Below are 119,653 nucleotides of genomic sequence, written 5' to 3'. Positions count from 1 at the left end.
CGTATGTAACCTGAAGCGTATGTAACCCGAGGTACCACTGTACTTTGTTTGCCTATAGACGCCTGCACACATCTCTCTGCAAACAAATGTTTGGTTCTGTCAAACCCTTCTGTTGGTCAACCTTCCCAAGGTGAGCAGTTTTAGTGAGGTGCTTGGGAAAGAGTAGTACCCACTCTACAAGACCCCTGACAGCACCTCTGTAGGATAAGTTCCAACAGCTCACACTTGGAGAGAATTTCTATTCTGTCTGCATTTTAATTTTGTGATGCAAGTGTACAGTCAAAAATGCGTACAAAATGGGGGATGCTTTCACAAAATGCACATGGTGATAATAGCATACAAGACTGCATTATATTGAGGGAAATTGCTTGCAAAAATATGTATATTACGCAAAACTGAATACAAAAAATGTGTAAGTTTGGTGAAATATAAACGAAACTGCTTAAATGCCTTTATCTTCCACAATCTCAAGGTAGTGTACATGGTCCTCCTCCTCCCCATTTCACCCTCACAACAACCCTGTGAGGTAGGTTAGACCAGGAGATGGTAACTGGCCCAAGGAGCTTCATGGCTGAGTGGGGATTACAAACCCTGGTGCCCCAGGCCCTAGCTCAGCACTCTAAGTCTAACCATTACACCACATTGAATTTAATATTGGAAAAATGAGAAAGTGAGGGAAACTGAAAACTTCAAGTTGTTTTACAAATATTTTTGGACTCAAAAAAGGTAAAAGGTAAAGGACCTCTGAACAGTTAAGTCCAGTCAAAGGTGACTATGGGGTTGTGGTGCTCATCTCACTTTTCAGGCTGAGGGAACCGGCGTTTGTCCGCAGACAGCTTTCCGGGTCATGTGGCCTGCATGACTAAACAGCTTTTGGTGCAACAGAACACTGTGACGGAAATTAGAGTGCACGGAAACGCCATTTACCTTTCCGCCACAGCGGTACCTATTTATCTACTTGTACTGGCATGCTTTCAAACTGCTAGGTTGGCAGGAGCTGGGACAGAGCCACGGGAGCTCACTCCATCATGGGGATTTGAACTGCCAACCTTCTGATCAGCAAGCCCAAGAGGCTCAGTGGTTTAGACCACAGCACCACCCACATCCTGTGTTTTTGGACTACAGCTCGCCTTATCAGGAATTTCGGAATCACATGTTAATAAAGCTCCTATAATCTCTAATTACTCCCTTGTTGCATGTAAAATTTATGCACCTCTGACCTCAGGCATTCTTTGTGTAGCTTCATCTGTGTTCTTTCCTGCCAATGCTAGACTATAATGAAATGTTGGCAACTGTCATATTAGACAGGCAGGCAGGCAGACATATATGGTTTTGAAATGTTGGTCTGAGTGGAAACTTTGAACACAAAGACTTCTGCACTGTTGTCATGCACCTGCAGAGCTGCATTTTCTTGTTAATCACATATCTCAAACAGCATTCGTTTGGCCAATAGCAGAGCATCCAATTTGACTTGGCTGGTTGCCACAAAACAAATATTACTGAATAGCTAAGATTAGCAGATATCAAGTTCCAGGTTCAGAAGTAATTGCTTCTGACTTTGGCAAACAAATCTTGTTAAGCAACAACGAGGCTTGAGGCATCTTAAAGACAAATAGATTTATTAAGGTTTATTGCAGCACAAGCTTTTGTGGACTAAAGCTACTTCATTGTATGCATGAAGTGAATTCTTAGTTGGCAGGTATTTAAGGGAGAAAGGTATAAAGCAAAAACTGAATGGTAATGAGATGCAATTAGAGTAGTAATTAGAATGTATATGTATGTTAAATAGGCACACCCTTTACAGCTGCAGTTTAATGATAACTGACTCGTCGTTTTTGAGATGACCCTATCAACACACACAGTGGGCAGGGAACCATTTGTAAGAAAGCCATGATGGCACAGATATCTTGGCATTGATTGGTAATTTGATTTTTAAAAATATGCTGGTCTATGACCATAATAAAGTACTTTATTAAAATCCTTTCTCTTAATTTGACCCACAAGTGATGGCAATGAACTTCTTGACAAATTGTAACTCAGTTGTTTCACATTGTATTTATTCATTCGAAGTCCCTTTGTTGTGAAATATGTACGTTGAGGTGAGTTACAGAGAGTCTAGGGAGGCCGAAATGTTCTGCTACTGGTTTGTGGGTATTGCCATTGTGAGGTCAGGTTTGTATCCATATATTTTTCAGGCGTAGAGACTGACCTGTCAATTCTATGTTGAATACAGAAGGATATTTTGGGCAGGTGATGGTAGAAATCAAAGTGGAAAATGGGCAGGGGGATGCACCCCTGTGGGAGACAGTATTAGGTCCTGTTCTAGTGTTGCTAGAGTAGACATGGAGACTGAGTTGGCATCTGGCACTGCCATAAGGTATGGTCCCTGTGCCCCTTACTCTATCATGTGGGTTGTTGTTGCTCATGAGTAACTGTTTTAGGTGGAGGCCAGTGGAGGCTGTTTGTAAGTAGGCACACATCTGCCATCCAACACCACAAAACAAAGATAGAAAGGTACAGAGATATTTCTTCCTGGGGCTATGGCTGAATATGTTGCTCCTAAGGGCATAACATATTAGGCACCAGAAGTGCATGCTATCACGTCCGCACATAATTTCAGTGAAGACTTGTGCAATCCAAAATGAACGAGACTTTTGAGAGCAACTCCAATAAGAGGCAAAAAAGAGGGAAGCTGTTATTATGAAAGGCCAACATGAAAAGCGGAAAGCAGCTTCAGCTCAGTTCTGTCTCAGATATTAGTTTGTCTACAGTAAATCAGAAGAATGATATCTTAAGAGTTAGCTTTGTAACGAATGGGCCTTTCTTTGGGATCATAAATGGAGAGATTATCATTTCCCTCTCCAAATCAAGGGCTTCAAATACTTTAGAGACCCAAAGATCCAAATCAATGAATCATTCAGCTAGATTTTCCTCCTGCAAATGAAGTAAATAGTTGGCTGGTGACTACCAATCAGAATAACGTCCATGGATGGAACAGGTGTTTTTGTTGCAGTGTTGTAGTTGTAGTAGTTGTAGTTGTAGTTGTAGTTGTAGTTGTAGTTGTAGTTGTTGCTGTTGCTGTTGCTGTTGCTGTTGCTGCTGCTGCTGCTGCTGCTGGGTGTCCATCAGTGAAACAAGAATTTATGCTACAGGTAAGAGGAGAGGAAGATCTATTTGATTAAATCCTACCATCACAGATAGTTGCAGTGTGATAATGACTCACATTCTGCATGGAGTAGTGCAGGTTACACAATTCTCATGCCCTGTCTGAACTATAGGAGGGAGGAGTTGTTGACCTTGGCTTCTCTAGTACACATAATATCTTCTCTTGCTGTAACATGACATATCTCTGACGAAAGTCTCTGAATCTAATAAGCACCAAGAGCCTAAACTCAATGCTTCAGTAATTTATATTTAGATTTATAATTAGGTTATGATTATCTATGATTGGCTCTGCAACAATATAGAGCTGCAGTGTAATATGCATGAGTCATGAATAATAATTGGACTAGATCACCCTCAGGGCCCCTTCCAACTCTACAATTCTATGATTCTGTAATGAATTGCCCTGTAAGAATAAGAGAAAGGAGACCAGGACAATATCAGGATGCTCCCTCCATCTATTCCACCTGGGATTACATTCTCCCATACCAAAACCAACAGTTATACTACAGTTAGAAGAGAGTTAAGATGCCACCATCATGCCTGATGTCACTTCCAGTGGGATCCCTCCACCGAATGGGAACACAGATTTTGCATATTATGGGTTGCTTCCAATGTTGGCCACACTCAGAGTTGACCTGTTGGAATTAATGGACATAACTAACACAGGCCCGTTATTCCCAACGGATAATTCTGAATGCCCTTCCGCTCTCCATCTCCAGTAACTGTTGGATCCAGGTAGCAAAAATGTCACTGGGCACAAACAGAGTGGTTTTGGAGAAAAGTCACTCTGGTCCATAGAGGTGCCCTGCAATTGGTGAATGAGGGTAGGGAGCCCTCCTGCATTGCTGAGAGATCTCAGTCTTCACTTAAAAGGAAAAGAATCCCACCTTTCTCCACCATTGCTGCATCCCATCAGGGATGGTGCTTCCAGTCTCGCCACTTGAGGAAAGGGGAAAGTGCCACCTTGCCACGCCACTGCTGCTGCCACCACCACTACCTGTCTGCTCCTGCCGCCGCCACCTGCTTTGCCATGTGCCCTGCTGCATCTGCCAATGGTGCAGAAGCAGCAGCACCATTTGTGCCAATTTCCAACAAGATCATGCCAATTTTGGGTGAGACCACTCTACCACTGGTGAAGAGGATGGGGCAGGTGGCGTAGCTGCAGGGATGCTACCTGGGGGGCTTCTACTGCCTGAGGCAGCAGCCTCAGCTTGCCTAATGGGCGAGCCGGATCTGCATCCCATAATACAGACGTAGCCAATGTGGTGTCCTTTGAACATTGTGAACTACATCCTCCATCATCCCTAACCATTGACTATGCTAGCTAGGGCTGATGGGTTTTGTAGTCGGATAAATCTGGAATGCACCATGTTGGCTAGCCCTGCCATAACAGAATGCTAAGCCTCTTCTTCTCCAGCCATCCACGCTTGGAACATTTTCACCATCCTTCCTGAGATGCAAGCAATACAACTTTCAATTTCCCAATTTGTTCTCCTCAAAGGAATCATAACCCATATTACCACCCACAAGGGAAATGCTAAAATCGTTGGTGAAAAACTTGAATCAACACAATACAATTATCTTGTTGCATACAGTACCAAATACTGGGTCGATGCAGTCTTTTCCACATATCCCTTGGCAACACTTCATGGACCCTGTACAGTCAAAGTCATTATTGCAATGGTTGGGGGGATTCATCATCCGACATCTTACAGTAACCACTGGGCACTGTCCTGGTTTCTCTGCAACAGAAAGAGCAAACGTGGAATGAAAGAAAAGGGCAGAATTGTTATGCTTCTTGGACTTGCCAGGTAATTACTCTTAAGGACATAAGATGGGTCTGCTGGATCAGGCCAATGACCCATCTAGTCCAGAATCCTGTTCTCACAGTGGCCAACCAGATTGCCTATGGGAAACCCCCAGACATGACCCAAGCACGAGGGCTCTCTCCCCTCCTGTAGTTTCCAGCAACTGGTATTCAGAAGAATTATTGCCTCCAGCCATGGAGGCAGAACATAGCCAATGTGACTAGTATCCATTTATAGACTTATCCTTTCAGAAGAAAAGTTCCATAGGTTAAGTCTGATTCCAGATTGAAAGAACAGGGGAGAATTCCTCAGCAGTCTTTATGGAAACTGGTTCCCCTGCTCTGAAAAAAGCAGGAGGAGTTTACTAGATAAGACGAGCTACAGAAGACTGCAGGACGGCTATCTTGAAACATTGCCAGTATTAAAAGCATGCTCCTCAGCATAGCTAGAATTGCTATTTGTCAAGTGTTTGCCTGCTCATCCGTTGTTCTTCCCTTGACTTCAGTATCAGATATGCTATTGAACACGCAAAGTAATTGAAATGGAGACGGCATGTGGTTTGTTTGTTTTTTAATCTTTCTACTCTGGCACCAGTTAGACTCACCCCACTCCCACTCCAGGACCTGCCAAAGTCTCAGGCTGCCCCCTCTCCATAACCACCAGTCCCCACCCTCTCACCTGCCAGAACCACACCAGGCTCTACCATGGACCTGCCCATAGTTGAATGGATGTTTGGCTTAGTGGGTCACCAACAGTGCAAGCATCCCTTAAGATCAATGTTGCTAGCATGATGTCCTCCAAACATTGTTAGATTCCAACTGTCTTGATCTCTGTTCATTGGCTATGCTGGCCTATGGGAGCCCACCAACATTCAGAGGGTACCATGTTGGCTAACCCTGCGCTGATCTGATTTCAAAGGATGAAATGGCGGCAGGGGGGAAATTTTTATCAGAAGCAAAAATAGCCCTTATAGCATATGGTTGTCTTGAAACTTACCTTTTGGTCTTCCTGCACCTGATGCAGGTGGCATCTGTGAAGAAAGGACTAGGATGCTGAGAAGGAGGAAGGCACCTAAAGTCTTCATAATGTTAGTCAGATATCAATGCCCAAGACTGAGCTAAGTCAGTATTTATATTGGTCGGGGTGGGTCAGGAGATGATGCCATCTTTTCACGCCCTCATTCTTAGCTTGTGCATCTTGCTAATTCTGTTGGGTTGTATATAGTTTCCATCTATGTCACCTCTTGCAACAGTAGACATTGGAATTAACAGATTATAATCTGCAATGAACTTCCCCAACTTGGCGCTGTCCAGATGTTTGGAGTGACAACTCCCATCAGCCCCAGCCAACACAATGAACGGAGCTGGTGGGAATTGTTGTCCAAAATATCTGGACAGCACCAAGTTAAGAAAGGTTGGTCTACAATGTGTCAAAAGTTGCCAGTAATTAACCTTTTCTGCCATTCCATGCAACTTGCTTCTTTTGAAAGGTGTAATCAAGCAGCTCAGTTGAACTGGAACTCTGTGCATACCCCAATAATAATAATAATATTTTTTTATTTATATCCCGCCCTCCCCAGCCGAAGCCGGACTCAGGGTGGCTAACAACAATAAAATATGACAACATTTTAAAATCATTTCATTAAAAAAATTACTTCAAAACAAATTGATGGCAACCATTGGGTAGAGTTCTGTGAAGATTGCCAAAGGAGGGAGTCAGGCTGTGCCCTGGCCAAAGGCTTGGCGGATCAGCTCTTTCTTGCAGGCCCTGCGGAAAGATGTCAAGTCCCGCAGGGCCCTAATCTCTTGTGGCAGAGCATTCCACCAGATCGGAGCCACAACCGAAAAAGCCCTGGCTCTGGTTGAGGCCAGCCTAACCTCTCTGTGGCCTGGGACCTCCAAGATGTTTTTGTTTGCAGATCGTAAGTTCCTCTGTGGGACATACCAGGAGAGTGGTCCCGTAGGTACGAGGGTCCCAGGCCGTATAGGGCTTTAAAGGTTAAAACCAGCACCTTAAACCTGATCCTGTACTCCACTGGGAGCCCGTGCAGCTGGTATAGCACCGGATGAATGTGATCTCGCAGCGAGGACCCTGTAAGGAGTCTCGCTGCAGCATTCTGCACCCGCTGGAGTTTCTGGGTCAGTCTCAAAGGCAGCCCCACGTAGAGCGAATTACAATAATCCAGTCTGGAGGTGAACAGTCGCGTGGATCACAGTGGCTAGGTCAGGGCGAGAGAGGTAAGGAGCCAACTGCTTAGCTTGGAGGAGATGAAAAAATGCCGCCTTTGTTATAGCTGCAATCTGCGCCTCCATGGAAAGACTATGCAGTAAGTAAATACAGTAAGATTTCATTGTACTTGTACCCAAGACTATGTGTGTAATTTCACTGATTTCAATTAACAGAGTCCGGTGACTGTGCTTGAGATCAGAGGAAGCTCAAGTCAAGTATCGTTTTGTTAAGCAGTTTCATCCAAAATTCTTCACCAGGGTGGCTGCTATTTGCAAGGAATTCCCTGCACTGACCTAGAAATGGACTTCTCCTTGGATCACAACAGTTAGTGCATGTCTAATTTATCTCCCTAGAATTGGTGACACAGCTAATGCAGCCAGCACCTGTAATGTGGCCCTTAATTATCCCTTGCAAGTCATGGATTTTCCCCCAGCAAGTATATTCCACCCTGATTAAACACATTTGTTTCCATTCCCTGTGTAGCACAAGCTTAATCCTTGCAGTGTACACACTGATACCTATTAAATAAAGCATGCTCTGATTGGTTAAGAGACACCCTTTGAGACTGTGCTGCATGGGAAAAATTAAGTCTTATAAGTAATGACAGATTACCTGCCCTTTGTCATGGAATGTCCACCCTACCAAGCCCTGTTATTCACAAGATAATCCTCTGCATCAGAGCCCAGCCTTCTGTATAATTGAGAACACCTTAATACTCAGTTTGTTTGTTCTCGTGGGACTGACACTTGAGAGGCTACTACACATTGCTCTTTCCTCCATTTTGCTCTGACTCTGGATTGCTCTAGGAACAAGGCCTTTTCTTGTGTCAGCTAGACCTCCCTGGCCTCTTTTCCCCATCCCATTGCTTCTAAATCATGTTTGTGGTTGTTTTCCTTGTGGGAAAGGATCCTCGTGGGAAAGCACAAGCCACTGCCTCACCACAAATAAGCTTTTCCCATTAAGGGATATTATTGAAATTAGACATGACTGCTCAGGCTTGAGCCTTGTCAGGACGTGGACCAACTGGAGGTTCTTGAGGAGTGCAACTAACTGACTCTCTGTTTTGAAAGGACTCCATTCCCCATCCAAATCCACAGCCAAGTCTCTTTGGAGATCCCCAAGTCCACCCACCAGCAGGCCAAGGTGAAATCTCAAGGAACCAGTGTTGCCCTGCTCGTCCATCCACGGGACAGTTAACCATTGTGTGTCACCTCTCTCACATTTCTCTATCATTCGTGTTCCAGTGGTCTCACCCACCTACAGTTTATGCACGACCCAAACTCCACATTTTGCATGTGAAAATATCCTGGTCTGTTTATTTACTTAGTCCCCTTGGTCAACCTTCTGCAGGCTGCATGCCAAAGGTAGATGGTCCAAAGCAGAAAAGCAAGTGAGGCAAGGGATGTGATTCTGACATTTATAAGAAGCTGCAGTAGCTACATTCCAGGCAACATTCCAGTAAAATAAGGTCAGAGGTTTCTGCAGGGAGGTTGCTGCTCTTTACCAAGAGGGGGAAGGGAAAGGCAGCGGGGAGCTTGGCGTGGCATAGAATCAGGAACATCAGGTTGGCTCCATCACTACGCTCAGACAATGCTGTTCTCCCCGCTGCCTTGCTTATTCTCTGTCTGTCTTTTATTACCTAGCAGCAATGTGCAGTGTCAGGACTTGAAAGAGCCCTGCTGGCCACGGCTACCGGTAAGTGGATTGGGTGACCCAACCACACAAATGTATTTCCCCCGCTCAGAACAACCTATCGGCAAGAATTGCTGCTTGCAATTTCACAGCCTTGGTGACTGAACTGTCAATTGCTACTTTGCAGAGCTGTTGTGAAGATAAGGGGGGGGGGTGACGACAACCATCTCCTGAGCTCTAGTGGGGGGGGGGGGGGAGAAGCAAGACACAAATATGTAAGAAACAGGAAATGTTTGGTTTCCCCTATTCTAAGCAAAACACACACACACACGTTTTGCCAACCTTGAATATCCTTGTGTTAAAATGCAGTCTATAGGAATTTTAACTTTCTGCTTCTGTGAAATGTTTCAACGGTTTTATTTCCTGATTCATTTTGTATTTTGCTTTTATGGTTGCTGTATATTGATAAATATCAGCCCAGTGATGGCAAGCATGCCAGGAACAGCTGTGCAGGGAAAATAGAAAATCAGAAAGAGGGAGTGCAATGTGACATTTTTTTCTCAGTAGGAAGGAAACACCATTTCTTTCAAGAGAGCTACTTTTGAGTAGAACATACCTGATCCAGCCAATTGTGTTTTATCCTGCAAAGGCAGCACACTTGGCGAGTGGATTAAATAATGTGGACTTGGAGTAAAGTGTTCAAACAAATGCACCTGTGTAAAGTACCCAGGCAGGTTAACCTCCAGCTCCTCCAGCCCCAGCAGCAACAACAAGGTTCTCCTATTTTTTCTGCTGCTCTGGGAGGCCCATGTCCAGAGTAGGGCTGCTCAGCTGGCCAATGGTAATGAGCCCCTATAAGTGCATATAATGTCAATTACTCTGCTCTGCTCTACTCTCCCCTATTCCTCATTAATTCCCACATCATTCACTTTGCATCTCATTGCAAGCTATTTTTGTTGGAGGTGAGTGAATCTCTTCAGCAGGGAAGATACTGGAAATGCCTCATTTAATTAACTTCTGATTGCTTAGCAATTGTAATTAAGTGATTAACTGTCTTTAGCAGTGTTGTTGCAGCCTTAGAACGTTGCCTCCACAGTTTGCTTTCTAACTTACTTTGAAAAGAAAGAAAGAAAGAAAGAAAGAAAGAAAGAAAGAAAGAAAGAAAGAAAGAAAATAGTGTGTGTCCACACCACCACCACCACCAATTCTGGAGAAGAAAGCAACATTTACCTTTGCATTGGGGCACCGAGACATCACCACCACCCTTCAGATCTTTTATTCCTGTTTGTCTTCCAAGAAAACCCTACATGCTCCTAATTCCTCCTGTTGCTCTGTGCGACATTAATGCCCCAAACTCAGAAACTGGTCTCGGTCTGCTCCAGTCACTCCCTAGAAGGAAATACTAAATGCCTTACAGGCTTCTCCAGCTGTACATTGACCTAGAAGTCACCATATGCTCTGGATAGTCTTTTCACTGCTTACATGTGGTGCAACTACAACTAATCCAGAATGCAACAGCTAGACTGGTTACTGGGAGTGACCACCAAGAGCATATCACACCGGTCCTGAGAGACCTGCATTGGCTCCCAGTACATTTTCGAGCACAATTCAAAGTGTTGGTGTTGACCTTAAAAGCCCTAAACGGCCTCGGCCCAGTATACCTGAAGGAGCGGCTCCACCCCCATTGTTCTGCCCAGACAGTGAGCTCTAGTGATGAGGGCCTTCTGGCGGTTCCCTCATTGCAAGAAGCAAAGTTACAGGAAACCAGGCAGAGGGCCTTCTTGGTAGTGGCGCCCGCCCTGTGGAATGCCCTCCCATCAGATGTCAAGGAAATAAACAACTATCTGACTTTCAGAAGACATCTGAAGGCAACCCTGTTTGGGGAAGTTTTTAATGTTTATCTGTTGGGAGCCGCCCAGAGTGGCTAGGGAAACCCAACCAGATGGGCGGGGAATAAGTAAAAAATTATTATTATTATTATTATTATTATTATTATTATTATTATTATCATCATCATCATCATCATCATCATCATCATCATCATCCAAACATTCTCAGTGATCAGGCTGGGATAGAAGAGCTCAGTCAGTTGAGCTCTTATTATTCCATCTATATTATCATCATCATCATCATCATCATCATCATCATCATCATCATCATCATCCAAACAATCTCAGTGATAGACTGGGATAGAAGAGCTCAGTCAGTTGTTTACATATTATTCCATCTATATCCTACCTAAGCTTCTAAGAAGCTTATGGGGTGAGGATTCAAAACCTGGTTTCCCAACTCCTAGTCGGACACTTTAACTTCTAAACCCGTGTTGCCTCTCCTTTAGACTGTAAACCTACAGGGAGCAGCAGCAGCAGCATGTGCAATTCAAGAAAAAGAAAAGAGACAATCATCACAGGTGACCAAGCTTTCTTTTTTTAATGTTTATTAGCAGGGAAATAGAAAAAATAATGAAAAAGAAGCCCGTTTCCCGCTCAAGCATTTTGCTTCTCTCCCAATCTTCATAAGCATGATGAGCCGCCAACACCTGTGGTCTTCAGCCATCTTAGGATGAAGGGAAAACATCCTGGAAAGAAATCAAAACATTGGGAACATTGCTTTCTAGCAGTTGTTAGAACACAGGAGATCTGGTTTGCAAAGAGCCCTTCTTGGCCACTAATGTGAATTTTGTTGCAGAGTACGTTTCTCTCTCACTAAGTGGAAGACAGACACGGCTATAATATGTAAACTGGCTCCTTACGTAGAATCACCAGTCATTACTTGTTACTGCAGAAGGAAGGAGGAAGGTGAAAGAGAAACTCAATGCACGGTCCAGGAAGACCACTTTGATCTCTGGGCTGAGATACCGTATTTTTTGCTCTATAAGACTCACTTTTTCCCTCCTAAAAAGTAAGGGAAAATGTGTGTGTGTCTTATGGAGCGAATGCAGGCTGTGCAGCTATCCCAGAAGCCAGAACAGCAAGAGGGATCGCTGCTTTCGCTGCACAGCAATCCCTCTTGCTGTTCTGGCTTCTGGGATTCAGAATTTCCCCCCCCTTGTTTTCCTCCTCCAAAAACTAGGTGCTTCTTGTGGTCTGGTGCGTCTTATAGAGCGAAAAATACAGTGCATTAACTGTTTAGTGGCTTTCCCCTCTCATTGTAGTGGTGCTAATTAAAGACTGTTGTCAGAGGAGGAGGTGTTAGCTGGGGAGAGTCCTACTGGTCAGACAGAGAGACCTGGGTCTCCCCATCCCTGGTGTACATATTTGCAGCAACACTTTACACACAAATACTCTGTCTGTGTGTGTGTGTTTAATTTACATACTTATTTATTTATAATAGAAAGGGCAAAAGGCTGATTGTTCAGACTTAGGATGTTTTGTTTTAAAATAGGTGAGCTGCTACTGCCTGGAGTTTGCACAAGGGCAAGTTTGTTATGGGGTGCGCATGAAGTGCAGAGCAAAGATATTGCACAATGTCGACATGAATGGGTTTGGAATGACAGAAACTGTTACATAAGGTAAACATGAATCAATCAATCAACACTAACCTGATTCAAATAACAAGTATTCCTGAACAATAGGCTTAGTCACACACCTCGCCTTTGCAGGTGGCTATTTAATCTGCAAAGCGCACAATGAAAGGTCATCATTGTTTGTAGTGATGGTTAAATCCAGAATATCTGGCAATGAATTCCAAATCAGTGGCACCATGCTCTGTATCTGTCCTCTCCCTTGAATCCCTATGTACTGTACATAGAAACTGAAGTGATTCCTCTAAGACTGCTTACACACAGTACATTTAAAGCATGTACCTTACTTATAAGAATCCTGGGACATGTTGTTTACACTTACACACACTCAGAGTCACAACTCCAGCAACCGTAAACTACAGTTCGGAAGCCATGTACTATATGCAGGAGATTGCAGTCAAACATAACTATCCATGAGTGCTAGTTAGTGCATGAAGGGGTTAAGATCAGAGAATTGTCTTCCTAGAATTCTCAGCTGGATCACACACTCACATCTCCATGAGGGAAGAAGTAAAGCTGCTTCTCTTCCTGTTCCCTCTCTCCCCACTCCATGCAACTGATCATGGATGCCATATCTAAGCTTTGCTCCAAGCTTAGAACATGTGTTTGAAGCTACCTTCCTGTATTTTCTACCCAGTAGTATTCTGCCTGTGTTCTCATTGCTGTTGCTTGGATAAATGCATTAATTTGACCTTTAGAATATTTTGTAAGCGGTGTGTTTATTGCAAGAGGGGTGGAAAGAGAGGAGCACTGTTTACAAGCAGACTAAATGGGATAGAAAGGTCTGACAGCCTAAATTCCTAACACTATACTGCTGCCTGACATTTGGTTGTTTAAACTCTACCATAGGGGGCTCTCTCCTGCTGGAGAGTGTGCAAAGCCCAGTATTTTGAATCCAGGCATCCAGTGAATTCTTTAATTAATTACCCCCCTCCACACACACACATGGGCCACAGGGATTCCTATTTTCCTCCCAAACTTTGAGTTATACATAATTTATTAAACCACCAATCCCCAAAGGTGTGTAGATTAATTTCCAATGTGAGTGGCCTGAAAAGGCTTTTTTGGACCTGGTGTGTGTGTGTGTGCCTCTCTTCTCTTCTTCAGAGCTATATGGGAGACAGCAGTTGCCCCTACCCAGCTGAACAGATGAATGGTGAGGGGAAGGTGATGCTCAAACTGCCTCAACAGTTTGAAAAGGAAGCAGAGAGCGCAAGAGAGAATATAGGGACTGGATTTACTGTATTTGCAGAAACAAATTATTATTATTATTATTATTATTATTATTATTATTATTTATTATTATTATTATTATTATTTTAATTCCCTCCTATCTAGCTGGGTTTCCCCAGAAACAAAGGACATAGAAGCATGGGACTGTGCTGATGAGTGTTCAAAGGGGAGAAAGAGGTAAATTGAGGCATCAGAATTACACCCACAGTCTCCGGAATCCACAGTCCCACTTACATTCCACATTCTGGAATTTTGGATCCACACAGCGCATTGCGCAACAGGAATAGCAACACTTTTTCCGTCCTCGGCAAGAATAGTCATCTACGCACTCATCAGGTTGAGGGCCAGTGCATCTGCAACGATCTATCGGGCAGATTCCAGGTTTGCCTGCAACAGGAAAAGGTCAGAGCACAGCCCCATGCAAGGTAGTCACACAAGCAGATAATTGGAAGTCTTCTGAATCAGCACAGTAGGTTTTGTATCTTGGTGCATTATTTAAACATTTGTTCCCCAGCTCATTGTTCGAGGCAACTTACAAAACTATAAGCAAACTACAAGATGTATTGTTGAACTACCAAAGACTGCTTTCAAATACAACCAGTGGACTAATCTTATCCAATTTAAGGTGCTTTGTAAGCACACCCAACAAGAAGAAATGGGGCTTCCTTTAAACTTCAAAAATATTGTTGCGGGCCCCACCAATCTTTGAGTGGTACACGATTCAGTGGGGCTTGCTCCTAAGTCAATGGATATAGGATTGCTGCCTACCTCCTAACATCACCTGGCTTTCCTGTTTCCTGCTCCAGCTGATTATGTCGGATTCAGAACTCCTTCCATTAACTGACCACATGGAAAGAAGTGCTTTAACTACTTCCTGTGGGTTTTCCTGGGTTTTCCCTATCTAATTCCCTTTCCAAGCAGCAGCTGGTTTTATGCCTCACCTTTTGGAGTCTTCTGACAAGCTGTGAAAGGTAGCCAAAGGGCGAGAAGTCCCACAAGGGCAAAAGTCACCAGTGTCTTCATGGCTCTTCCAGCAATCAAGCACTACTGCTCAGAACTGAGCAAGGCTGGTATTTAAGGAGTTGCAAGGCTACAGTTGAGTTGGGAAATTAGATTTGCTAATCTTCCTCTCACGTCACCTGCCTTGCAGGAAAAGTGAAAAAGAAAAGCAACAACAGAAAACTCTAAGCAATTTCTTTCCATCGTCATCACATACTGTTAACAACTCCTAATATTCCAGTACAATCTGGACAACAAAGAGCAAGCCAATCTGGAATTTGCTGGCACTCTTAATGCTGACGGAGGTTCAGGAAAGACAAAAGGGTTGGGGCGACAGCAAGAGAGAACTTGCTGGATGTTGCAACCACAAAGTCTGCATTTGATTGCTGTGACAGAAATGGATGATGCCCCCAAGAGGATACCACCATGTTTGTGAAGTTAATGGCCAATAGGATTTAGTCATTGCTGACTGAAGCATCAGAAGGTGCCTTATAGTGAGTCAGATGACTGATTCACATAGCTCAATATGTCTGCACCAGCCTTTCTCAACCTTGGGTCCCCAGATGTTGTTGGACTACAACTCCCATCATCCCTAAGCTAGCAGTGACCAGGGATGATGAGAGTTGTAGTCCAACAACAACATGTGTGGACCCACGATTGGGAGAGGTATTCCCAATATTCTGGGGCTGGCTGGTTGGAACCCTGAACAGGAGCATTCCAGTTACAAGGTAAGAACACATTGCAACTCTTTGTTTCAGAATCCTCTTGACATATTTGAATAAAAACCAATGAACCTATGCCTATCTCACAAGAACTATACCCGGGATAAAATTCTTTCAAGGTCTGGACCCAGCCAGGACACTAAAATATAATCAAAGAAGCCAAAAGGGTCTGTCATGTGTATCTTTGCACAAACCAACTTCAGATCTTGCCATGCTGAAAAGTAGACAGCGCTACTATAGTAGGAGGAAGTGAAAAAAGTCAGACACAAACCAGGGCCTTCTAATACAGGAGTTTCTTCAATAAAGTTGGACGCATGGCTCCCTATAGAGCCTTGTCATGCTCTGATGAGGTATATTAGGATATAGGTAAACAAGGGTTCATTTTAGTCACTTTTTTCTTGAAAAGTATCTTGAAATCAATTTCTCACTAATATATTTGAGGACTATTTTGGAAAATTGCTTAGCAGGACCACCCTATAAGAAATCCGAATGAATGCTCAATAAACAGGTTGTCTGGAAGAGACCTTTAACAGTCATAGAGAGCTGAAGGTTGTTGTTGTTTTTTAAGAGAATAGGGTAACTTTCACAAATCTAGCCAATGGTTCCTGTCTGCCCTCCAGTGGTGGTAATTATGGACTGAAGTTTTATCCACACTGCCATTTGTGCTTTGTTTTCTTCCTCTTGTCAAGCTGCAGATTTTGTCCAGTTTTGTCCAGGATTCTAGGTCCTCATGCTACACCTTAGTGCTCACTATTTCAAGGAGGCATCCCTGAAAACATGGGATACTCTGTCCATCACTTCTGTTTTTTTTTCCTTCTTGCTCTACCTTTTCTCTGCTCCCTCTGCTCCCTCACACAACTGTGGAGCTGCACATGTCCTCCTTTTCTCTTGCTCTTTTTTGGGGGGTTCTTATGGTCCATTGTGTTCCTGCACACAAGCACACAATGTCATGTTGTCGCTTCTGCAGACCCGCCCCCCCCCAAGGTCAAACAGGCACAGGTTAAAAACAGACCGTGATTTAATTGCCATTAAAGGAAGACCATCCACACAGCCCAGAATGTAGAATTTTTGAGGTGGCAGCGGCATGAGCTGCTAACCGCCCCAATTTAAACACAGGAGTCTTCCAAAAACCCATCCCAAACCTCCAAATTCCCATGGTGATCAGCAAATGGTAACGGGGGCAGGACTGTGAAAACTGGAAGCCCCTAGTCATGAACGGCACATGGGTGGTGGATACAGATTCAGTTTCTCCGACTCAAGGATTGACGCAGTTGAGCAGCTCGGCAGCTATATCCATGACTGAACAATCCTATTTAGGATCCACTCTCCTCATCCTGTGATGCAGGTGGTGCTGTGGGTTAAACCACAGTGCCTAGGACTTGCCGATCAGAAGGTCAGCTGTTTGAATCCCTGCGACGGGGTGAGCTCCCGTTGCTCAGTCCCAGCTCCTGCCAACCTATCATTTCAAACCACGTCAAAGTGCAAGTAGATAAATAGGTACTGGCGGGAAGGTAAACAGCATTTCTGTGTGCTGCTCTGGTTCACCAGAAGCAACTTAGTCATGCTGGCCAGATGACCCGGAAGTTGTACACTGGCTCCCTCGGCCAATAAAGCGAGATGAGCACTGCAACCCCAGAGTCAGTCACGACTAGGCCTAACAGTCAGGGGTCCTTTACCTTTACTCCGCACCCTGAAAAGGGGGAGGGGCTAGAAAAGGTGCCCTAAACATAGTCTGCCTCCCTTTTCCCCTGACTGGATTACCACGCCCAGTGGGGCCATCACCCAGCGGTCGTAAAAGACTATTGAACTTTGGAACATGGAATATATTAACATTGACAACTGGGAAACACTGGCCTGCAAGCGCTCCAGTTGGAGAACAGCCTTTACCAAAGGTGTCATGGGCTTTGAAGACGCTCGAACTCCGGATGAAAGGGAGAAACGTGCTAAGAGAAAGGCAGGCATGGCAAACCCTCGCCGTGATCAACTCCCACCTGGACACTTATGTCCCCACTGCGGAAGGACATGTGGATCCAGAATTGGTCTCCACAGTCACTTACAGACTCACTGTTAAGACCATGTTCATGGAAGACAATCTTACTAAGCTACAAGTGATGAGAAGAAGAAGAAGAAGAAGAAGAAGAAGAAGAAGAAGAAGAAGAAGAACCCACCAAGGAAGGGGGGCAATTTGCATGGTGTAAGTTCCCCAGTCATTCCCAAATTTTGCATTGTGGTCACACAGCTGACGCACATTGGCACTGGAAAGGAAAACTGCTTATGCTCGCATATGTGTAGTTGTTTGCAGTTCACCTTTCAGAACTGGTTGTGTAGTACCTGTTCTGCAACAGATGTGCTGCTATTTTGGCGAAATCTCCAATTGAAATACAGCAATAGAAAATAATATAGACTGCGCTCTTCCACACTGGAATAACAATTTGCATATACAATTTGAACCATATACATTTATTTCTTCTGCAAGTGTAATTGTATGACTTCTTCATTTATAGTTTCAAAAGAGAGAGACAGACAGACAGACAGACAGACAGAGACAGAGAGACAGAGAGAGATAAATGAGTCCTGGACCTCCATGAGGAAAGCTTCCTATTTAAAGTTATACTACAAAGTGTTCTGCCTCTCCTGGTGAAGGGATTGGATGAAGTTGGAAAACACAGATTTACTGGATTTAGAAGGGTATAGAATGAAAAATAAAATTGATGGAAATGTAATGTCAAAGAGGGAGACTTTTACCATATGTGGTGGACATGTGATGAAGTTAAATTATTTTGGGGAAATATTTATAATGAGTTAAAAAAAATGTTTAGATATACCTTCCCAAAAGAACCTGAAGCTTTTTTTGCTAGGTATGACAGGAGAGTAAATATTAAGAGTTGATCAAAAATTATTTATGTATGCCACTACGGCAGCAAGAATTTTGTTAGCCCAAAAATCGAAAGAGCAAGAAGTACCGACGGATGAAGATTGGCAGACGAAGATGATGGAATTTGCAGAACTGGCAAAGCTGATGGGAAAACTCTGACACCAGAGAGACCAAGCATTTCTGAGAGACTGGAGTAAAATTACTCAATATATAATTAGTAACTGTAAACATGTAAAGACACTTGCAGGACTGCAATGATCTATGCAGCAATTATTGGAAGGAACTTTCTATATATGCTTTAAATTTTAAACATTGTAAAACAAATGTAGAAACAAGATGATACAAATGTGTGGATCTAAGATTTGTTTTATAAAAACCAGACGATAGAACGGAGGGAAGTCGATAGCTTAGTTGAACTAAAAAATTATAAAGGGGGATATGATGTTATTATATTGTGAAAAATGGAAAACCAATAAAAAATATTTAAAGATGAAGATGAGACATCACTACCGCCCTCCAGATCTCTTCTTCCTGTTTGTCTTTGAAGGAACCCCTACACGTTCCTAATTCCTCCTGTTGCTCTATGTAACATTAATGCCCCAAACACATAAATTGATCTCAGTCTGCTCCAGTCACTCCCTAGAAGAAAATACTAAATGCCTTACAGGCTTCTCCAGCTGTACATTGACCTAGAAGTCACCGTATGCTCTGGCTAGTCTTTTCACTGCTTACATGTTGTGCATCTTGCTGTACCATACTATTGGAATTAATGATATTGCCACTTGGGATTGTGGTGTTTAATCAGTGACTGAACAGGCTACACTTGCTCCTGGGTCATTTCTCGCATCTCTTTCTGCATCGATTTCTTTATTTCTATATCTCCCTCTCATAAAGCATCAGAGTGGTGGACAGCAACATAAAAACCTTTGCAAACAACAGAGGACAATTGTTATAATGGCAGACTGCTCAAGAAAAATGTAAATAACTGCATTGGCCTGTTGGCACCTTAAAGTCAAAAGCGAGCATGCCTGCTGAATGAGGGTTTCATAGAGTTCATAAAATCATACCATTGGAAGGGACCACGAGGGTCATCTTGTTCAACTCCCTGCAAGGCAGGAATCTTTTACCCAATGTGGGACCCATGCTCTGCCAACTTGTTTCGAAGTATGGGACCAACAACACTAAATGCCTGGCTTCTGGTAGAGGCCATGTGGCCCTTTGTAACACAGGGGACAACTAACAGAGCTCATCCAGGTCAATTCTGTGCCCAGGGCAGCTGTCTACCAGCTCCATCTGACACACAGGCTGAGACTCTACCTGCCAACAGACTGTCTTGCCAGAGTGGTGCATGCTCTAGTTATCTCACACTTGGGCTACTGCAATGCACTTTACATGGAGCTATCTTTGAAGGTGACCTGGAAACTTCAACTAATCCAGAATGTGACAGCTAGACTGGTGACTGGGAGTGACCGCCAAGACCATATCACACCGGTCCTGAGAGACCTGCATTAGCTCCCAGTATGTTTCCGAGCACAATTCAATTGGTATTGACCTTAAAAGCCCCAAATGGCCTTGACCCAGTATACCTGAAGGAGCATTTCCACCCCCTATATTCTGCCCAGACTCTGAGCTCTAGTGCCGAGGGCCTTCTGACAGATCCCTTACTGCGAGAAGCGAAGTTACAGGAAACCTGGCAGAAGGCCTTCTCGGTAGTGGCGCCCACCCTGTGGAATGCCCTCCCATCAGATGTCAAAGAAATAAACAACTATCTGACTTTCAGAAGACATCTGAAGGCAACCCTGTTTGGGGAAGTTTTTAATGTTTATCGTGTTTTTAATATTCTGTTGGGAGCCGCCCAGAGTGGCTAGGGAAACCCAGCCAGATGGGTGGGGTATGAGTAAAAAACTATTATTATTATTATTATTATTATTATTATTATTATTATTATTATTACTATTATCCAAACAATCTCAGGGATCAGGATGGGATAGAAGAGCTCAGTCAGTTGTTTACATATTATTCCATCTATATCCTACCTAAGCTTCTGAGAAGCTTATTGGGTGAGGATTCAAAACCTGGTCTCCCAATTCCTAGTCGGACACTTTAACTTCTAAACCCATACTGCCTCTCCTTTAGACTGTAAACCTACAGGGAGCAGCAGCAGCAGCAGCACATGCAATTCAAGAAAAAGAAAAGAGACAATCATCACAAGTGACCAAGCTTTCTTTTTTTAAATGTTTATTAGCAGGGAAATAGAAAAATAATGAAAAAGAAGCCCGGTTCCCACTCAAACATTTTGCTTCTCTCCCAATCTTCATAAGCATGATGAGCCGCCAACACCTGTGGTCTTCAGCCATCTTAGGATGAAGGGGAAACATCCTGGAAAGAAATCAAAACATTGGGAACATTACTTTCTAGCAGTTGTTAGAACACAAGAGATCTGGTTTGCAAAGAGCCCTTCTTGGCCACTAATGAGAATTTTGTTGCAGAGTACGTTTCTCTCTCACTAAGTGGAAGACAGACATGGCTATAATATGTAAACTGGCTCCTTACGTAGAATCACCAGTCATTACTTGTTACTGCAGAAGCAAGGAGGAAGGTGAAAGAGAAACTCAATGCATGGTCCAGGAAAGCCACCTTGATTTCTGGACCGAGATACATTAACTGTTCAGTGGCTTTTCCCTCTCATTGCAGTGGTGCTAATTAAAGACTGTTGTCAGAGGAGGTGGTGTTAGCTGGGGAGAGTCCTACGGGTCAGACAGAGAGACCTGGCTCTCCCCATCCCTGGTGTACATATTTGCAGCAACTCTCTCTCTCTCTCTCTCTCTCTCTCTCTCTCTCTCTCTCTCTCTCTCTCTCTCTCTGTGTGTGTGCCTGTCTTCTCTTCTTCAGAGCTATATGGGAGACAGCAGTTGCCCCTACCCAGCAAACAGATGAATGGTGAGGGGAAGGTTATGCTCAAACTGCCTCAACAGTTTGAAAAGGAAGCAGAGAGCGCAAGAGAGAATATAGGGACTGGATCTACTGTCTTTGCAGAAACAAAATTATTTTTATTTTTATTTTTGTTATTATTATTATTATTAGTATTATTAGTATTATTAGTATTATTAGTATTATTATATATCCCTCCCATCTGGCTGGTGTTCCCCAGAAAAAAAGGACATAGAGGCTTGGGACTGTGCTGATGAGTGTTTGAAGGGGAGAAAGAGGTAAATTGGGGCATCAGAATTACACCCACAGTCTCAGGAATCCACAGTCCCACTTACATTCCACATTCCGGAATCTTGGATCCACACAGCGCATTGCGCAGCAGGAATAGCAACACTTTTCCCGTCCTCGGCAAGAATAGTCATCTATGCACTCATCTGGTTGAGGGCCAGTGCATCTGCAACGATCTATCGGGCAGATTCCAGGTTTGCCTGCAATAGGAAAAGGTTGGAAGTCTTTTGAATCAGCACAGTAGGTTTTGTATCTTGGTGCATTATTTAAATATTTGTTCCCCAGCTCATTGTTCAAGGCAACTGACAAAACCATAAGCAAACTACAAAATATATTGTTGAACTACCAAAGACTGCTTTCAAATACAACCAGTGGACTAATCTTATCCAATTTAAGAGGCTTTGCAAGCACACCCAACAAGAAGAAATGGGGCTTCCTTTAAACTTCAAATATATAGTTGTGGGCCCCATCAATCTTTGAGTGGTACAAGATTCAGTGGGGCTTGCTCCCGAGTCAATGGATATAGGATTGCTGCTGGTTTTATGCCTCACCTTTTGGAGTCTTCTGACAAGCTGTGAAAGGTAGCCAAAGGGCGAGAAGTCCCACAAGGGCAAAAGTCACCAGTGTCTTCATGGCTCTTCCAGCAATCAAGCACTACTGCTCAGAACTGAGCAAGGCTGGTATTTAAGAAGTTGCAAGGCTACAGTTGAGTTGGGAAATTAGATTTGCTAATCTTCCTCTAGCGTAACCTGCTTTGCAGGAAAATTAATAAAGAAAAGCAACAACAGAAAACTCTAAGCAATTTCTTTGCATCGTCATCACATACTGTTAACAACTCCTAATATTCCAGTACAATCTGGACAACAAAGAGCAAGCCAATTTCTTTGCACCGTCATCACAGACCGCATGTAGAGTGGCAACAACTGCACGTATTGGAACTGGTGTGTGTTAACAACTCTTAATATTCCAGTATAATCTGGACAATAAAAAGCAAGCAAATCTGGAATTCGGTGGCACTCTTAATGCTGACGGAGGTTCAGGAAAGACAAAAGGGTTGGGGCGACAGAGAGAGAGAACTTGCTGGATGTTGTAGCCACAAAGTCTGCATTTGATTGCTGTGACAGAAATGGATGATGCCCCCAGGAGGAGACCACCATGTTTGTGAAGTTAATGGCCAATAGGATTTAGTCATTGCTGATTGAAGCATCAGAAGGTGCCTTATACTGAGTCAGATGACTGATTCATATAGCTCAATATGTCTGCACCAGCCTTTCTCAACCTTCGTTCCCCAGATGTTGTTGGACTACAACTCCCATCATCCCTAAGCTAGCAGTGACCAGGGATGATGGGAGTTGTGGTCCAACAACAACATGTGTGGACCCACGATTGGGAGAGGTATTGCCATAATATTCTGGGGTTGGCTGGTTGGAACCCTGAACAGGAGCATTCCAGTTACAAGGCAAGAACACATTGCAACGTTTTGTTTCAGATTCCATCTCACAAGAACTATACCCAGGTTAAAATTCTTTCAAGGTCTGGACCCAGCCAGGACACTAAAACATAATCAAAGAAGCCAAAAGGGTCTTTCATGTGTATCTTTGCACAAACCAACTTCAGATCTTGCCATGTTGAAAAGTAGACAGAACTACTATAGTAGGAGGAAGTGAAAAAAGTTAGACACAAACCAGGGCCCTCTAATAGAGGAGCTTCTTCAATAAAGTTGGACGCATGGCTCCCTATAGAGCCTTGTCATGCTCTAATGAGGTATATTAGGATATAGGTAAACAAGGGTTCATTTTAGTCACTTTTTCTTGAAAAGTATCTTGAAATCAATTTCTGCCTAATATTTTTGATGGTTATTTTGTTTAAACGGTAAAAAAATAAAATAAATCTAAATCTGGCTCTGTAGCTTGTTCTGCTTTTCCAGAAATCAGTTCCATGTTTGCCAAATAAAGTGGGAGAGATGAAAGCAACTCAGTACAGTGGTACCTCGGGTTAAGTACTTAATTCGTTCCGGAGGTCCGTTCTTAACCTGAAACTGTTCTTAACCTGAAGCACCTCTTTAGCTAATGGGGCCTCCTGCTGCCGCATTACTGCCGCAGCAAGATTTCTGTTCTCATCTTGAAGCAAAGTTCTTAACCCGACGTACTATTTCTGGGTTAGCAGAGTTTGTAACATGAAGCGTATGTAACCTGAAGCGACTGTAACCTGAGGTACCACTGTACTGGAATTGGTTGTACTGTCCTGACTGTACTCACACAAATGGGTTTGCAGGTGGGATTTAAACTCCTCCTTGCAAACGCAGGTTGAACAGTTAAAGCGGATTTGGCAGGGAGGGGAACCCACTTTCAACAAAAATCCAACTGTTTGTAGAGAGGTAGGTGATGGGGAAATGTGCAGGAAAACTGTTTAGCAGGACCACCTTATAAGAAATTGGGATGAATGCTCAATAAACAGATTATTTGGAAGAGACCTTTAACAGTCATAGAGAGCCGAAGGTTTTCATTGTTTTTTAAGAGAATTGGGTAACTTTCACAAATCTAGCCAATAGTTCCTGACTGCCCTCTGGCGGTGGTAATTATGGACTGAAGTTTTATCCACACTGCCATTTGTGCTTTGTCTTCTTCCTCTTGTCAAGCTGCAGATTAGTTTTGTCCTGGGCCATTCCCAAGTTTTGTCCAGGATTCTAGGTCCTCATGCCACACCTTAGTGCTCACTATTTCATTACTCTGTCCATCACTTCTGTTTTTCTTCCTTCTTGCCCTACCCTTTCTCTGCTCCCCTGGTAATGGGGGCAGGATTGTGAAATCTGGAAGCCCCTAGTCATGAACCGGCACATGGGCGGTGGATACAGATTCAGTGGCTCCAACTCAAGGAATGAGGCAGTTGAGCAGCTCAGCAGCTATATCCATGACTGAGCAGTCCTATTTAGAATCCACTCTCCTCACCCTGAAAAGGGGGAGGGGCTAGAAAAGGTGCCCTAAGCATAGTCTGCCTCCCTTTCCCCCTGACTGGATTACCACGCCAACTGGGGCCACCACCCAGCGGTCGTAGACCATTAACTTTGGAACATGGAATATATAAACACTGACAACTGGGAAACACTGGCCTGCGAGCGCTCCAGTTGGAGAACAGCCTTTACCAAAGATGTCATGGGCTTTGAAGACACTCAAACTCTGTACAAAAGGGAGAAACATGCTATGAGGAAGGCAGGCGGGGCAAACCCTTGCTGTGATCAACTCCCGCCCGGACACCTATGTCCCCTGCGGAAGGACGTGTGGATCCAGAATTGGTCTCCACAGTCACTTACAGACTCACTGTTAAGACCATGTTTTAAGACCACGAGTGATCAGAGAAGAGGAGGAGGAGGAAGAAGAAGAAGAAGCAGCCACCGCCAAGGAAGGGGGCAATTTGGATGGTGTACGTTCCCGTCATTCCCAACTTTTGCATTCTGGTCACACAGCTGACACACTGAAATATACTCAGAGTCGCAAAGTGATTTCATGCTCTTTATTCAGCTCATAGTGGTGAGGAGGAATGAATGAAAGTCCCCTCAAAGTATCTGCTTTATATACATTATTTACACAATGGGCTGCACATGATTGGCTAATTCCGGAATTCTACTGTAAGCCAATCAGGTTGTGGATTCACTTCTATCTGGAGCATGATTGGGTGGTTCCTGCCAACCAATCATACTGCTGCATTGTTCTAGGACCAATCGGACTGCTGCCTTTTGGATCCTATTGTTCTAGGACCAATCAGACTGCTGCAGTTTGGATCTTATTCAACTCAGTACATAACACACACATTGCCACTGGAAAGGAAAACTGCTTATGCTCGCATATGTGTAGTTGTTTGCAGTTCCCATAAGAGTGCAAGAGGTGGACACATTTTTAAAATAAAAAACAATAGTGTTGGGTAGAGACCAGCGCAGCTCCAGGCTCCAGAGACAACTGGTAAATTTTACTCAAGGCATGGGCTGAGACAGAAGGGGTGGAGATGAAGGAGGAGAAAGCAGAGCACTCGCACAATGGACCACAAGGGAAAGTGTGTGCTTTTTCCATTCAAGAATCCGAAAAAGGATCAGATCAGGAGAGGAACAAATTTCTATTGGGGTTTTAGGGGGTTTTTAATTTGTTGTGATACAGTGGTTTTTCCTATTTCTGTGTCACAATATACAGTAACACCTCCGCGAATGTCGCCCCGTCGACTGTCCATTTCCACCAACATCCATGGCAAACCCAGAAGTACCGGAATGGGATACTTCCAGGTTTGCCGCTCGCGCATGCGCAGAAGCGCAAACCGCTCCATGTGTGTGCGCAGAGCAGCGCTTTGTCGAGCGTCCCTTTCATCGAGTGTCCAGGGCTCTGGAACAGATCCCAGACTCAAAACAAGGTACCACTGTAAATGAAAAGCTTTTGGGCCAGTGCTACTGATCTGATGCAAGTCCTAAGTAAGTGCAAGACAAATGAAAGTGTGTCCAGGCCCCAAGATTCTCTCCATTGAGATCTAGCAACTTGCAAGGTCAGGCTACCTGGAATTTTCACCTTTCAGAACTGGTTGTGTAGTTCCTGTTCTGCAACAGACGTGCTGCTATTTTGGGGAAATCTCCAATTGAAATAGAGCAATATAAAATGATATAGACTGCAGCTCTTCCACACTGGAATAACAATTTGCATATACAATTTGAACCATATACATTTATTTCTTCTGGAAGTGTAATTGTATGACTTTTTCATTTATAGTTTCAAAGAGAGAGAGAGAGATAAATGAGTCCTGGATCCACAGGAGGAAAGTTTCCTATTTTGTGATTACGGTGTTTGTAAATACTGGTGTTGCAAGGTAATTTCTTGTTGCATAAACATTTCCCAGATTGATGCAGGAACTGGAAACAAGCTGTCAGAGTTATAACCACATGGAGTTTCTCACCCACTGGGATGAATCTGGAAGCTTGCTCTGTGTTACAAGTTGTATATTCAATTCAAATAACCAATAGCCCATAGCCTACTATGTAACACATTTTGCTGCAGATTATGAGTTCTTCACTGTCAATCACAAGAGCAAGGTCTATTTTTATAGTTCAATAGATGAATGTACAGAAATGCTCCTGTTTCATCTGAGCTTCTTGGTCAATATGTGGCCCATGCAAGACGTTATAGCTGACCACCAATATTTTAAGTAACGAGTAAAAACATGTTCCTTCACTTCTGTCCTCCTTCCACATGATGTCCTGAGACTCAGATGAGAAACGCCAACAACAAAAACAAAAGACTATTGGTGGTATCCAACTAAGTCATACTCAGAACGGCCCCACAAAAATAATTTGATTTACAAACAAAAGTCAATTGGTTTAAATGGATCTACTCTGGCTCAGTCAGATAAACCCTTTATTTGCATTCAGTTGGGTAGAAAGTGGTTTCCCTGCATGATGAAAAGATGAATAATTGGGAGAATTTCAGACACAGGTGTTGCATTTCAGGCGCGCCAACAGGATGTTATTCTGGATGGGAAAAGGAGACGGAAAACAACAAGGTTGGTGACAGAGAACAAAATAATCCTAGTCAATTGTACCTCCTCACTCCCAGCCTTGGAGAAAATTCCTAAAATGTCCCCGCCTGTTGTTGTCCTTACCTCCCTGGAAGAAAGAACTCAGAGTAGGCCCCTCCTTCTAAATCCTTATAATTGGGAATCTTAGCAATTCAAATATCTTACCACGTTTTTTTCTCATTTGTCAGACATATAAATGTCCCTTTAAAGCACACAGCTTAGCCCTTTCTGGTGTCCTAGAGAGAAGTGCCCTGCACTGGCGCTCAGTAGCCAAATTCTGATAAATTTGTCAGATCAAAATAAAATCCAAACTGACAGGGCGATATATTTGAGTGGACCAATTACTGTTGGTGTATAGGGATAACCCGTGGCTCCCAACTTCCCCGATTGCACCAGGCCCATTATAAGACTTTGAACACAGGGAAAGACAAAGAGCCTGCAGGATCAGGACAACGGCCCATCTAGTTCTGCATCCTGCTCTCACGGTGGCCACCCAGATGCCTGTGGGGAACCAACAAGCAAGGCTAGAGCATCTACCGTATTTTTTGCTCCATAAGGTGCACCTGACCATAAAGCGCACCTACTTTTTTGGGGGGGAATTCAAGAAAAAAATATTCTTTAAAGGGAGCGCTGAGCAGAGCCTGTCTGCATCCCAGACTCTGCTCAGCGCTCCTTTCATGAGCCACGTGGAGCGTGTGTGCGGCGCTTGCGGGCTTTTCCCTGAGGAAACAGACGAGCTGCCCTTCTCCCTCCTCGGGGAAAAGCCCCCAAGAGCCACACACACACTCCACACAGCTCTTTAAAGGGAGCGCGGCTCTTGGGGGCTTTTGCGGGAGGTGGGGGAAGTGAGAGAGCCTTGCTTTGTCCCTTCCTCCACCTCCCGCAAAAGCCAGGGATAGCCGCGCGAAGCCTCCCCAGGACAGCGGGATGAAGGCTCCCTGCTGCCCTGGGGAGGCTTCACGGGCTACTCCAGAGCTGCTCAGGAGCTTGTCGGGGCTGGCGGGGGAAGCCTGGGTTCCCTCCCCAGCCCCAAAAAGCAGCTCAGGAAGCTGCTCCCCGAGCTTGTGGGGCTGGGGGTGGGGGAAGCCCAGCTTTCCCCCATCCCCAGCCCCAAAAAGCAGCTTGGGGCGGGTGGGGGAAGCCCGGGTTTCCTCCCCCCCAGCCCCAGGGACCACACTTTCGTTTCATAAGACGCACAGACATTTCCCCTTAGATTTTAAGAGGGGGAAAGTGTGTCTTATGGAGCAAAAAATACGGTATCTTATTCAGGCTCTCTCCCTCCTGTGGATTCCAGCAACTTGCATTCAGAAGCATGCTGCCTCTGTGGAGACAGAGCATTGCCCTCCATGAATTTGCCCGCTCCTCTTTCAAAGCCAACCAAGTTGGCAGAGGTGCCAGCGTTGTCCATTGGGCCCAGCGTTGTCCATGTGATGCCAGGATGTCGGGAGGAGCCAGGGGCAGAGCTGAATGCAGTGGCCGTGCGGCTTCAATGGCCAGCAGCTGCTCCTCCTCCCGGCACAGCCACAGGTGGGAGGCTGCTTTGACCCTCCTTCCCCCCACAGCAGGGGAGAAAGGGAAGGAGCCGGCCACTGGAGCTGCGCCATGCTTGGACCCGCACTCAGCCTCCTTTGCCCCCTCAACATTGGGAGCCCTCCAGCCCCTTCCCAAAAGATATTGAGGGGCCCCAAAACAGCTCGGCCCCCAGGAACTGGCACCCCTGCAAGTTGGTGGCCATCGCTGCCCCTTGTGGGAGTGGGTTCCATGGTTTAACAATTCACTGCTTTAATCTGTCCCAAATCTTCCAATATTCAGCTTTTATGGATGTGAAAAAAGTTCTTGTGTTGATAGAAAGGGAGCAAATCTTTCTCCATGCCGTGCATAATTTTATAAACTTCTATCGTGTTGCCTCTTACTAATCTTTTCTTTAAACTAAACCGTTCCAAATGCTGGAACCGCTTCTCAGGTGCTCCATCCCCTTGATCATTTGGGCTGCCTGCACCTATCAAGATGATGCCCAAGGGATGCCCTTAGCTGTCGATGGTGATACCTTATCTGCAGGACCTGGCACAATTGTAGTAGCAACACCTTTGTCTTCCTGGGCAGTCATAGTCAGTTCTGCAACGATCAATTCCTGGGACAGTGCACCTAAATGGATTTCGTGGGCAATACCAAGATATCACTGGGGGAAAGAACAAAAGGAGCATCGTTAACCAATGTTCAGACACTAATGAATGCATTCTAGTATTTCTTTTGACTATTGTGCAGCCCTATTGGCGGTACCAAAAGCCACATTTGAATGAGTAATCAGCGAGTTCACAGCCTGAGCCTGCAAGACCTGCCAATCTGGTTCAGCTTTCTATGTATACTTTACAGACTCAGCGTCTCTCCAAATATGTGGTAGTACCATTGCTCTGAAGCGAACCAGAGTCAGAGCAGTAATGCTAGCTCCCCCCCTGCACCTCTGGGTGGGCAGATGGGTGGGGAAAATGGTGGCTGTTCTTCTTTTGTACTTCCTTGAAATGGCCATCCAGTTGACATCCTACAAATGTGTTATGTACTGAGTTGAATAGGATCCAAAATGCAGCAGTCTGATTGGTCCTAGAACAATAGGATCCAAAATGCAGCAGTCTGATTGGTCCTAGAACAATAGGATTCAGAATGCAGCAGTCTGATTGGTCTGCAGGAGCCACCCAATCAAGCTCCAGATGGAAGTGAATCCACAACCTGATTGGCCTACAGGAGAATTCTGGAAATAGCCAATCACGTGCAGCCCATTGTGTAAATAATGTATATAAAGCAGATACTCTGGGGGAACTTTCATTCCTCCTCCCACTATGAGCTGAATAAAGAGCATAAAATCCACTCTCGATTCCGAGTATATTTCAAAATGGGTGGTGAAATATTGACTGTCCATCTAGGCACAAGTGTCCACAGGAAAATCAAGAGGTAAGAGATGACTGGTGCTGCCTATCTCCTTGCTCTTATCATTGCATGCATGGTAAGAGAGGGCATCTGTTTGAGTGAGCAGCGAGGAGCTGCCCGAGTGGCAGCGACAGTAAGGAGTAGGGGGAGCAGAGCAAGGGGTCTCCAGGGGTTGGCAATGTGCCCCCTGCAAGGGGTGAGCCTTGGCAGGTGCCCAGCAATGCCAGCTCCAGCATTACACATCTCTCAGAGGGCTAAAAGGAAGGTGAATTGATGCAGTTCATTACTGAAAAGACACACACAGCTTGTTCCTATTCACAGCCAAACACATCTGCTTCACAGAGAGGACTCCGAGTAGGTCCCTCCCACCTGGCCCATAGAAAAGGGCTGGATGCAGAGGAATGGTGGGAGGCATCAGCTGGGGAACTCCCCAAGGAAGAAGGTTCAGAGCCAGGGGATTGATGGTGGAACGCCTATATGTGGTCAGAGGGACAAGGAGCAGGCTGGGAGGAGTGGGTATTGGGAGCAGAAGAGGGAACATGCCTTAGTGAGCAGGAAGAGGCTGGGGCAGAGAGCAGTCTAGACTGAGAGGCGGGAGAGGAGGGGGGCCAGGAGACAGAGATGAGAAGGCTGCTGAAGAAGCCCAGGGCTTTCTTAAGCATATGCAGCACGGGGGGGCAAAGATCCGCCCGGAGCTGCCCCCCTCCCAGGTTGTCACAGGAGGTCAGAGCCAGCCAGCTGCCTCAGCGTCTTGCTGCCTCAGTCGCCCCTGAACTCGCAGTGCAGAGCTGCCCGCAGCAGAAGAGCCCACTGCGGCGCTCCGACCGATGGGCAGTCTCTTTCTCGGATTCAACTCTCGGGCCCTAGACTCTCAGCCTGAGAGCCCGGCACCCAGGTGCCCCACACCCCTAGCGCCTATAGGTAAGATGGCCCTGAAGAAGCCACAGAGTTTTCCCCTTCTGCTGTGACCAGCTCCCCTTCCTCCTGGTCTCCCAGAACACCCAGAGGAATGAAGAGGGCAGAACAGAGACAAGAAGAAGGCTTGGGATGCTGGGGGAGGAATCTTAGAGAGGGGTGGGACGGCAGGGACCTCCAGTCCTTGCAACTGCCTCCTTGGGGCAAGACCTACTGGGAAGAGTTCCTGTGATCACTAGGCCTGTTTGGGTTTCTTTGAATAAAGAGTCAACTTCACTGACACTGGGTTTTTTATTACTGACCCACTCCTGGCACCAGTTCATATTTTATTGAATATATTGTTGCACCTATATATTTGCACCCGTTAATATCCGTTTGAATGGCAGAGCTTAGCCACTCATGCTGCCACAGAGAATAAGGTGTGCAATGGCGGTACATCTTGCACAAACTGGTTTCCCCCTTCCCTTTTCCCACTAATATTCATACCCTAAGATTTTGTACCTTGAAACGTCAGTCATTGAGGAATATACCTGGTGATGGAGCTCTGCAGACCCTGGCACAGCTGTAGTTGCAGCACTGGAGGTTACGTGGGCAGTCGTAGTTACTCCTGCAACGACTAATTCCTGGCATGGAGCACCGAAATGGATTTCCTGGGCACATCCCTGAAATATTATTATTATTATTATTATTATTATTATTATTATTATTATTATTATTAACTACTACTACTACTACTACTACTACTACTACTACTACTTACTACTACTACTGCTACTACCCACCTTTTTCTCTGACAGGGAAAAGCATGGGAGAGGGGAAGCAGTCATTAAAAACAGTTAAACATTAATAGAATTACAATTTTATATGTGTTTGTGTGTATGAGTGCGATCCATCAAAACATACTAATAATTACAATAAAAAGAGCACACACAAAAGAACAGCATCTGAACATCAAAATATGAACGTTTACGCATTTTAAAATTCTGTTGACTATAGTGCAGCCATGTTGTCCGTAGCAAAATTTGCATTTGGATTTATAATCAGGAAGCTCACATTTTAGGCATGCAAGAGCCCACTATCCTGCATTCTTTCCACATGTATTTTATAGGACCCCATCTATCCAAATCTTATGTAGGCCAGAAACCCCAGGAAATGCTGCTAAATGATAACTTTCCAGTGGAATTTTCCAACACGTTTCTTCCCTCCATTTTTTGCTGTTAGAAAAGTGATGGGATGCCAGCCAAATCTGTGTTAATAAACAGCACGTCTGAAAGTGCCCAATTTCTCAGAGTCAGTAACTAACTCTGTAAGACAGGAGAATCTTTCAACTCACTATGATTTTGTGAAGATAAATGAGACACACAAAGGAATTTACAATTTAAGTTCTATATAAATAATGAATGGTTCGTCTATCTCTTTTAAGATGTTTCCAGCTAAACATTTCATTTGTAAGAAAAGGAAATTACAGTTGTCATTGTGATTATCCGATTCTCCCAAGATGTGAGAATCAAAAAAATGTTGCATATCTCTAAAGATACAAAGTTGCCAGCAGGCGTGGTAAGCTATGGTAGATGATAGATAGATAGATTTAGATAGACAGACAGATAGATAGATAGTATATGTGGTTTGTTCAGCACTTCTATTTGTTTAAAGCAGACGTCAAAGCAGTCTAAAAATACTAAAATTAAAAAATATAAAAATAAACAACATAAACAATTATTTTGCATTAAAAAACAGTCTATCACTTTTGGTGACTTGAGCCTTTGTCACATGTGCTCTGCTACACAGCTACCTTTTTCACAACATTCCAATCTGTATTGTATACTTAAATAAATGGAATTCAATCATGTCCTCACAAAAAAAAATATGGTATAGCTTTAGAAAGAATTAAGAATTGCTCTTGGCTTTCTGTATCCCTTACGCAAACTACAAACTCTGTCCATGCCCACTGGCAAACTTGTCCAGAGTGCCCAAGAGTGACCATCATACCACCAGCTCTGTTTAATTGAAGGTAGCCTTTATTTATTTATTTATTTATTTATTTATTTATGTAGTAGTAGTAGTAGTAGTAGTAGTATTAATAGTATTATTAGTATTATTAGTATTGCAATGCTGTCCTATATACATGCTTGCTCTAACTCTCACTATGCTCAATGCAACTTACTTCTCAGGCTACAATTTTTCCCACACTCTCTTGGGAATTAGTCTCATTCAACTCAACTTCTGGGTATAGACAAACATATGTTTGCCCTTAAAAGGCTGCAGTTCTATGCACAGTTACTACCTGGAAATAGGTCCCATTGAACTCACAGAGTTCAAGAACATATAGCTGCAAAGCAAACATGTGCAGAATTATATTGGGGGCTGCCGTCTCTGTTAATGTTGCCTGCCATTCCTGCTGTGCTTGCTCAGGCTGCAGCTCACATTGCCCCCTACTGGCAGCCACACAAACTACAGCATGACAACTTTTTTCCTTACAAAAATATTATATAGCAAGATAGCATGAATTCAGTTTCTCTCTTCTGCAGGACAAAGTCTTGTTTATCTCAGGACAAAGTTGCTTGCCCTGAAATGACTTTGTGGATATAACTACCGATAACTCAGCTTTAGCTACTCCAAATGTTTTTTCCCCTGTCCTGTATTCCAGAATCGCCTTTCAACTTTTTTGCATCTTACCTACCTATTCTGTAACAAGTTGCAGAGGGTAATTCTGTCCAAAGGGCCAGAAGCCCCACAAGGAGAAGGACCGTCAGTGTCTTCATGGTGCCTTCAGGAATCGGGTGTGAACACTTAGAATAGAACAAGACTTGTATTTAAACAGATGCGTGGGTAGGGTTAAGATTATATGTCTCCCCATCTACCTCATACTTAATATCAGCAGCATCAAACTTTTCAGGCCCTCGAAAATAATTGCATTGCACCATCTTTATAGATTGCATGTGTTGTTGTAGCCGGGCCTGTGGGTGTTGACACCTGTAATGCACCTGTATAAACACCCAAACTTCAAAGAATTCTCCTGAGTCACACCCTGATTATAGCTCCTTCCAGCACGTGAGGAAAACTCACTCACCCCTGGGAATGGTACCAGGGCAGGGCTCATGTTGTAAAAGAACCAGGACTTCCTATATTCAAGTTAATACCTGGTGATTGTGATGTTTTCAAAAAGACAGAGAGTGAGTGAGAAAGAGAGAACTAAACAGCCATAAGGTGGGATAGGCTATAGCTCAATAGCACAGCACATGCCTTTTTTTTCCCTGAAGAAGCATGTGAGTCACTATGTGGCATTTCTAATTAAAATGATCCTCAGATATAGAGTGAAATAGTCAGCTCATTACTACATGGTGCACAGTGTTCAGTGGGATTTGCTGAGAGACCCCTTGCGGGTCCAAGGCCCTCAGACCTGAAGAAAAGCCCTGTTTGTATTCTAAAAGTGGATGGTGGGAGTGAGTGGTTGTCTGAATACTGTAGTGTGTTTTATTTTGTACATTCTGCTGCCTTGCAATGCTCTTTGACTTCATGTTGGTATTGTCAATATGAATATTGCTTATGTATCTTTAATTTTTTAAATGTAAATTATTAGACATTGATTTTATTTTACTTTGTGTGTGTGTATATCATCATCATCAATAATATTTATATACTGTTCAAAATCCATAAGAGATTTACATAGAACATGGTGAGATAATTTAATTTTAAAAAGTAAAAAATGCATATGCAACATTTAAAACCAAAAAATACAAAGAAACGTATCCGCAAAACCACAGAAGCCATCAATAAAAAGTCAGTTAAATACCAATAAATAATAAAACAGAACAATGTGGTGAATCTTAGGAGGCTGGGAATGCCTGCTTACAGGGGTGCCAACTTGAATAAAATATGGGGGGGCAGGTAAGCCCTGCCCCATATAATCAATCACATGACATGGCACACACACACCATTTGAATGGCAATGCCCATCAACTCTGGGGGGACATGCTCCCCTCAAATATTGTATTGGGGAGGCAAAAGGGACCTTGGCCCTTACAAGTTGGCTCCTATGCCTGCTTAAATAAAGGAGTTTGGTGTTTAAAGCTTGTTTCTGCCTCATGAACAGCACATGGAAGGGTGTTTGATCCCTGGCCATGTTGACTGAGGCAGATGAAAGTCCAACAATAGCTGGCCACAGGTTCCTCATCCTTGTATGTTATAGGCATACTACAATATACACCAGGGATCAGTGAACTATTTCAGCAGGGGGCTGGTCCACTGTCCCTCAGACCTTGTGGGGGGGGGGCAGACTATATTTTGAAGAAGTAAAAGAACAAATTCCTATGCCCCACAAATAACCCAGAGGTCCATTTTAAATAAAAGCACACATTCTACTCATGTAAAAACAAGCTGAATCCTGGACCCTCTGCAGGCCAGATTTAGAACGCGATTGGGCTAGATCCATAGCTGTCAACCTTCCCTTTTGTTGCGGGAAATTCCCTTATTCCAGCGCCATTTCCTGCTGCTTCCTGCTGCTATCCCGGATTGTCAGATATCCCATAGACTGTCCCCGGGACAGGTGAGGCTGCTGATCCCTTATTTTCAAATCTGAAAGTTGACAGCTATAGCTAGATCTGGGCCCCGGGCCTTAGTTTGCCTACCCATGATACACACACACACACACACACACACACACACACACACACTACTGTAAAGTGCTTTGAGATCTACAGATAGTAAGCTATCTATAAATGGAATTCATAATAAGAAGGACCATCACACACACCCAACACAAAATCCACTTGCAGTGTCCTGGGTTTCTTTGAAGACAGGCTTCTATAGTCCATAGTTATGTGGTCTTGCCAGGAATGTCTGCAGGCCAGAATCCTTTCTTCATTGAGTGCTACAATGCTGCAAGAACAAGCAGGATGTTGTAAACCTGCCTTAAAAGGATGAGTGGAGTCCCACAGCCACCTCATTACTTACATCAGGTAGTTGCAAGCACATGCACATTGGCCCCTCAAAATTTCTTTTAAAAAATATTTACTTTGTTCCCAACTTTTCTCAAACGGTCCAAAGGAAGACCTTTTGAAAGTTGAAACAGTGAGAATTTGTTGGACAAGATGGACCACATGGTCTTTTCAGGGTCCACCAAGAAATTTCCACTCAGCCCCCATGAAGGGCCACCAGCCGTAGCCTCCATCATTAACTCAAGGTGGGAGAGCAGGTGACTACACTGAGGGAAATAAGGCCAATTCCAGGTGGTAGAAGCCCCAACTCCCTGCAAACCATCCCAACTGAAGACTCAATACATTCCCTCTTCACATTCCATCCAAAAGTGGGAAGCAAATTCCTCCCCATTTGTACCAGTAGCGATGGGGCTTGAGCAAACAGCCCTTCGGACCAAGCGCTGATTCCCTATTCCCAGGGATGCTGATTGGTGTAGATACCTACACAGTTTGAGGCAGAACAATGAGCAGCCTAGAATCTTCATTCTGACCCAAGGAATCAGGCGCTCCCCAAGCACCAATCACAAGCCACTGCTACTATAATGCCCCCATATTTGCTGCACTCTTTCAGTATTGTTAGGGGCAGGCACTAGGCTGCTGGGCCTCAATACTTTCTGTAGCACATTGGGTGACTAGGTGACAGCCAAGCCAGGCCAGCAACAAGGCAGCATCAGCACCAGCAAGACACTAGCTCAGGTGGGTGTGCATGCCCTGGGCTGAAGGGCAACAGCTAGGGAAGTGCAAATACTGCCTCCCAAGTATCTGCCACCTGGGGCAGCTGCCTCACTTTACCTAATGGTAGAGCCGGTCTTGGAAATAATAAGTTCTTAAAAAAAAAAATTAAAGCACATAACGTGCATGGCCCTAAATATGGAAGTTGTTCATCTTCATCTGCAAAGTGCACCTGGCCTGCGTAGATGACAGGCCTATTTGGTACCTCCTTTAACAGAGTCATGCACAGGAAGACGCCAGGCTTGGATTAAAAGTTTCCTGTCACTAATGAAAACAGAGACGGCATTCTGACTGTGTTCCTGCTAATGCTCTGATCTTCCAGAATCACCCAATAATATACGTATCTCTCAATCTAGACCTCGTGTCATTTCTGTTGCTTGCACGAGACCTTTACATTGGTCATAGAATTTGTGCTCTTAATTAAACGCTGGGCATTCCCCGTGTTGCTCAATGATAGCGTTGTTGGCATGCCGTGTTTTCGTTCTTTTGCATGCACTTAAAAGCCACAGTCACATCAGCGTCTGTGAGAAAATACTTCGGGTGTGCTCATATATATGTATTTATGCACTCTTACAGAGAGATGCACATTGGTATTTATCTATTGTAAAATGCTTTGAGATATTTCAGATAGTAAGTGGTCTATAAATATAAACAATGAGCAAACAAATGAACAAATGAATAAATAAAAACGGTTTTGTGCATACAGATCCATGGTATCTACAAGTCTCAGAAACCTGGAAACCACCATGTGAGAAGCTAGCCATGGGTCCCACCTGACGTCATGTCTCAGGTAGCTCCAAAATGCCTCAAATTGGTTTTAATGAGTGTGGTTTGCCTTTGTGCCAGCTCTGATGCTGATTGCATCAGCTGGATTTTGGGAGTCAGGAAGCAGCTTGTCAACTTGGATCTGCTGCTGAGAAGCGGAGCGTTTGTTGTCTTCCCAAAAGTGCCCTGCCCTTCCTTGACACACCTATGTAATACTTCCGTTTCCCTCCGCCTTTCCAGGGAATACAGGAGATGTTTTTTGATACTCCCAGTGTTATCACTCTAAGTTGTTCGGAGGCCCAAAAAGAAATGTGATTTGGCACTGTCAGGTGTGCTCGATTTGTACTGATATTAATTTTATTTTTAAACGCTTGCACATTAACAATATTAATTTAAATACAGTGGTACCTCGGAACTCGATCAGAATCCATTCCAAAAGTCCGTTCAACTTCCAAATCATTTGGAAATCAAGGTACGGTTTCTGATTGGCTGCAGGAAACTCCTGCAGCCAATCGGAAGCTGCGGAAGTGGGTTCCAAAGAATGTTCACCAACCGGAACACGCAGAGCCAAAATGTTTGAATCGCAAGACATTTGGGATCCAGGGTATTGTGAATGTTTTCGACAACCTCACATGCGGGACTTGACATCTTTCCACAGGGCCTGCAAGAAAGAGCTGTTCCACCAGGCCTTTGGCCAAGGCACAGTCTGACCCCCTCCTTCTGTAATCCTCATAGAACTCTAGCCCAATGGTTGCCATTAATTTAACTCTGAATTTTAGAATGAATTGATTTTAGAATGTATTTCAATTAATTGATTGTGATTTTATGTAAACTGTGTTATTTTTACTGTTGTTAGCCGCTCTGACCCCAGCTTCGGGTGGGGAGGGCGGGATATAAATAAAATTTATTATTAGTAGTAGTAGTAGTAAAGGTAAAGGTAAAGGGACCCCTGACCATTAGGTCCAGTCGTGACCGACTCTGGGGTTGTGGCGCTCATCTCGCTTTATTGGCCGAGAGAGCCGGCATACAGCTTCCAAGTCATGTGGCCAACATGACTAAGCTGCTTCTGGCGAACCAGAGCAGCGCACAGAAATGCCGTTTACCTTCCCGCCGGAGCGGTACCTATTTATCTACTTGCACTTCAAGCTTTTGAACTGCTAGGTTGGCAGGAGCTGGGACCGAGCAATGGGAGCTCACCCCGTTGCAGGGATTCGAACCGCCGACCTTCTGATCAGCAAGTCCTAGGCTCTGTGGTTTAACCCACAGTGCCACCCGCAAAATAATATTTGCCTCCTTTGCAAATCCCCCAGGGATTGCGCGCCAAACTTTGGTGGCCCCAAAGTAAAAGAAAGTAGAGAAATCAAGTGCTACCGGCAGATTCACTAGGTGGCTGGCGAGACATTAAATAAAACTGAGGTTGGTTCACATTTGTAAGCTAGTGGTTCACCATTCTTACCACTCTTTATGGAGAATGAGACGATCAGTGACTACTAGCTATTATGGCTACGCTCTGCTTCCGTAGTGAGAGGCTGTAATGTTTCTGAATACCAGTTTCTGGAAACCACAGGTGGGTAGGATAGTCTTGTGCTCAGGTTCTGCCTGTGAGTTTCCAGCAGGCATTTGACTGGCCTCTGTGAGTGCAGGATGCTGAACTAGAGGGGCCATTGGCCTGATCCAGCAAACGCTTCTCATTTTATTATGCCATAAGTCATGGATTGCCAATCTGGTGCCCACACAAGCACAGGCAACCCACAGAGACCTTCGCTGGCACCCACAGACTCCTTCCCCACTCTTCCCTCCAGCCTGTGTTGAAATCGGGCTTGAAAGAAGTATTCTCTTGTAGCCAATGAAGCAACATGCTCTCAATTGCAGTGCATCTTCAGATTGCAGACGTGTCCATGGGCCCAAAAAGTTCGATGACTCCTATGATCGGTGTTGGAAAAAACAGTCATTCGAAAGAAAGAGCCTCAGGTAAGCTGGCTGGTTGGTTTGGGAGAAGGGGAGGGGCAAATCAGGGGAGGGAAAGTTGGTGACAATGGTGGTAGGTAAACATCAATGCAAGCCCCCATGGCGCATACCACTCTTCAAATATATCAAGGGCTCTCACATGGAAGATGGAGCAAGCTGGTTTTCTCGTGCTCCAGAGGGTAGGACTCGAACCAGTGGCTTCAAGTTACAAGAAAGGAGATTCCTACGAAACATCAGGAAGAGCTTTCTGACGGCAATAGCTGTCCAACAGTGGAACGGACTCTCTTGAAGGTGGTGGACTCTCCTTCCTTGGAGGATTTTAAAGCAGAAGTTGGACGGCCATCTGTCATGGATGCCTGAGACTCCTGCATTACAGGGGTTGGACTGGATGACCCTCAAGGTCCCAACTCTACAGTTCTGTGATTCTATTATTCTTCCTGCCACGGTACGTCTGTACTAATATGTTCATAGCGGAGTAGGAGAATCAATGCCAGGTTCGGAATAAACCAAGCGACAAAGCATGTATTGTTGCAAAATAAGCAAATATCCACAAACGTTTATTTATATGATCCGTTCTAGGTTTAGATTTCATTTCAATTTTATTTTTTTTTGTAAGTGCAAAGCCTCATTTTTTAAAATTTTCATTATACGCAATGTATGAATTGCTTGATTCAGAGCTAAGCTACCAAAGATAAATCTACACAGCTTTGATTCACTGGATTCCTTCTCTGCTTTCCCCCGAGTGCAGCTGTCAGCAATGTGTGTGGTATGATCAACCATTGCAATCCACCCCATTGGGAAGGCTTGGCGAGTTAATGCTCCATTCAGTGTTTCACCTGTGAAAACAAGGATTGTTCTGGGTGTGGGTGAAAAAAAGTCTATGCCTCAAGCTTCCTGCTGGGGGGGGGGCGGTGTCTGCCTCCCTTCACAGGCTCCCATTCATTAGCATAGTCAAACACTCCAGTTGTCCGTTCCCTCCATCCATAAGAATAAAGGCTGGGTTAGGGGAAAGAGTTTATTTCTTGCCATTTCCCAAGAGAGGAGATTTCAGGATAAATGTATGAAGTTGCCTTCTCATTGCTGCTTGGAATACTTTGCTTAGGAACAAGCTGCGTTGGGAGGGAGCAGGGTGTTGAGCTATTTGGTACATATACTAATGGTGCCTGTTGGGTGTCCACCTGTCCTGAATAATACAGGATTGTCCCGTATTCCAATGTAAAATGTGAGGTCCTGTATTGATAGTTTTGTCCTGTATTGCCCCCCCTCTCTGCCAAGTTAGGGATCCTTTCCAAATCCATGTGTTTGAAAGGGTGTGTGGAAGATCATGTATTTAAGCTCTTGGGTAGCCAAGCACACAAGGGACACGGGTGGCACTGTGGTCTAAACCACAGAGCCTAAGGCTTGCCGATCAGAAGGTCAGTGGTTCGAATCCCTGTGACAGGGTGAGCTCCTGTTGCTCGGTCGCTGCTCCTGCCAACCTACCAGTCCGAAAGCATGTCAAAGTGCAAGTAGATCAATAGGTGCCGCTCCGGCAGGAAGGTAAACGGCGTTTCCGTGCGCTGCTCTGGTTCGCCAGAAGCGGCTTAGTCATGCTGGCCACATGATCTGGAAGCTGTACGCCGGCTCCCTCGGCCAGTAAAGCAAGATGAGCGCCGCAACCCCAGAGTCATCCGCAACTGGACCTAATGGTCAGGGGTCCCTTTACCTAGCCAAGCACACAGATTTACAAATTCATGTGTATGTGTGTGTGTGTGTGCGTGTGTGACAAATTCCAGAGAGGGCATCCTGCTGTAGATTGCAAGGTGGTACCTCGGGTTACATACGCTTCAGTGGTACCTCGGGTTACATACGCTTCAGGTTACAGACTCCGCTAACCCAGAAATAGTACCTCGGGTTGAGAACTTTGCTTCAGGATGAGAACAGGAATCGTGCTCCAGCGGCATGGCAGCAGCAGGAGGCCCCATTAGCTAAAGTGGTGCTTCAGGTTAAGAACAGTTTCAGGTTAAGAACAGACCTCCAGAACGAATTAAATACTTAACCCAAGGTACCACTGTATTGCTTTGAAGTCAGTTCAGCACAAGATTGGGAGGGGGGGTTTGCTCCCTAACTGCCCCACCCTGTATTTTGCAGAACAAAGATGGCAGCCCTAGTGTATGCGTGAATTTTTAACAATACAAGTGGGACTGCACAAAAATGTTGCAATGAGATCTCCCTGTTTGAGATTCCAGCCACTTTGTTCTATCCCTCCCATCCACTTTTCTGCTTCGTCAGAGAGACCGAGACAAAGAAGAAGCAGAAAAGATTAAGAACCTTTGTCCTATTTCCCGCCACAGAAAGTAGGGGATATGACATCAAACAGTCCTGTCTTCTCTAAAAATACAGGAACTCTCTGAGCCTTAACCCCTTCATATGCTTATTTAGTAAACGTAATTGCCATTTTGGAGGCAGATTTCCCCACAAACCCTTTGCTCTGCCAAAACATCAGGAAAAACTTTCTGACAGTAAAAGCTGTTTGACAGTGGAATGGTCTTCCTTGGGAAGTTGTGGACACTCCTTCCTTGAAGGTTTTTAAGCAGAGGTTAGATGACCATCTGTCATGGATGCTTTAGATGAGATTCCTGCATTGCAGGGGGTGGACTAGATGACTCTTGGGTCCCTTCAACTCTACAATTCTATGAACCACTGAGTGCACAATCCTCATTGGGCTGTTTGTAGGGGAGATTCCCATGGTACTTCTGTAAGTCATGGGCTTCCCCCACCACCATGACTGCCAATGACTCCCTCTTGAGAATGGGCGACACCATTTTGGTTACCTAAGAGGCAACACCTATCCATTCAACAACCTATCCATCAACAACCTATCCATCAACCTATCAACAACCTATTCAAACAACCTATCCATTCTGAAGGAAATCAGCCCTGAGTGCTTACTGGAAGGGCAGATCGTGAAGCTGAGGCTCCAGTACTTTGGCCACCTCATGAGAAGGGATGACTCCCTGGAAAAGCCCCTGGTGCTGGGAAAGATGGAGGGCACAAGGAGAAGGGGACGACGGAGGATGAGATGGTTGGACAGTGTTCTCGAAGCTACCAGCATGAGTTTGACCAAACTGCGGGAGGCAGTGGAAGACAGGAGTGCCTGGCATGCTCTGGTCCATGGGGTCACGAAGAGCCGGACATGACTAAATGACTAAACAACAAAGAAGCAACACTCACAGCCTAGCATCAAAAATTGATGGAATGATTATAGTAGCAGCTACTTTGAAGTAAGCCCCACCGAGTTCACTATGACTTACTTCCAGGAGTAGTTTTCAATTTACTGTATTCACTTTACTGCCCAGTTTGTACAACTGGTGAGATAAGGATTGAGCAAAAGCAGTTAAGAGACTTTCTCCTTTAATGGGTAAATGGGGAGTCGTGACTTAGCAAGAGGCTAAAGGACATCATCCATCAACTATTGCAATAGAATTTAGACTGATGTGAGTTGGAATCCAGCAAAATCTGGAAGATCTCATGTTCCCCTTTCCCTTGCTGTAGGTACCGGCTTGCTTATTATTTTCCAAGGGTCCACACTTGAAAAGACAACAGAAGCCAATTAGAAATCTTCAGCAAGTTTATTGGGTCCGTTTATTAAAAATTTACATATAAAAAAGATTGTTTAAAAATAAGACTACCCTGCCCTGCTTTTCAGAAAGAAAGATACACACACACACACACACACACACACACACACACACACATTTATATATATAACTTTTTTGGGGAAAAAAACCTGTTTCTTTTTTTTAAAAGAGGAGGGAAAACAACAAATTCTCCATCAATACTGTCAAAGTCAAGTTTTGGGGTGGGAGCAGAGTAATCCAATCAGAGATGCCCCAGTTTGGTGGGGGTTTTTTGGAGCATCTTATTCTAACTTACATATTTTAAAATAATATTTCCTTTTTTTTGAAAAGCAGGTATTTGTGTGCAACTGAAGCAGAAAGCTGTAGACAAAGGAGCTGCTGGCGCTGCTTTTCACAGTAGAGGAAAACAGGGGAGAAAACACCATGGTCTTCAGCTTGGAAATGTTAGAAGCTGCGAATGTCTCTCCCTCCATAAGCAAGCCTTTTTTAAAAAAATGAAAATGAAATTTAGCAAGGAAGGGGATTCTTTTTTCAACCAGGCATGTTGATATCTGAGGCTCTCAAGTGCTCCGCAAAGCCCCAGGAAAGACTTCATTGGCTGCCAACTAACCCCGGTCGCTCTTGAAGATAATGTCTGCTTCACTTCCTGCGTCTTCTCTGAACCATCCACCTGTTGTGGCTCAACCAGTTTCGACAAATGGCTCAGCCCAACCATCCATTTCAAGCCAAGGGAGGGAAAGTGTTCCAACATAGGGTTTCTTTGTGTTTTTTTAAAAGTTTTTTGTTTTTCTTTTTTTTATCTAGGCAAGTAGGGAGCAGTTTCAGCTTCCCCCTCAGGCTCGTGTTATATGAAAACCAACAACCATTTACAACAGGAACGCCAATGATGAGTTAACAGGATGTGTCTGCGCCCATAAGGTGAGGTGTTTCTCAGCCCCGATCATTTTCTGCCAACCTGGTTTTCCAGCTGGTCAATTCTGGCAGTCATCTGAGCAAGTGGTTGCGTTAAGGAAAGCAGCACATGCAAGATTGCGCGAACAGTCATTCACAACTTAAGGCAGGGGCAACTAACCCCCCAGTTTGGTGCCGGAGGGATGCGGGTGGCGCTGTGGGTTAAACCACAGAGCCTAGGGCTTGCCGATCAGAAGGTTGGCGGTTCGAATCCCCGCGACGGGGTGAGCTCCCGTTGTTTGGTCCCAGCTCCTGCCCACCTAGCAGTTCGAAAGCACGCCAGTGCAAGTAGATAAATAGGTACCGCTCCGGCGGTAAGGTAAACGGCGTTTCCGTGCGCTGTTCTGGTTTGCCAAAAGTGGCTTAGTCATGCTGGCCACATGACCCGGAAGCTGTACGCCGGCTCCCTCGGCCAATAAAGCGAGATGAGCGCCGCAACCCCAGAGTCGGTCACGACTGGACCTAATGGTCAGGGGCCACTTTACTTTACCTTACACACACACACAAACACACACACATACACCAATTCTTTTCTGTCTCCCAATTATTATTTATTTATTCGCTGGCTGCATTTCTACCTGACCTTTTTCTCCAAGGAAGTAACTCTCAAGTTGGTTTAGTGTCAGGGGCTGGACCGATGAGGAATGGTAGGGACCACCCCCCCCCCTTCTCCTGAACCTCCCCGAGAACAGGAGGATAGTATAGATTTAGAACAGTGGTTTGCAGAAGGTCTTAGTTCAGAGTCTGCAGAGGACAGAAGCTGGGAAATACTGGAAGAGGAACAGCAGGAAGAAGAAGCACCAGGGGGGAGACAGATGACAGTGTCCTTGGAAAGCATCCCTGACTCCCCTCCCAGGACCAGGCGTGCATTGCGGGTAGCAGAAGAGAGAGCTCAGAGGCAGAAAGCTCAGATTAACTGATGCAGGGGTGACGTAGAATAAGAAAGACGTAGAGGGGTAGGACTTTACTTGGAGCAATGCCATTATTTAGGGAAGACTACATTCCTTCGTCACTCTCTGTGAATTATTGAATAAATTGCTTGGTTAGAACTTTTATTGTTTCTCTGCTTCTTGGCTGCCACCGTGGGAGGGATCTGATTCCTCGAAGCCTGACACTTACATGGTTATCTCACACTCCCCATTTAATCCCCACAACCTCCCTGTGCAGCAGGTTAGGCCGAAAGGCAGCAAGCCTGAACCAAAGTCACCCAGTGAGCTTCATGGCCAGGTAGGGATTTGAACCCTGGTTAGACACAATGCACTGATGGGGATGCAAATCCCCCCTTCTCTCTGGGTAAAGAGATAATTATATGATGAATGGAGAGGCACAACCCCCCCTCCCCTCCCTTTCTCAGCTCAGCTAAAGAATGGGGACTGTGTGCCTGTGTACATGTGCCTGCCTGAGTGTGCACGCAGGCGTGTGAAAGTGTGCCCATGAGTGTGGCATGGCCACACCCACTACTGATATGTGAACTCTGCAGGGTTGGCCAAGGGTGAATGTTCACCCTGCAGGGACTTTCCCCCCTTCACGGTGGAGTCTTCGCTGTTTCAGGCAGCTGGCTTTGGGATAAACCCTGAAGACAATTCAAAATCTCATTAGGATAGAGTGCAGAAATGCATTACCTTGCGGAAAACTGCTTGCAAAAAAAGGTGTCTATATTGGAAGAAATTCACACAGAAATGCTGGCAAATTTTCATGCCTTTTTTTTAAAGAATCCACAAAACGATGCAAAAATGTGGGGACCTGAATTTAAGGTTATAAAAATGAGAAAACTGAAAGTAACAGATTCACTCATCCCTAGTTCCACCCCAAGAGCATGATTTTAGCCTAACATCATCAGAATGAGTGACAAGGACTTGCATAGGCTATCGAGTAAGCTTCATTGCTGAATGGGGCTTTAGGCTTGGCTGTCCTTACACCCAAACTCATCCATTCTAGCCGCTGGACCACATTCCCACCCCTGAAGTTATTGCTTGTCACAAAGGCGGCATCAAGAGCACTGAACTCCAGCAGACACTTTGCACATGAGTTCTGTTGTGCCTGGTGAGCACTTCCCCCAAGACTCCGCCCTTTTAGGTACAATTTGCCCTCTGAAACCCTGGAGAATGGGATGCTTAAAATGAGAATCTAAATCTTTCCAAGAAAGGGGAGGGAAAGCAACATAACGAATGTTCCTGCCCGCTTTCACTTTTCGTGAAGGTTATACCAAAAAGGATATTTTTATCAGTGAGGTCTTCCAGGATTGCAAGACTGTTTGTCTGGAACTGTACCAGGGCCTCACATTCACAAGGGTTGCGGAATTCAGTTTCTCCCTTGCCTTCCTCTGAAATAACATAAAATATATTAGAAACATATTCAGATCAGGACCATCGACACTTTATAGCACCAGAGGCCCCTGAAAACCTTCTTTGATCAGATCTGATCATCACCTTGCCACTGACTTCTACACAATGTCTGGGCGAAGTTGGTTAACTGAAGGCAACCAAAATGTGAAATGCAGTTAGATTTCTGTGATAAAAAAAAATTGTCCAAGGGATGCAATGAAGAACTGAAAGGAGTCGGGGGAACAATTCTCAAATTGCCACTGGCTCCTGTTGTGACCTTAATTGACATACTGCATAAGATATATGCAATACTCTAACTTTCTGATAGGGAAAAGCCTTATTATTATTATTATTATTATTATTATTATTATTGAAAGTCTACCCCTTACCATCTCCAAGTCTCTGTGCTATGAGGCTTATTCACACATGCACTGAACAGATATACAAGCTACCTCTGCAGGTGTAGAATTGTTAATGTGACCAAGTGTGTGCTTGTTGATTTGTACAGCTCAATTGTTGTGCGCATGGCCACACAGATTCCACACCTGTGGAGCACCTCAAGTGAAGAACTGTACCACAGCTCAACTACCAGACCTGTTCACATGATACACACTGAACACAGGTTCAGGCTGTCTCTACACAGCTTCCCCCTTTCTTTTAGGGGGATACTAAATTTAGCATTAAATGACCTGGAAAGTGATGTAATGTGAGGCAGGTCACAGGATCGTGTGCAGAATGAGCCATTTGCTCCCAGGATTTACTGGAACACGGCATTCAAATATCTGACGGTAGAAGCATAGTGGTAAAGGTTACCAGGACAGATGTTGACTTTGAGATTGTCGACAATGTTCGTCATGGTGTTGAAATCTGCGGAGTACGAGAAGTGCTGATCTACTGGCTCAGAAGCAATCGCTCTCAGTTCCTCTTCAACAGCTTTGCCGACTCCGACCGCAAACATGGTAATTCCTGCAGAACCGGCAACATGTATAGGATACAAGGGTTTCAGTTTTTGGGAACTCAGGCAATTTGTTTGAATCTCAATAGCCAGTGCTATGGGATGCCATTCATACACAGTGCTTGAAGACAGAACCAATCGTTTCTGAGATTGAGGGAGGAGTTCCAGAGCTGGGGTACCACCACCAAGAAGGCTCTCCTTTGCATAGCAAGCCTAGGCTGATGATGCAGCCAGGATAGCCTTCCTGGCCAGTCTTCATAGTTGGTCAGGTCTTCATGGAAGTAGGTCTCTCGGGTATTAGTAGTCACTATTATTATCACTATAATTTGTGGATTTCTATACTGCTTAATGCCAAACTAGGCTTCTAAACAGTTTAGAAGTACAGAAACCAAAGGCTCAAACATTAAAACGCAAAGATCCATAATTAAAATACACAATAAAACAATCCCATTAAAATATGAACATCCATCGCTGAAATATGCAATAAAACAATTCCATTGAAGCAACACAGCAATTAAAGCAGGAGACTCAGGCCAAGAGACCAAGGGGATGACTGGGCAATGAGGTTCATCATCGATAGCTGGTGGAAAGCCAATACAGATGAGGCCTCTCTTGTTTCCATAGGGCATGTGCTCCGAAACACCAGTGCTACCAGTAAACAAGCCTGCCCCTGCATCACCACAAGCTGGTCATAATTAGGATGGGGTAAATAATAACCCCCTTCCCCTTCTTCTCCCCAAGGATTTTTAACCTCAGGTCTTGTGCCAACCACAGAGCGCTCTTCCAAAACTTCTGCCCACAACATGAGGGAAGGGTTCATGACAGAAAACAACTGAAGTGGGAGAGAATCATGGGAGTTCTATGGGATTGGGTCAATAGTGGGGTCCAGATTAGGAGCCCTTGAGGTCCCAGGATACAAAATGGCTGATCCCTGTCATGTAGGCAATGAAGTGGGATATCATGCAAGAAGAGAGAGTTATAGACAGGAGAACACAGGATTAAATAATACTGTGTGTTCAATTTTATCTGCCCTGCTCTGTCCCATCATGTTCGTGCTCTTATCCACCTATGGGAAAAGAACAAGGCTTGAAAAGCTGGAACCAGATGACTGAAAAACGGAAAAAGACACAACTTTCAATGAGAAGTAAGCTGCAGCTTCCAGGCATAACATTGGCAAAGGATGAAAACTTCTTTTTCCTCCATTTCTTGTTCTGGGTTTAAGCTGCCTGTCCTCTTCTGGGCAGGGATAAGAAAGGCCGCTGTACCTTCCCTTTTCCTCATCTCTTGGGAGTTCAGCAACTGACTAGAAAGCAGCATAACCGCCTGACTTTTTCTAGGCCCTGTAATTTGACACTCCTCTGCATTTTCCTTTTGGCAATAACAGGAGGAAACGAGAGAATTCGCTAATTAGCCACAAATTCCTGACACTGCCCAGAAACACAGAGGCAGAACAAACTGGCTGGAATGCTCCAACAAACCTCTGTCGCCCTGGTGCCAAGAGCAAAGGAGTTATTTGGCTCAAGCCCTTAGAATGCAGGCATTGCCATCCCAGACCGTCTGCCTACAGAGTGGCTCAGCCCCTGTCTGCACTGCAGCTTTCAAACTGGTTTAAAATGAATAAGCATTCCCTCTCCTCCTGAGATCTTGAGAACTGTAGTTCTGTGATGAAGGGGTCTCTAGCAGAATCCTCAGCAAGCCCAACTGGCTACAATTCCCAGCATCCTTTCAGGGAAACCATGGCAGCTCATGAAAGAAACCAATTAGAATTTGTAAGTGCTGGAAGGAGACAGAAGGGAGCATCTCTTGGTGGTACAGCATGTCTGCATGCAGAAACTCCAGGAATCTTTTCCTGCCAACTGGATGGATCCCACACACCTCTACCCTTGATGGACCATGTTGCCACATGGGAGAGGGGCTGCCCATCTGTCAGTCACTGGGCTTCACAAGGACATCAGGTGACAACTTCTAAGGGGCTAGCTGGGGGGGAAATATTATCTCCAGCAGCTTCAAAATTTCCAGAAATCTTACATCTCTCCTGGCAGTGGCTTTCCAGGGTTCCTTTCAGACAGCCCTATCTGGAGATAATGGAGACCTGGGACCTTCTGCATGCAAAGCATGTGTCCTACCACTGAGACACAGCAGCAATTCATAGTCCAACCTCTATGGTCAGAACATACCTAGAGAAAAGAGTTGTACGGCAAAATGCGTACAGTTAGAGATCAAGTGCTTTAACTGATTGAAGAAATTCAGAAGCAACCTCCTTTCAGCTCCTCACCCATGAATAAAAGCTCCGCAATACCTATAGACAGATCCCAGTTACACATCCCTGTTGCACCCTCACCTGACTCCTTTGCTCTTCTTGCCCACTCAGAGATGTCATCTTGAGAACGGCCATCCGTGAAGACCAGGCCTACTCTGGGCACATTCTGGGAAAGGGGCCGGGCCCCTTCTGCCTCTGAGAAGCTGTGCTCCAGCATGTGCTTGAGGGCCAGGCCTGTCATGGTGCCCTTCTCCATGTACTGCACCCTCTGCACCGCTTTCTTGACATCAGCCACTGTCGTGTACTTGTTGAGAGGGAACTCCGTGCGCACACGGCTTGAGTACTGGACCAGCCCCACGCGCGTGCCGTGAGGGGACACGTCCAGGAAGTCCACAATCTGGTTCACAAACTGCTTCACCAGCTCGAAGTTCTGAGGCCGAACACTCTTGGAGCCATCGATCACCAGCACCAAGTCGATGTGCCCAGCTTTGCACTCTATAGCCCAAGGAGAAAAGGGGAGGCGAACGGAGATGAGCATTAGCCTTGTCTTCTGAAATAGCAGCAAAGTGAGATATATGATGGATATTGGGCCATCACCCTCAAGTGGCTGAAAAGTCTAGACTGGGCACCTCCAAGCTGTGAGGATCCCAGCTTCACACAGTTGGAGAATTCACTCACAATCCTTTTGCTACACTTTACGAGACCTTTGGAAACCCAATCCCAGTAGTGTTTCTAGACAACTAAAATGTACCTCACAGATACATGATTTTCAGTAGGCAATCTCTTGTGCCTTGCCTCTTGCATTACCAGCGTACTGGTTCCTCAGCAAATCACACAGACAAACTGTGGGTCAACAGTGCCCTCTTGCTACCAACTGACACCACAGCCTAATTAGGACAAGCAAATCCCTCTGTAAGATTGGGTTACAACCTGACATCCCGGATATTGTTATTATAATTATTACTCCTTTTAAAGTTACTTTTAACAACATCATTCAAAAACTTGAAAATGAACATAAGCAAATTTCATACAAATACAATACTGTTCCTCTCTACATTTTATCCAATGTTTTTCAGTAAGAGATTATGGTAAGCACAACTTTAGAAAGTTAAAGCCAACCTGAGGTTCTGGAAGGTAGCAGTTCTCTTGGCAGAATTGTATGAAAGGAGACCAGCTCCCCAGGAATTAGTTCCTATAATCATCAGGTACTCTTGCTCTTAGATAAGATGTTAATTTCGTCTTTATAGCAAAATGCTAAACTTTGATAAACCGCTCTTTCCAATGAGGGAGTACTATGTCTTTTCATCTTTGGGCAAATAATTTTTGTGCAGCTGTTAAAATATGAGAAGCAAGTACTATGTGTTCCTTCTATATAGGAAGTGGGGTGTGGGTGTGTGTGTGTGAGAGAGAGAGAGGGGGGGGGGAGCGAGGGAGGGAGGGAGGGAGAGAGAGAGAATATACAACAGTACCAATGCAAGAACTAGTGGTACATCATGATTCAGGATTCTGCTTAGTATTTTAATGATCTCACTATTCTGTACACCTCGTATTAACTTCTTTTATTTAATCTTTTGCTTCCTGTCACATATTTTTGAAAATAATACACAAACTCCTCTGCTGTAACCTTAGATCCCATGATACAGGAGGCATTCTGTCTTCTCTGAGGCCACTGCCCCCCAACTCGGCAACTCCAGTCTAATAACACACAACAACTAATGCATCCCTCAGCTCCTCCTAACCAATCAAGCATTTCTGTTATGTGCCAACTGGGACACTTTTTGTTGTATTTTCAAAAGCAGAAACAGTATCTCTGAATGTGTGTCCATCTAAGAGATATCAGGAATAGTGATCAGTCAGGATCAAGACATCGCCACTTACCTGCCTGCCATCTATTTGAAATACTCTGTGTCATGTGAGATGTCAAGGCTAGGAATCTCTTTCAGGTATCAAAGAGGTCCCATGCATGAAGAACATTCCATAGCAAGGAAAACCCCTAATACTCACTGTTGCATGTCTTCTTGTCTGCCTGGAGCTGCTGACCCTCTGGGCAAAGACAGTGGTAAGAGCCTGCAGCGCTGACGCACTTAAATTCACATCCATGCTCTACGCTATTGCAGAGGTCGCTGGCTGAAACACAAATCATGGGGATAATTTCATCTAGCTACGGAGTTCAGCATGTTGCACCAGGCGGAGAACCATTAGGACCATATGGTGAAGAAATTATAAACTATGTTTTCTGCTGCTCCAGAGGGGAGGACCCGAACCAACGGAATCAAATGACAAGAAAGGCAATTCCAACTAAATATTAGGATTTACTTTCTGACAGTAAAAGCTGTTCAAAAGAGGAATAGGCTAGCATGGAAAGTGGTTGGCTCTCCTTCATTGGAGGTTTTTTTAACCGGCTGGATGGATTCTTTGGTTGTAATTCCTCCATTGCTGGACCCATTGCATAGCCCTTGTGGTCCCTTCCAATTCCACAATTCTATGGTTCTAAGAAAAATTAGAAAGGCAATATTGCCTTTGGTTATGTTGATCACCAGGATTCTCCAGCACTCTAAGGAACATGTTTTATACTGAAGTCACAGCCCATAAATCCAGTGCATCACAGTCCCTTCCACCGACTCTATGGGTGTCTTCTTTTGAGACATCCCAACTCATTTTCAAAACAGTCATTTGGCAAACCTAGTAATGAATCATAGCCAGATGTTGCACTCTATGTTTTAGCTCACTTGTTTGCTTTTCTTTTTTGCTCCCCCCTCCGCACCAATGCATATGGTGTCCTCTGCCACAGCAACACAATGCAACACTTACCCTGGCATGACTTGCCATCAGCCTGCAGGGTGTAACCATCGCGGCAGCGACAATAGTACCCGTTGAGGATATTCACACAATCATGCTGGCAGCTGTGGTTGCCGAAGTTGCAGAAATTGATCACTGGAAGAAATAGAGGGGGGTGGAGAATGCTTTTGAGGTGATCAGGACCCATTGCTCTTCCCTCCTGCAAAATGCCTCCATTCCTCCGAGATCCCAGTTCCCATTTAATAGCTACCAACCCACCCACCCCTTCCCTAATATGAATAATGATAATAATTTATTTATATCCTGCCCATCTGGCTGGGTTTCCCCAGCCGCTCTGGGTGGCTTCCAATAAAAGATTAAAAATACATTAAAACATCAGTCATTAAAAACTTCCCTAAACAAGGCTGTATTATGGCATACAGAGGCAGAAATGGGCAGCCAAAATTAACAGGGGGCTGGAGAAACTCCCCTATCAGGAACGACCACAATGTCAGTGACTAAGAGGTGACATAATCTATCATGATGGCAATATACTAGTTCCATGTTGCTGGGGGGCGACAGTGGGGAAAGTCCTGCTTGTGGGCTTCGCAGGGGAACCTGATCAGCCACTGTGAAAAAGAAGATCCAGATCTAGAGAGGTATCTTATCTGATCCAGCAGGACTCTTCTGACGCCCTTAGATGGAGATTACTCACTGCTACATGTCTTCTTGTCTTGGTTGAGCTGATAGCCTGTCCGGCAGCGGCAAGTGTAGGAGCCGAGAGAGCTGACACATTGATGCTCGCAGCCGTGTCTCCCATCAGCACAGGCATCGATGACTGCAGAGGTTAAAAAAAAAGGACACGTCATGGTCTGGACAAACAAAAGCCATAGGTAAGGCTTGTCCACTCTTGCATACTTGGGCACTGGGACTGCCACCAGAGGATATCAGGTACAGCAATTCATGTTGACAAGAAGCTAGGGGGTAGGCAGATCTGTTGGTTTTGGGCTTCTCATTTTTCCAGTTCAGTCTTCCACATTTCTTCTTCGGTTTGCAATTCATTTATTTTTGAAGTCTTTGTGAAAATTCATCAGCATTTTTGTTAGGATTTCTCCTAATACAGTGGAACCTCGGGTTGCGGACGTGATCCATGATGGAGGCATGTCCACAACCCGCAGCGTTCGCATCCTGAAGTGCTGCATCTGTGCAGGCGCGGGCGCGATTTAGCACTTCTGAACATGCGCGAGCGGCAAAACCCAAAAGTAACCCATTCCGCAACCTGAAAACACGTAACCTGAAGCATCCGTAACATGAGGTATGACTGTATATACACTTTCTTATTGCAAAATATGCATTTCTACAAAGCAATTTACCCAAATCCAATGCACATTCGTATGCTATTTCCCCTTATACTCCAGGATATGCATTTTTGTACACATTGCTTAGCCAGAAAGCTTCACTGCAAAATCCAGAGAAGCGCAAACGTTGACGGATGGCTGTGTTTTCATTTATACATTGTTTTGGAAACTGCAGATTAGGTAGGTTCCTCCTTAAATGTTAACTGAATCCAATTTCTCTCCCATCCTTATAAGAGGTCATAGGCACAGCCACATTCTCACTTTCACAGAATCACAAAATTGTAGAGTGGGATGGGAACCCAAGTGTCGTCAGGAATCTTCAACCTTTTCAGACTCAGGGCCCACTTTCAACCAAAACATGCATTTGGGAAAACACTTCTCAGTCTTTTACCATATATTTGCATGTTGGTAGTGCTGCTGTTGCAACCGGCCTGGGACCAGCCAGTGATCCATGAGGGTCCTGGCCCACCAGCTGAAGTCCAGTGATCCAGCATCACAACCTGCAATGCAGGTTTCTCTTATTTCTTTCCTGCACAAGATGATAAAGTGTCTGGAATCTAAGCCTTGTGAGGAACGGTTGAGGGAGTTGGGGATGTGTAGCCTGGAGAAGACTGAGAGTGGTATGATAGCAATCTCATCTTGAGGGCTGTCACATGCAAGATAAGAGCAAGCTTGTTTACTGCTGCTCCAGGGACACGACCCAGATCAATGGATACAAGTTACAAGAAAGGAGGCTCCAACTAAACATGAGGAAGAACTTCTTGACAGTAAGAACTGTTCTACTGTCCACCTTAGAAGGTGGTGAACTTTCCTTCATTGGAGGTTTTTAAACAGAGGTTGGATGGTCACCTGTCAAAGATTCTTTAGCTGTGATTCCAGTATTTCAGGAGGTTGGATTAGATGACCCTTGGGATCCGCTCCACCTCTACAATTCTATTATCTATGTAGAATCTATTATCTACAGATCCATTTCTGAGTCTCCTTCCCACCCAGCACTGCTTGTTTTACAAGGGATTCTTACACAGAATAAACAGTGTCGGCTAATGAACACCACATTTTTTCCATATCGGCACATGTTCAGCATGCATCCACATTATACAGATGGTTCATTGTTGAACCTTATTACTCGTTGGCAGATCAGCAATGACACGGTTGCAAAATAAAATTCATCCAATGTGCAAGTTGCATTGTAATCTAGGCTTAGGAACGTGGAGAATTACTGTCCATTTCATCAGCCCTAATAACTGTCTGACTGAACGTACTGCTCTTACTTACTGGAGCACGTCTTTCCATCAGCATTGAGCTTGTATCCTGGGTTACACTGACAATAGAAGGATCCTGGGACACTGACACAAGTGTGCTGGCAGCCGTGATCCAGTTCTGTACACATATCAACACCTGGAAGATGAAAGATGGCACAAGGTAAATAAGGGTTCGCCCACTTGCATTACACGTGAGAATGGATATACCAGGGTGAAGACAGTGTAATGTTTTTAGTTAGTGGGGCCAATTTGGAAGTTTGGAAGCATATCTCTCTCCAGGCTAAACACTGCAGTGGGGGTGGGGGATGGTATTACAGGCTGGTAGCAGAAGCTGGCTGTGCATAACACTGATTGGCTGGTGCCAGTGACGCAACCAGTTTTGTCTCTCGCTCCCTTGTACATGCAGCAATCCCCAGAGCATTATGTACACTTCAACATGTTTTAAAAACTTAATAAGAAAATGGATGAAGGGATAAACCCTCGCAATTGCTTTAAATTCACATTTATAAAAGGGGCAGGCAGATTGTCCAAAACTTGCAGAGAGTGGCCAAGACTGATGGACGAACCAGCATTTGATAAACTGCGAATCAATTCACGGGCTCACACCCACCCCATCTCCACCTCCATTACAGGTTGCGGGCAACACAAGAAGCAAGAACGTATGTACAATGCTTGAGCTATCTTCTATCCTGGTAACCTCAAAGGGGGAACATGCCACCTTTCCCCTCATGTTCTGATCTCTCACTGAATCACTTTTGAATGTCAACAATGGCCACGGGAGATGGCTTGACTGCCCTGCCACTCACCACACAGCTTGTCCTGGAATTGCTTGCCGAACTGTTGGATGAGGTCAAAGGACTCCACCAAGAACACATGCTCCTCCAGTGGGGGAGAAGCCATGGCCCGGAGGGAGTTCATGTCTGCCCGCTGCACACCCACGGCATAGATTTCAATGCCGGCGGCTCGTGCCTGAGCTGCCACATCCGTCACACGGTCCTGGGGCCGCCCGTCAGTGACAATCACTGCCACACGAGGGATCTTCTTGTGCAGCGGCCGTGCTCCCTCTTGGGTGGTAAAGGCCACGTTCATGGCATACTGGATTGCCAGCCCCGTCATGGTGCCTTGAGCCAAGGGGACAATGGCGTTGATGGCCTTCTCCATGTCCGCCCGGGTGAAGAAGGACTTGAGGGAGAAGACGTTCTGGACCTGGCTGGAATACTGGATCACCCCTACCCGGGTGGCGTTGGGCCCTATATCCAGGTTGTGAATGATGTCAATCATGAAGCGCCGCATGGTCTCGAACTCAAAGGGGCGGACGCTGCGTGAGCTGTCAATCACAAAGACAATGTCCAGGGGGCCAGTCTTACACTTTGTCGTCCCTGGAGGAGGGAAATAAGAGAGATCTCATTTCACAACTTTCTCTACCAAGGTGGGGGAAACTTCTGGCCCTCCAAGTATTTGCTGGACTCCAGCTCCCATCATCCCTGACTATTGGCCATGCTGGCTGAGACTGATGGGAGCAACATTTACTATTTACTTATCACATTTGTATGCCACCTTCTTTCTCTAAGGAGCTCTGGGTGGCGTACGTGGTTTGCCCCCCTCCTCATTTAATCCCCACAACAACCCTGTGAGGTAGGTTAGGCTAAGGGGCAGTGACTGGCCCAAGGTGACCCAGCAAGCTTCATGGTCTCCCATGTGTGCATGGTCCAGTGTAAATCCAACACTCATGCACTTTTATTACGTCAAGGACATGCTGCAGAATACCCCCTCAAAAAACCCAGAAGTAATCATGTTCCTTTCGTGAGAATAAATTCACTGGCTACTCCTTGCTATGCTTAAAACAGCTCTGATTCAATTGGTATTTGCGGTATATATATCTTTTTGACTGGCAGCTTACCTAAGATTTTCGGTCGGGCTTCCAATGCTGTAAAGGCAAGGAGGAGGAGAGGGGCAACGTACAGCAGCTTCATCATTCAGTTTTGAGACTGCAGAATCCCAGGCAGAAGTCTAGAGGATTTTCTGGGAGGGGGAAGAGAGAACATCCAATGAGATTTTGCAATGTTTCCTTCACTTTTTCTGCACTCTGTGCTGTTTTAGGCTGCAATCCTTACCACGTCTACTCAGAAGTGAATCCTATGCAAGTCAATGGGGCTTGCTCCCAGGTAAGTGGGAGAATAAGGACTGAAGCCCAACTCCCAAATCAGAATTTTGAAGGTAAGCGTTCCAACTTGCTATGTGAAATAGTGAACTGGGCAAGTACAAACAACAGCACAATCCTAAGGATGTTTTACTCAGAAGGAAGCCCCACAGAGTTCAGCAGGCCTTACTTCCTGGTGAGTGTGTGCTTAGGATTGAGACCACCACCATCATCTGCTTTTGATCTGTGCTGGGGAAAACAAGCAGACACAGATCCAGTGCCTGGATCCATTTTGGAACACAACGTAAGTCCCCACGTCCTTTCAGCAACTTTGCAAATTTCAGCACGTTGAGCTCCAAGTTACTGAACAAAGTACTCTTAATGCAAGGGCATTTCACCACCACCACACACACCCCACCAATTTTGTGGTTTAGTAGTATTGCTGCAGAAATACTGTGTTACAGTTCCACATCCATAAGGCACTGTGAAACTGCAGTCTGCCTTTCAGACACAGAGCTGTCCTGGCAGCTGGACAAACCTTGTTTCAGCATATAAACCGGGAAAAATTTATTGAGGACAGGCACTCTTTTCAGCCTCCTTTGAGTCAAGCATCTTGCTTATGCCTCTGAAGGGCAGAAGAAGACTAAGGAAAAGCTCAACTGTCAGCCCTATACTCAAGATGCTGTTCTATGGAAGGAAGTTACCACCCTTGAGTATCAGAGCCAAACTGCACATAATGTTGGTCACGTACAAAGCTGTGCTCTTAAGTGTGGGAGCGGTTGGTGTTCTGGCAAATAGCTAGCATGGGTTACCTGATCCCTAGTGTGGGGAGTACAGTGATTTAACCCATCCTTTGCACCCCCCTCCCTCAGCTAACACTGTGCGATGCCAGGCAGATATGACCCTGGCCAAAGCCATGTGGCTTGCATTTGGCACCAAACTTAAATGGCACTGAACACAAGCTGGGAGCACACTTTGCCTGCCCCACACCAGATGTCGTATTAACCCTGGCAGGCCTAATTTGGTCCATGGGCTGGTGATCCTTCCCCATGCTGTAAATCAAGCCACAGAGCAACCCAAGGCAAGGAACAGGATCAGCACCAGACCCTTCCGAGAACAGGAACTTTCAGTGGGAAAAGAAGGGCTAGCAAGGGGAGCGATTTGAGACATACCGAGGTGAGGACAATGCAAGGATTGGCACCGTGCCCAGCTTGGCAAGAGTAGATAGGTTATCTGATCTGGAGCAGCAGAAAGCAAATAATGAGCAGAGCTCTGGAGATGAAATGTGACAGAGATAAAAGAGAAATTGGATGGCCCCAGCTCTTTGCTTTCACGGATACAACTCTACCGATTGTTAAGGTCATGCCCCTGGGCCAAGAAGGCCAAGAATCACACTCTCCCCACCACAGAGGCATAGCTCTCCTGTGATCAAATTCAGGATAAGCTTCTAAGTATCTTGCTAGATGACCTTGGATGGTTTTCATGGAAGCATATTCAGGGTCCTGCTCTCAGTGGACTCACAGACAGCAACCAAGCATTTCAGGCTCTTTTGGGGATATTAAACAGACAGATAGCCATTCTAAGGCCCAGTTTGTTGGGCCAAGAATGAGCTATGTGCCTGCATGTAGCAGCTGAATCCTACTAGGCTTTACCTACCTAAATTGCAGAGTTGGGAAAGGTTCAGAAAAGGACAACCAAAACATCAAGGGTTGGAGCTACTCTCCTATGAGGAAAGGTTGTAGCGTTTGGAACTTGGAAGGTTAACTACAGGCATCAGAGAACAAAGTGCTGGAGTAGATGGACCTTTGGCCTGATCCAGGAGGCTCTTCTTATGTTCTTATGTAACTGTTCCGCAGCATGGTGAACAAATGCATTTGGGTTGTTTTATTAGCTCTTCCTGCTAAATAAATTTACCGAAGAATTGTGCAACACAGCATTGTGCAATACTCACAAAACTACAATTCACATAACAATGGTAGCTGCAGCTTGGGGGGAAAGCATTGCATTTTCACCAGAAACAACTTTTGATATCTAAGAGCAGGGGGAAATGCCATTTTGCTACAACAGAAGCATCTGGAGAAATGACCCACATTGTTCCCCACAGAAGCTGCTAATATTTAGGATAACTGCGAACTGTCCCCAAAAGACCCCCAAAGTTTAATGACATTATGGAAATATTGGCTTTGGCCAAAAATCATGGCTGAAATTGCTTGCAAACACATGAGGTTGGGAAACGGTTTTCCAGCTTTCTAATAAGAGGGATAAGCTTTGAATTCTATTAAAAAGGGGGGGGGGAGAGATGTGGTGTTTTGATATATCCACCAGGGGCCACTGCAATGCAAAGCAGCTTAGCCTGCTGGTTTCCTTGCTGGCTCTAGGGAGGATTTGTGAATGGGGAAAGAAGAGTGACAACCTTGGCAAAAGGCAGTCAAAGGGAGCTTCTGCTTTTCCCCAGGAGGAGATAGTTAGGAAGGAAAGGTTTAAAACACTCCTCCTGTTGCAATCTTTAAACCCCTCCCCATGATGCATTACCATCAAAACAGTTATTTATGGGCCCTGAATCCTAGAAGGCACCGCAGGTTGAGAGATGGGGTGAAACTAGCTATCTATGCCACCCAAATGTTCTTGTTGGCATCCACCTGTCTCAGAAGGTAAACTGGTGGGAATCAGCTGTACATCAAAGGCAGAGGTGGAGCGGGGAGAGAGAACAAGAGAAAGGAGACAGCCCCTGTTCCTTTCCCTCCTGGAAAGGAAAATAATGAAGAAAAGCAAACTTTCTTTGTATTTGCTTGGAAATTGAGGTGTAAGGTGGCTATCTGGCAGGCCTGGGCAACCTTCCATGGATCTTAAACTAGGTCCCATCTGCACTATACATTTAAAGTAGTATCATACCACTTTAAACAGTCATGGCTTCCCCCCAAAGAATCCTGGGATCTGCTGTTTTTTTAAGGGTGCTGAAGAGTTGTAAGGAGATATGCTTCCCTCCAATTCCCCTCAGCGAGCTACAGTTTCCAGAGTGGTTTTACATTTACAATCCATCCCTCTTTTCCCAGGGAACTCTTGTGAACTGTAGCTCCATGAGGGAAATAAGGGTCTCCTAACAACTCTCAAGAGGGACGCGGGTGGCGCTGTGGGTTAAACCACAGAGCCTAGGACTTGCCGATCAGAAGGTCGGCAGTTCGAATCCCTATGATGGGGTGAGCTCCCGTTGCTCGGTCCCTGCTCCTGCCAACCTAGCAGTTCGAAAGCACGTCAAAGTGCAAGTAGATAAATAGGTAACACTCCAGTGGGAAGGTAAACGGTGTTTCCATGTGCTGCTCTGGTTCACCAGAAGCGGCTTAGTCATGCTGGCCACATGACCTGGAAGCTGTACACTGGCTCCCTCGGCCTATAGAGCGAGATGAGCGCCGCAACCCCAGAGTCGGTCACGACTGGACCTAATGGTCAGGGGTCCCTTTACCTTTACCTTTAAGAACTCTCAGCGCCCTTAACAAACGAAGTTCCCAGGATCCTTTGGAGCAAAGCAAATGCAATGAAGCTGTCCTCTGTGCACTTGCAATGGCTGTCTGAACTGTACACGCCTCACTTTTAATTGCAGCTTTTAGATGGAAAACGCTGGAGCATTTCTCAAGAAACTGCAGAATTGTAGCCTACAGATTGTGGCTAACACCATGTCTTTACAGCTTCCAACACTAGTGATGGGAGCAGACTGAAGCCAAAGTAAATAGTAATGTGTGCGCAGCCTGAGAGAAACCAGAACTAACAAAAATTTGTCCATCCCTACACTGGTCACCTGAAAAGGGGGAGCGATCAGTTCTTTAGACTGCAATCTAAACGTATTTACTGGGATATAAGCACCACTGAGCACAATGGTGCCTACTCCTGAGTAAATATACATAGATTTGCTCCACTAATCTTTCTCAATGTTCAAATGCTGCCTGGTCACCAAGAGGTGAATTTTATCCTCCACAGGCAACTAGGCTATTAACTCTGAACAAGGCGGAACAGTGGCCCATTCTACAGATTTTCCCCAGCATCCATAAAACAGCATTCAAAATTACCCTTCAAATGACCGCAAGCTAAACAAGATTTTGTTCACTGCTCCTAATCATTTTACACCTTGTCACTTCATGCCATTTCCTCATTTCTAAGAACTTGTATTGAGCACCTACAGTTAATCTAAAGGCTCTCTTTGTACGCATACAATATTCTCTCTTTGCACCAGAAAGCTTTCCTCCTTCATGCGTCTTCAAAGTTTGACACAAATTTGTCTCTGAGCCAAAAAGCAAACCCAAACACCTCCATTCATACAGCTGTCAGTTAAGAAAATTGGCAATTTTTCATTCATTGGGAACTGAATGCTCCCCAAGGGGATGCCAGGTGATCCCGGTTCCTTCTGAGCATCAAAAGATTCTAGTCAAATGGGGTTTAAAATGCAAATATATGCTAAGGAAAACATGCCAAAAAAGCAATTAAGGAAATCACATCTGAACTATTTTAACCAGTAAAACTTTACTTAGGCAAACCATTTTTGAGAAGGAGAAAAACTGCCTTTGCAAAAAAGAAGAAGATTTTTTTTGGAAGTCTTAAGGTCTCACAGACACAAAAAGAATCAAACAAGGTTGCTTACATTCATGATCTGGCCCCCTATCCATTATCGGATCCAGTGACATTTATCAGGACTCTTAAACTACAAGCAGGAAGTCTAAAACAGACATTCACAAACCAATCCTACCCATGTTTACTTAAGAATAAGTCCTGTCGGCTAATTAAATACTTATGCTTAGAACTGTGTTTTTATTCCTCTACGAATGAAGCTGCAATCCTAAACATCTAATCCCATTCTTCAATAGAGTTTACTTCTACGTTAGTCTATACAATTGCAATCTTAACCCCACTTACCTGGGAATAAGTACGTTTGCATTCAATAGGACTAATTTTTGAGTGGACATAGTCAAGACTGTGCTATCTTAGGCTGTGATCCTATACAACAGTAGGGCCCTATGCATGTCTGCTCAATAAGATTGCAACCTAAGTCCCTTTGAAATCAGTGTGTTGAGTAGGTCTATATAGAACCAAGAAGTTCACAAAATATATTGTCCAGTGACTTCTATTATTCAGGTAAAGGACCCCTGACAGTTAAGTCTAGTCGCGAACGGCTCTGGGGTTGCGGTGCTCATCTCGCTTTACTGGCCGAGGGAGCCGACATTTGTCCGCAGACAGTTTTTCTGGGTCTTGTGGCCAGCATGACTAAGCCGCTTCTGGCGAAACCAGAGCAGTGCACGGAAATACTGTTTACCTTCCCGCCGGAGCTGTACCTCTTTATCTACTTGCACTTTGACGTGCTTTTGAACTGCTAGGTTGGCAGGAGTAGGGACCGAGCAACGGGAGCTCACCTCGTCGTGGGGATTCGAACTGCCAACGTTCCAATCAGCAAGCCTGAGGCTCAGTGGTTTAAACCACAGTGCCACCTGATGCAAGGTACAAACGATATATATTAAGTGCAAATCATTAGATTCCCCCACCCCCCTTGGGGCCTCATTTACTATTGATACTAGCACCATCCATGCAGGAAAAGTCTCCCACCTGTCTTTGATTCTTCCTATCTCTTTCCTTCCCCATATCTGACTGGTCATCAGGTGTGGTGCTTAGAGTGTTAAACTAGGACCAGAGCAGCCTGACTTGTTTGTAACTGGGGAGAGGGAGAACCAGGAACACCACCTGAGCTCCTTGGAAGAAAGCTGGGACGTAACATAATAATAAATTTTAAATGTATAATGTCACTTGACTCCACAGAACACGGCAAAAACCTGTCTCTTTCCTCTCTGCCCCTTCAGTTAAAAAAACCCTGGAATATACTCTAGTTCTGCCCTGAAGTCAGCAACTCTTAAACAACTCTACCCACTAGACCTGCTGCCCTTCGTGCCTGGAATTTCCTCCTGGAATACCAACTTGGTGTCACAGCTTTTTTCTTTCTGTTCGAAACCTTCCTCCAAGCTCCCCTCTTACATGAGGCCCTTTCTTACTCCTGACTCCATGTTCCTTTTCTATCCCCCTGTTATCTCTCCCCCCCGCCCCAGTCACCTAAATTCACACTCTTTGAGCCAGATTCTTGGTATGAGGAAAATAACGGCCCAACAGATCGTCTGGACTGTGTGGCGATGTTTCTAGGCATCCTTGTTCAAATTAACACATGTGAAAGTTTCCCCCACTGCAAGCCGCATCAAAGCACATCCACATCTGCTTTGTGTAAGTACCTCAGAGCTGAACTAAAGTGCTATTCGGACATTTGTCTTCTGGGTTAAATCAACACGCAGGCAGGGAAGAGCATTCTAGATTCCCCCATCACCACCATCCCTCGGAACATCTGCTGTGGAGAGCCTGGTTTACTTACGGAGGGACCCTGATTTTTCAGGATTCGATCTCGTGCAAAGACTCTACATAAGAACAGCAGGCTCCCTGCTGCAGTCACCCTCCATCTCAGAGGGTAGAGGGGGCAGTGATGAAGGGGGACAGAGCTAGCGCAAGCCATATTGAGTCTTCCTCTCACCTATTGATTTAACCCTGTGGATGAACGTTTCAAAGAATCATAGAGTTGGAGGGGACTCTGAGGATCATCTAGTCCAACCCCCTGCAATGCAGGAATATGAATGAATGCAGGGGCAAAGGCATTGTTGGCATCTCCTGGAGAAAGTACCATGAAGGCAGCTTTGCTGCTTGCACCTCGAAAGGAGTTGTGCCCAGCCTCTAGCGCCACCCTGGAATATTTATTTATTTACTTATTTGTTTGCTGCCTTTCCCTCCAAGCAGGGTAGGGCAGTATGCATGGTTCTCCCCTCTTCTTATCCGCCCAACAACCCTGTGAGGTAGGTTAGGCAGAGAGGCAGGGAGTGGTCCAAGGTCGCCCTGCGAACTTCACAGCTGTGTGGGGATTTGAACCCGGGTCTCCCATTTCCTAGTCCGACACTCTAACCACTGGACTGTGCTGACTCACTGAACAGCAACAGGAGCAGGACTCTTTTCCTGCTCCAATGTGAGTGGTGTGGGGCAGATATATGCCAATCCTCTTCATGTCATACAACTAAAGCTGTTCTCAGAGAGAAACCGCTGCTAAGCAGAGGAAGAGGGATATGAGGCTGAAGGTTAAAAACGCACTGAAATGTCACAAAATAGCAAGCAAGTTTTCAAATCCAGCAGAACTCTTTGTCGGACTGGATGTCAAGGAAAGCCAGGGACTGTAGGGACATGAGAAAAAGCTTCACTTCCTTTTGAAGCCATAATATCACTGCATGAACAGCACCTTCACCTTCCATTACCCCTCTGTCCCAGACACTCCAAGGATGGAGTGATGAGCCACAGAGCCAGTCAAAAAGTCATGTGGATTAGCTTAATTTTGGAATCACACGGTGAGAGAAAACCTCAGCTTCTACAAAAGCCATTTGCATGGAACACTTTCTACTTAAAAAAAACCTGCACTGTTTTTACCACTTCTTAAATTATTATTATTTCCCTCTCTCTCTCCCTTTGGCAATGCAGCAATAACCACAAAAATTGTTTTGGGCAGCTGTGCCATGCATAACATTTCTTGCATTCTACCATGTCCAAACCTTGCTTCAGTGACAGGGTGGCAAGCAGCCTGATTCTGTCTGGGTCCAGGTCATTTCGAAAGCTCAACTAGAGAAAGAAAAACTTGAGAAAAAGAAACGAGAGAAAAAGCGAGAAGTGAGATGTTTACTTAAAAAATGAGGAGAGAACCAATTTATTTTAACCAGAGAGGAATCACATGATAATACTGCTGACCATCCCTACAGGATTATAGTAAGCATTACTGTGAATATATATGTGTGTGTAATGAAACTGAATACAGACAAGACAGAGGTGCTGTGTGTTGCAGGCTCTCAAGTGTGCAAAGGGAGTGGACATCCTGTTATGAATGGAGGTGGCACTCCCCCGGACAGATTAGGTCAGTAGGCTGGGCATGCTTCTTGGCCAACTAATGTTGCTTGAGGGTCAGGTGGCTTCAGGTGGGAGCCAGTGTGGTGTAGTGGTTAAGAGCAGTGGACTCGTAATCTGGGGAACCGGGTTCGATTCCCCGCTCCTCCACATGGAGCTGCTGGGTGACCTTGGGCTAGTCACACTTCTCTGAAGTCTCTCAGCCTCACTCACCTCACAGAGTGTTTGTTGTGGGGGAGGAAGGGAAAGGAGAATGTTAGCTGCTTTGAGACTCCTTCGGGTAGTGATAAAGCGGGATATCAAATCCAAACTACTCTTCTTCCTTCTTCTTCTTCAGTGGCTACAAGCGACTGTCTCAAATTATGGGCCTTCCTTGGTAGAGAAAGCTTGGCTGTAGTGCTCCATGCTCAGATAACCTCAAGAATGGACTACTGCAATGCACTCCACGTGGGTCTGCCCCTTGAAGACAGTTTGAAAGCTGCAGCTGGTGCAGAATGCAGTGGCCGGGATGCTGGCAGACAACTGGTCCCAAATATCTCAAGGAGTGCCTCCTCCCATACAAACCTGCCCCAGAATCATGATCTGCAGGGGAGGCCCTATGAGTTACCCTGTGACAAGGTCAAGATGCAGCTTTTTCAGCAGGCCTTGGCGGGGGTGAGGGACGAGGTTGGTATATCCCTCCCATTTACATGTAACCCAATCTAGGACCCCATTACAAAGTGTGAGCTATAGATGCCTATGAATGAATGAGTAAATAAATTAATTTGACCCAGTGGTGTAGCGTGGGTTGTCAGCACCCGGGGCAAGGCAAGTAATTTGCGCCCCCTAACCTGTAGATTTGCGCCCCCTAACCCGTGGATTTGCGCCCCCTAATCCTAACCCCCAGATGTTGCGCCCGGTGCGGCCGGCCCCCCCTGCACCCCCCACGCTACGCCACTGATTTGACCACTCAGATGCACCATACTATATTTGGGGAAGGGCCATAGCTCAGTGCTACAACATTTCCTGGCAGGCAGAAGGTCCAGGTTCAATCCCCAGCATCTCCAGGTAAGGTTAGGAGACTCCTTCTGAAACCTTGGACCACAAGTTGGCGTAGACAATGGGGATGGGGGAGAAACTCGATCCAATTTCCGTTTGAAGATCAATTTATTCAATTCGCACTTTCAAAAAGATGTGGGACTTGAAACACAGTCATCCTTTAGCCCAAGGGACACATCCCTTGAAGGCGGGCTGCATGCAGGTGATAGTGGGGATCAGATGCAAAAATGGGAGGCATATCAGACATGACTCTGACCTTTGCAATGGGCTACCTTCCAGCCATGAAAAGACCAGAGGTTTCTGAACATATTCATTTCTACATGCATCTATATACACCAGAGGTATCTCTCAGTCCTGGCAAACAAAGGACTCCACAGTTCAAGGACACACTCAAGCCAGGAAAAAAGCATTCAAGGAGGGGAGTAAGGGGATATCCCAAGGACAGTCCCATGGGCCAAATAGGAAGTCCAGGAGAGCCACATTCAGTCCCCAGGGCTCTCCACCCCTTGTCCTAAGCAGCAGGGGGATTTGGGCCCAGAGGCAGAGTGAGTGGGCAACAGCAAGAAGGGGAACAAGGAGGAGACCTGCTTATTGCCCACAAGCCTGCTCCAAAAGAATCCCAAACAAAAACTGGAACCAGCATTGCCCTCAACTCCCCGCCCCCAATGCTGCAGCCGTTGTTCGGTGGTAGTGGGAGGTATGTGAGAAGCCAGGAGCAGGAAAGCAGCTGGGGAAAGGATGTGCAAATATTGAGCAGCAGTGGAAGCATTTGAGCAGCAGGCCTTGGAGATTGTGGGCTGTTGGTTTTTTTATTATTTTTAAAAAAGAGTTCTGCTGCAAAGCCAAGGATATTCCAATGGGTTGTCTAAAGCAAAGACCTTCACAACCTGTGCGGAGGGGATAAGGGTATTTGTGTTTGGGCAAAGCCGGTCAAGAGATAAGTGGCTCCACTGGAAAGGCAGCCTATGATTCCTAATTTTAAAAAGGCATGATGCAGGGTTGGGGGGGGGGAGGGGACTCCACAGAACTTGGGAGCAGCCAAAAAGCTTATCTCGGCCAGCAGTCCCCTTGCGAGTGCATAAAAAGAAGCCAAGACAGAGAAAGCCAAAGAGCGAATGGAGGCTGCAGGTGGTGCATTTCAGTTCCTGGAATGATCAAAAGCTAGAAGAAGGGGTCCCTGATCACATAATGGAGCCAGGTATGTCAATGTGAAACCCAATAGGAGTCCTGGCTCTCTCCCTCTCACTGCTCTACCCAGCAATGTCTTGCCCTGTTCCCATTTCGTACTGTCTGGACTAACAGCCAAATCCTGAGTTTCAAGAAAAGCAGCCGCTTTGGGTTTCAGTGTAGCCTGCCTGGTCAATTCTTTAATCTTTTTTCTCCCCTTTGCTGGATAGCAATGCTTTGAATATTCCAATTGTGAATCACACGGGTGAACACACTGTCTGCCCCAGAGCAGAGCAGAATAACACACAGCAAAGTTTCTGGGCAGGATTCGCTTCCAGGTCTACCTGGAGATGCCAGGGATCGAAACTGGGAACATCTGTTTACATGGCAGCTGCTCTGCCACTAAGCTATGGCTCTCACTTCTTTGGTAAAGAAGCTTACAATCATAAAATCATAGAGTTCATAGAATCATCTAGCCCAGGCTTCCTCAAACTTGGCCCTCCAGATGTTTTTGGCCTACAACTCCCATGATCCCTAGCTAGCAGGACCAGTGGTCACGGATGATGGAAACTGTAGTCTCAAAACATCTGGAGGGCTGAGGTTGAGGAAGCCTGATCTAGTCCAACTCCCTGCAATGCAGGAATCTTTTGCCCAATGTCAGGCTCAAACCCACGACCCTGAGCATGAGAGTAAGAGTCTCATGCTCTACCGACTAGGCTATCCTCAGTTAAAACATTCCACAGTATATTTTGCATGGGATATACTTGGGACAGTGTCTTGGACAGTGATTCTGATGCAGAAGAATCCTTTACTGTGGTGGCACCCCAATTATGAACACCTCCACACATGCTTTTTTCCAGTGCCAGCTCAAAATTCATTCATCAGTTTACTAAAGGCATTTTTAGGATGCTAGCTGTGAAATTATTTTGAAGTATGAAGCCGCTTCAGTGCTTCTGGAGAGTGCTGTTATTTACTGTGTTTTCAATTCCTGGTGGCATTTATGGTCGTTTCTGGAATTTAATGCATTTATGGTTTTATGTTCTGTATTTTACTCTGCTTCGTAGCCAGCTCTGGTATAGTTTTGGATGGAAGACTAGGTTAGAAATAGTTTAGCTACACAAATAAATACATAAAAGCCTCAATGCACATGCAACAGAAGGAAGAGAGGTGGCCCAGATTGAATGCTCACTGACTCAGTGGGAGGGGTCCCCGCATTCCCCCAAGAAGAGCCAGCACTGCTCAGGCATAGCTGCATGTGTGAAGGCTTCCAAAGGTAAAGGTAAAGGACCCCTGACAGTTAAGTCCAGTCGCGAACGACTCTGGGGTTGCGGCGCTCATCTCGCTTTACTGGCCGAGGGAGCCGACGTTTGTCCACAGACAGTTTTTCCGGGTCATGTGGCCAGCATGACTAAGCCACTTCTGGTGAAACCAGAGCAGTGCATGGAAATGGTGTTTACCTTCCCGCTGGAGCGGTACCTATTTATCTACTTGCACTTTGACGTGCTTTCAAACTGCTAGGTTGGCAGGAGCTGGGACCCAGCACGGGAGCTCACCCCGTCGCGGGGATTCAAACCGCTGACCTTCCAATCGGCAAGCCCTAGGCTCAGTGGTTTAAACCACAGTGCCACCCATTTGTAGCTAGCCAAATTAATACAGAGCGAGTAGGAGGGAAGCGGGCAGTGGGGGCACACAGTGATGGAGGTTAGACTAGCCAGCGAGGCCCTGCTCATCAATTTCATCCATGTGTAAACTCTGGCTTCTGAAAAGGGCTTGATGAGCACTATGCAGAGGGTTGACTCCAGCAAAGTCAATGCCTTTGTGCATTGATATTGTTCCGCAAACTCAATGACTTCACTGCATACAACCCAGAATCACCTGCTGCAGGTCACCCAACTCCTGCTTGGTGGCTTCCTAGGCTGTGCCGGTTCCGAGTGCCTATTCTGAGTGCTGAGCACCAGACACACTGGGCTGGCTCACCTAGGTGAGTCTCTTCTGGACACAGGACAGCTGCATTCCTAAGTACCTCCTGCCTCATGTTAGGTAGTGCGGTTATACCTTCTTCTGAGTGTTACTGTGCTTTAACAAGGTTAGAATGTTTCAGGAAAAGCTGGCCAGGGGCTGTGCTGGGCGCACAGCTTGAGATGTTATGTAAACAAAGAAAAAGGAACAAGCGCCGTGAGGATGGCCAGCAACAGCTTTGCCTCTCGACCTCTAAAAGTGCCGCAGTGGGGAATGACAACTAGCTTAGCCCAACACACGGCACTGAATGCTTCCCACCAGGCATGGTAATTATTTTTCCATACCTCTTTGCTCTTTGCCCCGTCCCTAGCCTGGCAAACCCACTGCAAATGGCTGAAACATGAACCTGCCTTTGCCTTCCTGACACAGTGACAAATTGTTTCCCACGTGGAAAGCCTGAGTTAGGCTCCCCGGTTCAGCTCCCTCGCAGCCCGAATCAGCAGCGAGTGAGAGAGCTGAACAAAAAGCTCTTTATTAAAACAGAGAGATCGTTTTACCTTTTATGTTCTGCAGAGCAGGAGCTGATTTCTTCTGATTTTGAGCCAACCTGTTTTAACGTGCGCCAAATTATTACCCCAGTGAAGGATTAAAAACGGTACTCTGTAACCGGCATGCGTGTGACACCAACGTTGAGGGACCCAGGTCACATCCAAGGCATTCATTTAATGCATATGGTTCTCCCCACCCAAAGAATCCTGGGAGATGTAGTTTGTAGGGGGCTTCAGAGGGCCTGGAAATGCTCTGCTACTGTAGCTGTTCAGTGCTGTTTTGTGTGAGTTTCCCATCAGCCTTCTTCCTACCCACAATGATGTAATCACACAAGCCATCACCATGTCGCTAAGTTGGCCTTCCCCATCCTGGTGCTATCTAGACACAGCTGGGTTCCAGCTCTCATCAGCCCCAATGGTCACGGATGCTGGGGGTTGTAGCCCCATACCATCTGGAGAGCATCCTGTTGGAGAAGGCTGGGCTATGTGATGCCCATCACTAAGGGCAAATAGAAATACTTCAGAATGATTGTATGCTGGTTGGAAATGCAGTAGGGAGAGAATATCACAAAAGCAGCAATCAACAGGGGCTTCAAAGAGGATCTGGAGAACCCACATAATGCCAGGCACCTGAGAGAAGAATGTTGAAGGTGTTAGGCGTGCAGAAAATGGACACTTCTGCAACTTGTCATACACACCCCAAAAAATTGGGTGAAACTGGGAAGTAGGTATTTCAAGAGGTGCTCACAATATGCACACATGCCTGCTTCAGCTCAGAGCTCAGCACTGACTTGAACTGTCTTCAGGACTCCCAATATACCAGCATGCAGGAAGATGTCTAAAATGTTTCTCGCATGTGTGAAGGTCCATGAGACACAGCCAGGAATTCCAGTCTGATCCTCTCTTCTGTCAAGATTATTACAAGCATTGTATTCATTCAAGGTCTGCTTGTGGGTTTTCCCACAGGCATCAGCTTGGCTACTATGAGAACAAAACACTGAACTTGATGGGTCTGATTCAGCAAGGCTCTTCTTGTGGTTCTTACAACGTTCAACAAGGCTGCAATCCTAATCCCAATTACTTGGGAGTAAGACCTACCAAATCTAATGGGGTTTGCTTCTGAGGAGACATAGTTGGGATTGCAACCTTAGGCCCAGATGTGCCGAGGAGACACATAACAGTAATGTAGTTTGGAAAAGCACCGTCATGCTACCGTAAACTGTCAACACCACTATCCTGTCATCAAATCTTTATCATTCCCACGATCACTTCGTACTGATTCAATGAAAATTACTTTATGCCATTTTGATTCTGTTATCCACCCAGAGCAACTTAATGCAAAGCTGGGATATGTAAATACGGATTTAGGATAATGTGCATATAAGCACGTGTCAAAATTCAGCACAAAGTCTTGCTGTGGAGCACCATATTCATTCACCTTTGGCTTCCCTAAACCAAAGAATTAAGCTGCCATGTGTATCTGGTGGAAGGATGTTGGTTCTCCAGAAGAAGATGCAAAGAGACTTACAGCACAATACTATGGATGTCTACTCGAAAGTTATGTCCCATTTAGCTCAATGAAATTTATTCCCAGGTTATACTGGGAATCGTAAATGGCGTTTCCATGTGCTGCTTTGGTTCACCAGATGCGGCTTAGTCCTGCTGGCCACATGACCCGGAAGCTGTCTGCGGACAAACACCGGCTCCCTTGGCCAGTAAAGCAAGATGAGTGCCACAACCCCAGAGTTGCTTGTGACTGGACCTAACGGTCAGGGGTACCTTTACCTTTAATACTGGGAATCGTAGCTCTGTGAAAGGTAAAACAGAGTTCCCAAGATTATCTTGGGTAAGCCATGTGCTTTAATACTTGGGAGTAAGTCCCAATATACACAGTAAGACTTACTTAAGAGTAAACATAGAATTGAACTGCTTACTCACAATCTTTAGTAAGGCATTCAGGTTTTAGATGGATATCTTTCTAAGTCCTACCATAGGTCTACAAAGTCATAGTTCAACACTCTAAATTACTACACCAAAGCAGCTCTAGAGAAGCATTAATGAGAGATGCTGCTCAACAGTGAGAACTCTTTGGGCAATATGGTTTGATGCTTACCAAAAACCCACCCTAACTTGCACATTTCGATGGACACTGGCCTCATTAATTTTCTGTTCTGGGGTGTCACTAGAACTGGCTGCTTTGATCTTCCCACGAACATTTGGATTTTCCATTTGTGTACACATCTCTGCTGGTTACAGGGATCAAAAGCGTGGCGCAGGGACCCTGTGCAGTAAGCTGGTAGGAATGCAGGCATCTTGTCCAAGTTCCTTTGCAGACTGAGAGGAGTATCTAAATCACAGTCTTAGGCCAGCTTTGTGAGTGAATTTACTGTACTCTGTGCCCTTTAGCTTTTAAGTAAAGGGTGAAGTTTGCAGTACTTCTGGAAAAGGAAATGAATCTCAGCAGTGAAACTCTGGTTGGGTTTCCTCTTCTTCTGAGCTTTTGCGGGTTTTGCCTAAGATAAAGTTGCTTCCCTATCAAATATCTGCCTGTGACCGAGCTAAGCTGCAGCATGACTCTTGTCTAACCCGTGCAATTTTGGAAACACACATGCGCAGCAACTGAAAGCCTAAATTCTCTTCTAAGCATTTCTGAGGTTTTTGAACAGTTTGAACAAATAGGATTTAACTCTGTAAATGCTATACGCTGCTAGACATCAGAATGTCAATTCCCCTGGGAACAACCTTTGGAGATCAAGAGGTGATCCTGCACAAAGCACTGCATCCCCAGGAGAGCTCTTGCACCACAATGGGTACCAGCAAACGGCCGGCTTGGGCAGCCCCATAAGGTCTCACTGCTGATGTCTGTCCTTTAGCTCATGGGTAGGCAAATTAAGGCCCAGGGGCTGGATCCGGCCCAATCGCCTTCTAAATCCAGCCTGTGGACAGTCCGGGAATCAATGTGTTTCTACATGAGTAGAATGTGCCCTTTTATTTAAAATGTATCTCTGGGTTATTCGTGGGGCCTGCCTGGTGTTTTTACATGAGTGGAATGTGTGCTTTTATTTAAAATGCATCTCTGGGTTATTTGTGGGGCATAGGAATTTGTTCATCCCCCCCCCAAAAAAAATACAGTCCGGCCCCCCCACAAGGTCTGATGGACAGTGGACTGGTCCCCTGCTGAAGTAGTTTGCTGACCTCTGCTTTAGCTGGTGCTCAAATCTGAGTGCCTGGCAGCTGAATCTAGAGTCATTTTAATTTCTCACAATGCCCTGATGTAATGTTGCTCTGGGGCCTTGCAGAAAATGTAAATGGCAAACCCACTGGAGCACTGCTGCTGTCACCAAGTAAGCCCACTGACATAAGAGAGGGCCAATCAGAAAGCACTTTGCTAAGAGCCCCCTCACACCCGGATCTGGCCCTATCAGTGACTGCACAGTTTTCATTCTCCATCTTTGCCTTACATAACGGAGAGAGGCCCTGGTCAAGATTTCCCTCCCACCTGCCTCCACTAAATTCCTGAAGATGTAATGGAGCTCCATGAGAAAGCCCTGCAAGCTTTCTCCAAACTACAAATGGATCCAAACTACAAGAAAGAAGATTCCACCTAAACATTAGGAAGAACTTCCTGACAGTAAGAGCTGTTCGACAGTGGAATTTGCTGCCAAGGAGTGTGGTGGAGTCTCCTTCTTTGGAGGTCTTTAAGCAGAGGCTTGACAACCATATGTCAGGAGTGCTCTGATGGTGTTTCCTGCTTGGCAGGGGGTTGGACTCGATGGCCCTTGTGGTCTCTTCCAACTCTATGATTCTATGATTCTATAAGCTTGAGGCATTTTTCTATACTCCATTGCCAATGCATTAGATATCTGGTATGGAGGAAAGGGAGAAGAAGTTAGGCAATGCCAGGTTTGCACTGAGAGAGCTGTCAAATCAATTGGAACTAGAGCTGAGTCAAATGTTCTCAGAGGAAGTTTTTTTAATGAGAAAATTTCTGTTTTGTTTTTCTCTCTACCCTTCCCCAGAAAAAGCCCACTTTAAAAGAATTTATTTGTGTTTGTTTGTTTGGTTGGTTTGTTGGTTCCCCACCACACACACACACAATATGCACAGCCTTAGAAAAACAACAGGTCCAGGGCACTGTGGGAGCATTTGCCGGGGGGGGGGGGAGTTACAAAATGGCAGCCAGGTTGCCAACACCATTGTTGCTACTGTCTCTTGCAACAGCAGGCAGGCAGACAGAAAGTTATAGTAGGAAAAGAGAGCTGGGCAGCTACCACTGCTAATTAGAGTGGCCAGTTATGCACTGATGATTTACATGCACGGATGCAAATTTAGAAATAATTACTGTTATTTAAAAAGAAGCACAACAGACAATATGCCACTCTGCCACTTCCTTGCAGAGTAGCTGACTGGACTGGCAGCAGCTGAATCTTACCTCTCTCATAGCACTAGGACTCGGGCAGAATTCAGGACAGACAAAAGAAAGTACCGTATTTTTTGCTCTATAAGACTCACTTTTTCCCTCCTAAAAAGTAAGGGGAAATGTGTGTGCGTCTTATGGGGCGAATGCAGGCTGCGCAGCTATCCCAGAAGCCAGAACAGCAAGAGGGATCGCTGCTTTTGCTGCACAGCAATCCCTCTTGCTGTTCTGGCTTCTGGGATTCAGAATATTTTTTTTCTTGTTTTCCTCCTCCAAAAACTAGGTGTATCTTACAGAGCGAAAAATATGGTACTTCTTCACGCAGCACATACTTAAATGATGGAATGTGCTCCCACAAGAGGCAGTGATATCCACCACCTTGGATGCCTTTAAAACAGGACTGGGTGCTTCTTGCCCATTTAGCTCAGTTGGTTAGAGCATGGGGCTGATGGTGCCAACACCACAGGTTCAATCCCCGTATGGGACAGCTGCATATTCTATTATTGCAAGGGGTCAAACTAGATTGTCCTCAGGGTCCCCTTCCAACTCTACAATTTTATGATTCCATGAAATTCACGGAGGATGGCAGTACTCTGCCTCCACTGTCAGAGGGAGTATGCCTCTATGAGTACTAGTTGCTGAGAATTATAAGCAGAGAAAGAGAACTGTTATGTTCAGGTCCTTCTTGTATGCTTCCCATCCCGTGAGAATAGGATACCTGACTAGATGGGCCATTGGCCTGATCCAGCAGGCTCTTCTTATTTTCTTTCAATCCTAGCAGCATGATGCTGTCCTTCAGCACATCTGAGGACAGCAGAGTAGCTTAGAAGGCATGGGGCTGTGTGGCACACACATCTGCCCTCCCGCAGGCTACCACCACCCCACACACCCTTTAGCATCTGCTGTCTGAGGCAGTCACCTTGCTTTGCCTAATAGTAGGGCTGGCCCCAGGAGAATCTAATTTTGGGAGGGAGTACTTAATGCTCTTCTTGCCCACCAATTTTCCCCTTCCAACGTCCCCTAGGAAAACAACCTAGGAGGGAAACGAGACTGGGGGTTGGAGGGAAGGATCCGTGGCATTTCTCCCCTGCAAATCTACCTCCTGACTTGTGCATTATCTTGGCAAAAGCAGGTCTGGAAGCAGCCATTTGCCAGGTAGCATGCAATTCTGTTCTTAGAATAACTGTTGTGCCGTGTTCACTTGCTGAAAGAAAGGGGGGGCATGAAGCTCTTGGTATATATGTAACACCTCCTACACCCATTTCTATTCCAAGCCCTGTTTTAACAAGGCTATTTCAAAACAATCTGCCCATTTTGCCAAGATGCATGAAGGCGGGGAGTGGGGAGACTACTTCCAACCGCTTTTAAAATATAAAATGTTATATGATACTTAAAGCTATGTCTGAGTTGCAAAAACCCACAGAAGACTAATTCTTCCACCTCACAAGCGGGTAACATAGAAGTGTGAAGGGCGAGTCGTAGGGGCAAGCCTCTGAATGAAACCTTTATGAAGTCCCTGATCCAAATCTGGTGACAGACATTCAGTGGATTGAACCCACATAGTCAAAGCTCCTTCTGTCTGGAGGAAGCTGGAAGAAGGCTGAGGGAGAAGCAGGGAGAACTTAATTGCTCCACAATAATTATAGATCTATATCTGGGGGAAGCCTATGTTTCCACAAAAGCTCATCCAGGGATTGGGGAGAGTTCCTCAGTGAGATGATAACACATAGCAGATACAACTTTCCTGAAAACCATTACCAATATTCTTCCCCTGCAATGTACAACTGCAGGAGGTTATTGGGCTCATGGATTGCTTTTCTCCAGATAAATCATGACCTGTAAACAAGGTCTGTTCTTGGTTTTCATCTCACGGTTTGTCTGGGAAAGACAAAGCACGAGTTTGAATTCAGACACAATGCTAATTCAAACCATGGTTTAGCTCACAGCAGTGTGGCAGCAGCAAGATCAGTGGAATAGAAACAAAGCTGTCACAGGCAATCCCTCAGTTAATCAGAACGTTTAGCATTATGGGTAAATGATGTCAGTGAGAGCCACCAAGCTTTGCAAGTGCCTCTCCTAAGAGTATGCCCTTGCCAGAATATGCCTACATAATCCTCTGCAACACAAAACACCAGGGGTTCTACAGCAGAGATGTAAAGCAGACCCACAGGCAGAAACCTTGCAAGGAGGAAACCTAAGGCAACAGTAGTTCAGGAAGGGAGAATCAATGCAGAGCAACTGGAACCTAAATATTGGCATTGCTCGCACTTCACATTAAACCATGGTTTGGAATTATAGGGAGGAGCACAGAAAATCCTACGCTTGCATGATTCCCACCCCCCACTCCACTCTTCCTGTACAACCACAAGGAGATTGGAAGCTTCCATTCATTTTAATTAGCTACAGGGAAGTTTTAACGTCTGATCCGTGAGATTTTTGAAATATTGAGCAATATACGAATGCTTTTTAAACAAACAAACTGTGGTCAATCTCAACTATGGCTTGTGGAAACAAGGCACATTCTTATTTTTGGTATGGTATCTTTGTAAACCACTTAGGAACAACTGTTTCTTCGCAGTAGAGCTGTAGCTCAGTGGTACAGCATCCAGCTTTACACGCAGGAGCCTCCAGGTTCAATTCCCATCATCTCCAGGCAGGGCTGAAAGAGACCCTTGTCTAAAAACCCTGGAGAGCCGCTGCCAGCCAGTGCAAACAAAACTGAGCTAGGCTAACTTGTAGTCTCACTCAGTGTTAGAAGCTTAGATATATGAGCTAATTGCCAAATGGAACCTTAAACCGAGGTTACAGTCACCACAACAGAATGTCTAAGCATCTTTTCTTTGCACTGAAATTTATTATTACTGTTACAGTGGTACCACGGCTTACAGGTGCTTCAGGTTACATGATTTCGGGCTTCGTACCACACTGATCCCGGAAGTACCAGAATGGGTTACTTCTGGGTTTCGGTGCTCGCGCATGCGCAGAAGCGCTAAATCGCGCTTTGTGCATGCGCAGAAGCGCCGAATCGCGAGACCCATGCGTGCGCAGACACGGCGCTGTGGATTGCGAACACTGCAGGTTGCGAACGTGCCTCCTACACGGATCACGTTCGCAACCCGAGGTTCCACTGTATCATCATCATCATCATTTCCTTACCATTTTATATTTTAAATAAGAAAATCTCAAAGCGGTTTACAACACATTAAAACATCAAATAAAACAAACCAGAATAAAACACATTCAAGCTTCAAGTAAACTGTTTCAGATCCTTCTCTAAGTGATAGTTTGCTTTTCCCATATTTAGTTGCTTAGTTACTTTATACAGCAGAAGCACTCTAGGAAACCAGTGTGGCATAGTGGCTAGAGCAGGCATAGGCAAACTCGGCCCTCCAGATGTTTTGGGACTACAACTCCCATCATCCCTGACCACTGGTCCTGTTAGCTAGGGATGATGGGAGTTGTAGTCACAAAACATCTGGAGGGCTGAGTTTGCCTATGCCTGGGCTAGAGTGTTGGACTAGGACCTGGGAGATGAGGGTCCAATTCTCCATCTGTCATGAAGCTCACTGGGTGACCTTGGGCCAGTCACAGTCTCTTAACCTACCTAACAGGGTCACTGTAGGGATTAACTTGGGTGGGTTGGGGGTGTAAACCATGTACTCCTTGAAGGAAAAGATGGAGTATAAATGCAGTGACTAAGCTCCTCTTCTTACCTGCTTAAGAAAGCTGGAGGGGCCAGCCAGGTAGAGATGTCAGTTGCCAACCTGGCATCCAGAGATCTCCATATGGTTGCAATTGTACCTGTGCCAGTTGCAAACCGTGCCTGGGGGATTGCTATCACTGGTCGGACTCCGTATAAGACAGCTCCCCATTTCCCAGCCTTGTTCTGCACCCACTTCAAGTGCTTTTGCCTAACTGCAACGTGTGCTTGAAAACTGGTCATCCCTCTTGCTTGTCTAGATGGAAGTTGGAGAGGGGCGTATGCCACCCACTTTTGCAATAGGTCTTGGAATGCCAGCAGTGGGACAGAGGCAAAGAAGAGGGACATAGGAAGTTGTCTTATTCCAAGCCAGACTGTGCCATTGGCATTTAAAAGATAGAACAGAAGCCTGAGACTGCTATTCTATGTGCACTTACGTGGGAGTAAAGGTAAAGGGACCCCTGACCATTAGGTCCAGTCGTGACCGACTCTGGGGTTGCGGTGCTCATCTCGCTTTAATGGCCGAGGGAGCCTGCATACAGCTTCCAGGTCATGTGGCCAGCATGACTAAGCCGCTTCTGGCAAACCAGAGCAGCGCACGGAAACGCCATTTACCATCCTTCCGGAGCGGTACCTATTTATCTACTTGCACTTTGACGTGCTTTCAAACTGCTAGGTTGGCAGGAGCAGGGACCGAGCAACGGGAGCTCACCCCGTCACGGGGATTCGAACTGCCGACCTTCTGATCGGCAAGTCCTGGGCACTGTGGTTTAACCCAGAGCACCACCCGCGTCCCTTTGCCTGGGAGTAAGAACCACCAAATATGATGAGACTTATTCCCAAGTCAATATACATAAGCTTTGCACCATTAACTCACCCTAAATCAGAGCACTCCAGAATAAGCACTTAGCAGATCAAGTATCTCTTAGTTGTTCTCCCAGCAGCGGCAGACTATAACTCATCTATGCCAGCTACTTTCTTCAGATGTTGCAGCCACACACTTGAGAGCAGAGCAATCCCCCCTCCCCCCTCTCAAAATGAGGTTAGATGCATACCTAGGAAATTTTAGCAAAGGGCCCCTGTTGGAGACACTGAGGAATGTTTTAAGCTTTGCTTGAGAAGCCTTGCAGGAAACCTCAGGAGACGTATTGAGTTCTGAACAACCAAAGGACAAATTCACACAGAATTCTATTTTAAAGAAATACCATTGTCTGGTGAAAAAGGAATCCAAAAGAAAAGAAAAGACTCTCTCACCAAATGGCGTCTGATGAAATAATAATAATTTTTTAAAGGAGGGAAAGATATATTTCTTTTTTCTTCCTTTTTTTTTGTTTTAAAGATTTGAACAACAGTTCTTCCAGATGGCTTCAGTAAAAGCCTATTGGTTTAGGTAGATAGTGTCATTTTACTTTTTTTTGGGGGGGGATGAAACACCAAACTCTCCTGCCCGCATTCCAGACAGGAATTCATATTTCATGCGGGGCCAATTCCATCTCCGAAGCAAATCCACTTACTGTACAGAGCCACCCTCTGAGAGGCAAATACCAAAGCTGAGCTCTGCAAGCGAACCATAAAGATTCGCTTCAGAAAAGTTTTCTTTGCTGCCAGGTCCTAAACACCATCCTCAAGGCAGCTTATTACCCTGGCTTTTACAAGATTTCATTCTTGGAGGTTTGGCGATTCCAGTGTGAGATGCTGGCAAGGTTTTTCGAAGGATAATTTATTGTGCTGCTTTTAACCACCGGGTTTATGGGACAAAAGTCCCATTGACTCCAGCAATATGGAGCCATGCCTTTCCTGTCTGCCTTCTCGGCACTAAAACCACTACACTTTTTCTGGTAAGCAAGGCCCCTATAGAACATGCTTCTGCCTCTTACATAGGAGCTCTTTCTGTGCTGCCATTATACATGCAACAGTTTACTTCCAGGAACAAGTTTGCCCAATTACAGAGAATTCTTTTATAGGTCCTAACCTCATCAAAATGTTTCAGGTCTGCAACATTTATAGTCTTGGACACTGCACACTGACTTGTAAGGAAATCCCACTGTGTTCAAGTGTAAATAGCAACACTCCATTACTTGATTGATTGGTTATTAATAAGAAATTTTTGCGATGGTGAGCCTATTAACAGGAATAATACAATTTTAAATATAAGTACATACAAAAATCACAGCTGCTAGGTATCGTCTAGGTAGGTATATTAGAAGATACAACCTTTTGTCCCCCCCCCATACAACAGAACGCAACTGAGTACCCCATTTTCAGAACTGTTTATACATATGCAAATGTATGCAGATTTATTGGCCCAAATCCAGAGGTTAGTTGTGCTTAAATCCCATTGCAATAAACTAATCTGCAATTGTAAAAGTTCTGTCCCATCAATTCCAATGGGTCTAAAACACAATTAACTTACCCTGGGTTTGGGTTGCTGCAATAATTGATTAGTTAAACCCACATTATGAACTGGCATGTCTTGTGTATCAGGGTAGGAGCCATACTACACAATCCTATACATGTCTTCTCAGAAGTCAAGTGTGCATTAGATTGCAGCCCTAGTCATTCTTGGCTGATTCCACAGCTAAATATCCCTCTGTATCTGCTACAGAGGAAATAAATAGTGTAGGGCACACAGTTCCCTACCAACAACTGCTTTGGTCACAATGTTACACATAAGAACAAGAAACTGCGGTGACATATGAGCCGGATACAGCAAACAATCCCCTACTCACAGCTGCTGAATTGATTTTGCCTGCTCACATACCTAGGCAGCAAGTGACTGCCTGTGCAAACTTGCCTACCACGTGCAGTGTACCTTGATTGCAGGTACAATTTCAGCCAATGCAGAGCAGATGTAAAAGCTAAACAGTCAGGCATGGAAGAAGACATGATAGCCTTGGACAGATCTTGTCATGCTCAGAGCACTGCAGTGAAGCATGTGTGTGGGACAACGCTATGGAGTTAACAGCTGCAAAAAGCATTCAAGGTCCCAGACAAGTTCAGTTACCTTCGAGATTAAGAGCAGATTGCTAACCACTACTGTAAGCAGCTCTAGATAATCAGGACCATACTAAGAAGTAGGTACCATTTCTTACTTAAACTCCAACAAGGAGATGTTAGGAAATTCCTCACCAGCACCACTGGGCCTGGGGTGATAAGGCAAACTTTCCAGATTGCAACAGGAAAAATGGATGGAGAAAACGAAGGTGGCTCAAAAATCTTAATGCTTTTTTATACAGTTACCATTTCTGTGGGAAAGTTTGTACATTGCACGTGCACCACCGTGTGCAATGCACAGGTATGCATTTATGTATTTTACAGAAGGCGTGTGTGCGTCCATGGCATGTGATGGGGCACACATTTCCTATTCAGGCGTCATACCTGTGCAAGAAAATTACCGTGTATGAAGCATCCCTGAGCCAAGCACCTGCATTTCCAAATTTACCCCCAACAACCCTTGGGATGCTGCTTGAAGATCTGAAATGTCCAAGGCCAGAGGGAGCTTAGAAGAAGTGAAGGGAAGTCTGTGCTCTGTAAGGAGCCACAGTTCTTAGGAACCAATCGCCTGGTTCTGTGCAAGGAACAGGAGTGGTCAAGGGGAGCTTTATTTATTGGCAGGATCTCTTATGCTTTATCACAATATAAAAAGTCCCATGTTTACTTATTGGCATCTCCAGGTAGATTTAGAAAAGCTTTCAAGTACAGCATACTAGGCTAGATGGACCAGCCAGCTGACCCCATTCTTATTCATAGCAGTGAGCAGCATACCTGGCTCAAGGCTTGCTTCTCTGAGCAGATCATAGCATAGCATTGGAAGGGACCACAAGGGTCATCTAGTCCAACCCCCTGCAATGCAGGAATATTTTGCCCAATGTCAGACTCAAACCCACGATCCTAAGATTAAGAGTCTCACATGAATTAGTAGATAGGTGAGAACAGGGATTGAGAGGATGGCATAATAAGAGGGCAATACTGCCATCCGTTTCCTGGCAAACATTGCCCTATACAAAAACTCAGAATGGAGCTACAGATTTCTGGGTATCATAAATATTTATTGAATTGAATTTCTGCACCGCCCTTCATCCAACGATCACAGGGCAGTTTACCATATAAAAACACGAAAAGGGATGCCATAATAACAAACAAAAACCATACCTCACCCCCTGACACACATGCTGCTATTATTATTATTTATAAATGGATATGAAAGGCAGGAACTCATTACAAGAACTCTGCAGTTCTGATCTTCTACCCGAGAAGATGGGATAGATTTTATGAACAAAGGAGCAGAAATTTCCCCAAAAGATTAACAAAAACTTCTGAGGAGCAACTGGGATGAAGATGCAAGGAATTGGATAAGGAGGGAAAGACCTGCTCAGAAAAGGCGTGCAATCTCTTTTTATGGAGGTTTAAAAGGCTTGGGTGTTTATCTATATCCCATTATGGTATTTAAGTCAAGGAAAAGTAGAATGCCTGGGATAGGCGCAGAAACAATCCCTCGTGTTCTTTCCATAAACTTATCTGTCTGTCTGATACACACCCCTCTTCCTACGCATTAACATGACCTTGGGCCAATCACCATCTCTCAGCCTAACCTACCTCACAGGATTGTTATGAGGATAAAATGGGGAGAAGAACCATGTGCACCACCTTGAGCTCCTTGGAAGAAATGGTGGCGTAGAAATACAATTAATAAATAATGCGTGGAAACCCCGCATGGCTTCTGGACCCCCACTTTGGCATGCACACGTCTCTCCCCACTCCCTCCAGTCTTCCAGCTGCACTTGATCAGAAGGTCGGGGGTTCGAACCCAGCTTCTGCCAACCTAGCAGTTCGAAAGCACACCGGTGCAAGTAGATAAATAGGTACCGCTGCGGCGGAAACGTAAACGGCATTTCTGTTGCGCCAGAAGCGGTTTAGTCATGCTGGCCGCATGGCCCAGAAAGCTGTCTGTGGACAAACTCTGGCCTGAAAAGCGAAATGAGCGCCGCACCCCATAGTCGCCTTTGACTGGACTTAACCATCCAGGGGTCCTTTACCTTTTACCTACTGCTATATGCAACAAGCAGAGGAGATGCTCAGCTTGGATTTGCCTTTTGCCAGGGGAGTGGCGGGAAAACAGTTTCTCGGGGGATGAGGAAGAAAAAACTTTCAGGATTGAGGGTGCTCGCCTCCCCACCGCCCTTCCCCCTGCGCCCCGTTATTAGCAGGATACCCAGCCTGCCCCCTTGCCCGTGGGGGGGGGGGAGGTCATGAGTCCTGGTGCCATGCGCTCCCTCAGCCCCGCGCTCTCTCGCCCTCAGGTGCCCGGCTCTCCCCGGAGCCCCTCACTCACCTCGGCCGTCTGGAAGGCGAAGAGGGGCAGCCACGCGACGCCGAGGAGAGCGGCAGCCGGACGACGCCTCCCTGGTCCTGGGGCAGGTAAAGGCGGCGGGGCGGGGTGAGGCGCAGAGAAGGGAGGCCGCTGCTTGGCGGTGCCGGTTGCGCTCTGGCCGCTGGCTCGGGACTGAGAGGAGGCAGAGCGGCGGGCGCCGCATTTAACTGGGGCGGCGTGGGGAGCGGCTGGGGACCGAGCCCTCCCCCTGGAGGCTGCAGAGAGTGGGGCTGCAGCCCCATGGCGAGTGGCGGGGCTGCGCGGGGCCGGCCCCACCCACGCCCCCGCCGCCTGGCAACGCGCAGGGTGGCGCCGTCTCCTTCCCGCCCTCTCCCACGAAGATCTTCGGGGTGGGGGTGGGCGTGTGTCCCCGAGGCTGGTCAAGGAAGGCGGGAGAGACAGGAGCCCGAGTCTCCAAGGAAGAGACTGGTCCAGTCAGGCTGGCAGTTCATAGAATCGTAGAGCTGGAAGGGACCCTCAGGGATCATCTAATCCAACCCCCTGCGACGGAGGAATCTCAGCTAAAGCATGCATGGCAAATGGCCATCCAACCTCTGCTTGGAAACCTCCGAGGAAGGAGAGTCGATCACCTTCCCATGGAGTTGGTTAGTTCCCCTGCCCAAAGGCTCTTAAGTGTCAGAAAGTTCTTCCTGGTGTTTAGTTGAAATCTCCTTTCCTGTAGCTTAAAGACAGTGGTTTGAGTCTTACTCTCCAGAGCAGGGGAAAACAAGCATGCTCCATCTTCCAAGTGACAGCCCTTTTTGAAGATCATTCAAAGGAATGGGAATTTATAATTATTATTATTTATTAAAAATTTGCATGCCGCACTTCATCGGTGCCCAGCATAAAAACGCAAGATAAAAACACAAAATACATAAGAAAAGTAAGAAAAGAAAACAGTAACCCCCAACCCCTCTCAGAAACACATTTACAAGTATGGCATGTAAAAGGAAATGCATGTACAGTGGTACCTCGGGTTAAGTACTTAATTCGTTCCGGAGGTCCGTTCTTAACCTGAAACTGTTCTTAACCTAAAGCACCACTTTAGCTAACGGGGCCTCCTGCTGCCGCCACACCGCCAGAGCATGATTTCTGTTCCCATCCTGAAGCAAAGTTCTTAACCCAAGGTAATATTTCTGGATTAGCAGAGTTGTAACTGAAGCGTATGTAACCTGAAGCATATGTAACCCGAGGTACCACTGTATTCACACATGTTCTCTGCCTGGGGCAGTCAACCTGCAGCCCTCTAGATAAGGTGGACTACAACTCCCATTCCCATTGGGCAGTAGTTCGGTTGTCTGGGGCTGATGGGGAGCTGGCATCTAATAAGAACCAGAGGGTGCGGTGTTGGTTATCTCTGGTTTCTGCTCTGCCCAACCACATGTCCTCCAGATTTCTAGCTCCCATCATCGTTCACCATTGGGATGTGCTGACAGAAGTAGAGGGCACCAGGTTGGGAAAGGCTTAAAGCAGGCATCACTATCCTAGCTCCCATCACCAGATACTTCTTTCATCCTACACACACCCTTTTTGCAAATTTGATGGATAGTTTGAACATGGGACCTATCCCTGTCATAGAATCTTAAATGGGCATACATGGATCTCATCGTCATCACTCTGACACAGGAAGTCTGTTGAAAGGGCACTGACATTCTACATTTCCCCACAGATTTTTTTAAAAAGCAACAGTAGGGACCCTTCCCGCAACACAGACATAACAGCATGACAAACACCTGGACTGCCTGCCCCTAAATTTGACCCTCACACCACCATAGCCTCTGTTGTTAATATCCTTATTGTTGTTGTTATGTGTGGATTTATATTCCACTTGGTATCAATATGGTTTCTAAGTGGTTTACAGTTGCACAGCATTGTTAAAATACAGAATAATTAATATTGTGCCCTGAAATACTCCTGAATATAAGGGAAAATAATACCTGGGATACAATGTCTCAGCATCTCACCAGACACAGGAGGGCGATTAAAGACAAAGCAAAAAGAGATACCTTTCAAGAAACGTGGACCCCTCTCTTTAACTATGTTATTGACCAGAATCAAGATCTTGTTATAACCAACTGCTCAGTCTTCTGCGTGGATAAGATGACGTTAAGTTTTTCGCCCTATAGGACGCACTTTTTCATGGAACTTTGAAGTGTCAGGCATAGCTCTAATGGCTTTAGCCCAAACGTAGCAGAGTTTTCCTGCACAGCGAAGAAGCTAGTTGAGGTGGAAATGACTAGTCAGCTAGACTCATAATAACTATTTACAGGATTTATTAAAAGGAAAAATAAAAGCAGCAGAGTTTCTGCATACAAAACAAAGCAAAATAAATCCTTTCTTTCTCTCTCTCTCTTAACCATGCACAGCACTCCTACTCCTAACACACCCCTAACACCAAACTGTGCTAGCATTCCCTAGATAACAGAGTTGAGTGCTGGTCGTTAACCAATCAGAGTAAGTAGTTTCTAGGTCAAGCTGACCTTGGCTTTCTGCCAAGAGTAAATTGACACGGCCTTGAGTTAATTGTGTGAAGCCAGAATCTGTAAGTTTCCCATGAGAACCAATTAACAGAAACTGAACACCCCCTCACAGATTCTGCTGGACAATTAACATCAAATACACCTATGTAGGAGATTATTTTTCCAGCAAACCTAAACCCTTGCACATTCGCTTGTTCTTTACCTTTGCCAATGGTTTAGTTAACACATCTGCTACATTTTCTTCACTTGATACATAAGTACAGGTGATTACATTGTCTTGTACACAGCAACGCACATTTTGGTATTTTACAGAGATATGTTTGGAACGCGATTTGAAACCCTCTGTTTTACTTAAGGTTATACAAGCTTGATTATCAATGTAAACTTGTACTGGTTCTCCACAATTTACATTTAAATCTGTTAACAAATGCTTGAAATAAATCACCTCGTTGCACAATTCACTCAACGCGGCGTACTCTGATTCCGTTGATGACACACTTACAACGTCTTGCTTGCGTGACCGCCAGCTGATTAAAGCTCCACCGACCATTATGACTAGTCCTGTGACAGATTTTCTATCCGGCAAATTTCCCCAGTCACTATCACAGTAGCAACTCAACATTTCATCCTCTGAAGAATTTAATTGTAACATATAGCCAATTGTCTGTTTGAGGTATCTCAGAACTTGTTTTACCCCTTTCCAGGCATTTAGTGTGGGTTTTGAGACCAATCTACTTAATATGCCTACTGCATAGCTAATATCAGGTCTGGACCACTGTGCTAGATACAATAAACTTCCAATTACAGAATGATATACATCAGGATGTTCAAATTCAGGACTCTCATCTGTATGAAGTGTTTTTATGAAACCTGGATCCATAGGCACCACTGCCCCTTTGCAATCCTGCATCCCGTATGTAGTCAGTAGTTGTTTAACTTTGTTCTGCTGACTAATTAGGCAGCTGCCATCTTGGGCCCAGCACACTTCCAACCCTAGATATGTCCTAACCGGGCCTAAGTCTTTCACTTTGAACTTACTGGACAATTGCTTGGCACCTGCAGCCTACAATCTTTGCCCCCTCAGGCGCTGCTACTGGTGTAAAGACCTTGTGCTCATTCAGAGAGGACATCTCTTCCTCCATTGCCTGCTTCCAGAGCTCTGCCTCCTCTTTTGGTAACTTTAACACCTCCTGAAAACTCTTGGGCTCTGCAATTACACTAAACACATTTGCAGTATCTGGAGAAAAACGCACCGGAGGCACTCCTTTGTTTTGTCTTTTAGATCTTCTGGGAGAAAATTTTTCTTCTGACCCACTTTCCTCCTCAGAACTACGACCTCTCTTTTGTTGCTTAGCAACTGGTCTCTGGCTAATTCCACTTTCTTGAGAGCTCTTATCTGAACTTTCCTCCCCCTCAGACTCTGATTCTCTATGTTTACCTTCAGAGTCATGAAGCTCCTGGGAAGGTTCAAACCAAACCTCAGTATTGGCATGTAGTCTCTCCCAGCCACTATGTTCACAAAAAGTGGCATTCCTGGAGATCACAATGCCATTTGTCCCTTCAGCAAAACGGAAACCTTTTCCCAGCTCCTGGTAACCCACAAACACTAACTGTTTGGTCTTAGGATCTCCCTTCTTTCTCATTTGTTTTGGAATTAATACCCAGGCTTTTGATCCAAACACATGCAAATGGTCAATTTTGGGTTTTTCCTGAAACAATTTAAAGTATGGAGTTGTACCTATTGTTTGATGAAAGAGCCTATTTTGGAGATAACACGCGGTGAGCATGCTCTCCCCCCAATAAGACATGGGCAAATCAGCATCATCAAGCATGGCAAACATCATGTCTTGTAAAGATCTGTTTTTTCGCTCTGCAACGCCATTCTCCTCTGGGGAAAAAGCGTTCGTTTTTCTATGCCCAATGCCACGCTTTTGTAACCAATCTCTAAAAGCATTTGACATAAATTCGCCACCTCTGTCCGTCTGAATCCTTTTGAGTTTAATGGACAGAAATCTTTCCACAGATGCCACCCAGCCTTTAAACTTAGTGAACACGTCACCCTTATTCTTCATGGGATAAACCCAAGAATAACGCGTGGCGTCATCCACAATTGTTAATGAAAAACGCGATCCACCCCTGCTTACAGCAAATGGACCAATTACGTCCATGTGAACCAGCTGTAGCGGTGACTCACTAACTCTGTCACTTCTGGGGTAAGAGACTCTGTGGGTTTTAACCTTTTTACAAACATTACAATCAAGGTACTTGTTACAACTCTTTAAATTACCCCCATCAGCCAATTCAGACATTTTTAGTATACTTTTCCAGCCAGCATGCCCCATTTTCCTATGCAATAAGTGCACACAGTTGTCATGTATAGCTTTGTTATTCACTGCAGGCTGAGATTTACTGACTACTGCTGCAACTTGAGATCCCGCTTTAAGCCAAAACAAGCCTTCCTCTGACTTAGCAGTGCCTAAAATCTCACCAGCCTTCTTAATAATGCAACTGTCTCCTTCAAAATACACTTTAAACCCAGCTTTTAGCAAACAATCTACAGACATCAGATTGCTCCTTAATGAAGGCACACAAAGTACATTTTGCAGGCATTCACGAAGACAAGGAACAAAAACTGCACCCCCCGAAATCACTTCGGAAGTACTTCCGTCTGCTAGAGCCACCTGGCTGCGCTGTGCTGAGTTCTTGGAAACAAACAATTCATCTGAATTTACGATGTGCCGAGACGCTCCCCAATCGACCACCCAGACAGCTTGTTTCTCATCAGCAATCTTGACCTCGGCGGTCACCAGCTGAGCCAACTGTTTTTGTTTGAAGAACTTCTTTTTCCGCCGCTGCTGCTGCTGCTGCTGCTGATCTCGTCTCTGCTCCTGCACCGGCAACTGAGACTTGACCAACTCAGGACATTGTCGTTTTAGATGCGCTGCAGACCCACATCGGAAACAACGCCTAACAGCAAACGCTGACTCCTCACCGGTACGCTGCTTTTGCTTCACCTCTGGCACGGCATGAGAACTCCTTCCAAACTGCCCGCCTGTAGAAGCCTCTGCAGCAAACGACCTTTCTTGCCTCTTCTGCCATTCTTCAATCAAGCGCCCAGTAACGTAACTGATTGATAAATCACGCTCCTGTATGCCTTCTAGAGACAAAACTAAATTATCCCAGCTTTCCGGGAGAGAACTCAAAATAATAGCCACCTTCTCCTGCTGGTCTAACGCACAGTCTCTTTCCTGTAGCGCAGCAAACTTTAACTGTAAACTGTGTAGATGTTCCTGCATTGTAACCCCAGGCTGTAACATTGCCTTGTACAATGCCTTGCGAATGAACAGCTTGGAAACCGCTGTCTCACGCACATGGAGTTCTTTAAGTGCTTGCCACACACCTCTAGCTGTCTTGATTCCCCTCACATACGGCAACTGGGAATCTTCCAGCCCCAAGACAATTGTGGCCCTTGCTCTTTGGTCTTTATCGAGGTCTTCATCATCAGGCTTCGCAGGAAACTTACTCACCACTTGCCAGAGACGATCCCTCTGCAGCACTGCCTGCATGCGTTCCGACCACAGCAAGTAATTGGAGTCATTCAGACGCTCAAAAGCCATCTGAACTGGTTGTGAGGCCATCTTGAGAGCGATGTCCCTGGAACCCGGAACCAGCTACTCACGACCACCGAGAGAGAAAACAGGAACCACAGCACCCAGCACTCACACGCTGCAGCTGTTGTCCTTGTGTCCACTGCGTCACCAGCTCACAACAGTCAGGAACCAGCCAGCGTCCATCTGCTGCACCAACGGGAACAACAACTTCTGGAACTACTGGAACCAACGCCGTTGATGCTGACACCACCACAACTCAGGCTGGCAGCACAATGCCCATAACCTCATGGAACTTTGAAGTGTCAGGCATAGCTCTAATGGCTTTAGCCCAAACGTAGCAGAGTTTTCCTGCACAGCGAAGAAGCTAGTTGAGGTGGAAATGACTAGTCAGCTAGACTCATAATAACTATTTACAGGATTTATTAAAAGGAAAAATAAAAGCAGCAGAGTTTCTGCATACAAAACAAAGCAAAATAAATCCTTTCTTTCTCTCTCTCTCTTAACCATGCACAGCACTCCTACTCCTAACACACCCCTAACACCAAACTGTGCTAGCATTCCCTAGATAACAGAGTTGAGTGCTGGTCGTTAACCAATCAGAGTAAGTAGTTTCTAGGTCAAGCTGACCTTGGATTTCTGCCAAGAGTAAATTGACACGGCCTTGAGTTAATTGTGTGAAGCCAGAATCTGTAAGTTTCCCATGAGAACCAATTAACAGAAACTGAACACTTTTCCCCCTCCAAAAATGAAGGGGAAATGTGTGTGCGTCCTATGGGGTGAATGCAGGCTTTCCCGGGCTTCCTGCAGCTCTGTGCCACCCTCCGGATCCCGGCGCGAAGCCGCACGGGGCTCCGGAGGGTGGCGCAGAGCTGCCTGCGCTCCAGGGCTTCCTGCAGCTCTGCGCCACCCTCCGGATCCCGGCGCGAAGCTGCGCGGGGCTCCGGAGGGTAGCGCAGAGCTGCCTGCACTCCCAGGCTTCCTGCAGCTCTGCGCCACCCTCCGGATCCCGGCGCGAAGCCGCGCGGAGCTCCAGAGGGTGGCGCAGAGCTGCCTGTGCTCCCGGGCTTCCTGCAGCTCTGCGCCACCCTCCGGATCCCGGTGCGAAGCCGCGCGGGGCTCCGGAGGGTGGCGCAGAGCTGCCTGCATTCCGAAGCCTAGTGCGCGCTGAAGAGCGCGCCCGGGCTTTGCGCACCTCTCCGCAAGCCTGGGGAGACCGGCGCGGCTCCCTAGGCTTGCGGATAGCAGGCTGTTCTGGGGGCTGGGGCGGGGGAAGCTCGGGCTTCCCCCGTGCCTGCCCCGTGCCTGGGGGGGAAATAATTTTTTTTTCTTTATTTCCCCCCCCAAAAAAATTTAGGTGCGTCCTATGGGGCGAAAAATACGGTAATGTGTTTGAACGTTGAATGTGTAAGCCTAAAGTCTAAAGTCAATGGACAGAACAAACAGCATTAGATGTGCTGCTGGATAAGTGTTGAATAGTTCTTGTTTTCATATTTATCTGAAACCAATTTTAAAAATGTTTTAAGAACAGTTACACCATACACAATAAAATGATCCCATCCAAACATTAAAATATAAACACCCATTATTAAATCTACCGTAAAACAGCCCCATTAAAGCAGCTCAGCAGTTAAAATAGGACAAGAGGCTAAAGAGTTATTTGATCAAGTCTTCGCTGATGTTGGAAAGAGTCAATGGGTGTTGTCAACATTGCAGGTCCTATTAAAGATTGGGGGTGCCTGCATATGATGTTATCAGGCATTAAGCTATCCAATCTGTATTGGCCTTTTAAAGATTTAGGGCCTTCTAGTACACCTTCTGTGCAAAGAATGTATGACCCACATTTGGCTCTGGGTGGCTTTAAGCTTCATCACTTAAATTGGGGTAAACAGGAGTAATCGAGTGTAGACGTGTGAAGGAAATCAGACCTGCTGAGGTACATGTGACTCCTACAAATGTAAACAAGAATCTTGGCACAGATTAGACTCATACTGTCCTGAGAGTACTTGACTGGCCAGCACATGAACTGGACATTAATAGCATTTCATTGCTTTTTATGTTAGTGATGTGTTTAATTGCATGGAATTTCCTTGGCAGGACAGCAATCATGCCTCCATTTAATTTGTCTTGAGCGCTTCATGTTGCTGCCTGTCCAGAAGAGGGTGGTAAGGACAGCTGTGTTCAGGTAGAAATATCAATCATGAAACATGTCCATCAAATTCTGACTTTACATAATTGAAAAATTATTCACACGTTCTGAGGCTTTTTATCCGCAGTCATCAATAGCCAGGGAGGGGTTTTGTTTTTCTCCTTTATTCCACTGTTGGTATGTGTTTGGAAACATTCTTTCTGTTTGGTACAGAGCTGGACCGGGGAGGGGGGGACCCAGAGCTTAGCCAAGTGAGTAGAAACTGGCAAGGATGATACTTTCAGATGTCAAATAAACTACCAGGAGATAAGAAGAGTATCTGCTGTAAGGAAGTTGTGTCTTGGCCTTGGTACAACCTGATTCTGATATGATCAGGCCTCACCTGGAGGTATCATGTACAGTTCTGGGCCCTGCAGTTTAGGAAGGATATCGACAAACGAAGAGGTTCAAAGGAGAGCAACGAAGATAGAAGAGATGATAAAGAGGTGATACAATAGCCGCTTTCAAATATTTGAAGGACTGGCATGTAGATGATGGAGAAAGTTGTTCTCTGGTGCTCTAGGGGGCAGGCCCTGGACCAATAGGTTCAACTTACAAGATAAGGGGATTTGAAGTAAACATTAAGAAGAATACAGACATGGACTACCTTGGGAAGTGGCAGATTCTCTTTAGTTAGATGTTTTTAAGCAGAGACTGGATGGCCAGCAATCAGGGATCTTATAGCAGCAGCTTCCCTGCAATGACAGAGGGTTAGACTAGAGAACCTTTTGAGATATCTTCCATCTCTACAGTTCTATAATTAAAATTAGCCATTTGTGAATACCCTTTAATACTGATAGTGATAATGGCTTGCAGCTGCAGAAATCCCCACTTGTGTGTTAATTATCAGTTGGCATACCATTCACATGGGACCATAGGGAAGAAAAATGGTGGAGCTGTGCATTTTGATCAAAAGTGGCAGTTCCACATTAAGTTACATTATTAATTAATAAATAGGTCACCAGCTTGATCAATAGATGTATAGATAAATATTGCATAACATCATGTGGATTTTAGATCCATGAAAAGGGTCAAATGGTTCTGAACCCCATGTAGCCACTGGCCAAGATTCTGTGACGTCATGGAATATTCATGGCTGAAAACCAATCACCTCATCAGGAAGCTAGCCTGGCTTACATTTTAACACTTGCTGGATCCAGGAGGTAGAAGGGTCTCTACATGCAGCCTACTCCTCCAAACTCATAACATTATGTTTCCTATCACTGCTTTGCAGAGCCATCTGAATCCTGGATGAGAGCTCAAGCACTGGAAGAGAAGTGCTTTAGAGACATTAAAGCTCCATCCCAGCTAACAGCGCAACACATTGGTGCAGACATGACCAAGTAATAAAATGAAACAGTACTCAAAGCCTTGTATGGATTCACTATAATCAATGTCAGAAGGAACGAATAATTCCCTGTAATCCTAAACATATACCATGTGCCAGAAAGCCATTGCCCATGGACTTTGACGAATGTAAATTTAAACCAGATGATGGACGTTGGGTGGTCTCCAGTAGATTTGAAATCTGAAGATGGAACATGGAAATAATTCAGCCAACAAAAATTTTAAGAACAATAGACCATTGTGGTGTAAGAACAGGGTAGATGTGGTCTACTGGGTTGAGCATGCCAAGGGACTGGGCTTCCAAACTGCATTTCACAAGGTGAAACAAAGCAGAAAGAGACAAGAGTTTTACAGTGAGGCAAAGGTGGTGTGATAGAAGCACAAGGAATATAGGAAGCTTCCTTCTACTGAGTCAGACCCATGGTCCATCTAGCCTAACATCTAGCCTAGTATTGCTTGCATAGTATTGCTTGCATAGGCTGGCACTGACTCTCAAAGCTTTCAAGCATGAATTTTCCCCAGCCCTACCTGGAGATGCTGGGGATTGAACCTGGGACCTTCTGCATGCAAAGCAGATGCTCTACCAATGAGCTACGGCTCTTCCACTAATACAGCCTTCCCTATCCCTGTCTTATATAATCAGCACTGCTTTCGCTATGGTTATTTTACAGACCTTTAAGCCAGTGATAAGGAACCTGTGGCCCTCCAGATGTAGGTGGACTACAGTTCCAACCATTCCTGATGGGAGCTGATGGGAATTGGAGTTTAACAACATCTGGAGGGCCAGTTTCACCATCCCTGATTTAAGCTTTGATGTAATTGTGAGTTTGTAGCTTTTACATTTCATTTCCCTCTAACCTTACTGTTTACAATGTACACACACAGAGCTCTTTCTCTCTCTCTCTCTCTCTCTCTCTCTCTCTCTCTCTCTCTGTGTGTGTGTGTGTGTGTACCTACACCCGTCATCTTAGAATAACACTTTATGCCACTCTTGTACACCAAAACCTATTCCACAATTGTTGTTGATGTTTAGTCATTTAGTCATGTCCAACTCTTCGTGACCCCATGGACCAGAGCACGCCAGGCACTCCTGTCTTCCACTGCCTCCTGCAGTTTGGTCAAACTCATGCTGGTAGCTTCGAGAACACTGTCCAACCATCTCGTCCTCTGTCATCCCCTTTTCCTTGTGCCCTCAATCTTTCCCAACATCAGGGTCTTTTCCAGGGAGTCTTCTCTTCTCATTCACTCAACTCTAAGACGCTTTGTTTTCATAAAGCACAGGCTGTTTCTGAATTCTATTCAGGTGCCACAGAGTTCTAGGAATGCAGCAAAGAGATAGAGCTAGGATCAAAGCTGTCATTACAGGAGCTGAGATGCTGGGTAATTTGCAAAACATACCAAAAAGAGTTCAGTCAATTTCTGTGTCCTTGCATAATTACCCAGCTGCTGGCCATTTAGGCTCCTAAGCCCCATCAGATCAAAGTGCATGCTTATGAGTACTTGGAAGCAAGTCCCATTGTGTCCAGCAAGGTTTTCTCCCAGGTAAGCATATACAGGATTGCAGTCTTGTTGCAGGCTTTCTTTTCCCTCCTTCCATCAATGAACACACATGCATAAAATAGACAGGCAAAAGAAACTTCAGTGCTTATAGCTCTGTACCAGAGCGATCTGCAACTTGAAGTGTTTTTCCACCACCAGGCGTCCTAGTTCCTATATATATCAGCAGAAATGTGATCGATGTTGAGCTTCTTCATAGCCTGCTACCCTCAAATATACCCACCACACCACGGCTGTCAGTTTTAAAATGCCATACCTGGGTAAAGGCAACAGTTTTGCACAAGTGGCATTTTCTTGGAAGGTATATTGTGCTTTTGCAGTAAATCTCCTGGTATGGATTGTCCAGGATTCAAAATAATAATAATAATAATAATAATAATAATAATAATAATAATAATAATAATAATAATATATTATTTATACCCCGCCCATCTGGCTGAGTTTCCCCAGCCACTCTGGGCAGCTCCCAATCAAGTATTAAAAACAATACAGCGTTAAATGTTAAAAGCTTCCCTGAACAGGGCTGCCTTCAGATGTCTTTTGAAGATAGGATAACTACTTATTTCCTTCACATCTGAAGGGAGGGTGTACCGAGAAGGTCCTCTGTCTGGTTCTGGCAGGGAACTGCCAGAAGGCCCTCGGCGCTGGGACTCAGTGTCCAGGCTGAACGATGGGGGTGGAGACGCTCCTTCAGGTATACAGGACCGAGGACGCTTAGGGCTTTAAAGGTCAGCACCAACACTTTGAATTGTGCTCAGAAACGTACTGGGAGCCAATGCAGATCTCTCAGAACCGGTGTTATGTGGTCCTGGCGGCCACTCCCAGTCACCAGTCTAGCTGCCGCATTCTGGATTAACTGCAGTTTCCGGGTCACCTTCAAAGGTAGCCCCACGTAGAGTGTGTTGCAGTAGTCCAAGCGGGAGATAACTAGAGCATGCACCACTCTGGTGAGACAGTCCGCGGCCAGGTAGGGTCTTAGCCTGCGTACCAGGTGGAGCTGGTAGACAGCTGCCCTGGACACAGAATTAACCTGTGCCTCCATGGACAGCTGTGAGTCCAAAATGACTCCCAGGCTGCGCACCTGGTCCTTCAGGGGCACAGTTACCCCATTCAGGACCAGGGAATCCCCCACACCCACTTGCCCCCCTGAAGGTTTCAGCTTCAAGGAGTAGAGAATTGTCAGCATGTTGTCAGTCCGGTTTATGTGAGGACAAGCATCATTGTCAGCTTTGCTTGGGATAAAACCTCACACTGGCCCAAAGGACGGAAGTGGTTTATGAGGAAGTTAGAGGACTGGAAGTAGGTCACAGGAGATAGGACAGTTAAGGAGAAGGAAGCCCAGAGGAAAAGATGGCTGAGAAAGGGAGTAGAAAACAGACAAGGAACCTGGAACCTGGGAAAAGGGCAGAGGAGACAGGAGACTGAGCAAAAAGAGAACAATGAGAGGAGATAACAAGCCAGTTGGCCAAAGCCTTCGGGTGGCTTAATAACATTGTTGGATGTTGCAAAGAACAGTGTTCTTTCCTGTTGGATTTATGTTTCCTTAACCAAAGTACATCCTTGGTAGATGAGCCATCTTAAAGGGATTCTCATTTAATAGAGTACAATTCAGCTATTATTCTTCTATTTTTGCCAAGATATGTTATTCAACATGCAATAGGAGGTTTATATAACCATGTCTGGAATTTAAGGGCTGAATCAAAGAAATGATTTCTCCTGGGCTGTTGGACACTATAAGAAATTATTGTGTTATACCACCTTGTTATTTCACACTATGGAAGTATACCTAGAGAAAGAGAGACAGGTATGTTGCTGAACGGCACAATATCACAGGCCAGTGGAGGAATCCAGTAATCAGTGTGATACATGAGGCTGCTGATCATGTGTTCTGCCTTTTCAAATGATACACCTGAGCTCCCTTTGCTTATACTTGTGGTTCTACTCTGCTGCCTCCAATGTAGATCCAATCCAGAGCGAGCTGACCCTCTCCGAAATGGAGTGCGCAGGTACCTTCAGCTCCCATCTGACCGGACTGTGCTGATAGTCCACGCAAAAGTTGCTCAGAAATCATATGGCAGTGAAAAGAGGTAGGAAATCAGCTTGAACTTCCTGTTTAAATCAGAATGTTAATGGGGCTCTCCACAGTAGAGAGACTAAACAGGTGGCATGTGTGTGCGTATGTGTTCTACGTGAAATGAATTGTGGGTCTCATGGTGTTCCAGTAGTTTTTCAAGCACACCCAGCTCTGCTTCTAAGGTATCCGATTCCCTTTCTTAGGTCACATCCACACTATAACATATAAGGCAGCGGTGGCCAAACTTGTCCCTCCAGCTGTTTTGGGACTACAATTCTCATCATCCCTGACTACTGGTCCTGTTAGCTAGGGATGATGGGAGTTGTAGTCCAAAAACAGCTGGAGGGCCAAGTCTGGCCACCACTGATATAAGGCATGTGGCTTCGCCCAAAGAATCCTGAAAGTGGTAGTTTACTTCCTCATGGAGCTACAACTCCCATCACCTATAAACTATAGTTCACAGGATTCTTTGGTGGAATCATCATTTCCAGGAAATGCATAGAGCCAGAATTCACTCGTGTTTCCAATGTATAACTTTTGCGGTAGATTCCCCCACTCTTGTTCTTGCTTAACACTTATTACACTGTGTTGTTGAAACCTGAATTGTTTCCACTAGCAATGGAGGAAAATTATTGTTTTATATGACCTTTCATACACTTCTGAAGGCAGCCCTGTTTCAGGAACCTTTTAATGTTTGATGTTTTGTTTTGTTCCTTTATATTTTGTTGGAAACCACCCAGAGTGGCTGGGGTAACCCAGTCAGATAGGCGGAGTACAATAAATAAACCATCGTTATTATAAATTATTGCTATTATTGCTATTATTACTTTGTTTTGAATTTTAATGCAAAACTCCCTAATTTGTACCTCCAGTAACAATACATGAACTGAAACACAGCTATCCTTCAAAAGAACTGGCCCTAAACTTGTTAGGCCAAAGTCTAAATGAGTCAGATGGGACCCCGTTCTGTAATGAACATCCTCAAAAAATAGTATTATGGCATCAGAGTATAAAACCACCCATTCTGGTGTGTTTTATTACCAACATTTTTACGCACTACCAATGCAGCATGAATCCTAGCCATTCACGTGAGTTTAAAGACAGCGGAAACCCAAATAAAACACAGGAAAACACGTTTCCAAACCTTTGGACCTCAATTTATTTGTGTTGGTCTAAGGATCTCGCTGTGAATGTAAACTCTGTTCCCAGCCTGTGAAACTTCCACATTCCAGGCTGAGACAGTCACAGGGACAAGTCCTCCCTCTGCTCAAGGAGAAGCAAAGAAACGAGAGCTTTCCCCTCTATATAATCACCACCATCTTCCACGGTAGGAGGTCATGTTGAGTTTGCTGTGCCTCTGATAGATGTGGCTGCTCCATGTTGATGTCTGGAGCCCAGATCATAACAAGAGACCCCTGTGCGTGTTCAGCACTATGGAAAGTAATTTGGTAAAAACATGAACAATGGGAACAATTCCGTATGTTGGAAACAATTAAAAACAATCCCGTATACAAAGTAATGACCTGTCCAAGGCTATCCTGTGAATGTTATGGCTCATCAGGAATTGAAACATGTGTGTCCCAGATTGAACCATGACAGCTTAGTCATTTTCCCATGCCACCGCTCTTTAATCGTGGTGATCATTTAGTTATCCAGAAGGTTGTAATAGGAATTCTGTGTGCATACTGTACACAAATCCTTGTACAATATACATAGCAATGCTATCTTGGTATTAAATCTTATATAAATGAATAAGAAAAAAAGATTTCTGAAAAGTTATATTTATAGGTGCCCCTTCATATTTTATTTTATTTAGTTTATTGATTTGGTCTTTCAAATTAACGTCTTAGAGATATATCAAACATAAATCATAAAAACAAGATTCCAAGGAATCTCCTGGACTTCTATCCTCCCTTTGTGGGTCCTATTATCGATCATTTCCTCCTGCATCTTTTAAGATGATCCAAATCTTTTACATCTCCATTGTGTCCAGAATTCACCTACAAGTGATATTCCAATCCTGCTAACGATTTTACCTGTTTAAACAGCCCTTTCATATTTTCTAGCCTTGTGGATGTACTTAGGAAAGGAATTAATATATGGCCCTCTTTGTTTGCTTTTTCTTTGTCCCACCCCTGCCCCATTTTGTTGCTTAAAAAAAAACAACCATTTCCACACTCGCCATTTTTTTCTGCGTGTTGCCTTGTACAAGCCTTCGTTGTATCTTTTTATAAAATAATGGCGATGTAGTTTGTATCACAATTCTCCGGGGGGACGGGACCCCCAACTCTTGTCAGAGAAGTGTTCTTAGCTTAATCATTTTCACTACTGACAAAATACTTTTTATTTTCTTCTCAGGTTTTTCTGCCCCCCGCCTTGCGTTTACCTGACTGGACCAGGCTGGAAGTTGAAGAAGGAAGACATGAAAGGTATTGCCCCGCTAGCATATGTCATCTGAAGTCTTCTCCGCTGTTGCCATTAATTCTTTTCTGAGTGATAATGGACTTGGGGGACAGAGTCCCTTGATGGGCAGTTGGGCTGCCCAACCCCAAATATCACTGTATTTCTATTTAAATTATAGTAATTATTTCTAAGTTTGCATCTACTGTATACATAAAAGTCACCATCATTGGCAAATTGTTGTTCTCTTTTTTGTTGATGTAGCTCCTTCCTTTCCCCCCCCCCCCCAATGAATGAATAAGTGCCTACCTTAGAATCAGTAGGTGCCCAGTTTGGATCTCACCTCTGCCCTGAACTCAGTACGTGTCTTCGGCAAGCTCAGCCCCAGTTGCTTCCATCTGCAATAGGGTATGGGTGGGTGTTTATATTTACTCAAGTCACAGGGCTCTTGCAAAGATTGCTGCTAGATAATGCACATGCGGCGGTTTGAATGTTGAAAAGCACTATATGCTCAATGCCACCCATTCTCAACTGAGCCACCACTATGTTCTCACACCATGCATCTATGTTTTTCATCTGGAGCCATGCAGAGTCCCTGTTGATACCTCCTTTCTTAGCCTAAGGGTGTCCCTGCTCCTTTTGATCAGTCTTTGCCATTGGACACCGAGGGGAATCAACAGGACATGTGTCTACTTAGGTCAAAGTTTACCCTGGCCTCTGCTTCCTAGTAGACCTGACAGATTATTGGCTGCAGTGGCTACAGAGAAGCCCACCACCACCCGACTATCAGCCTGTAAAAACACCACAAAATATGGAGCAGTTGGGCTGCAGGTTGGGCTGCCAGCTACAGGAAATGTGTCCAGACCACAGGGAGAGTTTTACAGCCTCCGGATTTGCTGACACATCAAGGGGCAGAGGAGGGTGATAACACAAAAACCGGCATTGCTTTGAAAGGGGAGATCTGGGTCTGCATTTGAGCATTATTTACCTGTTAATCTACTTTCCCTTCCTTCAAATTAGACCAGAGCAGTCCACACCTGCAGGTATTTGGATTTGTATATGTGAAGCAACTTCAATCTTCCCTGTTCTTGCCTGTAGGCTTTCTCTTTTGCGTTCAAATAATAGAATTATAATGCTTTCTAATTCTTGATTTGGTTATGTCAGTTAAGCGTGAACAGGGCATGCATACAAATAGCTGTACGTGCATCTTGGAGGGGGGGTAGTTTTAAGAAAAATCCCCAGGCAAGAAGTGTGCAAAGGCACCCAGTCAAGCAATTGTAAATGTGCTTGTGCAGTTTTCTGGCTTTGTACAAATCAGAGGGATAAAAGGTATATTTATATATCCCTATGCCCAGGAGCATACTGGAAATAGGCTAGTGCACAACCAGACGAGAAATGAAAGCATAGAAGGAGGAGGAGCAGAAAGTGACAATTGAGACACCTACTCAAAAGCACTGGGGGGGGGGGTATCTGCGACCCCACGTGGGCAGTTTGGAACTCCATTTCCCCCAATTTGTCATATTTTCCCCATATCAGGCGAACCCAAATTTACAAGGGGGAAAGCAATGAGATTGGTGCTGTTTGAGGTTAATTTCTTGAACACTGTGCAAATTAAATGGGAACACAAACAGCTGCAAGCACACAGTAAACTCCAGTGTGAACAAGCCCTGCTATGCTGGAACATAGGAGCTCCTATTATCTCTTTTCAACGCCCTCTTTTTAGATGGAGATAAAAACTGACCACAAAGAATTCTTTGAGAATATCAACAAGCATGTGGACAGGGTTGGTTTTGCATATCAGGTGTAGCTATGTTGCTACTTCCTAGAGGTCATCATGAGATCTCTGCTTCACTTCCTTTCCTTTTCCTGCCAAAGATCCAAGAGACTTCAGTTCCAAAGTATGTGGCTATATAGGACTCGATGGCACAAGCAGCAGCCACGTGGAGACCCAGAAGCTAAACTTTGAGGAGCAGCTAGATTCCAAGGTAAGCTGCAAATTAAGGCTCAGTGGTAGAACATCTGCATTGCACACAGAAGGCCTCAGGTCAATCTCCAACATCTGTAGGTAGGGCTGGGAAAGAACCTTGTCTGAAACCCTGGAGAGCCCCTTGAGGTCACTGTAAACACACCTGAGCTAGATGGACCAATGGCCTGAGCTAGATGAACCACATCTGATCTAGATCTGATTTACATCTGCTCTACATCTCATCTCAGCTAGATCTGAGCTAGATGGACCACATCTTAGCTAGAACAAATCTCAGCTACATCTGAGCTAGATGGACCATCTGAACTAGACAGATCAAAGGTCTGACTCAGTATAAGGCAGCTCCCTATATTCCTAAGGTGGATCTGTTCCGGGCAGCTATGATATGTGTTGTTAATAAACTCAGTTCACGCTTTAAAAAAAATAATTATGATGATGGATCTCAAAACAACAATTTGTGCCTTTCATTGAACATATTTATGCTCATTCTTTTTTAAAACTGCTGCTGCTTTTTTTGCAGAGGTGGGTGCTATTTCCTGATTTTTTCAGTGATTTGAAGCATGGCCCAGTCAAATTCATTGTTTTCAATGGGAGACTTCAGTTTATACTGAATTTAGCCCACAAGAAACACTTGCTTAAATCTATTTGGCTTTAAGCCTGCTTTAAGTCCTATACAGTTAACCTGAGATAAGTCCCATTGAACTCTGAGCTTACTTCTGAGTAGGTCTGCATTAGATTGTGCCCTATTTGCCCTGCCCCATACATGCCATTCTTTTTCTCTGTTCGCTTTTACAGTATTTTACAGTATTTTAAATACTATAGTTTAGAGTGAAATCTTTTACATCTCGCAAGAGCAATTACCGGTACATATTAGAAATTGTTCCTTATCAACTGATCTGTGTCGAAACAATCCAAATGCAGCCTTGAGACATGCCAAGGAAAAAGATGTGGAGCATGGCTCGAGTTGTAGTGAGAGTTCAAACAAGTCGAAGCCTCATAAACAGTGACATTTTGCAAGAAAACAGAGCTCAAAGGGGATTGTTTGAGCCAAGGACTCAGGTACAGTCATCCAAAACCAGCAGGTGGTGTTATGTGTACAGCCATTCACAGGGTTCCACTGTGCACAGGGAGAAAGGCAAGGTCTATAACTTGTGTAACTTGGCACTATGTCATCATGACGGCTGATGTGCATGAAAGGTATAGATTAGCAGGGATCAGAATCAGAATCATACAACCCAGCCAGTGTGATCCTCACTGGGACTGCCAGTGAGTTAGAAGTTGGGCCTTTCCATCTGCCATGCAATGGCAGTTAGAATCCATTTACCGTAATTGTTGTTTGTTTGTTTGATTGATTGTTTGTGTTTTGTAAATTCTGCTCCTCGGCCAGATAAGGCTCCCAGATCAGATTATTTAAAAAAAAAAAAACCAACTCCCTGCCCTGATGCTTACAATTTTAAGAGGCAAGGCACAAAAGGAAAATGAACAGGAAGGGAGGAGGAAATAGGCAAACTCCAGCTCAAGTTTTTAGTTGTAAGTTCTAATGACGAGCTGGGATGGAAAAGAGACATCAAAAGTCACTGGTCTCTAATATAATAGCCCTGAATACCTTCTTTTTCCTTCCCTAATGCTGCCAGGTTGTTGGCAGTCTCATTGAACAAGCAAACTTTGTTGGTATTTTTGGGGTTTTTAAAAAGATTTTATTGGATTTTTACAGTTTTATATTCAATCAAACAACACAATATAACACTTGTCATATAAAAGAAAAAGAACCACCACCACCCCCAAGAGTTCCCTCAACTTCCCCTTCTGGTTCTTTAAATATTTACTACTTCTGCTTAATTATTACCTTATTTTTATAATCTTATACCTTAATATTCTTATTTTCTTATCAGTTTTATATCAAATTTTCCTTCATGATTACATCTTATAGTCAATTTCATTCCATGTTATCCCTACTTAACCTTTGATCTTATTTTCTTACTTGTGTTTAATCAAACCCTGCTAGTGAGTCCATATCTTTACAGTATTTCTGTAAATACAACATAAAAGGTTCCCAGTCTTTTTTAAATTCTTCATTATCATTATCATTGTCTCTGGTTCTTTCCATCAGTTTTGCCATTTCTGCATATTCCATAAGCTTGACTTTCCTATCTTCTTTCGTTGGTATCTTGTCATTCTTCCATTTCTGGGCTAGTAGAATCCGAGCCGCCATTGTAGCATACAAAAACAACTTCTTCCGCTCTTTTGGTAGTTCCTGTGCTATTACACCCAACAGAAAAGCTTCTGGTTTTTAAACAAAGGTTATTTTAAACATCTTCTTCAGTTCGTCATATATCATTTCCCAATAACTTTTAATTATTTTACAATTCCACCACATATGGTAAAATGTACCTTCTTTCTCTTTACACTTCCAGCACTTATTACCACTTGTTCTATACATTTTTGCCAGTTTGACAGGAGCAAGCTTGTTTCTTTTTAAAACTGCAAATCCCCCTCTGTGGTTTTGATAAAAATCCCTCCTCTGAAGCTGCTGTTTGCATTAGGAGAGAATCCATCATTGGCATTGCAGAACAGACGATGCATGCCACAGGGTTATACGGTCCTACAGACTGCCAGGACACAGGCTCACGCCTCCTTCCCTCAAGCCCTGGAAGTGTTTGCCCAGCTTAAGGAAGGAGGCAGAATGCTCTGACAGAGTCCAAGAGCCCTCCTGCTTCGTCCCCCACCACCCAAAAAAAGTGGCGGTACTGCGTACCAGGAAGAAAAAGCAGTGCCACAACCCAATATGAAATCTGAATGTTGTGAAATTTCGACACAGTGCTCGCATTTACCATCCTTCCCAGTTCTGATTCTATATGAGCTGTAGAGCCACTTTGGAGCTGAGCCACCAAAATATAGCCACCAGATTAAAAGGATTTGGGGTCAATTCCTAAAAATAAACGTGTGATGTTATTGGAACACCAAGTGATTTCCCATTACCACTCCTTTGCCATTGGATAAACAAGCATTGTGACATCTTAAACATGGCCTCAGCCAAGAGGCAAATGAAATACTGGGCTTGGTGTAGGGGAATTAAGTCTCTAGGGAGATCAGCTAGTGCCTTGAGCAGGAAGAGCCAACACCCATCTTGGATCGTAAAGTCTTGATAGGAGAATGATCCCTCAGGGGACTATTGCTTGAGAGACTAAAAGGCCTTTGGTTTGCTCAAATGTCTTTTGCGTTCCTGTAACGGAAACTTGCAGGAAGCCTTCCCCCGGACAGGCACACTGCCCTTGGATGAAGTCTAGTCTAGCATCATGCTACAGGCTGGCATGTGCCGCAAGGGCATATATGTCAGATGACATAGAGACTAGCCTACAAAATGTCAGGGCCCTAGGACAGGAGCCTCCCACTAGGAGGAAGAGATGGCAATTCACTTCCCACGCAAACCACGGCAGATGCCAACAGCTTAGTTCAGTCGATCAATCGCATGAGCTAACAGAGAAAGGGCCTTACTTTTTGTTGTTGTTAAAAATTTTTTTATTGAATTTTCAAAAGTTTAACATGTATACTTCAATGCCTGGCACCTTACATTTTTGCACACCGCTCCCTTCACAACGTTTTGCTGTACACTGAAGATGCTTTAAAATAAGTGTGAATGAGACAACTGTGAGTTCACCAATTCATGCATCATGCAGGTAGAATAATAAAATTGTGGAGTTCAAAGGGACCCCAGGGGTCATCTAGTCTAACCCTCTGCAATTCAGGAATCTCAACTAAAGCATTAATTTCAGATGGCCATCCAAATTCTGCTTAATAAACCTCAAATGAAGAAGAGTCCACCGCCTCCTGAAAGATAGCTACAGGTATCCACATAAAAATGCTCAAATGTTGACCATTTTCCAGAGGACTTGATCAAATGTATTGGTTCTCCTCTGCCTTCTTCTGCAGCATTCACAGTTTCTTCCTCCATAAAAGTCAGTTTTGTTTACTCCTTCACATCACTATCCTCTTGCATGCGGCCACCAGAAAGAAAGCCAGACTCTCCGGAGCTTCAAAGAAACCCATCTGCTTTCATCACTGCCTTTGTCCTTCCACAGCTGGTTTTCCGTGGTTGGTGATCTGCCAGGGATTACGCAGCTTGCAAAGCTGTAGGTTTCTGCTGGTGAACATAGATATTGCTCGCTGCCAAGCGAAAGTACCTTCTTTCGTTGGCAGATAAGCGGTGAAAGAAACCCCTAAATGGTCCCAAAAGATCAAGAGCGGGAGCGATAGCTTGGCACCTTTTGATAGAACCAAAATGTCTGCGGCATTATCTCCAGCCTTGGAAGAATGCTGGGACCAGGAGAAGGGCCAAGAAGGCTACAGAAGGGACCTTTGTCTCTGCAATGCTTAACTCATTGTGAAAGCAAAGCCTATCAGAAGAGAGGGAGAGGGAGAGGGAGCGCCAAGATGACTGGGAACTGTAAACCTAGGAGATTCCTTGGGCTATGCACAGCCAATTGCACGTGAACATTAATTTTCCATTTGGATTTCCCTAACCCCAAAGTAAATAAAGCCTGCCCCATCCCCAAGTTTTTCATCCCACCTGTAATAACATCTCTAATCACATTCCCCTTTAAATGAACCTCAAAGGGCTGTGAATGGTGACCATTATGAGTTCTGCTGAGAGTTGCTTTGTCCCACATTTCATTCTTGTTGGTGACAAGCCGAGCTAATGATAGTTCACGCTGATGTGATTCCCTGAGAAGGCCAGTTTGTTTTCCTGCTCATTGGTCCTGGAGACAAAAACGATGCCTTGCCATCTCATTTCTTTCTATTTCTTGCTTGGAAGGTTCCTTTCCCCCACCATCCCTTCCTTTCATCTTGTTAAAACATTGCTGCTTTTTTCCTGTGGGTTGTATAACCTAGTCTCTCTATCAAAGCAAGATGGTTTGTAATCCAATTTACACAGTTGCTGTTAAAGTCTTCCTGTTCTGCACTTTGAAGATGCTAACAGTTCAATCATGTTTGTGCCTACCTGTAAGTAAGACCCTTTGAGTACAATGGGCTTTACACCAAGGTAAGTGTGGTCCTCAAGCTTTTTTTTCTCTGGGCCCCACTTTCAGGATAAAAAAGTAGGTTTTTTATTCATAAGAAATGCATTGGGAAACAAAAAGAAACAACTCCTAGCACTGCTTGATTTATAACATAGAACAGAACAGATTTAAAATATAATCATGGGATGTCGAGAAAGTATAAAGTAATGCAGCTACATAAGAACATGCATCATTCCCAAAATATAAGTATAAACAAGCCTCTTCCACCCTTTGAGAACCACTGGTGTACAGGATTGTAGCCATAACAATCCCCCTCTTTGATGCAGGTGTTCAGCTGTGCCAAAGCTCTGTACATTTCAGACTCAGACAAGAGGAAGCACTTCCGGCTGGTCGTCAATCTCTTCTTCAGCAACGGGCTGGAGATCGGCACGTTCCACAGCAAGCTGATCAAGGTGATCTCCAAGCCCTCCCAGAAGAAGCAATCCCTGAAGAATACAGACTGTAAGTGGACATGGGCTCCTGGGTGCCAGTGGAAGGAGCCTTCCTTGTGTTTTTGGAGGCAGCCACCTTGCCAGGAAGCCACAAGATAGGATGGTAGACTGGTTGTAGTTGGAGAAGGTAACACAACAGGCTAGGAAGGAGGCATAGCGGGGAGGTAGAGCACATGCTTAAAAGGAGCAGATGGGAGAAGCTGGTTCAGACTCTGAATCTGAGATCCCAGATGGCTGCTACCAATAAGTAAGAGTAGTCCAGAGGTGGGAAACCTTTCTCAGCTCAAGGGCCATGCTTCTTCTGGGCAGTCTTCTGAGGGCCATGTGCCGGGCAGGAAGGCCAAAGACAAAAGTGAGCAGAGCAACCAATGTATCATGTTCCTTTGTTCAGTAGGCTAGCTTCTACACTTACTCTGTATCCTCCATCCCAGACCCTCCAAGTGTCCCTGTTTTCCAGGGACAGTCCCGGATTTACAGAAGCTGTCCAGTTTCTGATTTGAACCCAGAATGTCCAGCTTTTCCTTAGGATGTCCCTATTTTCATCAAAGAAATGTTGGAGGGTGTGGAGTTATCTGACCCCCATGCCATCTGAAGGCAAACCTGTACAGTGGTACCTCGGGTTAAGAACTTAATTCGTTCTGACGGTCCGTTCTTAACCTGAAACTGTTCTTAACCTGAAGCACCACTTTAGCTAATGGGGCCTCCTACTGCTGCTGCACCGCCGGAGCACAATTTCTGTTCTCATCCTGAAGCAAAGTTCTTAACCCGAGGTACTATTTCTGGGTTAGCAGAGTCTGTAACCTGAAGCGTCTGTAACCCGAGGTACCACTGTATAGGGAATAATTTTTTAATGTTTAAGGTTTTATTATATATGTTGGAGGCCACCCAGAGTGGCTGAGGCAACCTAGTCAGATGGGGGGGGATAAATAGTAAAACATCATCAACAACAACAACAACAGTGGAATAGGGTGTCCCTGTTTTCAGTGGAGAAATGTTGGCAGGTATGCCATCCAGAAAAACAAGTGGCATTATCAGAGCTCAAGGACACATTCCAGCCAAGCAAAAACTCTCAAGGAAGGTGTGAAGGAGGGCTGTTGAGGGGTGTGGCCTGGGGAGAGTTCTAAGAGTCAGATGGAGAGGCCTGGAGGGGCCACAATCAGCCATCAAGCTTGAGGTTTCCACCTCTGGGGAATATAGATGGACAAATATTCTGACCTAGTATTAGGCAGCTTCCTATGTTAAAGCAAGAACGTGTCAGCTTCAGGAATCGGATCCCTCCCCCAGTGGCAGTAATTAATCAGATCAAACGAAAGGAGTGTTCTTACCAGTTAGTTTCTTTAATAATCACAGCGAGAGACAAAGGAATGCATATCTCACCCCCTCCATCCCCATTAATCTATGTCACTCCTACGTCGGGTAATCTGAGCTTGCTGCCGTTGCGCTCTCTGTTCTATCACCCTCAAAGCCCATCTAGTCCTAGGCAAAGGGGGGTCAGGAATGCTGTCCAAAGACACTGAATCTGCCAGCTGTCTCTCTCCTGGTGTTTCCTCTTCTAGCTGTTCCTTACCCAGTATCTCCAAGCTTACCCCCTCAGGACTATGCCCCTCTGCAAACCACTGTTCTAAATCAATGCTGTCCTCCTGCCCTTGGGAAGGTTCAGGAGAAGGGGGGGCAGCTCCCATCATTTCTTCTCAGTCCAGCCCCTGACAGAACATCTGGCAAAGGAGGAAAATGCTACTGGAGGACAAAATATCTGGGGTTGCAGAAGTGGAGTCTTCAGCAACAGCTTCCCTGAATCCTGCACATGTTGACTCCTTGCACGAATCTCACTGTGTTCATGGGGCTTATTCCTATGTAAGCGTGTACAGGGCTGCAGCATTAAACCTGGACTTAGCCATTTACATCAATCTCTTCCCTGATGCTCTCCTTCCTGTCCCCCTGCCACCCCACAGTGTGCATTCCATCCGGGTCCAAGGTCTCCCTCTTCAACCGCCTGCGCTCCCAGACTGTTAGCACCCGGTATCTTTCGTTTGAGGGTGGCGCCTTCACAGCAAGTGCCAGGCAGTGGGCAGCCTTTACACTTCATCTGGGTGAGGCTTGCTAACGACATGCTCATTTTTAATCACTAATAATGTGGGGACGTCGGTGCTTCTGACCTCCCAGCCAGTGGCATTGCAACATTCGGTGGCATTGTGCCCAGGAGTGGGTGGCAACCTAGCCCAAAATAAAAGCGGCTAATTAAGGCTCGGCAATTAATCAAACTAGGAAAATTAGCATCCGTTGTAACGTCCCTGTTGAAGTTATAAATATGTTTGGGGCCAGGGTGGACTGCTGCATAAGAGTTAAAATGACCAAGGGATGACAGTTTTGTGTAAGGGATGGATGAAATATGGTTTGGAAGGAGACACTGTTTTGTGATTGCTATCTGGGTACTGAAAGTGAGTCTATATCAATGGGAGTGCATTCTGGGGGCCACAGGCCAAAGCTGGGGGGGACCATAAGCAAAAGAGGGAGGAGAAACAGGTGGAACTCTTACCATTGTACAATAGGCTACATTCCAGGGACACAAGTGCCAAAGGTTAACACATTCCCAGACCCCTCCATCTAGGCAAGCAAAAGGCATTATCGCAGCTCAAGGATGCTTTGCAGCCAGGCAATAGTATTCAAGGAGGCCATGGGGCAGGGCCAGTGAGGGGTGGAGCCTTGGAAGAAGGGGTGTGGCCTGGGGAGGGGTCTGGCCTGGGGCCAGACAGAAAGGTCTGGAGGGCCACACTCAGCCCCCCAAGCCTGAGGTTCCCCACCCCTGTCTTAAAACATTTTGTCAAATAAGGCACTCCTGTTAAGTCCCCCCTTCTTGCCCTTTGCATTTAGCTTTTCACCTTTTTCTCACTTTTTCTTCTTTTCTTTTCTCCCATCCTTGTTTATATCAAGCGGGTGAGTCCCAGGGTGAGTTCCCCCTGCGAGAAGGATACATTCACTATGGTTCCACCATTCGCCTCATCTGCACAGCCACCGGCATGGCCCTGCCCCCTCTGGTAAGGACTGGCAGTCAACTGGAAATCAAAAACCAAGAATCCATCTTAACACTCTCTCTCTATATATATATCTCTCTCTCTCTCTCTCCTCTCATTATCCGAAATTCAATACACTATGCCATGCATCCTGTGCCTCACCAAATTTTGCAATGGCTGCCTCCTCTTCTAGCTCCTCTCCCTCCCCAGGAATTTGGCATGGTTGCCACATTCCACCAATTAGTATATTTTCAGCCCATCATGTCCGTTTCACATCCTATGTAGTCCATGTCCTAAATACATTCCATCCAGGTTCAGCATTCAATCTGCAGTTAAAAAAACAAAAACACCCTTCATGAAAATCCATATTACGTTTAATGTCATATTCCACAAAATATGTGTTGTGCACTAAAGTACATTTTTAATGCACATTTTATGCGTCTTTTGAACTGAGAACCATACAGCAAAATCTGGAGATAACCTTCTAGCCCCATCCTAATAATTCAATAGAGCAGTATCCTAAGGACAATACCAGAATAAAAAACATGAAGGGTTCCCCCCCCCCCAGCTGCTGTTAATCCAGGTGTATATTCATCTCCCCAGATCATTCGGAAAGTTGCTAAGCAATCAGTGATGTTGGATGTGAACGAACCTGTCTCTCAGCTGCATAAATGTGCGTTCCAGCTGCATGGCACTGACCGGATGTACCTCAGCCTCTCCACAGAGAAAGTGGTCCAGTTCCAGGTAACAGGGATGGCAGACAGAACTGAGGGGTCAAGTGAGATACCTTCCACCCCATCAACATATTGCTGTATTATTTAATTTGGAATCTGTGCCACAGGACTAGAGCAGAGCTGAAATCATTTCAGAATTCCTTTTTTTAGTAACAAGGAGGAGGAGAAACTTTCGGAATTTTCAATGTCCCTGAGAAAAAGAAGACAGAATTTTGCAGAATTTTCTGTGAACATTCTCAACCATTTTCGTGGCAGTTGCCATTCTTACATGCAGTGCCCCAAATAATGACAAGTCCCAGACATTGTGGAAGATGCAAAATGGTGGCCTGGCTGCTGCCAGTGCTAGTGGTATTGCTACTTGCAGTAGGGTGGTGGGAAAATGCTTAGAAAGTACGTTTGTCACTGCCGTTGCTAATGGTAAGTGAACCCTGGATTGAGAAATTGTTAGAGAATGTCTCCTCCCCTTGGAATATTTTTTTGGAGAAATCCCTATTTCTCTGTCCACAAATATAGTATTGGACAACAACTCCCACAACCACTGACCATTAGACATGGTAGCTGGGGCTGATGGGAGTTGGAGTCCAGCAACGTTTGTACGAATGTAGGAACCTGCCTTTCATTGAGCCAGCCCATTGATCCACCTCACTTAGCATTGTATACACCAGAACTGGATCTGGTTGGGAGAGCTGGATCCAGAAGCAGCCAACTCTCTATGGACCACTCTGACAGGTGTCCCGATGATCACTTCAGTGGCATCTGAAATTGAACAGTTTCCAGATGGCTAGCCTTGTTAGTCTAATACACTAAACTCAACATGGCACCTTAAAGACTGACGAATAGACTGTGCCATGAACTCTTGGGAGTGCTACAGACATAAAGCCCCCACATCAGAAATGCACCTCCTGGAGGGGGGGCCACCAGCACTGATGTGGGAACTGCCAATGTGATCCTTAATAATTCCAAGTAGAAAGCTGACCACAACCACACTGTTCAGGTAGCATAAACTGGGGTTTAGTTCAACTCCTCTTTTCTAAGTACCCAGTGAGGTTGTTGATGGTTCAAACAGGCATCACCATGTCCGAAGGAAGTGAACCGGGAGCTGCTGAACGACAGCTCTTGCTGGACCATCATTGGGACGGAAACCGCAGAATACACATTCAGTGACTGCCTCACTGGCATTCAGGATCCCGTGAGCCCGGTCCCTCTCATCACAGCTCTGGAGGTGAGTCGAGTTCTTCTGCTTTGTGAGGGAGTGAGAAAAATCTGGCAGAAACTTTGGCTTAACCTGCTTTAATGAAATATGGAATTATCCCCATTTCCTGGGATGCCACTCGTGATTACTTGGAGGAGATTAAATCACGCACCCATCTTCCCATGCTCAGGATACTCAGAAGGTACACTTCTTTCATTCTTTCAGTGCATGCTGATGGGTGCCAGGGGGCGTCTCATCTGGTTTGTCATTCTGACTGTGAAATTGGAAGATAGCAAGCAATTCTTCTGGCTGACTTAATGTAGACTACAAGGGTGTAAACTTGGGTATGCAACATGGGGGCCTCTTTGAGAAGGGAAGACAACTTTGAGAACTTGAAAACAGTAAACTTGTGGTTTATAAATGAACTACAGTTGTACCTTAGATCCCAAACACGTTTTGGCTCCGGAATGCCACAAACCTGGGAGTGAGTGTTCTGGTTTGCGAATGTTCTTTGGAACCCGAATGTCCGGTGTGGCTTCCGTGGCTTCCGATTGGGTGCAGGAAGCTCCTGCAGCCAATTGGAAGCTGCACCTTGGTTGTCAAACGTTTTTTGGAAGTCAAACGGACTTCCAGAATGGATTCCGTTCGACAACCAAGGTACCACTGTATATTGACACCACATGCTCTTCTGCAGCCTCTACATCCCTCAGATCTAATAAATGTTGGATGGAAGGCTGTTGCCTATTTTCTGTCCTCTTAATATGAAGACCGCTGTTTTATAGGCCCTATGTCAGATAAGAAATGTCCCAGGAATTTACGTTGGAAATGTGAGATAACAAGCTAGTGGTGTCATATAACCTCCACACCACCTTATCAGGATGAATGCTCAAGGAACAGGTGACATTGCATAGCCGCCACACAATTTTGTCCAAATATATCAGCAGGAATGCTCGATTAAGCAGCCAGTCTGGAATCTTGCTTTACTGTCAGAAGGTGGAAGGGGAAGAGGGAGGCGAGGCTGTGCTCTAACTTCATGATGAGATGTGTGTAACCTTTTCTCCCTGTGACTGGGTCTGCTTCTCACAGCTGGCAGGTGGAGGGGATGTGGCGATGCTAGAAGTACAGGGCGAGTACCTGCATGCAAACCTGAAGGTTTGGTTTGGCGATGTGGAAGCCGAGACAATGTACAGGTAAAGCAGAGAGACAATCTGTTGTGCAGACAAGGTGTGTTAACCTGGGCAGTTTCGCAGCCGCTATTTTTTGGGCATGTTCCAGACAATTGAGGCGTTCACACGTTACATTCAACAAGTGTATACTTGCTGTAAACTCACAGGGAGGAATTCAATGTAGCACTAAGCAGATCGCTCCATCAGCGCAAGCATTTCTCCTCTCCCTGAGTGCTGTTCCAGGGATCCTCCTGACCACCACCCAAGCCAATTTGGGGAGAATGGGGCATGCAAGGAGAGGAGGGAGAAAGCCCACTTGTTCTTGCAGAAGTCTTTGCATGGAAGATGTACTGGAAAGTGTGGGGTAATTGCTGGGTGTGGTGTCGTATAACTTCCCCACAAACAAATCCAAACAAATGTTCAATAAACAATGGGCATCATATACCTTATTTTTCGTTCTATAGGATGCACTTTCCCCCCTCCAAAAATGAAGGAGAAATGTGTGTGCGTCCTATGGAGCGAATGCAGGCTTTCGCTGAAGCCTGGAGAGTGAGAGGGGTCAGTGCACACCGACCCCTCTCGCTCTCCAGGCTTCAGGAAGTTATCCGCAAGCCTTTGCAGCAAGGCGGGAGTGCCCACCGGGCTCCCAAGGCTTGCGGATAGCAGCCTCCTGACCTGGTTTGGAGGCTGGCGGTGGGGGAAAGCAGTGCTTCTCCCCACCGCCAGCTCTACAAGCTTGGGAGACAGGCGGCGCTCCACCTCCCCGCTGTTCCCCGACCTGGTTTGGAGGCTGGCAGTGGGGGAAAGCAGCGCTCCCCCTCCAGCCCCGAAGAGCAAGTCGAAAGGAACCCAAAGCCTCCAGAGCCCAGCGGGAACTCCCACTAGGCTCCGGAGGCTTCGGGTGAATGCACCTTGAACGCACAGAACTCACCTTGACTTAGAGGGGGAGAACAAGAAGAAAAAAATTTTTTCCTGTTCTCCCCCTCCTATGGTCCGGTGCGTCCTATGGTCCGGTGCGTCCAATAGAGCAAAAAATACGGTAACTTCCCTGCTAATCAGGATGAATGCTCAGTGAAATGGGATGTCTGGAAGTGACTCCAATGTAAACCTTTGAGTCACTGCGGGGAGAAAGAAGAAACCCCATTTTTCTCGTGTTGTGCATTCTTTTCCTCCTTAGGAGTCCCAAGACTTTAGTATGCGTCGTTCCTGATATCTCTGCGTTCAGCCGTGACTGGAGGTGGCTGAGATACCCCATCACTGTCCCTCTCCTACTGTTAAGGAATGACGGCTTGATTTATTCCAGCACTTTCAGTTTCACATACACACCAGAGCAGAGTTTCTTGACTGGGCAACCAATCCTGCCAAAGGTGATGCAGGATTCTGACACCTTGCTTGATACCATCCATCAGGAGTTCACGAAGACTAACTTTCACCTCTTCATGCAAAGTTAAAGCCGGTGCTCTGTGTATGCCAGGATTCAAAAGGAGTTCAGAGGACAGGGGGACGCGCAGAGCAAAAGATTTGGCTTCCTGTGAATCTTAGCTTTAATTCTCATGTCTTATTTACGGCTGGGCGATATCTGGTTTTCAACGTCGTGATATATCACCAGCTAAACATCACGATATACCAGTATATCACGATGTCTAAAATAAGGATGGAGCTATGTAGAGGCATTGGCTGGCTTCACGGTTTTTCCTGCATTGTGATTTTTGCATAGCACACACACACACACACACACACACACACACACACACACACAATCATGATTCATGATATATTGCCAGGTCAAAAATTATGGAACAGATATTACAATATGGACTTCAAACAGGTTTTGGACAATATATTGATATATTGCTCAGCCCTAATGTATATACCTGAAAGTATGTTGTGAACTATATCACCTGTAAAACGCCAACACCAGAGAGGTGGCTGAATAAGATGGGCCTGTTGTGACTATCAAGGCTGAAAAAATTGTGCAAAATAGCATTCTATTATACATTACGTGGAAATCATGAAATATTGTTCAACTTATACAGGTTGCAGAATTTCAACTTTTCCAAGTGCAGAATCTGGATTTCTTGGACATTACGAGTTAAAAATAAATAAATAGCACTTATTAGACTGCAGTGACAAAAGAACATAGTTGCAGAGCAGCAGCATCTCATGCCTGTATATGAAAAGACACTTTCATTTGATGGTCACCTGGACTTGAACTGTTTCTTATGGAGATGATATGCTGCACTATCTGTGGAATGGGGATGCCGGGATGTATATGTTTCATTGCATTTATTTGAAACTTAAATAAAAAAAAAAATAGTGGATTGTACATACAGCAGTTGTTAGAAATTTTTCAGATGACCAGACACCTGCATTTCAAGATAAATGTTAATTTTAAAAAATTAATATTAAAATTAAAGTACTTGTAAGGTGACTTGAGGGCTGCAGTGCTGCCTCTGTCCTTTTAACCATTTCTTAGAAAAGCTTCAGCACAGGTCAATCCCAGGGGCCACATGGCTTGTTGCTGCCATGGGCTTTGGATTACAAGAGCAGGATCTGGATCATCAAAATCTGCCTGGATCTGCAGTCCAATTTCAAGCGATTCCTCTCTCATTCCTGGATGCACACCCCCCAACCTGCCAGCTAAGGTGGGGCCTAACCCTACATCTCCCCTGTCCAGTCCCACTTATAGGCAAACACACACATAGCTGTTTTTTAATTAATGAGTCCCTAGCGGTTTTGGAAGGGCCTCAAGAGGCATCCAAATTCCATGGATGCACAAGATACCCACTGTACACATGTTGCGGGCTTTGAAGATTAATTTAGAACCTTCGGGCGAATGCAGCATCAAAGGGCCAATCATAGATTCTGAAGCATGTTGCTTTAGCATTAGGAGCTTATTTAGAAAGCTGTGCGGTGCCAAAACCACACACTGGCTTTTAACCTGTGTTGAACTCCTGAAGGCCTACAGAGGAGCCCGGTGGAAAGAGACCGCAGCCCAGTGAGCGTCAGCATCCTCAAAGTGCCAGGCGAGTCGTGCCAACAAGAAGCCCTTTCTCTGCTTCCCCCGATCGCGACTCCAAGGCTGGAAGAGTCTCTTGTACATCAGTGTGTCTTGTGGGTGCCGCGGAAAGCTGTGGCTGGCGCATTTCGGGTTATTTTGTGCCGGTGGTTTCAGAGAGATGGGCTTCCATGCTGCTTTGTGTCAACGTGGGTGTTGTCAAAGAGTCGTTTGCTCAGAGGAAAAAATGGAATGAAATGAAAATCTGACCTTGTTAACACCTGGCCCACCCTTTCAACTCCAAAGAAACCCCAGTGATGCCCCAAAGCTATTTTGTTCCCAACTGTTGCCCAGTTCAACAGCAGACCCATGGCCAAAAAAACATAAGGAACCTGACATTTATAGGAGGGGGCTGTCAAAATCTTACTTATTAGAGGGGATAGTCAAATAAATAATTGAACTCGCACAGGTTACTGCTAGCAGAATGGTATTCACACACACACCCTTTGCCTATGTGTAATGCACACCATCCCTAAATATGGTCCAGAAGATTGGTGGGGACCCCTAGAAGAGATTTCAGAGGGCACACACAGGAAAGGAAACTTCTCAAGGAAAGTTCTTGTGCTGCTGGAATGTTGGCCTCAGGTTGAATGCAACCTTACATTTTTATGTTATACGTTCAGCATAAGGGGCTCCGAGAGGCAGATGGGGCTTCGCCAACCTGGGAACAAAGCCCATCTAGGAGAAGGAAAACTCTGGTCCTAGACCTCCGCTGCCTTGTGGGATATCTTCAGGAGAAGAACAGTCTAAGTAGTAAGTCCTGCACAAATCCAGAGTGACGGTTGGATGGCAGCTTGTACGCCTCCTTATGGCAACTCCTGCACACCAAGCTGGTGCCAAACATATTGCTCTGCTTTCCTTTGGAGCACATCAGTGAGGCCCAGATGGGGGTCTTGTTGTCTGGGCAGCCCAGAACCTCCATACACACTGTTGTGCCCCAGGGAGGTCACTCCACTGCTGCTAACGCAGCAGTTTAACTTCACCCCTGGAAGCTAGCTCCATTGTCTCTTGAGACAGACAGGTGCCAACAACAAATGCTGCCTCTTTGTAGCAGTGGTGGGACATCTATGGCCCACAGACCTAACTGGGTCAACCAGACCTCCCCATTCCTTGGCCAAGCCACCCCCACCTAACTATATGATGTCAGATATTATTTCAAAACACGTGAAGGGGGGGAAATAGGTCAACGGATGGCCTTCTGCTGACTGGTGGGTCTGTCCACATGCCAATCTAGCCAGATGTAGGGGCAGATAAGGATCCAGCCCATCATTTGGATCCACTTCCCCACCTCTGCTTTAAGGAACTGGTGTCGTAGGATGGGGCCTTGGTGTCAGTTGACTGAAGGTTGACAGGCAGAACACTGGACCTGACAGCTGAAAGCCCTCTTCAAGATCTCACTGCATTACACAGAGACCCATCCAGCAGCTTCTGTGGGCTTGCATTAGATTTTTATTAAATGACTGTGGCTGAAATCCATCCACACCCCTTAGGAAATGATGGGCTATATAAATCAATCTGCAATAAACCTAGGGAATGTTGCCATTCCAGGAGGCTGCTGTTCTGACTCTGAACTCTGTGAGTCAGATGAGAGTGTCTCCTGCATTTTGGCAGGGATCGCGGTCCCCTGAGACTAGCTCCCTGTATTCTGCCCTACATCATGGTGTGTTCCATTTTTAGCTTATGAAGTGAAAATAAGGCCACTCTCTGCTCACCAGCTCTCCCAGCCAAAGTTGATTTTGCTTCAGATTCAAGGACAGATATATTGCAGAGCGGAACTCCAGAATACGTTGGCTGTTTGGGGGCCCCTTGGGCATTAGCCATGAATAGTACCATATAAAGACTTGGCCTGTTTAGTAGCAGCAAATATAATTGCTAGTTTCAGTTGCCGGACAAGGGCAAAAGAGATGAACAAGCAACATGCAGTAATTTAAAGTCCACTCTGTTTCTTTCTTTATGGGTAGTATGTTGGCAGAACAATCTATCTTTCTGTACAATAATGCAAAGTGGTTTTTTAGGCACCCGAGTCCACCAGATTTCCATTCTGCTTCCTTCAACCTCCATGTCTATGGGTGGAGACAGATGTATTACTGAAACATGAGTCACAGAGCACCTCCAGAAAGCCATTTTACGGCAAGTGTATTGTGGAATGTTAATGACAACACATTCATGTTGGATTTATTCTGCTTTGGTTTGTTCTGTGGTGCTTCCCCAAACCTACCACATTATTGCTGTCTGGAGGGCCTATAGTGCAATAAAGGCGGAACAAAAATCACCCTAATATGTCCATTTGATGAACATTTTAACCTAAAATAGACCCTATATCTGCATTTGGCACAGTTTGTGACCAGAAATCTGTACTGCAAATTTCAGAGAAAGGTGGAAACGGAAGGATAACTATGTTCCAATCCATTTATTAGTCCAAAGAGTGCAGAACAGAATCTCTCAGAACTTACTATGAAAGAGGAAAAGGTACATTTGCACCGAAAATAGTAGAATTGCTTCCAAACAGGCCTCTACCTGTCCCATCTGGGTTCACTCACTATTTCACTTTTTCAAAAGTGCTCTGGAAGAGTTGCCTTCAGTTTGAGGTGGTATCATTTCGTTGTTTGCTTTAAATGTGAACGTGCCAGACAATACCCATGCGCAACTTACGACACCCAAAGACGATTGTGAAATACAATATAAAAATAACTCCCAGCATATGAAACAGAGGCTGGATCTAGACACATCGAAGAAGCATTTCAGTTTAAAGCATTGTAAATTTAAACAGGGAAAACAGGTAGAGAAAAACGGGACTCCATGTCGCCATCTGGGGGGGCAATGTTATATCGCACATACAAATCGCTTTTGCTTTACCAGTCTAGCCGAGTCCCAGTAGGGGTATATATGTGACAACTACACATAAAGAGCTACACTGAACATTACAACTCCCTGTAGTGAGCTTGGTTTTTGCAACATCCCTAAAATGAGTGCAACTCAGCTACTGGGCACTCTGAAGCCTAGAAGAGGTTCTTTTATTGCCCTGATAATATTTCCAGAGCCCCTAAAAAGCTGCTTTGCTAGCATTTATAGTTAAAAGCTATACATGCTTCAAGAAATTGGCTCAGATGCTGCGGCCAGCTAAATCAATATTTGCCCATTGGGAACATAGACTCCATGTGAAAATTATGTTCGGAGAACTTTTCAAGGCAGTGCCCCCTGGGAACAACTGGTTCAAATCGACAGGGGGAGGCCAAGAACAGCAAAAGGAAGGCTTTGTCTGCACACATACCCCTGTTCATTTCGCTCTTCTTCTCGTTTTGTTTGTTCATCATCTTAGGCAAGCAAGAACGGCAATATTATGTTGGGTCCTCGTTCTATCCAGATGAAGTGTTTCAGCTGAAGCAGTTGTACAGATAAACTCCATCTGTACATCCTGCTCCAGAGCATACATCAAAGGATGATCCCAATGACCTGCATCATTTCTTCCGTGTGAAGTTCAGAAAGTACTGTTGATATATTTTTGGAGATGAATTTCTCATCCACAGATCCAGGTATGTTTAAAAAAACAAAATAAAGTAATTCAGAGAACATCTTGTCCTTAGTAGACAGGTCAGAACTCATGTTTAGCTATATATACACCAGCAACCCAATCCTATTTATTCAGAGATAACTTTAACTGGCTTCAATATGGCTTACCAACCACAGTCATACCTCGGGTTGAAGTAGCTTCAGGTTAAGCATTTTCGGGTTGTGCTCCGCGGCGACCAGGAAGTAACGGGGTGTGTTACTTCTGGGTTTCGCCGCTCACGCAGACACTCAAAATGACATCACATGTGTAATGGGAATTGGGGTTGCTTGTGCGTAAATTCCAAACTGCTCCCAGCTGTTGGGGTAGCTAAACCTTTCCCTGATTTGACAGCCCTTACAAGGCGACTGTCTCAGTCACTGGCAGAATCCGTCAGTGGGCGTTCCCTGAACTTCTTCCAACATAAAAGCTGTTTGACGCCAAGTCTCCTCCTAGCCTCCCTGCACGGAAGTCTCCTGCGCAGGGTGGGCGTGGCCAGCGGAGGTCCTGGGCTCTACCCGCTGGACCCTGTGGAAGGGTCTTGGAGCCCTCTCTCCGAAGACCTTCCCTCCTCCCCTTCTTTCCTGGTGTCACGCCGATTTCCTTCCCCAAGGGAAGTGTTCTCCCTCTCCCTGCTGGTCCCTTCTCCTGCATCGTTGGAGAGCCCTACCTCCACTCTGGGCTCCGATGTCAGTTCCCTGACAACATGCATGCGCGGAAGCGGCGAATCGCAACCCACGCAGATGCGCAGATGCGGGTTGCGTTCT

The 119,653-nt window shown here is 45.3% G+C and overlaps 3 protein-coding genes and 2 long non-coding RNA genes across 5 annotated transcripts; 1 reads left to right on the top strand and 4 right to left on the bottom strand.

The window, feature by feature from the left end:
- Positions 1-1,602: 1,602 nt before the first annotated feature.
- Positions 1,603-6,077, bottom strand: LOC310764947. Its single transcript, XR_014549378.1, has 3 exons — positions 5,970-6,077; positions 4,764-4,907; positions 1,603-3,146 (listed from the first exon to the last, which is right to left on the bottom strand). It is a non-coding gene; the product is annotated as an uncharacterized lncRNA (long non-coding RNA).
- A 14,325-nt stretch (positions 6,078-20,402) lies between these two features.
- Positions 20,403-22,094, bottom strand: LOC310764940. Its single transcript, XR_014549375.1, has 3 exons — positions 21,957-22,094; positions 21,453-21,605; positions 20,403-20,565 (listed from the first exon to the last, which is right to left on the bottom strand). It is a non-coding gene; the product is annotated as an uncharacterized lncRNA (long non-coding RNA).
- Positions 22,095-26,085: 3,991 nt separating this feature from the next.
- On the bottom strand, positions 26,086-33,629 carry WFDC5 (WAP four-disulfide core domain 5). Its single transcript, XM_083619709.1, has 4 exons — positions 33,470-33,629; positions 31,320-31,451; positions 29,000-29,131; positions 26,086-26,905 (listed from the first exon to the last, which is right to left on the bottom strand). The coding sequence occupies exons 1-3, from the start codon at positions 33,549-33,551 to the stop codon at positions 29,001-29,003; spliced, it is 345 nt and encodes a 114-aa protein (XP_083475835.1). The 5' UTR covers positions 33,552-33,629; the 3' UTR covers positions 26,086-26,905; position 29,000.
- A 9,362-nt stretch (positions 33,630-42,991) lies between these two features.
- On the bottom strand, positions 42,992-83,117 carry MATN4 (matrilin 4). The gene is made up of 11 exons (XM_083618686.1): positions 82,993-83,117; positions 56,639-56,760; positions 55,545-56,117; positions 54,752-54,874; positions 52,834-52,956; positions 52,152-52,274; positions 51,345-51,467; positions 49,422-49,835; positions 46,939-47,091; positions 46,020-46,124; positions 42,992-43,846 (listed from the first exon to the last, which is right to left on the bottom strand). Exons 2-11 carry the CDS (start codon positions 56,712-56,714, stop codon positions 43,791-43,793), a joined length of 1,869 nt encoding a protein of 622 aa, XP_083474812.1. The 5' UTR covers positions 56,715-56,760; positions 82,993-83,117; the 3' UTR covers positions 42,992-43,790.
- Positions 67,020-114,604, top strand: RBPJL (recombination signal binding protein for immunoglobulin kappa J region like). The gene is made up of 12 exons (XM_083618835.1): positions 67,020-67,067; positions 82,961-83,078; positions 96,173-96,298; positions 98,644-98,714; positions 100,561-100,670; positions 106,014-106,188; positions 108,131-108,268; positions 109,110-109,213; positions 109,793-109,933; positions 110,990-111,145; positions 112,202-112,305; positions 113,459-114,604. The coding sequence occupies exons 1-12, from the start codon at positions 67,058-67,060 to the stop codon at positions 113,730-113,732; spliced, it is 1,527 nt and encodes a 508-aa protein (XP_083474961.1). The 5' UTR covers positions 67,020-67,057; the 3' UTR covers positions 113,733-114,604.
- The last annotated feature ends 5,049 nt before the right edge of the window (positions 114,605-119,653 follow it).

This window comes from Podarcis filfolensis (assembly GCF_964270895.1).
Source record: "Podarcis filfolensis genome assembly, chromosome: 6".
In the NCBI taxonomy this organism is placed as follows: domain Eukaryota; kingdom Metazoa; phylum Chordata; class Lepidosauria; order Squamata; family Lacertidae; genus Podarcis; species Podarcis filfolensis.
The sequence above is the reverse complement of the archived record's forward strand: the minus strand, read 5'-3'. Positions and strand labels throughout refer to the sequence as shown.

Coding starts and splice junctions, on each gene's coding strand:
- WFDC5 (XM_083619709.1), bottom strand. CDS start 33,551: ATGAAGACACTGACGGTCCTTCTCCTTGTGGGGCTTCTGGCCCTTTGG. Junction 31,452..33,469: donor TGCAACTTGTTACAGAATAG/GTAGGTAAGATG, acceptor ATAATATTTCAG/GGATGTGCCCAGGAAATCCA. Junction 29,132..31,319: donor CTGCAGAGCTCCATCACCAG/GTATATTCCTCA, acceptor TCTTTCCCCCAG/TGATATCTTGGTATTGCCCA.
- MATN4 (XM_083618686.1), bottom strand. CDS start 56,714: ATGATGAAGCTGCTGTACGTTGCCCCTCTCCTCCTCCTTGCCTTTACA. Junction 51,468..52,151: donor TGATGGCAAGTCATGCCAGG/GTAAGTGTTGCA, acceptor TTTGTGTTTCAG/CCAGCGACCTCTGCAATAGC. Junction 49,836..51,344: donor AGACAAGAAGACATGCAACA/GTGAGTATTAGG, acceptor CTTGGGCTATAG/AGTGCAAAGCTGGGCACATC.
- RBPJL (XM_083618835.1), top strand. Junction 98,715..100,560: donor GAAGAAGGAAGACATGAAAG/GTATTGCCCCGC, acceptor TTCCTGCCAAAG/ATCCAAGAGACTTCAGTTCC. Junction 100,671..106,013: donor AGGAGCAGCTAGATTCCAAG/GTAAGCTGCAAA, acceptor TCTTTGATGCAG/GTGTTCAGCTGTGCCAAAGC.